The following is a 144179-nucleotide window of genomic DNA, read 5'->3' as shown; positions in this document are numbered from 1 at the left end:
AGCTAAAGAAGTCACCATGCACGTTGTTCACAATTCCCCAGAAGCTCGAGGACTTCGTTTGTGTATCTCAGAAGCCACTGAGGAACAATTACTCATTCACTGATTCATCCATTCAGAAGACGTATTTGCTATCTAGGCACAGTGCTTACGGTAAAGTTCTAAAATGACCCAAATGTTCCTGAATTATTTGTCTTTTCTTGCCTATCACGAGCACAATTTTTGAGGAATAATCAAAAAATAAAAAGGCAAAGAAAGAAGAAAAAAGAAAGGGGGAGAAATAAAGAAAGTTAAATAAAGAAAGAAAGAATGGAAGGGAGGGGAGGGCTGGAGATGAGGGAAGTGGGCAGTATTCAAGTCTGTCTGTAAATGTGAGGATCTGAAGGTTACTGGTTCTCTTCATGAAAGAAGGATATGCTGGAAGTGGTTTCCTGAACTAGTCTGACCCATGATTCTCTATCAAACTGCCACATTACTCCATCAGATACATCTAATTGTTAATTATGTAGATTGATTATGGAACCCAGCCACAGTAAACCAATTAGACCATATTTAACTGTCTCCTCATTAAAAATTGCCCTCCAGAATGTGTGGTGGCGTTGATATGAAAAATCAATTGTTATGAAAAGCTTAGTACCTGGAGCGGGAATAATGAATGGTTGAAAGGTGACTATAGGTAAACTATAAACAGTGATACTTCACAAATCAGATCAATGGTGGGTAAAACTGATTTATTAATAATAGACACACTTATTGTCATCTTAAGTCTTTAATCATTAACCATAAATAAAGATGATATTACACATTTGCTTTGGAATTAGATGTTGATCTCAAACATGGCATGATTTTGTTGTCATGAGTCAGGGACTTACTACCCTGAGTCTCAGTTTCTGTAAAACAGAGATTATAACATTTATTGTGAAATGTTTAATAAGAAATAAAAGAGTAAATATACCAAGCTGGGTGGATGTGAAAGGACACACCCTATAACTGCTTCTTCCTCCTGCCTCAACACACATACCATCCTCCTCAACTCACAGAAATACAGAAATTCTAAAGACCAACTGTATAGCATAGTATTTAATAATAATCTATAAGAAAAAAGAATCTGAAAAGAATATATAGATAGAAACATGTATAACTAAATCACTGTTCTACAGACTTGAAACTAACACACCATTGTAAATCCACTATACTCCAATTTTTTAAAAAAGTAATACAGAAATTCTGGCTAAGACCTTAGCAACAATAAAACATTGTTAGCATCATGAACACGTGTATTTAGTCTCATTCCTTCCAAAAATTCCATCAAAATAAAGGAATAAAATGCTATAAATCTTTAAAGACCTATTGAACAGAAGAGTCAACAGAGAACAAAGTGTGTCAACTAATGTTAGAAAAGAGGAAGAAGGAGGCGGTCCTAAGATGGCAGAGGAATAGGACAGGAACACCACTTTCTCCCCTACAAATTCATCAAAAGAACATTTGAGCGCCAAGCAAATTGCACAGAACAACTTCTGAATGCTGGCAGAGGACATCAGGCACCCAGAAAGGCAACCCATTGTCTTCAAAAGGAGGTAGGACAAAGTATAAAAGATAAGAAGAGAGACAAAAGAGGTAGGGATGGAGATCCATCCTGGGAAGGGAGTCTTAAAAAAGAGAGAAGTTTCCAAACACCAGGAAACACTCTCTCTGGCAGGTCTGCGGCAAGCCTTGGAATCTCAGAGGGCAAAATAACCAGGAGGAAAAATAAATAAACAATTAAAACCCACAGATTCGGTACCTAACAGCAATTTCCAGCGGAGCAGCAGCCCAGACGCTCGCATCCCCCACTAGGAAGCTGGGGTGGGACAGGGAGGAGTGGGCTGCATTGCTTAGGGTAAGGACTGGGCCTGAGTGCCCTGAGGGCAATCTGAGGGAACTAGCTTGAGATAGTAACCCAGACTGTGGGATAGCTATCCCAGGATCCCGTGAAAAGCCCTAACCACCACCAGGCATGCTCACAGAACAAAGGACTGAGCAGAGTTAGCCAGCTGCGGACTGGCCCATCCCCCACTGGAGACAGTCAGGCAAGGGCAGCCAGAGCCGGAAGGGGGCAATCATGGCCCCAGAGAGGTATCATATACCAAACTGCAAGCAGACTTCTTTGCTAACCAAGACTTCTTTGCTAACCAAGACTTCTTGGGATTCTGGACAGTCGACATCTGCCGGGAGGGTCTAAGCCAGAGATCAGCTTCTCAGAAGAGACACACGGCACACCTGAGAAGATGCGCCTGTTGTACAACCAGAAAACCAAGCGGCTGGGATGGGGAAGGGGATAAGTTGCAGCCGCCAACTGGGGGCAACTATACCAGATCACCTGACCTGCCTCTTGAGAAATCTGTATGCAGGTCAGGAAGAAACAGTTAGAACTGGACATGGAACAACAGACTGGTTCTAAATAGGAAAAGGAGTACGTCAAGGCTGTATATTGTCAGCCTGATTATTTAACTTATATGCAGAGCACATCATGAGAAACGCTGGGCTGGAAGAAACACAAGCCAGAATCAGGATTGCCAAGAGAAATATCAATCACCTCAGATATGCAGATGATACCACCATTATGGCAGAAAGTGAAGAGGAACTAAAAAGCCTCTTGATGAAAGTGAAAGAAAAGAGTAAAAATGTTGGCTTAAAGCTCAACATTCAGAAAATGAAGATCATGGCATCCGGTCCCATCACTTCATGGGAAATAAATGGGGAAACAGTGGAAACAGTGTCAGACTTTATTTTGGGGGCTCCAAAATCACTGCAGATGGTGACTGCAGCCATGAAATTAAAATACACTTACTCCTTGGAAGAAAAGTTATGACCAACCTAGATAGCATATTCAAAAGCAGAGACACTACTTTGCCAACTAAGGACCATCTAGTCAAGGCTATGGTTTTTCCAGTAGTCATGTATGGATGTGATAGTTGGACTGTGAAGAAGGCTGAGCGCTGAAGAATTGATGCTTTTGAACTGTGGTGTTAGAGAAGACTCTTGAGAGTCCCTTGGACTGCAAGGAGATCCGATCAGTCCATTCTGAAGGAGATCAACCCTGGGTGTTCTTTGGAAGGAATGACACTAAAGCTGAAACTCCAGTACTTTGGCCACCTCATGCGAAGAGTTGACTCATTGGAAAAGACGTTGACGCTGGGAAGGATTGGGGGCAGGAGAAGAAGGGGACGACAGAGGATGAGATGGCTGGATGGCATCATGACTCGACGGACGTGAGTCTGAGTGAACTCCGGGAGATGGTGATGGACAGGGAGGCCTGGCGTGCTGCGATTCATGGGATCGCAAAGAGTTGGACATGACTGAAACGACTGAACTGAACTGATGCGCGCCAAGGACCTGGTCACCTGAGCTGCTTGGACCTGGGATGGGTGCAAAACGCAGGCCCAACCAAATCTGTGCCTTTGTGGAGTACCTGAGAACCTGAACCTGAGAGGCTTAGACCTGGGAAGTGCATGCAAACCAGTGCCCGCCTCAGACAGTTCCCGGCAGAGCAACCTAGAGTCTGAGCATTGTAGACTGGGAAAACACACATGCCGTGAGTGGGGGCAAATCCAGTGTGGCTGAATCACTGTGAATACACACCAGTGATATTTGTTTGCAGTGTTCCTCCCTCCCAAAGCACGACTGAACAAGCGAGCCTAAAAAAAAAGTGACCACCACCGCACACCTTGTGTCAGGGTGGAAATTAGACACTGACGAGACCAGCAAATAGAAGAAGCTAAAATAAACAGAGGGAACCACTTTAGAAGTGATAGGTGCAATAGATTAAAACCCTGTAGTTAGCACTGACTACATAGGAAGAGCCTATAGACCAGGAGAAGTACAAGCCGGACCAAGGAACTATCTGAAAATGAACTGACCCCACACTGTCCACAATAGCTCCAGAGAAAGTCTTAGATATGTTTTTACTATTATCATTTTTTAAATTAAGAAAAAATTTTTGCTGTTAAATTCCCCATTACTCCTTTAATTTTCATTTTTATAACCTACTATTACCTTGCAAAAAAAAAAAAGAAGAAAGAAAGACCTATTTTTAAAGCAAACTTCGTATATATATATTTTATAATTTCTGTGACTTTGTGTTTTGTTTTGTTTTTTGCTTTTGGGGGTTTTTTATCTTTGTTTTAATATTGCATTTTTGAGAATCTAACCTCTACTCAAGATTTTTAATCTTTGCTTTTTGGTATTTGTTATCAACTTTGTACCTTTAAGAACCCAGTCTTCAGTACCCATTTTTACTTGGGAGTGAGATCACTGGCCTGATTGCTCTCTCCCCCTTTTGACTGTCTTTTTTCTCTACCAGGTCGCCTCTATCTCCCCACTCCCCTTTTTCTTCTCTACCCAACTCTGTGACTCTCTTTGTGTGTTCCGGGCTGTGGAGAACACTTAGGGAACTGATTACAGGCTGGATCTGTCTCTCTCCTTCTGATTTCCCCCTTTATCTACTGGCCACCTCTGTCTCCTTCCTCCCTCTTCTCTTCTCTGTGTAACTCCGTGAACATCTCTGAGGGATCCCGACTGTGGAGAGCACATAGGGAAGTGATTACTGGCTAGACTGCTCTCTCCTCTTATGATTCCCCTTCTTCTCCTCCTGCTCACCTCTATCTCCCTCCTCCCTGTTCTCTTCTCCATATAACTCCTTGAACCTCTCTGGGTGTCCCTCACTGTGGAGAAACTTTTCATCATTAACCTAGATGTTTTATCATAGGTGCTTTATAGATGGAGAAGTCTCGAGGCTACTGTAAGAATAAAACTGAAAACCAGAGGCAGGAGGCTTAAGTCCAAATCCTGAGAACACTAGAGAACTCCTGAATCCAAGGAATATTAATCGATAGGAGCTCATCAAAGGCCTCCATACCTACACTGAAACCAAGCACCACCCAAGGGCCAACAAACTCCAGAGCAGGACATATCACGCAAATTCTCCAGCAACACAGGAACATAACCCTGAGCCTCAATATACAGGCTGACCAAAGTCACACCAAACCCACTGACATCTCAAAACATTACTGGACACTTCACTGCAATCCAGAAAGAAGAAATCTAGCTCCACCCACCAGAACACTGACATAAGCTTCCCTAACCAGGAAACCTTGACAAGCCACCCGTCCAACCCCACCCACAGTGAGGAACCTCCACAATAAAGAGGAACCACAAACTGCCAGAATACAGAAAGGCCACACACAGCAATATAAACAAGATGAAAAGGCAGAGAAATACCCAGCAGGTAAAGCAACACGATAAATGCCCACCAAACCAAAACAAAGAGGAAGAGATAGGGATCTACCTGATAAAGAATTCCGAATGATGATAATGAAAATGATCCAAAAATCTTGAAAAAAAGTTGGAGTTACAGATAAATAGCCTGGAGACAAGGATAGAGAAGATGCAAGAAAGGTTTAACAAGGACCTAGCAGAAATAAAAAAGAGTCAATATATAATGAATAATGCAATAAATGAGATCAAAAACACTCTGGAGGGAACCAACAGTAGAATAACAGAGGCAGAAGATAGGATAAGTGAGGTAGAAGATAGAATGGTAGAAATAAATGAAACAGAAAGGAAAAAGGAAAAAAGAATTAAAAGAAATGAGGACAACCTCAGAGACCTCTGGGACAATGTTAAATGCCCTAACATTCGGATCATAAGAGTCTCAGAAGAAGACAAAAAGAAAGACCATGAGAAAATACTTGAGGAGATAATAGTTGTAAACTTCCCTAAAATGGGAAAGGAAATAATCACTCAAGTCCAAGAAACCCAGAGAGTCCCAAACAGGATAAACCCAAGGCAAAACACCCCAAGATACATATTAATCAAATTAACAGAGATCAAACACAAAGAACAAATATTAAAAGCAGCAAGGGAAAAACAACAAATAACACACAAGGGGATTCCCTTAAGGATAACAGCTGACCTTTCAATAGAAACTCTTCAGGCCAGAAGGGAATAGCAGGACATACTTAAAGTGATGAAAGAAAATAACCTACAGCCCAGATTACTGTACCCAGCAAGGATCTCATTCAAATATGAAGGAGAAATCAAAAGCTTTACAGACAAGCAAAAGCTGAGAGAATTCAGCACCACCAAACCAGCTCTCCAACAAATGCTAAAGGATCTTCTCTAGACAGGAAACATAGAAAGGGTGTATAAACTCGAACACAAAACAATAAAGTAAATGGCAACAGGATCATACTTATCAATTATTACCTTAAATGTAAATGGGTTGAATGCCCCAACCAAAAGACAAAGACTGGCTGAATGAATACAAAACAAGACCCCTATATATGTTGCCTACAAGAGACCCACCTTGAAACAAGGGACACATACAGACTGAAAGTGAAAGGCTGGAAAAAGATATTCCATGCAAATAGAGACCAAAAGAAAGCAGGAGTAGCAATACTCATATCAGATAAAATAGATTTTAAAACGAAGGCTGTGAAAAGAGACAAAGATGGACACTACATAATGATCAAAGGATCAATCCAAGAAGAAGATATCACAATCATAAATATATATGCACCCAATGTAGGAGCACCACAATATGTAAGACAAATGCTAACAAGTATGAAAGGGGAAATTAACAATAACACAATAATAGTGGAAGACTTTAATACCCCACTCACACCTATGGATAGATCAACTAAACAGAAAATTAACAAGGAAACACAAACTTTAAATGATACACTAGACCAGTTAGTCCTAATTGATATCTATAGGACATTTCACCCCAAAACAATGAATTTCACCTTTTTCTCAAGTGCACATGGAACCTTCTCCAGGATAGATCACATCCTGGGCCATAAATCTAGCCTTAGTAAATTCAAAAATATTGAAATCATTCCAAGTATCTTTTCTGACCACAATTCAGCAAGATTAGATCTCAATTACAGGAGAAAAACTATTAAAAATTCCAACATATGGAGGCTGAACAACATGCTGCTGAATAACCAACAAATCACAGAAGAAATCAAAAAAGAAATAAAAGTATGCATAGAAATGAATGAAAATGAAAACGCAACAACCCGAAATCTATGGGACACTGTAAAAGCAGTACTAAGGGGAAGGTTCATAGCAATACAGGCATACCTCAAGAAACAAGAAAAAAGTCAAATAAATAACCTAACTCTACACCTAAAGCAACTTGAAAAGGAAGAAATTATGAACCCCAGGGTTAGTAGAAGAAAAGAAATCTTAAAAATTAGGGCAGAAATAAATGCAAAAGAAACCAAAGAGACCATAGCAAAAATCAACAAAACCAAAAGCTGGTTCTTTGAGAAGATAAATAAAATTGACAAACCATTAGCCAGACTCAACAAGAAACAAAGGGAGAAAAATCAAATCAACAAAATTAGTAATGAAAATAGAGAGATCACAACAGACAACACAGAAATACAAAGGATCATAAGAGACTATTATCAGCAACTATATGCAAATAAAATGGACAACTTGGAAGAAATGGACAAATTCTTAGAAAAGTACAACTTTCCAAAATTGAACCAGGAAGAAATAGAAAATCTTAACAGACCCATCACAAGCACGGAAATTGAAACTGTAATCAGAAATCTTCCAGCAAACAAAAGCCCAGGTCCAGACGGATTCACAGCTGAATTCTACCAAAAATTTAGAGAAGAACTAATACCTATCCTACTCAAACTCTTCCAAAAAATTGCAGAGGAAGGTAAACTTCCAAACTCATTCTATGAGGCCACCATCACCCTAATACCAAACCTGACAAAGATGCCACAAAAAAAGAGAACTACAGGCCAATATCACTGATGAACATAGATGCAAAAATCCTTAACAAAATTCTAGCAAACAGAATCCAACAACATATTAAAAAGATCATACATCATGACCAAGCGGGCTTTATCCCAGGGATGCAAGGATTCTTCAATATCCACAAATCAATCAATGTAATCCACCACATTAACAAATTGAAAAATAAAAGCCATATGATTATCTCAATAGACACAGAGAAAGCCTTTGACAAAATTCAACATTCATTTATAGTAAAAACCCTCCAGAAAGCAGTAATAGAAGAAACATACCTCAACATAATAAAAACTATATATGACAAACCTTCAGCAAACATTATCCTCAATGGTGAAAAATTGAAAGCATTTCCTCTAAAGTCAGAAATAAGACAAGGGTGCCCACTCTCACCACTACTATTCAACATAGTTTTCGAAGTTTTGGTCACAGCAATCAGAGCAGAAAAAGAAATAAAAGGAATCCAGATTGGAAAAGAAGTAAAACTCTCATTGTTTGCAGATGACATGATCCTCTACATAGAAAACCCTAAAGACTCCACCAGAAAATTACTAGAGCTAATCAGCGAATATAGTAAAGTTGCAGAATATAAAATTAACACAGAGAAATCCCTTGCATTCCTATACACTAACAATGAGAAAACAGAAAGAGAAATTAAGGAAACAATTCCATTCACCATTGCAATGAAAAGAATAAAATACTTAGGAATATATCTACCTAAAGAAACAAAGACCTATGTATAGAAAACTATAAAACACTGATGAAAGAAATCAAAGAGGACACAAATGGAGAAATAGACCATGTTCATGGATTGGAAGAATCAATATAGTGAAAATGAGTATACTACCCAAAGCAATCTATAGATTCAATGCAATCCGTATCAAGCTACCAACTGTATTTTTCAGAGAACTAGAACAAATAATTTCACAATTTGTATGGAAATACAAAAAACCTCGAATAGCCAAAGCAATCTTGAGAAAGAAGAATGGAACTGGAGGAATCAACCTGCCTGACTTCCGTCTCTACTACAAAGCCACAGTCATTAAGACAGTATGGTAATGGCACAAAGACAGAAATATAGATCAATGGAACAAAATAGAAAGCCCAGAGATAAATCCACGCACCTATGGACACCTTATCTTTGACAAAGGAGGCAAGAATGTACGATGGAGAAAAGACAATCTCTTTAACAAGTGGTGCTGGGAAAACTGGTCAACCACCTGTAAAAAAATGAAACTAGAACACTTTCTAACACCATACACAAAAATAAACTAAAAATGGATTAAAGATCTAAATGTAAGACCAGAAACTATAAAACTCCTAGAGGAAAACATAGGCAAAACAGTCTCTAACATAAACCACAGCAGGATCCTCTATGACCCACCTTCCAGAATATTGGAAATAAAAGCAAAAATAAACAAATGGGACCTAATTAAAATTAAAAGCTTCTGCACAACAAAGGAAACTATAAGCAAGGTGAAAAGACAGCCTTCAGAATGGGAGAAAATTATAGCAAATGAAGCAATGGACAAAGAATTAATCTCGAAAATATACAAGCAACTCCTACAGCTCAATTCCAGAAAAATAAAAGACCCAATCAAAAAGTGGGCCAAAGAACTGAACAGACATTTCTCCAAAGAAGACATACAGATGGCTAACAAACACATGAAAAGATGCTCAACATCATTCATTATCAGAGAAATGCAAATCAAAACCACAATGAGGTGCCATTTCACGCCAGTCAGAATGGCTGCTGTCCAAAAGTCAACAAGCAATAAATGCTGGAGAGAGTGTGGAGAAAAAGGAACCCTCTTACACTGTTGGTTGGAATGCTAACTAGTATAGCCACTATAGAGAACAGTGTGGCGATTCCTTAAAAAACTAGAAATAGAACTGCCATATGACCCAGCAATTCCACTGCTGGGCATACACACTGAGGAAACCAGAATCGAAAGAGACACAAATGTTCTCTTTTTAAAAGTGTACCCCAATGTTCATCGCAACACTGTTTATAATAACCAGGACATGGAAGCAACCTAGATGTCCATCAGCAGACGAACGGATAAGAAAGCTGTGGTACATATACACAATAGAATATTACTCAGCCATTAAAAAGAATACATTTGAATCAGTTCTAATGAGGTGGATGAAACTGGAGCCTAATATACAGAGTGAAGTAAGCCAGAAAGAAAAATACCAATACAGTATATTAACACATATATATATGAAATTTAGAAAGAAGGTAATGATAATACTGTATGTGAGACAGCAAAAGAGACACAGATGTATTGAACAGTCTTTTGGACTCTGTGGGAGAGGGTGAGGGTGGGATGATATGGGAGAATGGCATTGAAACATGTAAAATATCATATGTGAAACGAATCGCCAGTCCAGGTTTGATGCGTGATACAGGGTGCTCAGGGCTGGTGCACTGGGATGACCCAAAGGGATGGGATGGGGAGGGAGGTGGGAGGTGGGGTTCAGGATGGGTAACACATGTACACTCGTGGCAAATTCAAGTCAATGTATGGCAAAACCAATACTTTACAATATTGTAAAGTAAAATTAATTAATTAATTATTTAAAAAATAATTAGGTAGAGACAAGAAAAAAAAGAAAAGAAAAGAGGAAGCAGATAGGATAGTGATAATTGTCTAAGCACAGAGAAGAAAATTATAGCATAAATGCAGGAGTGTGGTATCATGCAAAGCCAGCTCCTTTGTCAGGTAGAAATCTAGAAGGCATCAAGAAATAGAATCACCTGATTTGGTGAAATGTGGTAAAAGGAGAAAGAGGTAAAGGCTAAAAATAGGGGAACTGGTTGAAAACTTGCAAATCCAACAACCCTCCCCACCTTCACCCCCAGCTGGACAAGGACCCCATTGTCACATTAGAGGTGTATTCATTTCTCTGGGGATGATAACAAATAACTAAACTGGAAGGCTTCAGACTTGGAATCCCAGGCCCAGTAGAGGCAAGTGAGTCGCTGACTGAGCTGATAGTTAGACGTCTACCCCATACCTCCTTCACTTCTCCCAGAGCACTTCTGGGAGAGAGAGGCTATCATTTCTCTTTCTAGAGAAGGAAAATCGGCATGGAAAGTAGGGGAGCTGTCCGGGGAAAAAATGAGGTCAACAAATTGCTGTGTTTACAAGTTTGAACTTAAATACAAAAACATGACCACCTTGATTACTGTAGCTGTGATTGCTGTAGCATGGAGGCAATCTAAATGTCCATCGACAGACGAGTTAACAAAGAAGATGTGGTAGGGATATACAATGGAATGTTACTCAGCCACAAAAAAGAACAAAACAATGCCATTTGCAGCAACATGGATGAACCTTAAGATTGCCATACTATAATAAGTGAAGTAAGTCAAACACAGAAAGACAAATATCGCTTATCAGTGGAATCTTTAAAAAAAAGGGGGGATACAAATGAACTTATTTACAAAACAGAAATAGAATCACAATTGTAGAAAACAAACATGGTAACCAGGGGGCAAGTGGGGGGAGGAATTAATTGGGAGATATGGACAGACATATACACACTACTATATATAAAAATACATAACCAATAAGGATCTACTGTATAGCACAGGGAACTCTACACGATACTCTGTAATGGCCTAAATGGGAAAAGAAATTTTAAAAAAAAGAGTGGGTACATGTCTGTGTATAACTGATTCACTTTTGCTGTACAGCAGAAACTAACACAACATTGTGAATCAACTATACTCCAATAAAAATTTTAAAAAGTACAAAAACAATCATCACGTTGTTTAAAAGACATATTTCTGCAATAAACAACACAAAAAGATATTTTATACAGGATATTTTACAAAAGTCAAAAGGAAGCTGCTCTAAAAATATTGATATTAGATAAAACACATGTGGAAAAAAGCACCAAGAGAGGGGCACTATTAAAAATAAAAATGACAGTTAGCCAATGAGTTGATGATCACATTTCTCTTCATTTCAAATGTTAGCCTAAAGAATTAGAGCAAAAACTGATAGAATTCTAAGCAGACCATGATATAGCCACAATTATAGTAGATATTTCAACACTAGTCTCAGAAACTGAGTTCTCAACCAGACAAAAAATTAGTAAGACTATAAGAATTTTGATAAGAATTAACAAGCTAGTAGATGTCATAGATGTTTTATTTTCTTGCAGACTGTTATGTGCCCATTGTCTAGAAGACTGCTTGGCCCATAACAGATACTAAGTCTTCCCTGAATGAATTATTGGATGAATATAGAGAAAACTTTACCCAACAAATAGAAAATACACATTTGTAAGTACTTGCATGCATGCCTGCTAAGTCACTTCAGTCATGTCTGACTCTTTGCGACCGTATGGACCATAGCCTGCCCAGCTCCTCTATCCATGGAATTCTCCAGGCAAGAATACTGGGTTGGGTTGCTACGCCCTCCTCCACGGAATCTGCCCAACCCAGGGATCAAACCCACGTATCTTATTTCTCCTGCATTGACAGGCAGGTTCTTTACCACACTTGTATAAAACCTGACCAGATACTAGGCTATACAGAAAACCAAAAAAAATTACAAACGATGGAGTTTGCATCCTATGACAAGCTGGTGTTCATAATGACTTTTTAGAATGTAAATCACTCCTTTCTGAACATTTAAAAGAAATTTGTATTTCCAGAGAGTAAAATATCAACATTATAGAAAGGAAATGTGTGAACATCTTAGTAGTCTCTGCTCTGCCAGAGTAGCTAGATTTGTAACTGGGCCAAAAGGAAGCACGTCACTTAACTCTAAGGCAGCCTCAGTGCTCTGTTTGATAATCTTTCTGAGTTGGCCAATTTGTATCTTCAGCCCCTTCTAAGACTTATCTGGTGTTGTTTAGTCGCTCAGTCGGGTCTGACTCTTTGCAACCCCATGGACTGTAGCCCACCAGGCTCCTCTGTCCGTGGAATTTTCCAGGCATGAATACTGGAGTGGGTTGCCATTTCCTTCTCCAAGGGATCTTTCAACCCAGAGATCAAGTCTATATCTACCTGCAACAGCAGGTGGATTCTTTACCACAGAGCCACCAAGGAAGCCACAAGATTTATCTGCTTATCAATATAAAAGTCCTGTCCATCTTTCCTTTTTACCTTTCCCAAATTTGTCAACCAAAGAACGCAATGTGGCTTATTTTTAATAATAAAAATCATCTCAGTTCACCCCATAGTAGGTTAAAAAGACATCTCCAGTAAAGAAGATATGGTACATATATACCACGGAATATTACTCAGTCATAAAAAAGAACAAAACTGGGTCATTTGTAGTGATGTGGATGAACCCAGAGTCTGTTACTTAGAGTGAAGTAAGTCAGAAAGAGGAAAACAAATATCGTATACTAATGCACGTATATGGAGTCTAGAAAAATGGTCCTGATGAACAGATTTGTAAGAATACAGACAAGACAAAGAGAATGGTCTTGCAGACACAGTGGGGAAGCAGAGGTTGGGATAAATCGAGAGATCAGAGCTGACATGTGGACCCATTCGTGTGTGAAATGGACAACCAGTGGGAACCTGCAGTATAGCACACAGTTCAGCTTGGAAAGGAGGATCGAGAGGGGGCTGTATGTACACACAGAGCTGACTCACCCTGCTGATCAGCAGAAACTAACAGAAACTAACTAAAGCACTTCTACTCCAATTTAAAAAGTAAATTTAATACTAGAAAAAAAAAAGACATCCTCAGAAAGTTTTCACCTTGAGCATATGGCAACATGACCAGGTATAGCGTGAAGCTCAAATAAAATACACCACAGGGTAGGAACTGTCAACTGAAGGAGAGCTGACAAAGACACACATGTATAAATGGTATCCAAATTTAAAGAAGAAATGCCACTCAGTGTTTAAAGTTGGCCTCTCGGGGTTCACAATTTCTTCAGAAGGTAAAGAAACATCCTACCTTGACCTGGAATGGTCTTGGCATCCTCCCCTTGCTTCCCAAGTTTAAAGCCTCAGTTCAGTTCAGTTCAGTTCAGTTGCTCAGTTATGTCCAACTCTTTGCTACCCCATGAATCGCAGCACGCCAGGCCTCCCTGTCCATCACCAACTCCTGGAGTTCACTCAAACTCATGTGCTTCGAGTCAGTGATGCCATCCAACCATCTCATTCTCTGTCGTCCCCTTCTCCTCCTGCCCACAATCCCTCCCAGCATCAGGGTCTTTTCCAATGAGTCAACTCTTCACATAAGGTGACCAAAGTATTGGAGTTTCAGCTTCAGCATCATTCCTTCCAATGAACACCCAGGACTGATCTCCTTTAGGATGGCCTGGTTGGATCTCCTTGCAGTCCAAGGGACTCTCAAGAGTCTTCTCCAACACCACAGTTCAAAAGCATCAATTCTTTGGTGCTCAGCTTTCTTCACAGTCCAACTCTCACATCCATACATGACCACTGGAAAAACCATAGCCTTGACTAGACGGACCTTTGTTGGCGAAGTAATATCTCTGCTTTTCAATATGCTATCTAGGTTGGTCATAACTTTCCTTCCAAGGAGTAAGCGTCTTTAAAGCCTCAATATCCATTCAAACTGTCACAGTCCTTCAATTAACTCTGCTTCAAAATATACTACTGTAAGACATTGTGTGGCTTATAAATGACTTAAGTTTTGCCCTCACTGATAACATTTTCCCAAAGTCAAACAGACTCTGCTTTTGTCTCTCTCCTTTTCTTGGTATAGCTGCACTTTATTTCAATACTTCTCTTGTAATTGAGCAATTCCATAAAATCAAATAAAATGATTTATAATGGAATGATTACTCCAGGGTAACATTTCAAGTGAAATTAAGATTGAAATCTAATTTAAAAGCTTTAATGTAAATGGGTCATTAGAGGAGGCTCTTCGGGGAATTTGCAATTAAACTAAAGTGACAAGGGTTTTGTAGGGGTGATAGACCTAAAGGTGTTAGAATACTGATACATGCTCATTTCGGATGCAGCTGGCCTTATCACGACGGCTCAACAAGATCAGAGTTGCCGAGTGAAGGCTGCAATCAGAGTCGAACAAAAACACTCCAACCCATTACAAGAATTTCTCATGAAAAGAAAAGTTTCAATTTATGGAAGGGATTTAATGAATTCATTATGTTTAATTGACATTAATTAATTGAATTAACTGTTGTTAACCATCACTATATTATTTTCATTTCAGTATCTTCCTTTTGCTAACTATAGAACTATTCATTTCACAATAACTAAGTTTTCTATTGATGCAATCTTTGATGTATGATTTGTTACTATATTAATACAATCTCTACACACAATAATTACTGGGAAAGATTGAGGGCAGGAGGAGAAGGGGACAAAAGAGGATGAGGTGGTTGGATGGCATCACTGACTCAATGGACATGAGTTTGGGTAAACTCTGGGAGTTGATGGACAGGGAAGCCTGGCGTGTTGCAGTTCATGGGGTCGCAAAGAGTCAGACTGAGCAACTGAACTGAACTGAGCTGACACACAATAATAGAATACTCTGCCTAGCCTCTTTGAATCCTACCCATCTTCACTTTCAGAGGTTTCCTTTCTGCCTGTGTGGGTCTTTGACAATTAGTCATTTACTTTATTTTCTAAATTCCTTCTATTTTTGTTCTTAGATCGTCTATTTAATAAGGAAGCTTCCATGTGAATAGGTCCTAGTTCTCCAAAAAGAAACCATGCTGAATTATTTTTTCTACAGTTGGAATGCTGCCATGCTCATCAGAAGGGTAATAAATGTTTGATCTTATTAAGAATGTGCTGTGTGCTCAGTCGCTCAGTCGTGTCCGACTCTTTGTGACCCCTTGGACTTAGCTCACCAGGCTCCTCTGTCCCTGAGGATTCTCCAGGCAAGAACACTGAAGTGGATTGCCATGCCCTCGTCCAGGGGATCTTCCCAATCCAGGGATCAAACCCAGGTCTCCTGCATTGCAGGCAGATTCTTTACCATCTGAACCACAAGGGAAGCCCAATTATATAAGGAGTTAACTTTTATTGATCATTTTAAATCAACAAAGTGATACAGAAGGCCACACTGTATACATTCATCTGGTCTTCTAGTCTTTTCTAATCTGTGACAGTTTCTCCATCTTTCCTTGTTTTTTCACTAGTGGTTGACTTTTAAAAGGAAAGAGAGTTCTCTGTAAGTATCAAACCTGGTGAGCGAAGTCCAACGGGTCACAAAGAGTCGGACACAACTGAGCGACTGAGCACACGGCACATTCTTACGTTAAGCCCTGAATGTAAATGATCTCATTTAATCTTTGTAATCATTCTAAATAGCAGAAATAATAATATTATTATTATTATTATCTCCATTTTTAAAATCTATATACCAAAGTTTAGAAATGTTTCAGTAACTTGTTCAAGGTCACAGAGTTACTGAGTTACTGTGTCAGAGTTACTGACACAGAATTTAAAACCACAATTACATGTAACCAAAGCCCATGATTGTATCTATCATGCTCGACAGTTGAAGTTTGAGGTGAAACATGATCAACAGGAAAACCAAGGTTATGATGGTTTCTTCCTACAGTGTATATCCATACATCTGATTGATTTTGTACATTACCAGATATAATTGGCCCCAGTTTTTCAAAAGCTGGACTCATTCAGAAAGAATAAAAATAAAATTCCTGAGCCATCCAACAGATGTTTCCAAATGTTTAGATTTATTTTTATGAAGGTTTTCTAAAAATCAATTTCAATTTATACACTTTATTTTTGTGGATGACAGAGATTTGAAAAGCTCTATTGAGAGCGGTGGCTGAAGTTTTAGTTATTGCTTTTGAAACTCTCCAATTTTATATATTGATATATGACAGCTTTTGCAGAAGCAGCAAGAGAAATGGTTCATAAACCACTCTTTTTTCTTGGTTAGCACCTAGAAGGCAAGGGTCCGGTGACTGGAGAGGTGTTCAGATCATGAACCATATAGCTCAATAACAGAAAATCAAGAGATTGCAAAAACCTCTTTAAGGAAAGGCATTTGGAGAGAAAATGAACAGTCTGAGATGTATACTTTTTTGCCATCCTCTCATAAGATACACAATCTTTCCTTCAGATCATTAAAATAATTATATCATTCATTTCAACGTTGTCATATTTGGCAACTTGCATAGATCTGACTGAATGAGCAGTGGGGGTGAGGGTAGATTAAGCTAGGTAATAGTTTCCAGAGAGAAGGAGAGAGCCAACAGCTAATAGATCATTAAGCACCTAGGTAGCTAGAAATATTGGCAACTCCTTTCAGCTTGTTCTGCCAGAACTTCACATGAAAAAGCAGATATTGTTGAACTATCTCCAATAATAGTCAGGTATCTGCCTGCCCTCTCAAGAATGAGCCTGGGTTGGCTTTTACGGTCAGAGAAATGCTGTCTGGTTATGAGGAGTCATAGTTTAATTCCATCTAGATCTGTTTTTCGGAGAATCATGTTTTATGTTGTGCAAGACACAGAGGAAATCTTTCGGGAAAGATGTCACATTTACAACCACAGCCTTCAAGTCACGAATACCCTGGCCCTCCACTCCAACCATCCCAGTCTTCCAATGCTCCTTGCACACGTCCAGTCTTCTTGCCTTGCCTGCCCCAGGGCCTTTGTGCGTACTGCCTCTTCTACCCAGACTCCTCTTTTCTAAGCGCTTTTCACCCCTTGTAATTTCTCATCTTTTAAATTTAAGTTTCTATTCAAGTGTTACCTCCAGAGAAACTTCCCTGACCATTTTGTATACACACAAACACAAAATGGTTTGATACTCATAAAGAACTCTCTTTCCTTTTAAAAGTCAACCACTAATGAAAAAACAAGGAAAGATGGAGAAACTGTCACGTATTAAAAAAGACTAGAAGACCAGATGAATGTATACAGTGTGGCCTTCTGTTTCAGATCAGGGGGGCAAAAAATAATATTCGTGAAAAGCCTAATGAAATCCAAATAAAGTCTCTAGTTTAGTTCACAGAATTGTATTGGGTTGGCCAAAAAGTTCCAGAAGTTCCAAAAAGTCCCAAAACAGCACATGGAAACACTTGAGTGAACTTTTTGGCCAAGCCAATACCAATGTTCATACCTTATTTTTGTCAAAGGTACCACAGTTAAGATTTCAGCACTAAGAAAGGGCTGGGTAGAAAATATATAGGAATTCTCTATACTATCTTGGCAAGTTCCCTGTCAATCTAAAATCATTCCAAAATAAATAGTATAGTGAAAAAAAAGTTAACTTCTGTATCACGTCCATGCGTCCCAATAACTTTCCGTGTTGTGAAGCATGACAATCAGCTAGTCTTTGTGTTGCCTTGGTTTCCTTTCCCTTTCGTTGCTCCTAGCATGTTCAAAGCTCAGGTTTCCAGAGACTTCTGAAAGAGGGCTTGCGTCCCTGGTTCGTTCAGCTGGGGGCATGATGGATGGGAAGTGTCATGAGAAGGTGCAACTCCTGATTATCCTGGGTACTGGGCTTTGTCCCTTTCTTTATTTCTGGGGTGCACTCCCCAGGACTCACTGGGCACAGACATCAGAAGGTTTCCCCTCTCCTTCCCTCAGATGTCCTATATTAGCCAGGTGTTTTGACACACTCGGAGATTTATTAAAACTGAGGGCGTCACATTCCTGGTGGTGAGTTACAAAACATTCTGTACTGCCAGATGTTCTAAACGTAGAGACACATTTTCATTTGATATAAAAGAAAGTAAGGTTTGGTTACAACAGGTAACAGCAGTGAGCAAGGTGTTTTCTTAACCCTTTGGGGACACAAAGTTGAATCAGACACTGCCCCCAGAGAATCCATTAGAGAACAAAATATGTCTTCAGAGGGCCAGCTTTTTCATAAGAGAAAGCTATGTTTATGACACAAAAATCACAGAATGAGTGGCCCCTTCCGATAATCTATATTTTAAGTAACTCTGCAACCCAGACTCTGCCAATTACTAGCTGAATAACATTGGGCCGTTTCCTTAACCTGCATACTCTAGTTTGTTCATCTGTAAAATGGGAACAATAATGATATTTTCACACGTGGATTCAATGAGTTAATTTCTATAAAATCCTGAGAATAGTGTCTGGTACACAGAAAGGTGTGTGCTCTGGTGGCTCAGACAGTAAAGAATCTGCTTGTAATGCAGGAGATCTGGGTTCAATCCCTGGGTCGGGAAAATCTCCTGGAGAAGGGAATGGCTACCCAACCCCATATTCTTGCCTGGAGAATTCCATGGGCAGAGGAGTCTGGCAGGTACAGTCCATGGGGTCGCAAAGAGCTGGACACCATTGAGCTACTAACACTCACTTTCACTATTGCCCGAGAATAGTGTCTGATACACAGAAAAGATTCAATAAATGCTAGTTGCTACCATTGTTATTAAAATAAATATGTAAATAGAAAATAATGCTAACAGGATTAGAATTAGGTTGAAAAACTACCATCTATTACTGCTTTTCAATAACTTATTGTAAGCCATTCTTCTACATTATAGTTCATGGAACCTACCATTAAAGTAAGAGTATCATTTTATTTGCTGATTTGTGCAAAGCATAAACAAAAGAGTAATGTACACATCTATTCTTTTCCAATAGAATACAATACCTTTCCCCTCGCTTTACCCAAAAGATGTTTCTCAAAGTAGAGTGCAAAATAATAATTCTGTCGTTTGAGAAAAACTCTCATTAACTTACATTATTAGTTTCATATGTGATTGATCATCCTTCTTGAGATACAAAATTCTGGTACTTCCTGTTTATTTAGTGTTCCTATCAGGTAGCTAATGACATATGTGATTTTATCAGGCATTTTTCCACTACCACTATCATTTCACTCTCCTAGATCAATGAAATGGCTCTGATGATTTGTAACAATCTTTAGGTATTGCAAGATAAAGCTTTGGCCATTTTAACTCGTAGGTTAATTCTGATAATGTTGATGACCGGCTGGAATGAGACAGAATCCCTCAAAATCCCCATCTTACTAAACAGAGAATGAAACCACCCCAGAAGTAAGGCCTGTCTGTCCTGCCCCTGCCTTACTTTCTGCCATCTTACCTCCAAGGTGGGTTTTAAGGAAAAAACAAAGAAGCGAAGAGAGAAAATTTGTGTTTTATTTAAAAATATGTATTTACTTCTTTAGCTGCATCAGGCCTTAGTTGTGGGCACACAGGTTCCAGGGCACACAGCCCCAGTAGTTGCATATGCAAGCTTAGTTGCCCCGTGGCATGCGTGATCTTAGTTCCCTGACCAGGAATGGAACCCACATCCCCTGCATTAGAAGGCAGATTCTTACCCAGTAGACCACCAGAGAAGTCCCCGGGGAGGAAAGCTCAGTGGGCTTTCTATATGGGTTTGTCAAACCTCAGAACTAGGAAAGCAGAGATTATGTCCCCAGAACAGTCTTGTAAACATAACCTTCTACTTCGCTTAATATGATTAGCTTGATGGAAAGACTTCCACATTATAGAAAAAACATTCTCAAAGAAACAACTGAAGTTGACCCTTGAACAATCCAGGTTTGACCTGCATGGGTCCACTTCCACGTGTGTGAAGTTGCTTCAGTCGTGTCCGACCCTTTGTGATCCCATGGACTGTAGCCCGCCAGGCTCCTTTGTCCGTGGGGACTCTCCAGGCAAGAGTACTGGAGTGGGTGGCCATGCCCTCTTCCAGGGGAATCTTCCCGACCCACAGTTGAACCTGTATCTTTTGCCTCTCCTGCACTGGCAGGTGGGTTCTGTACCACTAGAGCCACCTGGGTAGCTTTGGCCAAGGTCACTCAAATTTCATCTGTCAAACAGGCAACATTTCATGTATCAATGCATAGAAGACCCCTAGGTTCTATGATGACCTGATGTACCTAACTCATTCCAGCAATTCTGAGAGGCCTCATGAGAGATGAGGACACCGAAGCTGAAGAGAGAGGGCCTTACTCAAGTTCACAGTAATTGCTAGAGTGGGAGATCAAACTGATATCTCGTCTGACGCTAAATAATAAAATTAGCTACCCTGCTGAGCTCCTGCAAGAAGCCAGTAAGCACCCTCTATGCCTTAACTGATGTAAAATTTGCAGTAATTGTTGGAGGCAGTACTATCTTCAGGGCTTCCCAGGGGGCTCTAGTGGTAAAGAACCTGCCTGCCAATGCAGGAGGTGCAGTTCAATCCCTGGGTCGGGAAGAAGTGCAGGGCAACCCACTTCAGTACTGTTGCCTGGAGAATCCCATGGACAGAGGAACCTGATGACTACAGCCCATGGGGTCCCAAAGAGTCAGACACAACTGAAGTGACTTAGCACGCATGGATGCAAGTACTATCATTATCCTTACTTCCCAGACTACAAAATCCATTCTGTTGATACATTTCTCATCGTGTAGCCCCCTCATTTCTATGTGCATATATGACATTTTCCTAACGTCTTTGTGACACATTTAAACACAAATGCTAATATAAGCCATGCACATGTTTCCCAAAATGTTTTGAGTGGGTTTTCCCTTTCTCTCTAGCTTCCTATCAAACACCCTTTCTCCAGGCTCCTTTGTGGCGTATGGAGAAGGACAGAATTTGTCCTCAACTGACAGAGCTCCTTTAGGCCTATATGCGTATGTGCTAAAATGCCGATCTCATTTACAAGACATCACCATCAGTGTAAAAGCTGTTTGTGGAGTGGCCTCCCCAGTGGTCCACTGGGGAGGAATCGGCCTGTCAATGGAGAGGATATGAGTTTGAGCCCTGGCCCAGGAAGACCACACATGCCATGGGGCAACTATGCCTCATCAGCCATAAAGACAGAGGCTGGAGTGTCTCAGAGCCTGTGCACCGCAACAGCAGAGCAGTCTCTGCTCACCGCAAATAGAGAAAGCCGGAGAGCAGCAGCAAAGACCCAGCGCAGCCAAAAATAAATGAATGCAAATTTACAGATAAAAATAAACACTGATTGTGATTTCCTACCACCTCTACATTTTCCTCCTGAAGAACAAGATAACATTTTATTGTTTCAAAACCACTAAGAAGCCACAAATTTAATGAGAAATTAATGACCAGGAGAATGATTTCAGTCAAATTCTGAACCAAGTTGAACCTTCGGGTTTTTTCAATGCTCAATCAAATATCACCATCCTGGTGTGTGAGTTTATTTTTTCTTGGCATCATGTAACTTCCTGTTTCTAAGAAAAAAGGATTAAAGTGTCCCATTAAAAAAAAAAAAAAAAGCTCCAAAAGCTTCTTGGACATCAAAGGGACCTTACACAACAACATTTTGATGAGTTAAGTGTAAAGGAATCAAAAACACATGGATTAAATTTCCCATAAAACCCACATGTGTTTAAAAATCAAGGGAAAACGTGCTTGGCCAAATGCGTTTGGGGTTTTGTCAAACCCCAAACATTTGAGGAATAGTGTGAGATGTTTAAGGAACACAAAACGCAGCTGGATCAGCCTATATCATTCCAACAGCATATGCCAGTGGGAGATGATAAGGAAGATAAACCCACAAAACTGTATCTTGGGCCTAAAAACCACATCCCTGATGATTGATAAGTAAGTTGTGGCTTTCAAATATCTATTTTTTCACTGCCTCTAAACTTGGAAAATTACAATTTATATAACCTGTTAGAAGTCACTTAGTAAAGAACTCTCCACTTCAAAAAAAAGAGGAAAAAAGAATCACCATTTTCAACCTTCTGATTTTCCAGCCTAACCAGATGGAATCTTTTCCACCCCTCTCAAACTTTAATCAAGTGGTCCCATGCTTTGTATTATCTTTGATTTAGCTTTGCTAGACTAAGCACATTATTAATTGATTCTCCTTTTATTTACAATACTATTGCTTGAAATATATACTAGGGTGTATAATTGAGTTTGGGGTTTACTGTAATTAAAAAAGTCAAAAGAGCAATAAACATAAATGTTGGTAAATAATTGCCTCTGAGAACCAGTGTAAATCATCAAGATTAAATGATTTTATATCACATTTCAACCCCTTAATTTTAATTTATGATTGCCAACCTGCTTCAGTCATTGCTGCCTAGAATTTCTTGTCAGTGCTTTCCATCTTTGGAGGTGATGGCAAGGAACTCCTAAAGATTCTCTTTTTCTGGGGGCTGAAATAATGGACCCATGTCTTTTCCTTCCTATCATTTTCCTGGAGCATTCTACTTATTTTAAAAACTAGCCCAAGTAATGGGGAGCACAATTTGATTGTGAATTTAAGTACTTTTTCAAATCTACTTTCCAATTTAATAGATAAGCTTTTTCATTTGGGGGAAGATCTAGTTTATAGATGTATAAATAAATAGAAACAGTGACAGATTTTATTTTCTTGGGCTCCAAAATCACTGTGGATGGTGACTGCAGCCGTGGAATTAAAAGACACTTGCTCCTTGGAAGAAAAGCTATGACCAACCTCGGCAGCATATTTAAAAGCAGAGACATCACTGCCAACAAATGTCCATATAGTTAAAGTGATGGTTTTTCCAGTATTCATGTACAGATGAGAGAGTTGGACCACAAAGAAGGCTGAGCGCCAAAGAATTGATGCTTTTGAACTGTGGTGTTGGAGAAGACTCTTAAGAGTCCCTTGGACTGCAAGGAGATCCAACCAGTCAATCCTGAAGGAAATCAGTCCTGAATGTTCATTGGAAGGACTGATGCTGAAGCTGAAGCTCCAATACTTTGGCTACCTTATGCAAAGAACTGACTCATTGGAAAAGACCCTGATGCTGGGAAAGACTGAGGGCAGGAAAAGAAGGGGCCGACAGAGGATGAGGTAGTAGGATGGCATCACCAACTCGATGGACTTGAGTTTGAAGCCAGCGCCGGAAGCTGGTGATGGACAGGGAGGCCTGGTGTGCTGCAGTCCATCAGGTCGCAAAGAGGTGGACACGACTCCGTGATGGAACAACAACAATAAATAAACAGATGTTCCTTTGGCTAAGCAATACTGAATATAACGTTTTGAGTGAAAAAAATAATTATTGAGAGCACTGACATGATTTCCAAGAGGGTACAAAAGTTCATGATCCCATGGTTTGTGCTTCCTTGACCTCCCCCACAAGTAGTTAACCAGCAATATTGCAAATTCCTCATTCTTCTTTTCAATACAGACAACACAGAGTACTCAGCAAGAATATAATGCAATGAAAATATAAATAAGCACAAAGTATTTTTCCCAAATGAAAGCACACAGTTACGGGAACGGAGTGCATGTTTTTCTACTCTCAGTCTCAGTCACTGCAACTGAATCAACAGTTTCTACACACTTGAGTCCAAGTTCTGTTCTCCGTGTGATAATGTATTAGCAAGGTCACATCTCAAGAGCTAACCCTGTACTTGAATAAAAACAGCAAAAGCAACCAGGAGAGAATGTATTGCTAATCATTCGCTTAGCCCATCATTTGCTAAGATCAGAGTCAGACATTTTAAGACATTAGCTTTAAAGCTCACAATAACAACCTGGACAGGGAGATTTCCATTGCTTCTGTTTTACCACTGAGGATGTTGAATCTCAAAAAGATTAAGTTGCTTGCCCATGAATAAGCAGACAGACGTGTGTGGTCACAAAGCCCATACCCTCTCCTCAACTCTGTTGCCTCTTATATATTTAAGGCAAATAAAAGAAAACAGTGACTGTGTCTTAGGGGACTGAAGAGAGGGACCACAGGAGAGACCAGAGGAATAGAATCCTGTCTTAAGAGGCTGGCAGCCTCTCACATCGATACGGTTTGTAGTTTCTGAAATCACAGATCCTGCTCTGCTGCCCACCCTAACGGCTATTCTATGTCCCAGCATGATACATCTTTCTCTCCAGACATGACTTGGATCAGTTTGCTGCATTTATACTCTTAAATTTCTTTTGCACATGCTCAGGGCATCATTTTGGAGAGCAGTCAATTGCTCAGGGAACTGATTCCATGATGCTTTCAAGGCTGTCACCTGTTTCTCATTATTTCTTTCCTGAGCTTAGCGAACGGACATGAGTGTTCTCTACGGTGGGAATGAAAAGTCTGTGGCCAGAAAAACAAAATCACACTCACCATCATCGTGCTCTTCCTATTATAGTCTCGCCTCCCTGGTCAGCGTGATGCGTCCTGGAATGAAGAGAAAACCTGCTCAACAGCAAGGACTTTTATTCTTTGCAGCCTTAGAGGCCTTTCCGTTAATGTCCAGGGTCAGGAACTAGGCTGATGGGTCACATGAGATTGGGAGCACTGGTAAAATAATTAGCAGATCATCCTAGACTCGAGCAGGTGCTGTCCTGTGAAGGGGAACCACAGAGAGTTTGCAGCAGGCCAACATCCTACAGAATGGTGCCAAAACCCAAAATCACTACATGAGACCAAATCAACAAAGTGAAATCACGAAAGAGGAACAGCTCCTCCAAAAAGAGATGAGAAAAATGTGCTGTCTTGACAATCAGAGTAATTTAAATTAAGTTAAACTACGATTGGAGGAAATGAGAAGAGATAGAAAAAACAGATACATTCAGCTATAAAACACCAAACACATGCATTTCAGGCCGTTTAAGAAAACTGGAAGCAAATATCTTTAAAAGCCTAACATGAGTAGTCAATAGATAAATGGACAAATAAAGAGAATAGACAGCTTACAAAGAGAAGAAATATAAAGGAAAATATCCCTTTTCACTGGAAATAAATCTATTTTTTCAAATGGTGTATTCTTCTGGTCAGTTAAATTCATACTTTTTAAAGTGTATCATTTCCACTGAAGATGAGAATCAAAGGAAATAAACACTTTCAAACATTGCTGATGGTACTCTGAATTAGCATAAATCTTTTACAAAGAAATATGGCAATGCATATCAAAGTCCCCCAATATATATATATATATATTTTGGCTGCTGTAGGAACTGACTCTAAGGAAAAAAATCTTTAGTATACATTCAAAGATATTCATTACAGCATTATTTACGGTCAACATACAGAAATAAACCCCAAACTATCCTGAAAAGGGAAAATGACAGATCCAGTCAATGAAATATGACAGCAAAAGTGATTTTGTGTATGTGTTTGTTACATTTATTTTGGGTTTTTTAGCTTTCTATTTTATATTGGAGTATAACTGATTATCAGTGTTGCGGTGGTTTCTGGGACAGAGCAGAGCGACTCAGCCGTACACACACCTCTATCCATTCTGCAAAAGTGATTATTATGAAGACTAAACACTTTGGAAATGCTTTGCGAACATGTTGATTGAGAAAGAGCAAGCAAAAAATTCTATGATAATAAATACAAACAAACAAATTTTGTATCAGAAAAAGGAGACTGGAAAGAAATATGCTAAAATAACAGCAAGGTTTGTACAAGCATGGTGGGACTCTCGCTATTCTATATTTTTTCCTCACTTGCCACGCCTTCCTCAATGGGGTTGCATCTCTTTTATTAATGTGATGTTTAAGGAGTCGAGCTCATATTTTAAAATCACTCTCTTTTAAATAACTCATTGAAGGATCATAGAAAAAAAACCCAAACACTGAGAAGACATACACAGCATTTATATTTAAGGGAAAGACAACAGGAAGGCATCTAAATAGGTCCTATAATTTATAAAGAGATACACCTCTTTTATCTGGAAGACAGTGTATTGAATGCATTGAAACATCCAGAAAAGCCTGGTAAAGAGGAATACATGCCCAAAGAAATGAATTTCCTTCTAAGATATGTTGAAATGTACATAGATAGGGAAGTGAAGAACAGATTTCCATGAGGTAGCCTGGGCTATAGTCTTTTCTTGCCATTTTAGGCCATATGGACTCAGTGAACAAGTCTGTTTGACATTGTCTCAGAGTATCTTCCCTGAGGCCAGAAGGCTCTATTAGACTTCTATTCTATTAGACAGAATCCTATTCTGACTCTGTAATTCTACAGACTGTATTAAATAATAAACAACTAAGTACTAAATAATGAAGAGGCTTCCCTGGTGGCTCAGTGGTAAAGAACCGCCTGCCAGGGCAGGAGATGCGGGTTCGATCCTTGGGTCAGGAAGATCCCCTGGAGAAGGAAATGGCAACTTACTACAGCATTCTTGCCTGGGATGTCCCATTCACAGAGAAGCCTGACAGGCTACAGTCCACGGGGTCACTAAAGAGTCGGACAAGACTTAGTGACTAAAACAACAACAAATTGGGATGTCTCATGGTATCATATTGGGTAGGTGGTACTGGAGACCAGGTGGGGATCGGAGGGGACAGAAAAGGACAAGTTCTTCCACCATCCTCAGAAATACCTTCATCCCACACTTGTAGAGACCACATCGAGACAAGATTCCATCTGGCTCCAGAAATGAGAAGTTAAAACATAGGTGTTTCCAATGTAGGTGGAGCACACAGAAAGCAAAATCAATTGTATAAAGAGCTTGCTTTTTGCAGAGTGTGCCACAGATAAGGGCATCCCTGATGGCACTAGTGGTGAAAGAAACTGCCTGCCAAGGCAGGAGACCTAAGAGTTGTCGGTTTGCTCCCTGGGCTAGGACGATCTCCTGGAGAAGGGCATGGCAACCCACTCCAGAATTTTTGCCTGGAGAATCCCATGGACAGAGGAGTCTGGTGGGCTACAGTCCATGGGATCGAACAGAGTCAGACATGACTGAAGTGACTTAGCATGCCTAGCACACCCATAGATGAAGATCATTAAGGATTTAGATATTGTCTGTGATATTCTGAAGAGTTAATAATCTAGTTTGGAAGATAAACATAACTGCATAAAGGAAGAGATAGTTAATTTCTAAATGAAAAATAAAAAAGAACAAAGGAGGCAAGAACTATTATAGAATAAAGCCCTTGGTTGGTGTAACATTTGCTCCTGAAGTATACAGTCTAACATCTTTGCCCAAGGAACATGTCACAGAAACTTACTGGGAACAGCAAGACATCAGAGTGGAGATGTTATTTGTCTCTCTGGTTGTAGGCATTTGTTTGTGAAATATACACCAAACGATAAGACACTCTTCATGTTTTAAAGCACATTCTTATAAGCCTCATGGCTCATCAGTTTTACATTCTTAGTGGTATTTTGTTAATTATATTGTTAGGATTCAACACGTTTTTAAGAAGTTGTACTTTATAGGAACTACCCCTGTGCTAGAGTCAATAATTTTTCTCTGGCTGATTATGGACCAAATCAAGGGACAAGAGAAGCCCTGAGATTCGATACAGTAAAGTGCTCTGCAGTCCTCAAATTCACAAGAGGACTCATTAAACTCAGTTGTCCATCCTTGACTGAATTCCAAACAGTTTCAATGTTTGGGTGAGAGAGAGGCTGTGTAAAGAAAGCAGAAGAAAGATGGGCTTACACACTGTTCCTCTATACCCTTGGCTACTTGTTTGCTTTCTTGCTCTTAGATTTCAAAATCCTACAGTAACTGAAAAGGGCTTATCTGTGTTCTGCTGAGAGGAGATTTAGGCAATAATGAAAGGAAATCGAGGTTCAGCTTGAAGAATGCCTGCCTGTGCTGGCATGGCAAGGATGTTGTTTTCTGGAAAATATACGCAACTCCCCTTCCCTAAAAAACCCTGCGTTTTGTTATGATGGTAAATATGCCACCTTTTCCTGTGGGCCTGCTGTTACTCTGCTTGGTATTTAGCAGAGAGGACAAAAGCTTACTTTCGTGCCAAGGATAAAGTCTCAAATTGATGAGACTTTGCAAATGAGAGCTCATGGCAGTCTTTTGGAAATATTGTTATTGTCCCTGGAAATAGAAGTAGACGACTCCTCTTCATCCAGACTTTCAGAGCATCTATTGTCCCCAAATGACTCCACCAGCCTGGAATTTACCGAGTTTGAAGCCATTGATTTAAGGTGCTATAGGTAGCTCATACCTGCAGTTTTGGGTAAGGTGAAAGCAATATTTTCAACCAACAGTAATGTGCTCGGATTATTCCTTCTGTCTTCTTTAAAATACAAAAGATTGCTCCTCAGACAAGAAAAATTACTATAAAATACACTAATTAATTAAATATCTACTAGAATAATACATCTACTTGTAAAGCTGTGCACTACTTTTCTAGCAATCCAGTCTTAATTCAGAAAATATCATAAACAAATATGACACTTTGGCCAGAAGAGGACCTTAATTTCAACGATATCAACCATTATTTCCTGAAATCTAAGTGGCAGGAACTAACATTTACTGGGAACTCACCCTGGAAAAGAGATGATATCAAATCATTTGGGGACAGAAGATGAGATGGTTGGATGGCATCACTGACTCAATGGACGTGAGTTTGAGCAAACTCTGGGAGATGGTGAAGGACAGGGAAGCCTGGCCTGCTACAGTTCATGCAGTTACAAGGAGTTGGACACAACTTAGCGAATGAACAACAAATGTCTATTATCTCCGTTGATTACCAAGACCTACTTTTGAAATAAATGTCATTATCCCTATTGCACAGATAAGGAAACCGAGGCAGAGAAAAATTAAGTAATCTTCCTAAGGTAATTCAGCTGATAAGTGCAAAATCCAGTAATGAATCTCAAATTTTACACTATTTACTACATCATTGCTAGATAACTATGATGGAAGTGCTAGTGGCTTATAGAATTCATTAATTCACCTCTCCTTTTAAAAAATTATGCATCTATGAGCACAAAACTGAGAGTATTCAAGAGATTAAAGAACAAAGAAAATAAAGACAGAAGGAGCCTATAAAGGTTCCTAAAAAGTCAAAGGGCAGGATTATCAGGTGTTACAATAGGATGTAATTAAGACATACCATGGAGAAGGCACTGGCGACCCACTCCAGGACTCTTGCCTGGAAAATCCCAGGGATGGAGGAGCCTGGTGGGCTGCCGTCTATGGGGTCGCGAAGAGTCAGACACGACTGAGCGACTTCACTTTCACTTTTCACTTTCATGCATTGGAGAAGGAAATGGCAATTCACTCCAGTGTTCTTGCCTGGAGAATCCCAGGGACGGTGGAGCCTGGTGGGCTGCCGTCTATGGGGTCGCACAGAGTCGGACAGGACTGAAGCGACTCAGTAGTAGTAGTAGAAAGACATACCATGATAAGCACCAAATATTTCATCCTGAAACATTTAAGAGAATGATGTATCTAGATTAAGATCTTGATAAGAAAATTATTCATATGAGACAAGTTGTACTGGAATTTCATTTTGAGGTCTTTTTTAAAAAATATAATTGTGTAAAAGTTCTGGTGTAATGGGTTTCATTGGGACGGAATTTTTCTGCCAATGAGTGAGTGTCTGATGTGAACATCCTGCTGTCTTAGGATAGTCACCACTGGAGGGCAGAGGGCACACTTGATTGATTTTTGATGGAGAAATTGATACATTGATAAAGCAGTCTAGTTGATTTTGCAAAGCCCCTGATGAGATCTACCACACTTGGAGAGAAATGGCTTTGACTTTGGGATTTGGTGACAAAAAAGTAAGAACCTGCCGCACCTGAGGCTGAGCTCATTCTGGTTCCTGGTCAAAAAGGCATCTTTGGCCTGATGGCATGCTGCAATGCCAACGTCAGCTTCTCTTGGTTGTATTCTGTTGGCTTCCGCTGGCCCCCAGTCCATGCCTAGCTACTGGCACGGCTCCTCCTCTTTGGTTAAGTAGGGGACTCTAACACTTGCAGATTACTCCTATCCCCGAGCCCCACACCTTTCCCAGAATCTTCCTGTTTAAACTATTATCTGGCCATAACAAGCTGGGCAAGATCCATGAAATCCCCACACACAATCCAAAAGCATTTTGTCATATTTCTCTGCCTAGATGGTGCAATTCACAGCAAGGTGGGTTTGAGGGGATGAGCAGAAGTGGGGGAGCATTCTTTACATTCTTTTTCTCAAGCACCTTCTGGAGTTTTTTGCTTTTCTGTTTTGCTTTTCCATTGTCACGACTGCTCAGAAATAAGAAAGCATCCCAAATATTTCGACTTACATTTTCTTACATGGAGACATGTCAACCATGCGTTCAATGACAGACGGTTGTGTGTGTGTGTTTAAATAACTTTGCCCCGTTCTCTAAATCACAGATAATCACGAGCAGAGTTGGTGGTTGCTTTATTTTTTTTTCAAATGGTTGCAAATCCCCAGCCCATGTGATAAAAGATGCTGACATTAATATTCTGGTGTGCAAGCTAATTCCTTCAGCCCAGCTGTGAGGCAGAGGCTCTGTGACCGAGGTGAGACTGCGGCAAAGTGCAGTGTGTGCAGGGTCCCCTGAAAGGCTGATCTGTTACTGCACCTTGTGCAAATTATGGCAGCTCGACTGTCTCCATGGATGAGCAGAAGTGGCTGTTTTCTTGCTGCTGCATTCAATTTACTGGCTGCCTCGCAAGGTTCAGAGCGGGCCCTGGGTTTGACTATTAACTGTTTACATCCTGTCACTTTCTAGACTTCAATCATCCTTGACCCCTCTAGCTTATAGAGGAGAGATCAGTAAACATAATAGCGTGAAGTCCTTCCCTGGTAGCTCAGCTGCTAAAGCATCCACCTGCAATGCAGGAGACCCCAATTCACTTCCTGGGTCGGGAAGATCCCCTGGAAAAGAGATAGGCTACCCACTCCAGTATTCTTGGGCTTCTCTGGTGGCTCAGTGGTAAAGAATCAACCTGAAACTCGGAGACCTGGGTTCGATCCCTGGGTTGGGAAGATCCCCTGGAGAAGGGAACAGCTACCCACTCCAGTATTCTGACCTGGAGAATTCCACAGGCTGTATAGCCCATGGGTCATAAAGAGTCAGACACAACTGAGCAACTTTCATTTTCAGTTTTTCAAAGAGCATTTAGCTCCTGTCTCTGCAATGTGTTCATTAAGCAAATCTCTATGTCGCTGGAGGCCCCATAGATCAAGCCACCCGGTGTTCTAAAAAGTAACAGGATGCTAAGTTGCAAAGACTACTTGCAAAGGAAAAGGACCCCCACGTTCCTTATCACTCTTGGGATATATACCAGCAATTAACCCTGTACCTTCTTATATTATCATGTAGTTATTATTTCTTACGCATTTTCCTATCTTCCCATATAGATTTTCAGGTCCTTTTGTGTATGTGTGAGAGTATGTGTGTGTGTGTTTCCTTCTCCAGAGGACAGGAAGCCATTTAAGATTTTTAAGGAAGAAAGATCTTTTATTTATTTACTTGTATTATTTTTGGCCACACTGCAGGGCATATGGGATCTTAGTTCCCAGTAAGGGACTGAATCCATGCCCCCTGCATTGGAAGCTTGGAGTCTTCACTAGAGAAGTCCCAAGGTCTTTTTCCAAAAATTCATTTTTTTTATACAATCTTAAAAGGTCACACTCCATTTATAGTTATTACAAAATAATGGCTATATTCCATGTATTGCACTTTAGCCTTTAACCTATCTTACACCCAATAGTTGGTAAGTCCCACTCCCCCGTCCTTATGTTTGCTCCCCACCACTGCTAGCCACTAGTCTGTTCTCTGTTTATCTGTGGGTCTGCTTCTTCCTTGTATGTGGTGTGTGTGTATGTGTGTATGTGAATAAATATATTTATTTATTTACTCCGCCATGAAAAAGAACGAAATGTTGTTATTTGCAGCAATATGGATGGACTTGGAAGGCGTTATGCTCAGTGAAAAAAGTCAGATAGATTTCAGGTACTCGATTTGAAAAAGTAGTATCTCCTTCAAATCCTCTTCAGCTTCTAACCATACACCTCGTTTAAACACAACCCTTACTGCATGAAACATAGTGTGAGGCACACAGTAAACGTTCCAGATATGCTTTTTGCTACTGAAATTAGAAATTGAAGTGATTGGGGGGAAAGCAAGACGCTTTGACATGATTAGAGAGCATCTGGGTCACCAGGGCAGAGTCCTCTTTTTCTTCCCACCGCTCCTAGCCTCTGGATTGCCGTGTGGAACTCTAGGGCTCTGCCCTGGCTCTGGGTACAGATTAACAAGGCCCTCTGCAAACAGCTCTGCCCATCAAGGCCTCCAGCCCAATCTCTGTGACTCGCACCCTCTGGCACCCCATTCTCCCGCTGCAGCCGGCTCTGCGTCCTGCCTGTGCCTTTCTTGCTTCCTGTTCTCGTGTCCTCCTGAACATCCTCCTCCCCCTGACCCATAGCCAGGTGACTCCTCCTCGCGGAAGGCTTTCGTGACCTACTCCATCAAACTGATCGCTCTTTTTGTACCCTCAGGTTATCTGTGCATTCTTCAGCATTATCGAACTCATGTGTAAGATCACTCTCTCACCTATGAGATATACATCCTCAGCAAAGAGAGCTGTGTCTTGTTTATCCTTGAGTGCTTGTGTGCTAAGTTTCTTCAGTCGTGCCTGACTCTTCTGTGACCCCATGGACCGTAGCCCACCAAGCCCCTCTGTCCATGGAATTTCCCAGGGAAGAATGCTGGAGAGGGTTGGCGTTTTCTACTCCAGGGGTTCTTCCCAAGCCAGGGATCAGACCTGCCTCTCTTGCATCTTCTGCACTGGCCAGCGGGTTCTTTAGCACTGCGCCACACGGGAAGCCCCAGTTTAAATGTAAGCAAGCACCTAACTGGAGACTGTTATAACGGCTCATCCTACTAGATGAATCAAACCAGATTTGCTCAGACCAGAATCCCTCCACCCTCCCAAATCTGTAGCAATGGCATAGCACCACACATGAAAAAAAGTGCTAGCTCTGTTCTGATTGGAAGTAAATCAGAAGTTTTAATAAGATGTTGACCCATTATTAGACGAGCTGATGCCTTCTTTAAAAATCAAAACAGTGGTGGAATAGATCAAGAGACATAAAACAGAGAGGCTTGCATTGTCTCTGTTTGATCTTGGACAATTAATTTAACATCCCTCAATTTCTGGTTTCTCAGGCAATCAATGAAGATATAATTCCATCCACCTTGTAAGGTTATCATGGAGAATTAAATGCCAAAAAGTATGAATTCGTTGAATGCTAAGTCCCTTCCCTATCTTCATCCTGAGTTTCCTTGCTATAGGTTTTGGGATACTGAGTGGAGATAATCCAACTGTTAAAGGGATGGTTAAAAGAATGACCCGAGAAGCATACACTGTGATCACACTCTAATATCCCCTGTGAAAAAGAAGACTTGAGGAATTTAATGCCGTGTCTGTAATAAACAACCTTTATCAAAATTTAATGCTTTCTATGCATTCCACACTAGAGAGAGGTTTAGCTTTAGTTGCCTTTTCATCTGCAAAAGCAATGTTGCATCAGTCAATCAGTTGCTGAAATGGTCTTATCTAAGCCTGATGATTCTGATCCAACACAAGTCTGCAGAGATTAACTACCACGGGAGTACATCATGTCAACTCATTCTACTTCCACAGACTTCCCCACAATGCTTCATCCCTCTATCAGCCAGCTGTCATTGAAAGCCTACCAGGTACTGAGGCCAGAGGGTACGAAGTGGCATCATCATTTCTCAGAGATGCATGATCTCGTTGGAGAGAAAAACACAGCAATTACAAGATAGCTCACAATGCCCAGCTATACATGAGGCACTCCAAATGAATGATAAAGACCACGTGTGCTCTGGGAGGTCAGAGAGGAGCACAGCCCCGCTGGGCAGCGCTGCAAGCCCAGGCTGCACCGAGAATGGGAGGTTTACATGAGGCCAAATACGAGAGACCGCATGGAAAGAATAGCAGGGAGAGAGAGTAGGTTACTGAAAAGGCAGGCAGCAGGCAAGCAGGCTCGCACGGGGCGGCGCACAATCTCACGCAGACACGGTGAGAATGCAGGGCTCCTTGGGGCATGCATGACCCTCAGGCACAGTGAGAGACCCAGCGGCCAAGCTGGGAATCCCTAAACCCTTGAGCAACAGATCTTGGAGAGCAAGTGCTGGGGGAAATGGAATTTGTGATCCCGAGAACGACATGTACCAACTGTTCTGGGTGAAGCTGTATGTATCGCCCTTCGCACCCTGATTTCCACATACCTTAAATTTTGCTTTCCAAATGACAGCTCCTGCTATGAGCAGATCACAGCACTTATAGACAAAACCTGTGTATTGGTGATCTGTAATTTCCTGTCGAGTTGAACTGGGAAGTAAGATAACCAAAACAGCCTTCTAGAACTTGTCTTACTGAGCCCTATCAAAGACGTTTCCATCAGCCATTATCATCTTACTCCATTTCCTAGAATTGCAGTTTCCTAGAAATGCCAAATATGGAGACTAAACAGTGGTCGAGATATCAGCGGGAAGACCAGAAAAGAAAAAAAAAAATGAAGGGAATAAATGAAATTTTAATATAAATTTTTTTCTCATTCACAAACGTAGCATGATGTGAACACGATACCCAGAAATAGTGAGGACGCTATGAGTAGACTCATTCTGCATGTGACCTGAAGCTGGGAAAAGAGTACAGAGAATCTTCTCCACTAATCTAGAACCTACCTTCAGAATCCTGGGCACGGAGGCTTTCTCAGTCTAAGCAGACGAATTGACTAAATGTTTACTCTTGAACTTCTTTGAACACTAACTTCTGCTTTTCAGTTTGTCGTGTCAATTTGTCTGAAATGGAAAACTGAATAGTTATTTCAAAAGTACAGATGGAGCCCCTTGTTTATAGTATAATTCTTTACACCAAATGGAACTGCAGGAGGTTCAAAATTTGTAAAGGTCTTCCAAAAATCCAAACACATTATTCATTTCAACAAATCTGACAATTTTTGAACTACAGAAATTTTTGAACAATTTTTTTAGTCCATTCGTGTTAACTGAGGTTAATTTGAAGATACTGCTACTTTCCAAAAAGAAGTAGTTGAATTCCAGAAGGCAATTTAAGCCAGAACATAATTCAGTCAGACTCTTCTATCTTGGGTGAACAAAGAAAATACCTGTACTAAGGACATTAAAATTAAAAAAAAAAAAAATCTAGTTGAACTCATTTTATAGTTAGCAGATAAATGCTTCTAACAAGGTGGTAATGGGTTTTAATCCACTTGCATGAAAGATATAATACAGACATTAGCTTTTCCCATCTCGTTAATTCTTACACTATTGTAATTACATTTGTTATAAGCCTTTAGTTTTTTGCTTTAAAAAAAATGATTTTTTTTTTTTTGGTGAGGTGAGAAGAGTGAAATTTCATGGAAAAATAAAATGATTTTAATTTATTTCGGTAAATCACGTTGACTAGAGAGATTACGGCCTAAACTAGCTGTTGACAATCCACCATGGACAAGGTGTTCTAATTAGAGGGAATTTTCAAAGCATGTTTTTGGAGAAAGTGCTGGAAATGTACTTTTTTTTTTTTTTTGGTTCTGGGGATTTGGGGCATATTTTTAAATTTTAATGCTAAAGTTGCTACCTATAAAGAAAGATGAACATAGAACAGGGAAAGCAAGAAGTCCTGCCAACTGTGGGACTTTTAGACTTTTTTTCCCCCCCAATAGAGAAATACAAATTGCTGCTTGAAATAAAATTAGTATCTATCTTTGGATGCCCTCGATGAGACAGTGTTCAGTCTCTTTTAGAGGGGAGAGAAATCCAAACCTGAGTTTTCCCAATCACCTCTGCATTTTACTCCTGACGGACACAATAAAAATAAGAGCACTAAGCCCAGGAAAGCAGGTTCCCAAGGGAAAAATAGATGATTTGCAAAGAGACTTCAATAATAAGGTGAACCTGCCGCTTCAGTGCACCTTTCAGATACCATCAAAGATCTCGTAGAGAGAAGAAAATCTAACCCTCTTTCTTCTCAAAAATAAATCTCCTTCAAAACAACAAAAGAGAAATTTGGAATTTCATGAGGATTACATAGAATCCTCCAAAATAGTCTTAGCTTTGTCAAATCTGGATTTCAATGTCAGTAATTTAGGGCTAGCTTTATGACTACAATGTCTATCTCCAGCAGCTGGGCCATATTATTTCAGGACTTTTTTTTGTGTTGAAGCTGCCTATAAGTTCTATGCTTGATTTATGAAGCAAAACACTCTATTTACTGTACAATGCTGTAGTGCTGACATGCGGGGTCAGTCCGTAATGCATTTGGAGTGGAGCACGGGAACAGGGTTAAATGAGCAACATGCAATGGTTTATGAATGCAAAATGTGGCTTTTACAAAAAGAAAGCAAGATTCGAAGGGCCCACATGAAAATTGGGACAAACAGTAGCAAGCTGTTTGAATGTATTTGTAAGCACAAAGATTATATTTGACTAGGCAACTTTGGACAGAAGAGCAGAAAAATGTAAAAAATAAATAAAAATGAACATACAGATTTCCCAACAACCCTCAGGGTAGTAGGAAGACTTCTGCTCATCCATCTCTTCCACTGTAATAATTCCTATTTTAGGAAGTCAGAAATATGGGAAATAGAAAGGGTCAATATGAATATTTTTTAAATTGATCAGAATTGTCAAATATGGGTCATCCGTAACCTGAAAAGCCTTAGACTTCTGCACTAATATAATACAGAGATAATTTCATCATATTCTGGATTTTAATTCTAAAATAAAAATGAGGCACTCATGTAGCTTTCTTACAGAATCAACAAAAGAGATAAAGGGATGAAAGGAAGAGAGGGCCACTGATTTTCTCTCCTGTGAAGATTTCTTCTTTTTTCCTGAGAGGAGGGGAGCAATTTTCAACTGTTACCAAATGGCCATGAAAACCATGTGAAGCCCAGGCATGAAATTGTTGTTGTTCAGTCACTCAGTCATGTTCGACTCTTTGCGACCCTGTGGACTGCTGCGCGCCAGGCTTCCCTATCCCTCACTATCTCCCAGAGTTTGCTCAAACTCATGTCCACCGAGTTGATGGTGCCATTCAACCAGCTCATCCTCTGTCGTCCCCTTCTCTGCCTGCCTTCAGTGTTTCCCAGCCTCAGGGTCTTTTCCAATGAGTTGATTCGTCACATCAGGTGGCCAAAGTATTAGAGCTTCAGCTTCAGCATCTGTCCTTCCAATGAATATTCAGGTGTGAGATGGGAGAATATCAAATGGGAAAGAGCTCGTCATATGATCTGCTGGTTCATGGATCTGTGAATTTCAACCCCGCCCCCCCACTCCCCAGCCATTCAAATCTTTCCAAAATCCTGTATTTAAGTAGAGAGAGCAGAACTTGGGAATGAAACCCTCCAAGTCTGTATCACATGGAAACTGAAGGATGCTTTCTTCACATGATGAATGTCAGAGAGTGTACCAACAGGGTCAAACTTGTTTTAGGACTATAATACTGGAAGATGCGAGTCCCAGATATTCAACAGCATGAACAGAAAAACAGGCAAGAACTTTGCCAGACCTGAGAAACAGCTGCAAAGTCATTGGGAAAAAGGACAGAAAATGTGAATGAGAAAAGCACCTTTTTAGAAACCAATCATTTTGGAGGCCAATTAATCTTGTTTTCATTCCAGATTAGCCTGAAACTACTGCTTAATGTCTATCAGAACTGGCCACTATTTTACAGTGAAAACAAAACATACTCGAAAAAAAATCCAACTGATAGCTTTTCAGAAAACATTCACACAATTTTTCCCAGATTCTCCTCTGACATGAGTGGCAACTATGCCAGGGTTACCACGTGACTACACGGATGCTGTGCCTGAAAGTGGAATGGCCATTTGCAAAACATGAACGCTGCCTTCAACAGTTCGCTCTATGAAGAAAGTAATCAAAAAGGATAATGCCCCAATGCAACTGAACACTGTAAATACATCTTGCAGGGAGATTATTCCTAGATATGAAGGGTGTGACCCAAATGCTTCAGTGAAACTTAATTTCTTGCTAGCTAGGGAAAGAATGACAAACACCTTCTAATTTGATTAACTCAGGATGAGAGCTGGTGGATCTCCTGCCATCGTTGTGACTGATAAGATTCCAGCTTAACAGCTGCAGTCAGGGAATAGCGCTGCCTTTATTTGGGACAACACTTTCACTATCAAAGTGAAAATGGTATCCAAGGCAAGAAGAAAAGTGCAGGGGTCCATGCCCCCAAGAGTCTTGGAAAGCCTCCACATCTTGACTTGAATTAAAGGGTCTGATTTGGTAGGGTCTGCAGCACCAGTAGAAGAATTGTGGTTGTTTAGTTGCTGAGTCATGTCTAACTCTTTGCGATCCCATGGACTGTAGCCCTCCAGGCTCCTCCATCCATGAGATTTCCCAGGCAAGATTACGGGAGGGGGCTACCATTTCCTTCTCCAGGGGATCTTCCCGATCTGGAATGAAACCTGAGTCTCCTGCATTGACCAGCGGATTCTTTACTGCTGAACCCTCAGGGAAGCCCCAAGAGATCAGTAGATAACCCAACATCAGTGAGGCTGATGCCAACCCAGCCTACAGCACCATTAGATAACTGTTCTTTCTGTTGAAATAAAGGTGGGAGCACAATGAGACTTCTGTAATATTAAAATGTGTGATTGCTGTTCCTCCCCCTGCTCCCCCACTGACATTCTGGGAAGCCATTTGATATTTTGCATCAAGTGAAACAGACTGAAGGAGCGCAAGCCCACAGACGGGTACTGCCTGAAAGTGAAAGTCTCTCAGTCGTGTCCGATTCTTTGCAACCTCATGGACTGAACAGCCCATGGAATTCTCCAGGCCAGAATACTGGAGTGGGTAGCCTTTCCCTTCTCCAGTACAGCCTGCTACAGTGCAAGTGCTGACTCTGCTCAGCTTCCTGCGAGCGTGTGTCAGCACAGTAAAGGACTAAGACAAGGAGCTACAATAAAGTCCTAACTTTTTTGAAAGAAAACTTGTAAAAATCTTAGAGACAAAATAATATTGAATAGAAAAGATGTGAAGCAAAATACGATATCAAGCAATAAAGATGGAAAGAGTTTTCCAGAGGATTCAGCTCTTCACCCCTTTTCCCCTCTCACCTCTGCATGCTGACACCAACTGACTCTTCCTGATTAACACTCAACCTTCCAGTCACCTTTGACTTCCTGTATGCATCTCCTCCAAGTCGTGAAAATTCTCAACCACGATCCTCTTTTGTTTCCTCCGTTTTCAGTCTGATCCCCTTTGTTGAGGCTCTTGTCACATCCTATAGCATCTCTTTGTCCCCTCTCTTCTCTTTTCACTTCAACGCATGCCATAAGCCAGCGCCAAAGTAATCATCTTAGGAAGGATGTTGGGTGCATCACACCCCTGCCCTGAAATCTCCAGGTACTCCCAAGCTCCCTAAGGACTTGAACTGCTGACCCCTCGTCATTGCTTTCATGGGTCTGTATGCTGCAGCTCCAACTTATTTTGGAGTCTGCCTGTACCCTAGGCCCTCCAGCCCAACGCTAATCACCAGACTTGCCTACACCTAACGTTTAATGCCTACAATTGTTTTTTGTTTGGTTCTACTGAAGTATAGATGGTTTACAAGGTTGTGTTTGTTTCAGGTGTACAGCAAAGTGATTCAGTTATATATATACATATATTCTTTTTCAGATTCTCTTCCCTTATAGATTATTACAAAATATTGAGTGTAGTTCCTTGTCCTACATAGTAGTCCTTGTTGGTTATAAATAAATAATAATAGTGTGTGTATGTTGAGCTTCCCAGGTGGCTCAGTAGTAAAGAACACATCTGCCAATGCAGGAGTCATGGGAGACGCAGGTTCGATCCCTGGGCGGGGAGGATCTGCTGGAGAAAGAAATGGCAACCAGCTCCAGTGTTCTTGCCTGGAAAACTCCATGGACAGAGGAGCCTGGCGGGCTGCAATCCATGGAGTTTCAAAGAATCAGACACGATTGAGTGACACCCGTGCACACATGCAGTGTGTATATGTTAATCCTAAACTCCTAAATATTTTTTTGGGGGGCCAGCAGAAATATCAATAACCTCCGATATGCAGATGACACCACCCTTATGGCAGAAAGTGAAGAAGAACTAAAGAGCTTCTTCATGAAAGTGAAAGAGGAGAGTGAAAAAGTTGGCTGAAAGCTCAACATTCAGAAAACTAAGATCATGGCATTCGGTCCCATCACTTCATGGGAAATAGATGGGGAAACAGTGGAAACAGTGTCAAACTTTATTTTGGGGGGGCTCCAAAATCACTGCAGATGGTGATTGCAGCCATGAAATTGAAAGATACTTACTCTTTGGAAGGCAAGTTATGACCAACCTAGATAGCATATTCAAAAGCAGAGACATTACTTTGTCAACAAATGTCCATCTAGTCAAGGCTACGGTTTTTCCAGTAGTCATGTATGGATATGAGAATTGGACTATAAAGAAAGCTAAGCGCCGAAGAATTGATGCTTTTGAACTGTGGTGTTGGAGAAGACTCTTGAGAGTCCCTTGGACTGCAAGGAGATCCAACCAGTCCATCCTAAAGGAGATCAGTCCTGGGTATTCATTGGAAGGACTGATGTTGAAGCTGAAACTCCAATACTTTGGGCATCTGATGCGAAGAGCTGACTCATTGGAAAAGACCCTGATGCTGGGAAAGATTGAGGGCAGGAGGAGAAGGGGAAGACAGAGGATGAGATGGTTGGATGCCATCACCAACTCAATGGACATGGGTTTGGGTGGACTCCAGGAGTTGGTGATGGACAGGGAGGCCTGGTGTGCTGCAGTTCATGGGGTTGCAAAGACTCGGACATGACTGAGCAGCTGAACTGAACTGAACTGAAACTCCTAATTTATCCTTCCCCACTAATGCTTACAACTGTTAAATTTTACTCATCTTTAAGACGCATTTCACACATCATTTCCATCTGATAAAATTGCTCCTATTTATTAGGTAGATGTAATATCCCTTCTCTATTAAATCTTCTTTTTGGCAATTATTTTATGTTGTCCACTTCAATAGCTACCTGGTTCCTTATCTCATTGCACCAGGTTTAAACCCCTTGAGGGTAAGAATCTCTTACAGATTTCTGGTATTCCCTGTAGCACTCTGAATAGTGCCTTAGATGTAATAACATACTCCAACTACTTGTTCCTTGGAAGAAAAGCCATGACCAACCTAGAGAGCATATTAAAAAGCAGAGACATTACTTTGCCAACAAAGGTCCATCTAGTCAAAGCTCTGGATTTTCCAGTAGTCATGGATAGATGTGAGAGTTGGACTAAAAAGAAAGCTCAGTGCCAAAGAATTGATGCTTTAGAACTGTGGTGTTGGAGAAGACTCCTGAGAGTCCCTTGGACTGAAAGAAGATCCAACCAGTCAATCCTAAAGGAAATCAGATCTGAATATTTATTGGAAGGACTGATGCTGAAGCTGAAGCTCCAATATTTTGGCCCCCTAATGCGAAGAACTGATTCATTAGAAAAGACCCTGATGCTGAAAGGCTGCAGGCAGGAGGAGAGGAGAGGACAGAAGATGAGATGGTTGTATGGCATCACCAACTCCATGAACATGAATTTGAGCAAGCTCCAAGAGTTGGTGATGAACAGGGAAGCCTGGCATGCTGCAGTCCATGGGGTGACAAAGAGTCAGACACGACTGAGTGACTGAACTGAACTGAACTTCATAAAATGTACTCTGTCTTGAACAAGATGGAAATATAAAATTCAATAAGAAGGAAAAATAAAATTTTATGGATTTTCCATAAAAAAGAGGTAGATTTTGAAAGGCATTATGTTTCACAACAGCTGAGACATTCATAAAATATTCATTCAAAAAAAAGAAAGTAGAAAAACTCACTTTAGGGGAAAGTCTTAATGAATATATATCAGTCACCCTTCAGAAGTAGAAAATGTTACCATTGTTCCCAAATAAAAAACCATAAAAATGAAAATGGCAAGAACTATCAGGTCATTTTGGTTTTTCACCCTGTCAATTCAAGATCTTGACTTTATTCCATTCCTCACCATGACTGGAAGCAGAGGTCAGTTTTGTTCTATTCTCAAGGATGACAGAGGATGAGATGGTTGGATGGCATCACTGACTCAATGGACACGAGTTTGAGTGAACTCTGGGAGTTGGTGATGGACAGGGAGGCCTGGCGTGCTGCAGTCCAAGGGGTCGCAAAGAATCAGACACAACCGAACAACTGAACTGAACTGAACTGAACTGAACAAGTCTTTTCACAAATGAATACGAAAATGAACCAAATTACTTTAAAAGACTGGGGTCCTCAACAAGTAATAATTTATTCTGCTTATCAACCAAAGCATCTCAACATGTTCAAGGTCACTGGTTGCAAGTGGAGGCTGCCACTCTCATTCTGTTTCCCTTGAATAAGTTGATCGGCTCTTCCTTCACTTCTTTTATCCTCTAGAACGTACAGAATAAGAAACAGTCAAAGGGGCGTCCCTGGTGGCTCAGTGGTAAAGAACCTGCTTGCCAATGCAGGAGATGCAAGAGACAAGAGTTTGATCCCTGGATCAGGAAGATCCCCTGGAGTAGGAAGTGGCAACCACTCCAGCATTCTTGCCTGGACAATTCTAGGAATAGAGAAACCTGGCAGTCCATAGGGTCACAAAGAGTTAGACACAACTGAAGCTACTTAGCATGCATGCACACAGACAGAATAATATGACTCGCAAATAAATATCTCACAGCACTTCAAATATTTGTAGGAACCACTGTCATAAGTAAAATAAGAATTTATTTATAATTTTTTTAAATGTATGAATGCATGAGTTTTAGAATTGTAGACTTGGAGAGCGGGATGGGACCTTGGAAATCCACTCATCCAACTCCATCCTTTTATAAACATGGAAGCTGAGTTGCATAGCTACTTAATGGAATGTGTTCTCTGGGAATGAATCTACTGCATGGTGCTAATTACAGTAGGGTTTATGTAGCTCTCATAGAACTGTGATGAAGTCCTGTGGAGATATGTGATCACCAAGTTGCTGTCTGTCTTCAATGGTATTAACTCCTCCATCCTGGAGTCCAGCGAGTGGAATCCAGCAAGAAGGGCCAAAGACCTCTGCCCTAGACCCGTTCTGCCCACCAACTAGATGAGTGAGCTTGCCAACTCTAGGCTTCAGTATGCTTACCAAGAAGAAGTAAGGGACTGGTCAAGATGATATCTGAGTTCCCTTTTCTCACTAACATTCTATGTGCCTGTAAACTATTACAAGAACTTTCTTAATCAAAGCTTACAGAAAATTGGCCCCTGGGGTTTAGCAGAAGCCAGGATTACACAGTCAGCCAATGGCAGTCTTACAGTTAGAACCTAACTCTCCAGACTTCTTGCCTGTCTATCTACTTTGGTCCCCTATAGTATACATAATTAAGTTTGCAGTGATTGCCATCTGTCCCTAGGAAGTGTGGAATCACAGATCAACACCACTATGGAAAAAAAGTAGGAGACATTGATGAAGTCCACACTTGGTAACTTGAGGTGTTCTAGTTTGAGAGATATGTCCAAGTAGTGGTCATCATTGGTATTATTGTTGCTGTTCTTGTTGTTCTGGTCATTACTAATGACTTATATTTGAAGGATGCCTCAGAGTTTACGAATCACATTGCACGTATGATCTCAAGTCCATAGCTATACTCTAAAATATTTAGAGAGGTTGCTTTTATCATTATTTTATAAGCATGATGATTGATGCTCTAAGACTGCACTCTCCAAAAAATTAGCCCTTAGCTATACGTGGTTCAGTTCAGTTCAGTTCAGTTCAGTTCAGTTCAGTCGCTCAGTCGTGTCCGACTCTTTGTGACCCCATGAATCGCACCACACCAGGCCTCCCTGTTCATCACCATCTCCCGGAGTTCACTCAGACTCACATCCATCGAGTCCATGAAGCCATCCAGCCATCTCATCCTCAGTCGCCCCCTTCTCCTCCTGCCCCCAATCCCTCCCAGCATCAGAGGCTTTTCCAATGAGTCAACTCTTCGCGTGAGGTGGCCAAAGTACTGGAGCTTCAGCTTTAGCATCATTCCTTCCAAAGAAATCCCAGGGCTGATCTCCTTCAGAATGCACTGGTTGGATCTCCTTGCAGTCCAAGGGACTCTCAAGAGTCTTCTCCAACCACAGTTCAAAAGCATCAATTCTTCAGCGCTCAGCCTTCTTCACAGTCCAACTCTCACATCCATACATGACCACAGGAAAAACCATAGCCTTGACTAGACGGACCTTAGTCGGCAAAGTAATGTCTCTGCTTTTGAATATCCTATCTAGGTTGGTCATAACTTTCCTTCCAAGGAGTAAGTGTCTTTTAATTTCATGGCTGCAATCACCATCTGCAGTGATTTTGGAGCCCCCAAAAAATAAAGTCTGACCATGTTTCCACTGTTTCCCTATCTGTTTTCCATGAAGTGATGGGACCAGATGCTATGATCTTTGTTTTCTGAATGTTGAGCTTTAAGCCAACTTTTTCGCTCTCCTCTTTCACTTTCATCAAGAGGCTTTTGAGTTCCTGTTCACTTTCTGCCATAAGGGTGGTGTCATCTGCATATCTGAGCTTATTGATATTTCTCCCAGCAATCTTGATTTCAGCTTGTGTTTCTTCCAGTCCAGTGTTTCTCATGATGTACTCTGCATAGAAGTTAAATAAGCAGGGTGACAATATACAGCCTTGACGTACTGCTTTTCCTATTTGGAACCAGTCTGTTGTTCCATGTCCAGTTCTAATTGTTGCTTCCTGACCTGCATACAGATTTCTCAAGAGGCAGGTCAGGTGGTCTGGTATTCCCATCTCTTTCAGAGTTTTCCACAGTTGATTGTGATCCACACAGTCAAAGGTTTTGGCATAGTCAATAAAACAGAAATAGATGTTTTTCTGGAACTCTCTTGCTTTTTCCATGATCCAGCGGATGTTGGCAATTTGATCTCTGGTTCCTCTGCCTTTTCTAAAACCAGCTTGAACATCAGGGAGTTCATGGTTCACGTATTGCTGAAGCCTGCCTTGGAGAATTTTGAGCATTACTTTACTAGCGTGTGAGATGAGTGCAATTGTGCAGTAGTTTGAGCATCCTTTGGCATTGCCTTTCTTTGGGATTGGAATGAAAACTGACCTTTTCCAGTTCTGTGGCCACTGCTGAGTTTTCCAAATTTGCTGGCATATTGAGTGCAGACTTTCACAGCATCATCTTTCAGGATTTGAAACAGCTCAACTGGAATGCCATCACCTCCACTAGCTTTGTTCGTAGTGATGCTTTCTAAGGCCCACTTGACTTCACTTTCCAAGATGTCTGGCTCTAGATTAGTGATCACATCATCATGATTATCTGGGTCGTGAAGATCTTTTTTGTACATGTGGTTATTTAGATTTAAACAAATTAAAATAAAAATATAATTCTGTTTCTTGGTCTGATAGTCCCATTTCAAGTGCTTAACAGTCGTGTGTGGGTAGCGGCTACCACACTGTATATAACCTATCTGGAGCGTCTCCATCACTGCAGAATGTTCTATTGGAGAGTACAGCCCAAAGAGATTGCAACTCATCCATTCCACCTAGCTGGTACTTGGCAGAGCCTGAGCTTGGTCTTCTGAGCTCAGGTCACAGGGCCTCATCCCAGGGTTGCTTCTTCTCACCCCCTAGCCTACAGATAGTTCCTTTGCCCTTTAATTAGCTGTGCTCACTAAAGAAATGCAAGCCAGCTTTCAAAATCTCTTTAAGGGATTCACAGTGAGGGAGCACCATTCTCATTTACAGAATGTACTGGGAACTCTGACTCAAGAGTTGAATCAAGCACACCCACTAGCAATCTAAAAATTAAGTGTTTATTGCTCTGTGCCTTCTAAACACTGAGGAATTTTTAACTTGTCTCTGTGTCAGGGCCTCTACATTTCAAACACCAATTCTGAATCTCGAGTCCATCAAAAAGAGGCAAAAGCAAAACTGGAATTCCACCACTTGGAAACGATAGCCAGAGTGATTTTACTCACATTTATCATCCATGTTTTCTTTAAAAAAGAAACAAATACCAATAAATAGATGTATTAAAGGAGAAAGCTGAACATGATCATACTTTTACCCGTACTGAATTTTACACAGTTATTAGACCTGCTATTATCCACTTGGGCATCTGTACACAAACAGTTCAAAACTGGGAGCATATATTAAAGCACTACCAAAAGGGCAACAAAGCTTAGGGAATTTTTTTGCAACCCATTTTGGAAAACCAAAGGTATATCCTAACATGGAAACAGCATGACATCTGGAAAATGTGAGTTCTGAGGCTCTATGAGGTCTTGAGCAGACTCTTCTTTGACTGTCTCCTAATTGTGCGGCCTCTAGTGAATCCCTTAGACCCTGTGGGGCTCAGTTTTCTCAACTGGAAAATGGAATCAATATTAGCAACCTTACAGGGTTCCCTTGAGGACCGAAGATGATGCACACGTGTAGTACTGAGCACGGTGACTGGTGACAGGCAGGAGGCATTGTTATTACTATTAGGACTTTCAAGGGGAAAAGACTCACACACCACATGGTACAGTCACTCCCATTATTGCTTTAGTTGAAAAAACTCAAGCCATTAGTAAGTGAAATTTGTTCACCTAAAAAAATTACCAATCTAAATTGTTACCTAATTGCTAATCTCCATCCCATCTCACCTGAACTATATTTATTAATAAACCTCTCACTGAGTAGTTAACAAAACATTGGATCCAGAAAAGCTTGTTTTTAGATATCAATTACATACATGTATGTTTATATATTTTACCTTGGGGAGAAAATACAAATGCTCATCTTGTACCTATGTTTTAGAAGAACAAGTTCTATAGTAACTTCTAAATTCATTATTAGCAAAGGTTGTATTTAAGATTCCTGTGTCTACTGCTTAATAACCCCCAAATTAGTCTCGATGGAATTAGCTGTAATTAAGGACATTGTGAAATATGGTGGGGCAAACAGAATTACACTGTATTACTTTATTAATAATATTCTTTAACTACACTGTAAATTGCTATTAGGCCTACATATTACTGCCTGGATATGGAAATAGTCTTTTGCTATGCTAATCTAACACAATTTTCTTTTAAATGTAAACAAATTATACTCTATTAATATGCTGTTCTACTTGCATAGTTAATTATTGTAACAGTAAGGAATAAAATTGTTCTGCTTTCTCTGTTTCTGATGGAAAAAGGGCTACATAAATAGTTTAATAGGGAACTAATTATGCAAAAAATTTAGATGCCTAAAATGTGTTTGTAATTACATTAAAATGGTCTTCTGTTCAAATATTGGAAAGCCTGCTAATTGGAGGCTAGCTGAAAATTTAAATATTGTGAATCAATGATTTTAATACAGTACATGTTTGGTTGTGTTTCTGTTCATATTTGTCTTGAAAATGAAGTGAATATTTAACAGTGTTTAATAAGAGGGGGGTCCAAGTTTCATACCAATGAAATTAGTCTTCTGAAGACTGGAATTTTAAACGTGCATTTTACAGAATTCTTTTTAAGGGGTATGGGCAACTTTTGGCTCAATAACAACAAAAGTATCCTCCAATACTGCTTGGAGGATAAGTTGATATGAAAAGAAAATGTGACGTATACCAACCAAATCAAAGAGTTCAAGAAAATGCCCCACGACAGGCAAACCCGAGTCGATACCGTTGTAAATTACTAAATTGTTTTAGATAAATAAACACATGTAGCACATCACCTGCCTACTCTCCAAGGATTCCCAAGTGCATCACCTTATCCAGCTGTAATTAAGGAGCATTAAAGACACAGAGCCTTGTTCTAAATGATTTTTTTGTGGCAGCCGAGCTTTTATTTTGATGCGAGATGGAGGATCTAAATCTGAGAAAAATGCAATGCTAAAATAAGCCCACTCTTTTGGAGAGAATTTCAACAACCTGTCCTGAATTTTAAACTATTTTGGAAAAAAAAAGAAGGGCAAACTGTTCATTATAATTTTTACGACAATACAAATGAGAGTACTGCATATGCAACCAGGATTAATTGCACAGATAATTGGGAGCCCAGAAATAACTTTATAATTTAAAATTCTTGCTTACTTAACAGAGCTGTTGTGGGGATCAAGAGATAGAACATACTTGAAAGCATGTTGAAGACTATAAAACCCACAAGGAAGGTAGCAAGACAGTCACCATGGTTATTAGTAATAATGAAGATGAAATGCAATTTGTCCCATAATGTAATCCCCTCTGGATAGCTCCTTCCATACAAAGTTCTCTAGTTAGCAAATTTCTCTAGCTGCCTTGTGGTACAAGGCAATGGGTAAGCTTGAGCTCTGGAAGTAACAGACCAAAGCTGTGACCTCTGGATCTATCTTTTAGGGCCCAAAGGACTGATAGATTGCAGGATGATCTGTTTTCATCTCTAGTACCAGGAACAGTCACAAACTGTCAATTGACTCATTTCTCATAACACTGCCACATTCTTTGACCAAAAGGAATTTTTTTGCTGATTTTGAAAAAGAAAGAAAAAAGTCTCCAATATTAGATTCAAATGTGAACCCTCTCAAGGACACTCACCAATCATTGGGCAAAGCCAACACTGTACATGGTCAAGACTTTCTGCCCTCTTAGCCGTCCAGGCCTACTACCTCTGTATGCTCTCTGCTTTACTCAGCCTAGGGGATCCCTTGTTGTTAAGTCATGTCTGATTCTTTGTGACCCTATCAACTGCAGCACGCCAGGCTTCCCTGTCCTTCACTATCTCCCTAAGTTTGCTCAAACTCATGTACATTGCCATCCAACCATCTCATCCTCTGTCATCCCCTTCTACCCTTGCACCCAATCTTTCCCAGCATCAAGGTCTTTTCCAATGAGTTGACTCTTCGTGTCATTTGGTCAAGGGATTGGAGCTTCAGCTTCAGCAGCAGTCCTTCCAAAGAATATTCAGGGTTCTTCCTGTAGAATTGACTGGTTTGATCTCCTTGGGATCTCCAAGGGACTCTCAAGAGTCTTCTCCAGCACTACAGCTTCTGAAAGCATCAGTTCTTTGGTGCTTCGCCTTCTTTATGGTCCAGCTCTCATATCCATACGTGACTCCTGGAAAAAACAAAGCTTTGGGGGACCTTTGTTGGCAAAGTGATGTCTCTGCTTTTTAATACGATGTCTAGGTTTGGCATGACTTTTCTTCCAGGGAGCAAGCGTCTTTTAATTTCATGGCTGCAGTCACCACCCACAGTGATTTTGGAGCCCAAGAATATGAAATCTAGCAGTTTCTTTTTCCCCATCTATTTGCCATGAAGTAATAGGGCTGGATGCCATGATTGTACTTTTTTGAATGTTGGGTTTTAAGCCTGTTTTTTCACTCTCCTCTTTCACCTTCATCAAGAGGCTCTTCATTCAGCGCCTCTTCACTTTCTGCCATAAGTGTGGTGTCATCTGCATATCTGAGGTAACTGATGTTTCTCCTGGCAATCTTGATTCCAGCTTGTGATTCATCCAGCTCAACATTTCATATGATGTACTCTGTATATACGTTAAATAAGCAAGGTGACAATATACAGCCTTGACATACTCCTTTCCCAGTTTTGAACCAGTCCATTGCTCCATGTCCAGTTCTAACTGTTGCTTCCTGTCCTGCATACAGATTTCTTAGGAGGCAGGTAAGGTGATCTGGTATTCCCATCTCTGTAAGAATATGCCACAGTTTGTTGTGATCCACACAGTGAAAGGTTTTAGCATAGCCAATAAAGCAGAAGTAGTACTCTTGCCTGGAAAGTCCAATGGATGGAGGAGCCTGGTGGGCTGCAGTCCATGGGGTCGCTGAGTCGGACACGACTGAGTGACTTCACTTTCGCTTGTCACTTTCATGCATTGGAGAAGGAAATGGCAACCCACTCGAGTGTTCTTGCCTGGAGAATCCCAGGGACGGGGGAGCCTGGTGGGCTGCAGTCTATGGAGTCACACAGAGTCAGACATGACTGCACTGACTTAGCAGCAGCAGCAGCAGCAGCAGACTTCTTTTTGGAATTCCCTTGCTTTTCCTATGATCCAGCGTATGTTGGCAATTTGATATCTGGTTCTTCTGCCTTTTCTAAGTCCAGCTTGTACATCTGGATTTTTTGGTTCACATACTGTTGAAGTCTAGTTTGAAGGATTTTGAGCATAATCATGCTAGCATGTAAAATGAGTGCAACTGTACAATAATTTGACCATTCTTTGGCATTGCCTTTCTTTGGATTGGAATGAAAACTGATCTTTTCCAGTCCTGTGGCCACTGCTGAGTTTCCAAATTTGCTGGCATATGGAATGCAGCACTTTAACAGCATCGTTTTTTTAGGATTTGAAATAGCTTAACTAGAATTCCATCACCTCCACTAGTTTTGTTCGTAGTGATGCTTTCCTTAAATCCACTTGACTTCGCATTCTAGGATATCTGGCTCTAGGTGAGTGACCACATCATTGTGGTTAACTGGGTCATTAAGAGACTCTTTGTACAGTTCTTCTGTGTACTCTTACCATCTGTTCATAATCTCTTCTGCTTCTGTTAGATCCTTGCTGCTTTTGTCCTTTATTGCGCCCATCTTTTCATGAATGTTCCCTTCATATCTCCATTTTCTTAAAGAGATCTCTAGTCTTTCCTATTCTATCATTTCCCTCTATTTCTTTCCATTGTTCACTTAGGCTTTCTTAGCTCTCCTTGCTGTTCTCTGGAACTCTGCATTCAGTTTGGTGTATCTCTCCCTTTCTCTCATTCCCCAAAATGCCACACCCCTGCCCACATCTGGGCTGCTGTGCCTGCCAGTCTCCACGCCCAGGATGCTCCCTCCTTCTCCCATTAGTCTTCCTTTCAGGCTGAGCTCAAGGTCTCCCTCTGCCTCTCCAAGCCTGTGTTGGGCACTCCATGCTGAGGGACTGCTCCCTCCCGCCAGTGTATGATGTCTGTGCCATCCTTTCGGCATTTGGTTTGTTATTTCACTTTCTTAGTCTTATGTGTTTTACTCTAAATGATAATCTGTCCTTCGAGTATTTTATCTATCTTTATGTTTCTAGTACAAAATTCAACCCACATCGTAAAAGGGTCTGTAGAGATCCTTGATCCCACGTGAAGTTAGAAGCACATGGCACTCAAGAAAGTTGTGGAAATGTTCTTAAGTTAGGCTAGCGAGTTCACCTGATGCCATCCATTTAAATGGACAAGGCGAGCTGGAGGGTCCGAGCCTACTGACCATTCTATTAGTCCACAGGCTAGACCGCTGTAGGTGTCCAAGAAGGCTTCTTGGGTTATGACAGAGCAGGATAGTTCATAGCAAATTTTTTGGCGAGGTGGTGCCTTGCCTAATTCTATTCTGCCATTGTCCACTTCTGTGTATACACAGTACTAATACCGGAGCTAGGCATGAAACACATTTCTGAAAATTCTCAAATCTATCTCTTCTTCTTCTTTTTTTTTTTTTTTTTTTTTTTTTTTGCCACACTGGGCATGCAGGATATTAGTTCCCCAATCAAGGGTCAAGCCCATGCCCCCTGCAATGGAAATTCAGAATCCTAACCACTAGGGAATTCCCTCTCCTGTCTCTTTTCAAAATAGAAACTTTAAAGATGTATGTTCTCTATTTCCTATTCTTTTAGAGCATTTCTTCTGCCTCATGAAAGCCAGAGGACAATCACATGCTCTTCTGGTAAGGAAGAGTAATCATAAATCCATTCCACCTCCCACGGGTAGTTTAGCCATCAGTATCTACCCTTTTAAAAATGCCACCAGGACTTTTATACCAGTGGAAAGTTAGGCAGTGGTTGATGCAATCATCAATTAATGTATTCTCTTTTTTCCTTCCCACAATTATTAATGAGCAGTGAAATGCCAACATGGTGGAAACAGAAGGGAAAAGAAAGAACAGCAAATACACTGATCATTTAAAACTAAAGGAGCAGCTCATGAATAATGGAGAGCTACGTGCATACAAAGTGCCAGAAGAAATCACTTCTACTTTTCCATGATATTGTTCTTAGTCCTCTTTACTTTATTCAGAAAGGTTCTATTCCCCAGGCCAAGAGGGTATGTTTATTCCATACAAATACTCATGAGAATTTTTTTTAATGGCTAAATTCTGGTAAGTGGAACAGTCAACCTAAATAGAATGCTTTTTCTAAGTTAAAATTCTTATTACAGAGAGAAGACCACTGTCCACCCATAGTCTTTAATTACCATCTGCCATGTTCCTGACCGCAGAATCCTGGAAGAACCTTGTCCAGTGTGCTGTCACAGAGAGAACCCAAAGACACAGCCAATGGAAAGTAGGCCACATGGAGATGCTGAGCCTGTTAATCTAAGTTTTTGCAGTTGAAATATGTGGTGCTTTCTTGACCTTTGGCTGTTTTTGCCATTGGTTGTACTATTGTTGCTGTTGTTCAGTCACTCAGTCATGTCTGACTCTTTGTGATGCCATGACCTGCAGCACGCCAGGGTTCCCTGTCCTTCACTATCTCCCAGAGTTTGCTCAAACTCACATCCAATGAGTCGATGATGCCATCCAATCATCTCATCCTCTCCTCCTGCCCTCAATCTTTTCCAGCATTAGGGACTTTTCCATCAAGTGGCCAAAGTATTGGAGCTTCAGCTTCAGTATCAGCCTTTCCAGTGAGTATTCAGGGTTCATTTCATTTAGGATTGACTGGTTTGCTCTCCCTGCAGTCCAAGGGACTCTCAAGAGTCTTCTCCAGCACCACAATTCAAAAGCATCAATTCTTTGGTGCTCAGCCTTCTTTGTGGTCCAACAGTCTCATTTGTACATAACTACTGGAAACCATTGCTTTGACTATATGGACCCTGGTTGGCAAAGTAATATCTCTGCTTTTTAATATGCTATCTTCATATTTGCTCTTAGCAAATTTACCACTTTGTGTTTTCTATGACAGCCTGTATTATCTTGATCAGGAGAATAAAAAATTATTTTAAGGACAACACTGGCTTCTTATATCAAACCTCTTTTTTAACATGTGTCTTATGGCTTGGGTAGGTGTTTGAAGGAAAAACTGACTGACTCGCTTTGAGCATCCAAAGCCTGTGAAATGTAAACCAGTACAACCATTATAGAGAACAGTATGGATGCTCCTTAGAAAACTAAATATAGGGGTACTATATGATTCAGCAATCACATTCCTGGGCATATATCTGGAGGAAACCATAATTCAAAAAGATACACGCACCCCAATGTTCATTACAGAACTATCTACAATAGCCAAGATACACATGTGTGTATTTGTGCATGCTAAGTTGCTTCAGTCATGTCCAACTCTTTGCGACCCTGTGGACTGTGGCCCGCCAGGCTCCTCTGTCCATGGAATTCTTCAGGCAAGAATACTGGAATAGGTTATTATGCCCTCCTCCAGGGGATCTTCTTGACCCAGGGATTAAACTCCAATCTTCTGCATTTGCAGGCAGGCTCTTTACCACTAGCACCACCTGGGAAGCCCACAGCCAAAATATGCAAGCAATGTCCATTGACAGAGGAATGGATAAAGAAGATGTATACATATATACAGTGGACTATCACTCAGCCATAAAAAGAATGAAATAATGTCATTTGCCTCAACATGGATGGACTTAAAGCTTATCATACTAAGTCAGTCAGACAAAGACAAATATCATATGATAACTCTTACATGTGGAATCTAATAAAAATAATACAAATGAATTTCTTTATAAAACAGAAACAGAATCACAGATCTCTAAATCAAACTTATGGATACTAAAGGGGAAACATTGAGGGGAGTGATATATTAGCAGATTGGGATTAACATATACACACTACTATACATATTAGGTTAGTGCAAAAGTAATTGCAGTTTTGCATTGTTGAACTTTGCTATTTGATACTGGAATATATTCTTAAATAAATGTGGCTATGTTATACACCATGTTAATGCCAGAGGATATTTGCTCTATGACTCGGGGAATCAAGTTGGTGTTCTATCCAGGCACACGGAGAGACCCATTTGTTGCCTATTGCAAGGACTTGCTGTAGATACAGAAAGAGATGGAGAGATGCAACTCAAAAACAAATTCTGTACAAAGGCTTAAAGTAAAGTTGGTAGTATTTACTAGAAAAGTATAAAGAAATTAATAATTACATGCTATTTAAAATACAATGTATGTTGCTGCTGCTAAGTCGCTTCAGTCGTGTCTGACTCTGTGCGACCCCATAGACAGCACCCTGCCAGGCTCCTCCATCCCTGGGATTCTCCAGGCAAGAACACTGGAGTGGGTTGCCATGTCCTTCTCCAATGCATGAAAGTGAAAAGTGAAAGTGAAGTCGCTCAGTCATGTCCGACTCTTAGCAACCCCATGGACTGCAGCCCACCAGGTTCCTCCGTCCATGGGATTTTCCAGGCAAGAGTACTGGAGTGGGGTGCCACTGCCTTCTCCAGACATATTAAAGGGGCAAAAAAACCCCAAATCATCTGTCAGTTATCACCTTATATGCTTTCTATAACATTATATTTCTCTTAATTATAAAGTAGAGACATTGAAAAAACCAGAATTTAATGCAAACATCTTTTTCAACTCTTCATTTTCACAAACCTGAAGGTAATCTAAAGGACTTGTCTGTGGTTTTTTAATTCTAGAAAATCTAATAGGTTCTTAATAATTAGGGCCAAAAACACCACAGTATGAGAAAGCAACAGCACCTATATGAGAGGTCAGATGAAAGCTATGCTGAGTGAGGTCTAACTGTGGCTGATATTCAGCAAAACAAGGCAGACACAAAAGAGTATCTATTGTACAATTTCATTTTCATAATATTTAAGAACAGACTGATTACATGGCATAGAAATCAAAATAATGGTTTTGTATGAATCCACAGGGCTCCCTAGTGGCTCAGCAGTAAATAAACCACCTGCAATGCAGAAGACATGGGTTCAGTCCTTGGGTCAGGAAGATTCCCTGGAGAAGGGAATGGCCACCCAATCCAGTATACTTGCCTGGGAAATCCCATGGACAGAGGAGCCTGGCAGGGCTACGGCCCGTGGGGTCAAAAAAGAGCTGCACGCAGCTAACTAAATAACAACAACCACAACAAATCCACAAGGAAACTTTGGCGCTAACAGAAATGTTCTTTATCTTGATTTAGGAGATGATTATATAAAAACTTACTGAGGTGCATTTAACATTTCACTATATGTAAATTATACCTCAATTAAGTACTGTGAAAAACTACGTAAGGTATTATTCCTGGCCTCAGGGTATATATTCCTTAGAGTGACAAGAATATTAAAATTTTAAAGAACTCTACACAAAAAAGATCTTCACGACCAAGATAATCACGATGGTGTGATCACTCACCAAGAGCCAGACATCCTGGAATGTGACATCAGTGGGCCTTAGAAAGCATCACTACAAACAAAGCTAGTAGAGGTGATGGAATTCCAGTTGAGCTATTTCAAATCCTGAAAGATGATGCTATGAAAGTGCTGAACTCAATATGCCAGCAAATTTGGAAAACTCAGCAGTGGCCACTAGACTGGAAAAGGTCAGTTTTCATTCCAATCCCAAAGAAAGGCAATGCCAAAGAATGCTCAAACTACTGCACAATTGCACTCATCTCACACGCTAGTAAAGTAATGCTCAAAATTCTCCAAGGCAGGCTTCAGCAATACATGAACCATGAACTCCCTGATGTCCAAGCTGGTTTTAGAAAAGGCAGAGGAACCAGAGATCAAATTGCCAACATCCGCTGGATCATGGAAAAAGCAAGAGAGTTCCAGAAAAACATCTATTTCTGTTTTATTGACTATGCCAAAGCCTTTGACTGTGTGGATCACAATCAACTGTGGAAAATTCTGAAAGAGATGGGAATACCAGACCACCTGACTTGCCTCTTGAGAAACCTATATGCAGGTCAGGAAGCAACAATTAGAACTGGACATGGAACAACAGACTGGTTCCAAATAGGAGAAGGAGTACGTCAAGGCTGTATATTGTCACCCTGCTTATTTAACTTATATGCAGAGTACATCATGAGAAACGCTGGACTGGAAGAAACACAAGCTGGAATCAAGATTGCCAGGAGAAATATCAATCACCTCAGATATGCAGATGACACCACCCTTATGGCAGAAAGTGAAGAGGAACTAAAAAGCCTCTTGATGAAAGTGAAAGTGGAGAGTGAAAAAGTTGACTTAAAGCTCAGCATTCAGAAAACTAAGATCATGGCATCTGGTCCCATCACTTGATGGGAAATAGATGGGGAAACAGTGGAAACAGTGTCAGACTTTATTTTGGGGGCTCCAAAATCACCGCAGATGGTGACTGCAGTCATGAAATTAAAAGGCGCTTACTCCTTGGAAGAAAAGTTATGACCACCCTGGATAGCATATTGAAAAGCAGAGACATTACTTTGCCGACTAAGGTCCGTCTAGTCAAGGCTATGGTATTTCCAGTGGTCATGTATGGATGTGAGAGTTGGACTGTGAAGAAAGCTGAGCATTGAAGAATTGATGCTTTTGAACTGTGGTTGGAGAAGACTCTTGAGAGTCCCTTGGACTGCAAGGAGATCCAACTAGTCCATTCTGAAGGAGATCGGTCCTGAGTGTTCTTTGGAAGGAATGATGCTAAAGCTGAAACTCCAGTACTTTGGCCACCTCATGCGAAGAGTTGACTCATTGGAAAAGACTCTGATGCTGGGAGGGGTTGGGGGCAGGAGGAGAAGGGGACGACCAAGGATGAGATGGCTGCATGGCATCACTGACTTGATGGACGTGAGTCTGAGTGAACTCTGGGAGTTGGTGATGGACAGGCCTGGCGTGCTGTGATTCATGGGGTCGCAAAGAGTCGGACACGACTGAGCGACTGAGCTGAACTGAACTGAACTGATACTATCTCAAGAAAGAATTTATTGAGTGAGACTTAAGAGATTGAGAGAGAGAGGAAAAGGAAGCTTATTTCTAGTGTGGTAAATGGCATGAGATGTGTTGGGAAGTTGTGATCAATTTTTCAGCTTAAAAGTAGCAGACCCCAGGTGATCAAAATAAGTCTGGCAGAGGTAGGAGAACCAGGTAAAAGCCTTGAGTTTTCACAAAAAGTAGCACATATTTTGTAGCTGAATATTTCTGTCAACTCACTTCCTGTCTATAGAATTTTGGAAATTCAATAGCCTTTTTTCATTTTGTATTTTATTTGTCCCTTTCAGTTCAAGCTGACATTATTTCTACTGGTATGAAATTATCAAGAACTTTGGGGGTCTCCTGTGTATGTCTTTCAATTAGACAAGAAGCTTTTCCATAGATCTATCCTAGATAATTTCATCTCTATTTTGGTTTTTACTGAACTGCCTGAGGGAATCTAAAAATCACATATTTAATCTTTTCAAAGAGCCTCTTGTGACTGAATACTCTGACCTTATGACCTCTCTGATTTCAGCAAAAGGCTTTCCAGGCACACTTCAGTTTCGTTGTTGTTGTTGTTGTTTTCCCTTAGCGCAGTTTCCTGACAGTGAATCTAATACTATCAGGGCTTTTGGCAATCTGGGTAGGCAGAACATTGCTCACATCATCAGGTCATGGTTGCTTTTAGTTGGTTTTCCCTCAATTTATCTCTTTCCTCTCACATTTTACTATCAGCAGCAAGAAGAAACCAGACTGAACCCTCAACACTTTGCTTGGAGATCTCAGCTAAATATCTCGGTTAATCATTTACAAGTTCTGCTTTCCACATAACTGCAGGACACCTTTCTCTTAAGCTTTCTGCCACTATTTAGCAAGAATTTCCTGCCTCCAGTTTTCAATAACATGCTCCTTATCTCCTACCGCGCCCTCACCAACAGTGTCTTTAAAGTCCATAATTCTACCAACAGTCTGTTCATGACAATTTACATATTCTTACTTCTTGGAAGAAAAGTTATGACCAACCTAGATAGCATATTCAAAAGGAGAGATATTGCTTTGCTGACTAAGGTCCGTCTAGTCAAGGCTGTGGTTTTTCCAGTGGTCATGTATGAATGTGAGAGTTGGACTGTGAAGAAAGATGAGTGCCAAGGAATTGGTGCTTTTGAACTGTGGTGTTGGAGAAGACTCTTGAGTGTCCCTTGGACTGCAAGGAGATCCAACCAGTCCATTCTGAAGATCAGCCCTGGGATTTCTTTGGAGGGAATGATGCTGAAGCTGAAACTCCAGTACTTTGGCCACCTCATGAGCAGAGTTGACTCATTGGAAAAGACTGATGCTGGGAGGGATTGAGGGCAGGAGGAGAAGGGGACGACAGAGGATGAGATGGCTGGATGGCATCACCGACTCGATGGACGTGAGCCTGAGTGAACTCCGGGAGTTGGTGATGGACAGGGAGGCCTGGCATGCTGCCATTCATGGGATTGCAAAGAGTCGGACATGACTGAGGGACTGAAATGAACTGAACTGAAGGTGATATATGCTTTCTCTACTATACTTCTCACTTTTTTTTCTTTTGAGCCCTCAATAGCAGCGTCATTAACATCCATATTTCTACTAATGGTCTGTTCAAAGCAATTTAGACTTTTTTATCATGCTTCTCAAAATTCATTCAACCTCTGCCCATTGCCCGTTTCCAAAGCCACTTCCATATTTAAGTATTTGATATGTCAGCATGTCACTTTCAGGTAGGTACTACAATCTATATTAGTACTCTGAGAATGCTACCACAATATCTAACTTGGTTTTTCAAAAAACTATGGTATTAATAATAACACTAATATCCTACATGGTATAAAATCTCTTATGATATACTTGAGAGCCATATGCGCCTGTCTTTCATTATTATTATGTCAATAGAATTATTTTATATTTCAATATCCAAATTTCCAATTATCTTTCACTCAGGTTAGACACAGCAGAGCTTCACAAAGCTAAAAACTATGATTTAGGTTGATCTCTTGGTAATAATTTTTAGTATTAAATAGTTTGTAAAATAATATACACATATTGAAAACAGGTTAAGCATCCTAAGGGATTCCAGGACAATTAAGAATAGGATTGTTTAAGACACTGATTTTTAAAAATTGAGGAAGACACAAATAAATGGAAAGATATCCTGTGTTGTAGATCGGAAGAATTAATATTTTTCAAATGTCCATATTACTCAAAGCCATGCACAGATTCAATGTAAACCCTGTCAAAATGCCAATGGCATACTTTACAGAAATATAAAACATAATGCTGATATTCATATGGAACAAAGGACCCCAAACAGGAAAAGCAATCTGGAGAAAAAAGAACAAAACTGGAGGAATCACACTTCCTAACTTCACACTGTGGTTACCAAGCTATAATAATCAAAATGGTATGGTACTGGCATAAAAACAGACACATAGACCAGTGAAACATTATCAAAAGCCCAGAAATAAACTCATGCATATACCATCAGCTAATTGACATGTGAACCAAGGACACTTAATGGGAGAAGCGTAATCTATTCAATTAACAGTCTGAGGAAAGCTGATATTCACATGTAAAAGAATGGAATTGGATCCATGGATCCCTGTCTTACACTACTCATTAAAAAATTAATTCAAAGTGAATTAAAGATGTAAATTTAAGACTGAAACCATAAAACTTCTAAAAGAAAACATACGGAAAAACTTCTTAAATGGCCCTTGGCAATTATTAAATTATACCAAAATCACAAACAACAAAAGAAAAAAATCAGTAAGTGGGACTACATCAAACTAAAAAGCTTCTGTACAGCAAAGAAACCATCAGCGAAATGAAAAGGCAAGCTGTGGAATGGAAGAAAATATCTGCATACCATACTTTTGATAGTGTGTTAATATTCAAACAATGTAAGGAATACATGCAACTCAATAGCAAAAAGAGCAAATAATCAAGAAAATGGGCAGAGAGCCCGAATGGACATTTAAAAAAAAAAAAAAACACAGTAAACAGGTACAGAAAAAAAGTGTTCAAACCACTAATCCTCAGTTCAGTTCAGTTCAGTCACTCTTTGCGACCCCATGAATCACAGCATGCCAGGCCTCCCTGTCCATCACCAGCTCCCGGAGTTCACTCAGACTCACATCCATCAAGTCGGTGATGTCATCCAGCCATCTCATCCTCTGTCATCCCCCTTCTCCTCCTGCCCCCAATCCCTCCCAGCATCAGAGGCTTTTCCAATGAGTCAACTCTTCGCATGAGGTGGCCAAAGTACTGGAGTTTCAGCTTTAGCACCATTCCTTCCAAAGAACACCCAGGACCGATCTCCTTTAGAATGGACTGGTTGGATCTCCTTGCAGTCCAAGGGACTCTGAAGAGTCTTCTCCAACACCACAGTTCAAAAGCATCAGTTCTTCAACGCTCAGCTTTCTTCACAGTCCAACTCTCACATCCATACATGACCACTGGAAAAACCATAGCCTTGACTAGATGGACCTTTGTTGGCAAAGTAATGTCTCTGCTTTTGGATATGTTATCTAGGTTGGTCATAACTTTTCTTCCAAGGAGTAAGCGCCTTTTAATTTCATGGCTGCAGTCACCATCTGTAGTGATTTTGGAGCCCAAAAAAATATTAAGTGACCTAAACGTTTGTAGACAGAGAATTAACTGAATAAATAAACACTAAACAATGAAATCCTCATAACTGCTAAACACGATTATAAAGTTCTTTATTTGTTGACCTGGAAAATATTTTCCATGATAATTTGAGTCAAAAAAATTACATACAGCATATTTGCAATGCTGTATATAAACTATGGTTCCCTTTTTTGTTGTTGTTAAAAATTTACATATGTATAGAAAACAAAATTCTCACCTGTGTGTGATTATCACTAAAGTGGGATTATGGCTAATTTTTATTTTGTTTTTTGTATGCCTTTTCTCCATAAACAGGAAAATAAGCAATAAGGTCAATATCAATCATTGGAATTAAATACATAAAACTTAGGAGTGGCTTAACTGCATGCCCTGAGCATGGCAGTTCTCAACTAATTTTGAATTATTTGTTTGCCTGACTGATTGACTGACTGACTGATTGATTCAAGAGGTGTCAGTAGTGGGAAGCAGGCCAAAAGCTTAAGGAATTACAGAGGGAGACTGATGTGGTTAAATGCTAAAGTTGATTCGATTCTGGTGACAGGTGCAGAATGATTCCTATTTGCTTCCTTTAATTGCTAGGAGGGTATTTAAGTTGTCAAGCTCTAAGTAGCTGCCCTCAGCATGCCTCAATTTATCTAGCACTTTCTTCTGACATCTCATTGGAGACCTGTGATAATCCTATGACTCTAGGGCCTCTCATTCCCTTTTTAGATAAGGAAACTGAAGCACAGAAGAGTTGAATGATCCAAAAAGAGGCCTGCATACTACTTAGAGAAATGCTAACAGCTGTAACAAACAAAGACCAAAGTTTCAGCAACTTAATACAATAAATCTTACTTTTTCATTATCTTGAGGCCCTGAAAAGGTGTTCTGGCAGATGGGGAGTCCCTCATGAGGTGACTCAGAAATCCAGCCTCCTTGCACCTGCCTCCGTTAGTCTTCAAAGCTTCTGCAGCCTGTAAGTGGAAGGGGAAAGAGGAAGGAAAATAAGTATTCATGCTTATTTTACTTATTTAAAGGTATTGAGCTCTTAGGTTCCAAAATGATACACATAACTTGCACTGATATCGTCTGGGTTGAACAAGTGACATGAATCCCACCAGGACAAAAGACGATGGTGCTGAGAAATAATCCTTGCCTGGGCTGACGCTTTTTAGTGCAATTCTATGCTACCTTGAAAGAAAAGCTACAACAAACCTAGACAGCGTATTAAAAAGCAAAGACATCGCTTTGTTGGCGAATAAAGGTCCGTATAGTCATATCTATAGTTTTTCTACTGGTCATGTACAGATGTGAGAGTTGGACCATAAAGAAGGCTGAGTGCCAAAGAATTGATGCTTTCAAACTGTGGTGCTGGAGAAGACTCTTGAGAGTTCCTTGGAGAACAACGAGATCAAACCAGTCCATCCTAAAGGAAATCAACCCTGAATATTCATTGGAAGGACTGATGCTGAAGCTGAAGCTCCAATATTTTGGCCACCTGATGCAAAGAGCCGACTTATTGGAAAAGACCCTGATGCTGGGAAAGATTGAGGGCAGGAGGAGAAGGGGGCGACAGAGGATGAGATGATTGGATGACATCATCGATTCAATGGACATGAGTTTGAGCAAACTCTGGGAGATAGTGAAGGACAGGGAAGCTTGGCGGGCTGCAGTCCAATGGGGCACAAAGAGTTAGACAGACTGAACAACAACAAAATGCTACTAAAGACAAAGACAATGCTACAAAGCAATTATTAGAATCTCCGGCACTCAAAATAGATACATGACTAAATCCAGTGTTTTTGCTACCACAACACATTAACCCTGCTTCTGGAATTAGTTCAACCTGCCTCATGGATTGCGAGTGAGTTAGAGCCTGAACCTAACACAGGACATACTGGAGAGAGAGGACCGCCATCCGTGGGAAGAATGCTTGAACAGACCATGAGAAGGTCCAGGCTTAAGCCCTGCCTCTGCTGTATCTGACTGAATTGGCCTGAATACATCTTGAAATTTCTATCTCTTTTTTTCAAATCTTAGAGACACTGATGCAAACCTGTATTTCTAGATCTTTCCTACTTAAGCTTCTGGATTCTTCCATCAATTTTCCCTAAGCTGCTCAAACATTCTGATAATGTTATTAGACTCTATGAGAGGACTTTAACAGCAAGGAGTAGCTAACAAAACCATACACCATTGACATATTTCATGCAACAGTTTTAAAAAAGAAGAGAAACATTAGTAGCCTTGGGAGTCCTGGCTTGGGTAACTGCTCAATTTCTGTTACGCTATTGAAAATATTGGGGTAAATTTGTCTATGCCTATTAACTACCTCTCTGGACCAGCTGGGAGCCACAGATCTCCATGGCTTCCCAAAGCCACAGATCATCCGACAAAAAATCTTTTGTTTCTATAATCTTGACAAGAGAATTCCAGTCACACACACCCCTCCCCATAAACAGTGTATGCCTGAGATACTGCTGTTCTTCTCCACTTGTCGGAATCCAGAAGTGTATATTGAGCTGAAAGTGGTTGGAGGTGATGGACAGGGAGAGGATATTGAAAAGCTCACTCAGGAAGGGAAACAACAACTCTATCAGAAACCTTGTTGTCTGTCACAGTGTTTCAACTAGTTAACTAGTGAAAAGAAAATGTTTTCTTGATCTGTCATAAATCCATAATCGTTACTTCATCTTCAAAATCTCACACTCATCCCCTCTTCATTTTCTCCATGCAATATATCAGAGAGAAAAACAGGATCATTAACTGATGGACTCCATGTATCCCTTCCCTCTGCTAGCTCTGTCAAATCTTGACATTTTTGCAACATGTACTTCAGATTTTTAAGAGATAATGTATTATAATAAATAATCTTTAATGCGTAGATAATGTGTCTCTATTCCACTTTCCTATTTCCTTCCCCTGAGAGACTACTAAAATGAATCGCCATAACCCCTAATCTAGTGTTTACCATTTTCAGGCATAAATGTTCATAATAAAGAGTTTTTCTGTGCATGATGTCAAACTTCACACAAATGCTATCACATTGTACATATTATCCTATATTTATTTCATTTGCTGTTTAAAATACTTTTGAAATTTAATTATTAAATATACATTCATGGTAACAGCTACAAAGCCTTCTTTTGCATAAATACACCAAATGTTAAAACCCAGTTTCCCTGTGGCAGATTGTGACATACCACATTAACATCCTGATACACGTTTCCTTGTGCACAAGTATGAGAGTTCCTGTGACGCACAAATGCTGAAACGGGTCAGATTCAGCCATCTCTTCAACTTTGCTGTGCTGTGCTGTATTGCACTTAGTTGCTCAGTCATGTCTGATTCTTTGCAACCCCATGGACTGTAGCCCACCAGACTCCCCTGTCCATGGGATTCTCCAGGCAAGAATACTGGAGTGGGTTGCCATGCTCTCCTCCAGGGGATCTTCCCAATCCAGGGATCGAACCCAGGTCTCCCTCATTGTAGGCATATTCTTTATCACTGAGCCAAAAGGGAAGCCCAAGAATACTGGAGTGGGTAGCCTATCCCTTCTCCAGGGGCAGATTCTTTACCAGCTGAGCTAGCGACATATTTCTTTCAAAGGTGGCTTTGATACATTCTGAAAATTCTTGTTACTTCACTTACTTGCTAAAATCATTTTTAATGATCCAACTGGTTTAAATTTTGATATCAACAGTCCCTGTGATCATGTAAACATGAATATATTGGCCATTTGGATACTTATTTTTGAATTGATTGTTCACTTCTTTTGCCTGTTTTTATATTAGATTTTCTCTCAATGATTTGTAAGAACTTGTACTTCCTGTCTAGTAGTCTCCTATTAGTTGTTGACTGTAAATATATTCTTCCAGTGTTTGGTTGTTTGGTTGTTGTTGTTGTTGTTTAACATTCCTTTATTTTTTTTGTTTATAATAATCTGAAATTTTAGTGCAGTGATAGTCATAAATCTTTTCCTTTATGATTGCTACTTTTTGCATCTTATTTAAAGAAGATAGCTTCATCAATCAAGATATTTTAAATTTTTTCTGAAAGTATTGTTTTTGCAGTAACATTTAGATGCCTAATATCCCTGGAATTTGGGAAACCAACTCTTCCAGCTTCATTTGTTGAGCTAAAACAGCGTATTCACTACTTTATTATTTTTAAGAATTACACTAATTTTTCTTGACTTTATGTTTTAGCGATAGTTTTCAAATTATATGATAACTGTTTTTATTGAAATAGCATTAATTTCACAGTTTAGCCATGGAAATAATTAATATCTTTACAATTTTAAAGTTTTTCATCCAAAATATCGGCTTACCTCTTTATTCTGACATTCATCCTTTTTTACTTTAATAAGGCACTCCACAAAAAATCTTACTCATTTTTTATTAAATTAACTTCCATCACCTTACTGTATCTTTTTACTACTTGAAACATCTTAATTATATTTTAACTGGTTATTTCATTGAAGAGAAACAGTATCCAGTCTTTGCATATGGATACCTCTGAATCAGCAGCCTTTCTATTAATTCTAATAACTGTTCTACAGAGATTCTCGATTTTTCCATATAGAACCATTTTGTCTCTTTCTGGGTGCTTTAGTCACTCAGTTGTGTTCCACTCTTTGCGAGCCTTTGAACGATAGCCCACCAGGCTCTTTTGTCCAGGGAATTTCTAGGGTAACAATACTGGAGTGAGTTGCTATTTTTCTCCTCCAGGGAATCTTCCCACCCCAGGAATCAAACCCAAGTCTTCCATGTCTCCCACACTGCAGGCAGAGTCTTTACCTGCTGAGGCATTGTATACGTTTGTTTTTGCTTTTCTTGTTGCACTGGTAAGGCTGCAGGTTAAATAGTGAAGAGTATTAATATTAGGAATCCATTCTTGTCTTTTTTCTGACCAAAATGGACTCTCATTAATGATTCACAGATACCTGATGTTTTTTCAAAGTTTCTCATATTTATTTTTGCAGGTTTGAAATTTTTACTTCTATTTCTAATTTACTGTGAGTTTTGTATTTTGTTCTTGTTTGTTAATTATAAATGAACATAGAGTTTCACCACTTTTATCTACCTCTATTAAGATAACTACACTCTTTTTTGAATTAAGATGTACAAGCTGGATTTCAAAGAGGCAGAGGAACCAGAGACCAAACTGCCAACATTAGCTGGATCATGGAGAAAGCAACAGAGTTCCAGAAAAACATCTACTTCTGCTTCATTGACTACAAGAAAGCCTTTGATTGTGTGGATCACAACAAACTGTGGAAAATTCTAAAAAAGACAAGAGTACCAGACCACCTGATTTGTCTCCTGAGAAACCTGTATGCAAGTTCAAGAAGCAACAGTTAGAACCAGACATGGAACAACTGACCAGTTCAAAACTGGGAAAGGAGTACAATAAGGCTGTATATTGTCACAATATTGTATATACAATATTGACAATATTGTATATTGTCTGCATAACTTATATGCAGAGTACACCATGTGAAATGCCAGGCTGGATGAGTTCCAAGCGGGAATCAAGATTGCTGGGAGAAATATCAACAACCTCAGATATGCAGACGATATCAATCTAATGGCAGAAAACGAAGAGAAACTAAAGAGCCTCTTGATGAAGGTGAAACAGGAAAATGGAAAAGCTGGCTAGAAACTCATCATTACAAAAGTAAGATTGGGGCCCCATCATTTCATGACCAACAGAAGCGGAAAAAGTAGAAACAATTATAGATTTATTTTCTTGGGCTCCAAAATCACTACAGATGGTGACTTTAGCCATGAAATTAAAAGATACTTGCTCCTTGGAAGGAAAGCTATGACAAACCTAGAAATCATATTAAAAAGCAGAGACATTACTTTGTCAACAAAGTCCATATAGTCAAAGCTGTGGTTTTCCCAGTCATGGAGAAGGGAATGGCAACCCACTCAAGTATTCTTGCCTGGAGAATCCCATAGATAGAGGAGCCTGGTGGGCTACAGTCCATGAGGTTGCAAAACATTGGACAGGACTGAGCAGCTAAGCAGCATGGTTTTTGCAGTAGTCAGGTATAGATGTGAGAGCTGGTCCATAAAGAAAGCTGAGCAGCAAAGAATTGACACTTTCAAACTGTAGTGCTAGAGAAAATTCTTGAGAGTTCCTTGGAATGTAAGGATATCAAACCAGTCAATCCTAAAGGAAATCAACTCTGAATATTAATTGGAAGGACTAATTCTGAAGCTGAAGCTCCTATACATTGGCCACATGATGCAAAGAGCTGACTTACTGGAAAAGACCCTGATGCTGGGAAAGACTGAAGAAGGCAAAAGGAGAAGGGAGCAACAGAGGATGAGATGATTAGATAGCATCAGAGTCAATGGACATGAATTTGAGCAAACTCTGGGAGATAGTGGAGGACAGAAAAGTCTGCTGTGCTACAGTCCATGGGGGTTGCAAAGAGTCAAACACGACTTAGTGACTCAACAACATCAAATTATTGACATAAAATATTGTATTGGAGTTAGGTTTACAACAAACTTTTTAATGTCAAAAATATGGAAACAACTCATACAACTCAGTAGAAAAAAAAGAATTTAATAAAAAAAAAAACAGGGCAGAGGACTTGGATAGACATTTTTCTCAAGAAGATACATACACAGATAATAGATACATGGAAAAGGTGCTCGGTATCACTAATCAGCAGGAAATGCAATTCACACCACAAGTGAAGTATCACTCCATGCCTGTTAGAACGGCTATCATCAAAAGTCAAGAAATAACAAGGCTTGGAGAGGCTATCGATAAATGCAAACTCTTATGTACTGTTAGTAGGAATGTAAATTGGGATAACCACAATGGAAAATAACATGGAGTTAAAAAAAGTTAAAAGTTGAACTGTCTTATGACCCAACAATTCCACTTCTGGAAATTTCTTCAAAGATAACAAAACCACCAGTTTGAAAAGATATCTACATCCCCATGTCCATTGCAGTCTTATTTATAATAGCCAAAACGTGGAAACAGCCTAAGTATCCATGGACAGATAAATGAATAACCATATTTTTTCTCTGTTCATCAGCTAATTTGAAATACATTAGTGCATTTTCTAAAGTTAAATTATTCTTACATGCTTGCAGCAAACTCTACTTGTTCATCTTTTCTCAAATATACTAGAGAGATAATTTATTGTCATTCTATTCAGATGCATGTGATTAGGTAAGTATTATTAATCTATGTTTCTTTCTTTAACTCTCCTTGTAAAGGTTTTACCAAAGTTATAGTAATTTTGTCCTTCTCTATGCTCTGAAATAAAGAAAGACATGATACATGAGTCTCTTAAAAACTTTGGTCCTGAGACATGGCTTATTGTTTAATAATATCATCTAAAGATACCAACCGTTCATTTCTAGATATTACCACATTTATTCTATTTTTATTTCAATAGCTCTACTTTTATTACTATGATCTCAGTTTTTTTCTTATCTTTCTGTCCCTGTTTTAACTCTGGCTGCCTTTGTTTCATAATCTTTTTCTTTTCAATGAGTAAAATGTTCTTATGTATCTCCTTAAGCATTCTAAACATTCTCATTTTGGTCTTTTTCTGACTATACCATTAAGTTCACTCCTATTCTGTTTCTCGATTTTATTCATTATTTTGTTTATCATCAGCCTTCTCTTGTTTGGGATATTTGTCTGTAGCATTTTTCTCTTCTCTCTCTGTTTTCATCTCTTTATCTCTCTTTTCCTGGGATCCCCCTTCCAGCCTGTACTTGTTAAGACGGACGCAGTCAACATCCAGTTTATGCAACAGTTTCTCTCCTGCTCTGTCTTGATTTGAGAGATACCACAAATCCAGTCATCAGATGGGTTGGCTCAATTCCTTGTTTTGAGACGGTGTTTTTGTCTGCTCGTCTGCCTGGGCCCACTGAGTCCTATAAAGCTACAACTTCAGACAGTGAGTCAGCAGTAACTCTTTTTCGGCCTCATGGAGGAGGTGGTTGGCCCACCTCAGTCCCTGGCTTCCAGCTGTGAATTTGGCCTGGCCTGTCGTCTGTCTTGGTGCAGACAGCACAGCAGCTCCAAACTGCCACTGTCTGCTGCCAGGGTTGGAGCCTGCCAGATCTGCACCTTCACCCCTGCTCGCATTTTGTGTCTCCGTTTATTTGTGATCCATAGAGATGTTTACTCATTTTTGTAGCTAGCTATGTCGTTTTGGTTATCCGTTTTTTTAATTCACCTGCAGCTGCCAAGTGTTTGAAATAAAGGATTTTCTTAAAGCATAATTTTACCCCCAAATGGCTGCCCTTTTGTTTCTTAAATTCCTCTTGCATCTTTCCTAAAGACGAGTGAGAGTTATGCACTTCAGTCACCTTCATGTGATCATATTAAATGAACAAATGAATGAGTGAATAAATGAATAAGAAAGAAGGAAGTTAAATAGCATGCATAATTAAATGAAAATGAAGACATACAAGCTAACTCACAGAGGCTTAAATGATTAGAACAATTAATAAATCCCATAATTGAAAGTTAATAGGTAGAGTAGGTTTGGGGAGAGCCCGGTCAGAACTGCAATTTTCTCCCTGTCGTTCTCATAGCTCAGCCTCTCTTTGACCCAGTTGCAGAATACCTCCTAGCAGCAACTAAGACAATTTGCTTCTTCATTCACAAAAGAGAAAGTGAATGATTTCCCAAACTCTCTCAATAGTAGAAATATAGATATACTGATAAATAAGTGTGTACATATTTATTGCAACAGGGACTAGGAATATGACAGAGACATGGAACAAAGCTGAACTAGCTTGCAGCTTGCTGCCAACACCAACTGAGGCTAGCCTAGTCTACTGACCGCCTCCAGAAGAAAGCTCATGCACACAGACAAGAACAATAATCATATTAAACCACTGACTTTCAGGTGTTTTTTTAATATAGCATTAATGAGGTAGTAGCTAATTGATACAGAGAGGAATGGAAAATGAAAGCCAGATGGTAGTATAAAAGGAAAAAAACAAATATTTTTTTGTTGTATAAAACTTTTTTTGTATAAAACTTTGTATAAAACTTCTGTATAAAAATTTTTTGTATAAAAAATTTTTTGTTGTATAAAACTTTTCTTCCTATATTTCAATGACATATTATTATGCAGCTGCTCTGTCAACTATGGCAGGGGCTAATCGCACGCAAATATTTAAATTAACTTAAAATTTAAAATTCAGTTCCTCAGTCACACAGGCCATATTTCAAGTGCTCAGTAGTCACATGTTGCTAATGGCTACCATACTGAACAGCCCCAATACAGGATGTTTCTATCATTACAGTACTGTTAATGGGAGTATACAAAGCAAGCAACATCTTCTTTTCAATTAAGTCTAGTTGACTCATTTATGGAGCTTCATGAACACTTTCAAAATGATGCACTTCACCAGGAATCCCTAGCTAAATAAGTCTCTCTTGAATTAAGACATGTGGAACCATACAATTCTGTCAGCAAAGCTGGCTGGATACGTTAAATAAAATGTGTACAGGTAGTCATGGCCTCTGGCCTCCTGATTCAGCTGGAGCTTGCAGGATAAAAGAGCTTCTGTCTCCATCTGAAAGCATCTGGACGCATGCTCAGCAGTCATGCAGCTGTGCTTACCTCCAACTTACTGCCAAGCTCAGAAGGGAACAAAATAAATTAAAGGGATGGATCACAATGTTTACCAAGGATGAAAACTCCAAATCTATAATGGTAAGAAGAATGAGCTGGTGATAAAAAAAACTGAGCATTGAGAAAAGTACAAGTCTTAGTCTAGACTGGCCCCTGTCTAGAGACGTTACTTTCATTCTCCGGATTTTGTATTCTTATCTGTAAGGTAAATTGAGCGTGATTTCATACTGCCAAATGCCATAATGCAGAATTTCCTGGATTATCAGGTTAAAATAATCTTCCACCCTCACCTCCAAGGTCATCAGAGAGCTTTGCTTATCTCCAGCCAGTGGACAATGTTCACTTGCCCTTTGTAGGAATCGGATAAGACATAAGCTAGAATATTTCCTTAAGGAATTATAAATGTCTACATATAGAGTAAGACCCTCTATGTGCTTGGGGGTCTTGCATCTTGAGAAGGAGCCACCCCATCCTACAATTTAGAATCTTAGCCTTAGTCACACACACACACACAGCCCGAAATCAAGTATTTAAAATATTATAGTTGCAATAACAACTCTTAAAATGCATGAGATATAAAAATGAATAAATGCCTGGTGTGAGCTGTTTTACAATTTCTTTTCCAAATGAAAGACACCCCCTGTTTCTTTTCATTTGGTGACTTGGCTTACACTTTCATTTTTATAGTCCAGACAACCAGTAAAGTTAAACTCAAGCCTATTTTTGTTCTGTACAAAAGGAGCTTGTTTCAAAATAAAAAGGTTAATAAAAAATAAATAAAGGCGTTTGTTTGACTTTTTCTGAAAGGCAGATTATTGCCACGGAGAATGAGGTCATCACTCACTCCATAGGTATTATTATATTCCACCTGACTTTCCAAACTTAAATAAAAGTACCAACAGTGAAGGCATTATTATTACACTTATCCATACAGAGATAATTCAACTGCAAACTGTCCTAGATTTCAAAAAAGGATTTAGAGGTTAAATATCAAGCTTTTTTCTTATTTATCAATATATTTGATGCAGGAAAACAATTGATGTAGAGACAATTCACTTAAAACCACCAACTATTCAATGCTTCAGCAATTAAATCCATTTTTAACTTATGACTGCTAGTCAGAATTTTCTAAATTTATTTATTTATTCTAAGAATATAATTCTCATTGAAATATATTATACATCCAAATATGCCTGCAATGCAGGAAACCTGAGTTCAATCCCTGGGTCAGGAAGATCCCCTGGAGAAGGAAATGGCAACCCACTCCAGTATTCTTGCCTGGAGAATCCCATTGACAGAGAAGCCTGGAGAGCTACAGTGCATGGGTTCGCAAAGAGTTGGACACGACTGAGCTACTAACACTTTCACTTTCACACATCCAAAAGACGTGATTGAATTGCTCACGAGACAGCCAAATACTGCCTGCAAAGCAAAGTGTGAAGACACTATTGATGGAAGAGGTACAGACATGATGGAGACATGGTTCTTGCTTTCGAGAAATATACATGTAATCCGGCAGGGCTGAAAATGCAAGCTACTCGTTGTAGGTTTAGGCACAGGGAAATAAAGGTGAACAACAAATGAAATGCAGCCCATTCTGACCAGAAGGATCGGAGAAGGCTTAGCAGACACTGGGGCACTGGAGTTGAGTCTAGAAGAGTAGGAAGCATTTGACAGGCAAAACGGGAGAAAGGGTGCTCCAGTCCATAGGCGGGATGTATACTGGCATTTTCAAGGTGAGGTGAAGGTTACCATGAGACTGAGCACAGGGCATGGCGGGGGGGAGGTGAGAGGAAATGGGTCAGGGGGGGCACCCTGAAAACAGATGACTGAGAGCAGCAAATGGCAGCTTAAGGAATCTGAACTGCATGGGTAGGCCATCAGAAGTTTTTCTGTGAGTCATCAAAAAGTTCTAAGCAGGGAACTGACATCCTCTTGTCTTTTGTATCAGAAGTTCAGTCTGACAGCTGTGACGTCCATGAAGGACGGATAAATTTGGAATCAAAGAAGCCTGTTGGAAATGTTTCGCTGTCATGGCGTGGTGCAGGCTTCACATGGGGCAGGAAGGGCAGGAGGTGGACAAATAACGACATTTCAGATCCATCGCATTGGAAAGCACAAGCTTAGTATTTTTAGGTTTGATGAATAAAGGCCTGACCTAGGGCAAATCACATTTGTTTCCATTTTACTTTTTTTGAAAATGTTATTTACTTTTGGATGGGCTAAGATTTCCTATAAATATAGTATGAACATAAATATTATATATTTATATTAACATATTTCTATGCATACCCTTATCTATTGCATGACTCTAATAGAAAGCATAAGGACAAACATAGTAGGTATTTATTCATTCATCTGTTTATGTGATCAAACCTTGACTAAACTCCTCTTTAGTATATAGGACATGGATAATGTATACATACATAATGATTGTAAAAACCAAATACTTTTAATTGAAGTATACTTGACTTGCAATATCATATTAGCTTCAGTTGTACAACATAGTGGTTCAATATTTTATAACTTATATTCCACTTAAATTATTATAAAATATGGGTTATATTCCCTGTGCTGTACTTTATATCCTTGAATCTTGTTTATTTTATAACTAGTGGTTTGTACCTCTTAAACCCCTTTCTCCATGTTGCCCTTACCCTTACCTTCTCCCCACTCATAACCATAAGCTTGTTCTCTGTATCTATGAGTCTATTTCCATTACGTTATACTCATTTGTTTTATTGATTAGTTTCTACATATAAGTGAAAATATACAACATTTGTCTTTCTCTGTCTGACTTAGTTCACTAAGCATAATATCCTCCAGGTCCACCTACGTTGTTGCAAATGGAAAAATTTTTTTCTTTTTATGGCTGAGTAATATTCCATTGTGTTTATGTATATACATATATATGAAAAAAGTGAAAGTATTACTCGATCTGTAGTGTCCAACTCTTTGCAACGCATGGACTGTAGCCTGCCAGGCTCCTCTGTCCATGGAACTCTCCAGGCAAGAATACTGGAATGGGTAGCCATTCCCTTCTCCAAGAGATCTTCCCGACCCAGGGATCAAACCCTGGTCTCCTGCATTACAGGTGAATTCTTCACCATCTGAGCCACCAGAGAAGCCCCACACATGTATATACCTGTGTGTTTATCACATCTTTTCATCTTCTTTATCTAGTCCTCTGTTGATGGACAAACCAAATATGTTCAGTGTTCGTGGAGAAGAAGTTACTTCAGAAAACATTTTTGGAGTTGGTGATATTTGAACTGGGCCTGAGAGAATGAAAAAGGCTTGAATAAAGATGAAAGTGAAGTCGCTCAGTCGTGTCTGACTCTTTGCAACCCCATGGACTGTAGCCTATCAGGCTCCTCCATCCATGGGATTTTCCATTTCTTTCTCCAGGGGATCTTCCCAACCCAGGAATTGAACCCGGGTCTCCCGCATTGCAGGCAGACACTTTACTGTCTGAGCCACCAGGAAAGCCCTTGAATAAAGGTGGGTTATGATGGGTTATGACAAAAGGCAAAAGTTCAAGTAGGTCCGATGTGTCTGGGAACTGGCTGGGAGTCGAGGTCAGCTGCAGAGTAGGGTTCATAAACAGAAGCAGTGAAAGCTGATATGGAAAAGGTAAGCTGGGAACAGATTTTGGGAGCACCTTAAAAATGACGACTTTCTCTAGAATACAACCCTCACTACTGAGGATTTTAATCAAGGATTTTGATTTTTAAAATACTTAAATATGTTAAGGTATCTTGACATATTTAAAATATTATTCAAACTAATCCCAGAGTCAAATTCTCACATATTCTAGAATATTTGTCTTTATTTTGTGTTTTAAAGCTATCATAAAATAGAAAGAAATTTTTCTCTCTCTAATTTGAGTAACTAATTAGCATACAGAGGATTAAAATGTTTGGGGTGCCATTAATCCTCGGTTCCATCTCTGCCATAGAAGCTTCATCATGCCGTTATGGTTAAAGGGCAAATGAAAATATATTACCGAGAAATTAGCATTAGTCTCTAATGCTTCTGTGAAGTGGCCGAACTTTATTTAACAAAGCAAACTTTCCCAATTATCACTATTAATTTGTTTTCATTCATCCAGAACTTTTAAAATCTGTTTATTATTTTAAACGAAGTAAATAAAAATATCTGGTTTGGGAGCCAACCGCTAGACTTCCATAAATGATCCTGTTTAAAAATGGTTATGCCTGAGCAATAAATCCCGGGAAAATGATGCTTATATTTGTAATAGAAATGTCACTCGCGCCTTAAATAAGCAGTGTGACCTGTCTCTATCACTGTGCAGCAAAGCCATATTTGTAATTGATTTTGACTTGCCCCTCCTTCCATGTGTGCTGAGTTTTGTGAAACTAGACAGGATCCTTAAAAATTTTAAATCTCAGTTTTAGTCTAATTAGATTAATCTGCAAGTAAGTTTTCTCCATTTACAATTTTTCCACATCCATCTTTTCCTTCAAAGAGATGAATTCGTTCTTAGAGTATTTTAGTAGAAATGATGAACTTCAGTAGTTGTTAGAATAGTTCTCGGAACTCTTAGATCTTCCAGTTACACTCAGATGATGAAAGGTAAAACTGAAGAATCTGTAAGTCAAATTTTTCATTTATAAGGAACCAAACTGATGGCTTCCCTGGTGGCTTAAACTGTAAAGAGTCTGCCTGCAATGTGGGAGACCCAGTTTCAATCCCCAGGTAGGGAAGATCCCCTGGAGAAGGAAATGGCAACCCACTCCAGTATTTTTGCCTGGATAAGTAAGTCAGAGGAGCCTGGCGGGCTACAGCCTATGGGTCACAAAGAGTCGGACACAAGACAGTGACTGACACACACTCACACACCAACTTACGGTAAGGGCACAACAATGGACACTCTAAAACTGTCACAAGAGCATATGTCCACATAATTTCTCAAAGTGATATGATGGTAATTGTGATCTTATGATATAGTAAGCAAGTAAGCAAGCCAAATAGATACATATACTTAATGATGTTAGCCTCCAGCATTCAAAATCCAGTTAATTATTTTGTCGCTGGAGACATATAGACACAGAATTACAGGCTGTCTGTGCAGAATACAAAAGCTGTATTTGGCCGTTTGGATTCCAAGTTAAAGAAATTAACTTATGAATGATTTCAGAGATTATACCAGAATGAGAAAACAATAGACTTACATTTAACCCTTGAGCTGGCAGTCTATATGGTAGGAACACAGCCAGCCATAAAAAATAATCAGAGGCCCATGAACTGCTCTTTTAAAATGGTTACATTAAAACCCAGACACCTGTAGTTTTACTAGTTGCTAAAACGGCTTGTAGTCGCACATGCATGAAACAGATGTGTAACCAGAGCTGCACTAACTGGTTTCCATTAGACAAACACAGGTGAATGGTAGGCAGAAAGTGGAGTGGAAAACTGAAATTTGTATATGTTAAAACTGAACATTCAAGATGGCATGTAAACCTTCGAAAGCATTTTTTATTAAATATATATTGGCCTGTGGACATTTCCCAAAACGATCTGCTTCAATCTGGACAAGATAATAATGACAAATAAGATTCATCCCCTAAGACATGTTCTTCAAAATACTAGTCCTACTGAAATGATTGGCAACACTACAGAGGAAACTTTTCAACAAATGAATTTTTTATTCATTTGTTTTTTTTTAAAGATTGTTTAGAGGCCTTATAAAAATCAACATTATAGATGTTTCCAGAAATTTAATCTCTCAAAAAAAAAAACCAAACCAGGGCCTCGATTCGAGCATCCTGTAGCCTGATGGCTCTAAAGTTCACAGTGCGGTGTGTCAGTTCAACTGGGGCTGAGTCAGGCAGCCAAGGATGCGGTGTGCTGAGGAAGCCATGTGAACCGTTGCACAAATACATTTTTGTCCATGTTTGGTTGGAGAAGCTGGGACTCAGCTGAACTTTAGGGGATTGCATTTTCGTTCGAATGTTCCAAAATTCTGGTTTACAACAACATCTGGGATGTGGGGAGTGGCTCACTCACTTTGGAATTCCTTAGAAAGGAAAATTGAAAAGCGGACAGTAATAACACTCAACAAGAGCTGTCTTTCCAGAGATCCTCATCACACCTGGGATGGAACCTCTGAGGCAACGTTTCCTTTCAGATGTCTTCGATAAAGAAGTGCAAACAGAATGAATGAGCTGGAGCAAACAAGCATCTCTGTGAAAACCTCTCTGAATTGAGAAGGAAAACAGGATATGTGTTCATGCTCCCATAACTCATCAGGAAAACGCATTCCAAGTCATTCTCAGGGGTGATCTACTCCCCCCAGAAGACCTTATCTTTCCACATATTTTTCTACTCTGTAAACATATTTTTTTTAAAAAATCAGAAGTCTTTCTTGGAAGGGAAATGCAGCCTCTTGCAGAATATGAATGAAAGACATTTGGACCCAGAGGTGCATATAGTATTTTTAAAGGGCTAAATGGCTGTTCGTTCTGCAGCCTGGCAGTTCTCTGGATGCAAATGGAGACAAAAGCACCACTGATGATGAGGAAGCTGAGGTGTAGAAACCACCTGCTAAGTCTTCAGAATGAGATAAAGCCAGCAAACAGATGCAACAGGGCAACGCTGTTTGGGCATTACAAAGCCCATTTGGGATATTCCCATTATATCTGCTAAATATTCATCTACACCCTGATGACAACCATGCCCTCGTTCCAGGAGCCTGAAATGACTAAGTCTTTAAATTATTCTCAGAGCATAAACTGAGCGCTCCCTGAAGTATATGCATTCTTTCAGATTCATGGTGTATCATTTACTGTGTGAGTGTTTCACAGTCAACTGGTGATTCACAGAACCAAAACCATTTCACCTTCCAGTGTTTTAAGGTCGCATATATGATCTGCTTCAGGAGCCCATAGAGGGTAGAGTTCTCAAATCTGGCCATGCCTTGGAATGACCATTAAAGCTTTATTAAAATGCAGAAGCATGGGCTTCAACTCCAGATTTTCATTCAGTTGGTTGGAGGTTCCAGCATCTGATGTGTGTGTGTGTGCTCGGTTGTGTCAGACTCTTCACAGCCCCATGGAGTGTAGCCCTCCAGGCTCCTCTGTCCATGGAATTTTCTAGGCAAGAATAGCTGGAGTGAGTTGCCATCTCCTACTCCAGGGGAATCTTCCCGACCCAGGGATTGAACTTGCATCTCTTGTGTCTCCTGCATTGGCAGACAGATTCTTTACCCCTGTGCCACCTGGAAGTCCTGATACATTTTCTAAAATGTAAATCTGCAGATAATTTTCAATACGTGACCAGGACTGAAAAATACTGATCAGGAGGTAAGTGTTTATCAAAACTCTGCTCATACACACTTGCAAAATAAAACTTAGAGATCCATGAAAATACAGAATTCTTGAGCTCATTGCGGCTATGGAGGTCCTTACTGGCTTGTAAGTTACAAACACTCAGGAATCAGAGAACAACCAAGAGGCAACACATTAGGCAGTTTAGGGTGGCTCTCTTCCTGTCCAGAGATAACACTGTGATAGCCAGAATTCCCAAATACCATGATGGCAGCTGGCTCCTGGGAATGTTCCTGGGAAGGCTTTCCATTGAATAGTCCAGAAGGTGTATTTTGAATACCTTCAGCAGTGATTGAGAGATCGCACTCAACAGAGTCAATGAACATGGGTGCATCCAAAATGGATACAACTATTGCCAAAAATAGAACTGGATGGAGCTTCTTCTTCCCAAATAATCACAAAGTCCAAGGCCACCCAAATTAAAAATATTCCTTACCTTCTGTCAACTGATCTTCCTTTGAAGTCTGTAGCAAGGTATAAAAGAAACCCCAAGTATCCTACTGACCTCAAGAGCAAAAGTTTAACTGATCTTCAGTGTTCTTCTTGGTTGAGGTGTAAGTTTCAAGTTTCATGGAGGATTTTGTTTTGCTGGTGGTACTAGTAACCATTTACCAAGCATTTGTCCCTCATTGTAAAGTTTTGAGAAAGAGACCTTTCATAGTTCCTCTGTTGTAATGAAAGATGTTCAGGTTAGACCTACACCAGGGACCAAAACTTCCATCCAGGAAGGAAAACATACAGCCAGCCTTTGGTTCTCAGGTCTGCAGAGGAAAACATCCACCTCATTGCCTGACTGTTTTTCACCTTTTCATCAGATTCTCTGAGAATTGTATAGCTTCAGTAAAATCATTAAACCATGACTTTTTATATCTACATTAAAAAAAGGATTAATGGATTAATAATTCTTGAGAGAAAAAGTACAGGACTTAGAAAACACCTTGAAAATCAAAGATTCCAATGTTCTGCAACTCCAAATTACTTTTTATCTTTTCCTTTTTTGGGGATAGGACAGAGCAGCTCCTCGCGTGTACTTCATTTTTTTGTATTAATACAGAATATTTACATCAAAGTCAGATTGTGTCAAAATCTTTTGCTTCCCTGAAAAAATTCTTAATTTCAAAACTAGAGTTAGCAGTATTTAGTTATTGCTAAATTAAAGTTATAGATTACTGCAGTCTCTCATCCAGTTCTTCTAATAATGATATTTAACATAGCTTTATGGGCTTCCCTGGTGGCTCAGAGGTTAAAGCGTCTGCCTGCAATGCCGGAGACCCGGGTTCGATCCCTGGGTCAGGAAGATCCCTGGAGAAGGAAATGGCAACCCACTCCAGTACTCTTGCCTGGAGAATCCCATGGAGGGAGGAGCCTGGTAGGCTACAGTCCATGGGGTCGCAAAGAGTCGGATAGTATTGACTATCTCCTATGCCTTCCAGAGAACACAGTCTTGTTGAAGCAGCTTTCTTCATTCAGTTGCTGTGGGGAAGACCATCTTTCCTGTAAATTCTATCAATGTAAGGAAAAGCAAAAGAAGAGAAGAATCTGCTCAATCACAGTTCCTCCACCTCTGTGAATTATTCTGTGGCCTCCCAACATAACCCATCCCATCCATAGCTGCTTTTTTGTTTTTGTTTCACCCTGAATCCATTTGAAAATGCCAATTTCCATAATAATTTAATGCAGCTGTTAAGATCTCCTCTTTCTTTTGATCATTGTTATTAATGACGTGCTACAGCAAAAGCATAGCGATCCTAGCTACTCTTCCTCCAACAATCATGGTGCATTCTTTTTCCAGACCCTAGCCCTCTCCCTCCTTCTGGCAGCCACAGCCGCCTTCAGCCCCTCACAACTTCGAGGGGGCTCATCTCCTGCAAGCTATTAGTCCAGGACTTGGGAACTCTGTGGGCAGTTCTTCTGTCCTATCCACAGTCGGAAAAGAAATTGTTCTTCAGCATTCCCTGGAGAAGCAGCTTGGCCTTAATTGTAGTCTTCCGTTTGCTGTTGAATGGTTTATAGCAGAATCTTAATGCCTTTTTTTTTTTCTGTCTTTTTGCAACTGTTATTCTCCTCGATGTTTTGAAATAGCTGCTCTATAAATGTGTTTTCCTTCCCCAAATCTAAATGTGTCAAAATCAATTGGTAAAACCCTTAAGGTTTTAGAAGGAAAAAAATTTTCATTAACCATAGATAAAATATGATAAAGAGTCAGAGATAAAAATGCTTGTTTTTAGCAATTCATAAGAAAAAATCAACAGTGTTTGTGTATAATATCAGAAAATCATATTTTTACCCTGTGGCACAGCCTCCAATACCTCAGTCGTCCTTACATTTTTCAAACAGGTTGAAAAGCTTTGAAATTCATGATCACTTGTGTGATTTTAGTATTTCCACCAGCAGATAGATGTTCATTTGAGAGGGCTTTATTATCTATAAAGGTTTTCTTTTTTCACTTCTTTAGACGAAATATCTATTCTTTAAATATATCAGTTCTTTAATAAGTCAATACAGAAAATATTTTATCCCTGGTAACAGGGATAAAACTCAAAAGTTAACAAACATGTTTACACAGTTTTCATTTGAAAGTCTCATCTTGACTTTAGTAAATTATTTGATTTAGTGTGTACAAATGATCGTGGGGAAAGATTTATTATTTGGGAAGTCTTTTTCAATGAGCTGAAAGGCTGTATCCTCCACAGTGAATTCTGGTGAGGAATATACTAAAGAATTTCAGGCTCTGAAATAAGAAAGTTCTTGGAATTGTTTTTTCCGGTTACAGCCAGTCCAAAAATTGTGTCATGTTTGAATCGAAAAGCATTTAGATAAACGACATAAGGTAAACGTCTCTGCAGCAGCCAAAACATTATCTTCATTCTTGATTTACGAAATATTAATGTCATTTTCATGGCAGGAAACCTTTTTCGATTTAAGCATCTCTTTTAAAAAAGAATGTCAGAAAACAGAAATCACTGACTGCATGGTAGAAGTGTTTTTAAAGGAAGATATCAGCCATGTCTTTGAACTTCTGTTTCTGTAATGTCAGCCCGGGACGCGGAGGCAGTAGGTTGGTGATGACTGAAAATCTGTGCAGAAGGGCACTGCTGGTCTCACTTCTCTTTGGCATTCTTTATTGACGATGACACTAGCACCAAACTGCACGAAGATAAACAGGTCCATGAAGGAAACTGGTGGCAAAGGAAAGGGAATAAACGCAGCTCAGATGGTCAAGCGGACGATCACCGCAGGCAGACAGCAATGACGTGTGCATGGAGACCCGCAGTCTGAGAATCTCGTTCTTCTTGTTTCCATGTGACCGTTTCACCGGGTCTCCTTTCCTTAATACTGAAGATAGGTGAGGGTCACAGGACAGTTTAGATGATGTAGCAGCTGCTTTCTGGCTTTAACTTCCAAAACCCGTCTCATGGGAAATAAGGAAAGGAAACCAGCGGCTTATCTATGAGCAGGCTTTGCCAAAGAATGACTTGCCCTATGAGTTGCTGATATTTACTAGTGAATAAGGTGTTGAAAACTGCTTTCCACTAGGAGAGTGAAACCATGAATGAGATACTTTTTAAGCACCTTCTCGTTCCTTAAAAAGAAATTGTCCCACTACGCATTCATGGACTCCTGCATCAAGGATACTTAGCTCTAAGAATAACAATCCAGATGCATCCAAGCCCCCACTCAGTAGGAAACACACAGCGCAGGAAGAAGCACATTTCATAATTAAGCTTAAGAGGAGCTTTCCAGTGACTCCGCTGGAGGTGCAGTGGCTAAGACTATGCTACCAACGCAGAGGGCCTAGGTTCCATCCCTACTCAGGGAAACTTGATTTCACATGCCACAGCTAAGACCCAGCGCAGCTAATCGAGTAAAGATTCTGCGGGGGGAAGAGTAGCTTCCCAAAGTAGGATTGGCCAGAAAGTTTGTTTGGGTTTTACCATAAAATGGCACAGAAAAATCTGAATGAGTTTTTTGGCCAACCGAATAGAAATGCACTACTAGCTCCAAGTACAGGATAGACCGTGGCAAAACTCCAGGACTGTGATATGAAGATTTATTCTGGGTCTGGCTATAGGCACCTTTATTCTGATACTGCCCTACCCTGCCATCCCACTCCGGAAGTTGATACAGCAATCATATTCCAAGCCTTGAACACATAATACACACCCAAGTGTCTGTCTGTGTACATAGGTGTATATATAAATACACACAGTGTATGTTAATGAGAGTGTTTGAATGCTATATGTTGTATTTCATTTAAACAATAATTCTCCAGCATAGGGTACTTCTTAGAGTTTGATGACTGTCTAGAAACAGATAATGGACTCTGTACTATTAATTCCAGGATTTTGTTAATCTCAACGACATGTTCTTCCCTGAGATTTTCACTACTATTATTTTTAAAAAAAGTAAAATGCAACCTCTTCCAACCCAAAGGGCACAGATTAATTTTATGGTGAGTATAGTTTCAAAGGGGACCCTTCCACTCTCTTGATGATTTTTTTCCAATGAAATGGAGTGAACTCCCTCTCAGGAGATGAGTCAAATTGTAATTATTGTTATTATGTACTTTGCATAAACTGCTATAAATCAACCTAGTCAGCAAGGCCTTACATGCAAAAGTTTCCCCTTCTCTATTTTCTTCCCAAGTTTCAAAAACCAAAGGAATGGAACATGAATGAAAAAAAAATTTCTTGCTGTAATTTTTTTTTTAATTGCTATACAGGCAAAACAGGTGCTGAAATGTGAAACCCTTTGGAGGAATTTTCTCCATATAACAAATCAGGGCTCACACTAACCTAACGTGAAGTTGGCTTTAATGTGGAATGTTGTACAAAAGCAGTGCCTATTGACATAAGATCCATAGATGGCTGTCCCAAAAAGACAAAAAAAAAAAAAAAGTATACTGTCACTTTAAGAAAAAATAAACTAAAATATGAACTACCAAAAACCCTGCCATTTCCAGCCTGGGCTTGATTAATGATTTTTCTATCTAATAAAAGGTTCACAAACCATCTGTTTTTCTCCCTAATGCCTTGCCCAAAGGTTTTTCGTTCCTATTTCAGGCTCGGGGCCAAATGACATTCCACTCTCTTTTTTTTTCCCAGCCTTGTAAACAAACCCTTCTCTCTTTTTAATCTTCCAGTGCTGTTTCCTACCCATCGTTATGCATATTCATTGCGAGTAAACATTTTTAGTGTCTACACTTAATCTCTTCCACTGGCAATTACTGTTCTATGCTGTTTTGTAATGCAGAAGGGCCAACGCTTTCCGTTCTAATAACAGCTGGGCCGCAGATGGGGCCTGCAGTCATTCTAGAAAATAAAAATTTACAAGATGCCAGTGGAATTTATTTCAGTTTTATGGAGTCACAGGAGGAACCTTTCTGTTATCCGCCTTCAGTGAAATCTGTAGGCACAAGGCAAGCTTTTGACATTTAATCAAAGGGGGGTTCAGGTAGGGTCTGGAACAACGGAGGGAAGAAAGCAGGTGGATCGTATTAGGCAGTGCCATGGTTAATTTATTTAGAAGTGATTGGCTTAGATGTGTGCAGCCAATATTTGACATCATGTATATATCTTGTTTAGCATCATGCCTCTAAATTGTTACCACCGGAGAGACAGTGAACTGTCACTGTGGACCAAACCAGGTGCTTGGTCGGGTTGCTACTTAAGAGGTGCTGATGGAGACAGAGCTGTACCTACCAAAGATGGAGCATTCTGTGTGGTTTCTAAAAGTTGATTCATTTTTACTTCATAGCACCAGTCTCTGAACTCCTGTAAGTGCTTCTTCGGCAGAATCCCAGGGTGTACAAATGGGCTTTTGAATACGGGTGGCAACTTTTAATGGAACTCTGTGGTTTAACTGGGAGTTTTCTGCTCTGTGACTTGAGGATGTGAAAGTGGCTTTATCTGAAAGACATAAAGGTCCGATGTACAGGATTAGGCTGATGAGAGGCAGGATTTGAATTGTGCCTGGGATGTACCAACCAGGCAGCCCAAGTGGTTTAGAGCTAACTGTGACCCTCGAGATGGAAAATAAATTGTCACACACACACACACACACACACACACACACACTCCAAACCTGCAACCCAAGTCAAGCACAGGGCTTCTTCAGGAAATATTCATTAGGGTTCTTGAGCCCATTCTGCTGGATCCTCCACTCTGTATCCCTTCCTGACCCTCAATCCCGTCCCCAAAAATGCAAAAAGGGAAGCCATCAAAGTGACCCAAGGATATCCCATCATTAATTAAACAAATGAGCTTGGGCTTCCAGACTAGGTGAAACCTATGCCAAAGGTGCTTATGCTTTTACATTTGGGGTCCTCTCTTGCCACACACCTTCCGCTGGTTGCCTAGCAACCAGGAAAGCCCCACTGAGCATGCTCACTGAAAAACCTAATTGCTATCACAATTTACTTTTGTTTTTTTGTTTTTTTTTAAGCCCATTAACCAAAACAGGATGTTTTCCTTTTTGAAGGACAAGTAGAGTCTGCATGAATTTGAATGGCAAGAGAGTATATTTCGATACCAAAACAATTCATTAAATGCCGATGCCAGACATGTATGCGAGTACACATAACAAACATAAAATTTGGAGCAGATTGGCATTAAATAAAGTATAAATTCCTATTTATTCAGATTTTTATAGACTCATTTTTTAAATTCTCTTTATCTTTTTTGGTTGTGGCTTTTTTTTCCTCTAAGAAACTCCTTGAGTAAGGAGGTGTATATTTAAATTGTATGCCATATGATCAAGTATATTAGGAAACTTCATTAAAAATTTAGACTGATTTATACATTAGACAGGATGCTTCTATTCCATGCTTTTCTTTCCTTCCTTCCTTCCTTTTCTTCTGTTTTTTTAATCTCCTAATGGTTCCAAGTCTGAAGCTAAGATTTAACTCTGTTAATCTTTCACAAAGGGCAAAAACTCATTTTGTGTACCTCAGAGAAAAAGGCAGTTTTTCCTAACTTCAAGACAAAAACACACTTTATGTTAGGTTAATGTAATCCATCCATTTATGGAAACCTTCCATAGTTGCCTGGTTTTTCCTAATGTCTACATTTGTAGATAAAATATACTTAGAAGTTTAAGTAGCTGTTGAACCAGTTTTATTACTAAATGGAATATCTTTTAAAATAAAAATTTATATATTATACATTTTCAAAATTCTCCCTAAATTTTTTCTATTAAATTTTCTAACTCAGTTTGAAAAATCAACTCAGTGGTTTTCACTTGACACCTTTGGTATAAATGACCATATAGTCCCGTGAATCCAGTGATTCTAACAAGGGGAGGTATCTTTTAACTAATTCCATGACCCAGTCTCAGGCTCAGTTCCACATGTGGAAAGAAATGTGACCAATCTATTTGTACCAAATTGCTTTCATGCTGGGGGACACTCACAGGATAAAGCACCCTGTCCCCTGCCTCCCCTTTAGGAACTAACAGATAGCAGCAAGCAAAGGAGATGAAATAAACTCATGAGATGGGACCTGTATGCTTCTAACTAAGCCTTGGCTCTAACACAGCTGGCATCTCTTCCGCCAGCCCCCCTGGTCCCCACCCCTACCCCAGGCTTTACCCCAGGGACCATGGCATTCTGGGTAGAAAATGTTATGTGGATGGCGCTTCTGTGGTCAACGTCAAAAGAGTACAGAACTCTCATTTCACTGGTACTGTTTGTCTAGGGGTGTGTGTGGCGGAGGTGGGGTGGGGGGCAGTGTGTGTGTGTGTGTGCATCTTCCCAAACAGTAGTCCTTGGTTCTGTGTGAGCCAGTGGTCTTACCATCCCCTCAGAGACAGCCAGCAGAGGGAGCACAGTGGAGCAGATGAGCAGTTATTCCCTGGCGCCCTCACGTCAGAAGGGAGTCTGGAGGACATACTATATAAGCAATGAATAGAACCAAAAGATTTCATCTCATTACGATTAACCCTATTATGCATGGAAGCAGGTCAAGCAGTGGGGGTAATGAAAAGCTAAACAAGGCTAATTGGTGGAGTCAGGAGGCTTGGGGCCAGGGGCTGCACATACGATGATATCACTGGTGAAACAGCACTTGTTTCCTTTTTCTTACCAAGAAACAATAACACAAAGAATAAAATGCACTCGCAAGCATACGTACACATGTATACACAGTGTGTGTGTGTGTTTAATTACACGGCTGGAAATACTTAGGTTCCATTTATATAGTTTTACGTATGTTCCTTAATATGTGAATATATAGATGCTCCTAAGGGAACTCTTTCTTCAATTTCATTCATAACAACTTTCTTCACTCTCTTCTCTCTCCTAGTCATCCGTTTCATGGTCTCCCTCTCTTTTTCTCCCTCTCTCTCTCTTTCTCTCTCTCTCTCTCTCTCTCTCTCTCTCTCTCTCTCTCTCTCTCACACACACACACACACACACACACACACACACACACACACACACACACACACACACACACACGGACTCTGCAACACTTTTAGTCCTTGATGCTTTGAAGTTACTAGCATGTTCTGAAAGGAAAGTAATTTTTTTTTGTTTTACCACCCAGCCTCACAGGTGACTGGCCTAAAGGGAGTTTGTTCTCTGTCCCCTGCTTAATGTGGCTGGCTTACCACAGCCCGAGCTTCTCAGAATTGAAATCACATATGGACATTTGGGAGGGATGAGAGCTTTTATGAACAGAAAGAATTGAAGCCATTGTTTCGTCTTCCTCCTCTCTCTCTCAAAGTGGGGTCAGAATTGATTGTTTCCCCTCACCTGGAGTCATTTTCTTATTTTAGTGCATTGATAATACCTAGACCCATGTTGTGTTCAAGTTTTCTCAACCTTAATCCCTAGAAATCCCGTAGAGTGTGTCAAATTAGAGCTCCATTCCCGCAAATACTTCTTCACGTTGCTGTGCAGTGAATTCGATACATTCCTTGGAATTTAAGGCTCTTAAACATTTTTGCTGAAGTGGATCGATTTTCTCCTTGCCCCCTGCTTTTGGCTTTCCTCTGCTTCTTCCTTCCCACCCTACTCTCCTGATATATTTCAAATCGTTATACTCTACATCCCCCCAAATTCTATTGGTTTCAATTTATGAACGATCTCTATAACATGACCCCCCTGGAGAAGGAAATGGCAACCCACTCCAGTATTCTTGCCTGGGAAATCCCATGAACAGAGGAGCCTGGCGGGCTATAGTCCATGGAGTCTCAAAGAGTTGGATACGACTCAGCGACTAAAACAACGACAACAATAACACGGCCATCCCCTCTTTTATACAAAACCTGATGTTTTGGCTTTGGATGCTGTAAAACTTGGACACCAAGAAGTATGCAGAAATCCAAAGTCTAACAAAAAAAAGTTACTAGATGCTGATATATAGTATGCTCTTCTGTTGGTTATGAAAGGAAATTATTTCCTTTTCTTTGCAGATTCTACCCAAAATAGCACAGACAGCATGCAATGTGAAATGATCATATTTCCACATACATAGGTATGTTTCTGACGGCATGCAGGCAAATTAAGTCCGAATTTCTTAATGCTTTGTTTCTGAAATCTCCAGAAACAGCAAGCAGCTTTTCTTACCAAAGTGCATTTGAGTCAGTCCTGAGACTGTCTAGAACCCTTATTCATAGAAACCCAAAAATCTCTAAATAATTGGCAAACATTTCCTTTTACTAAAAAGGGAAATACGTATGCATGCCTACTGGTTTATGACAACTGACATTCCTTGAGGATATGGAAGGCATGTAATAAATATGGTTGTATAATCATCAAAGCCACAGTTCTAAGAATCTCCTACCGACATGATGGATAACATGGATTTTCAAAGATGTGGTTAAAAAACTGCATGTATTTTCTTCCTGTAGGAACAAACATCTACATGCAAATTTCACTAAAATAGAAAGAAGAGAGCTTAAACTCAGAGAGATGGAGTCGAATGGCTTCTTTTTTTATTATTATTATGGTTTTGAACGCTATAGAATTGTTTACCGGATCAATTTGGGGGTTTTGTTTAGTAGGAAAAAACCCACAAAATATTTTAAATAATGCATACCTAACGTTTATTTTCTTATTAGTAATTGTTATGAAACCAGAATGCTTTGCCAGCCTATCTGACTGCACCTGTTACTAGACATTTCCAAGAGACTTACACACCAATTTTGCCTGAGTGCACTGGGTATATTTCCCGTTTTTTTATTTTTTTATTTTTTTGATGTTCCAGTCAGGGCACAGGCAGTTTGCATTCAAACAAGAGGGCACATTTTATTCAAAGAGGGAAAGTGTCCTTGGAACTTCAACCTCCACAAAACATTTTTTCAAAAGGACATGCTGATTGGAATGGGAAAAGAGCCAAAGAGAGGCGGCCAGAGAGAGAAGGGGGGGGTGGGAGAGAGAAGAAAGGAAAATGGATTAGATCAGCAAACCAAAACGATAGGCTCCCAAGAGACTTCTAAAAAATCTGTATGAAGTCATTACAGGCACACAACATAATCTTGCGGAATAGATGCACGCTCCGGAGTGCAAAAGAAAGTTTGCCCTCCAAGCTGAGTTTCTGCAGAATGAATTCTAAATATTCCCTGCAGTCTTCAGAGTTGCTCGGTCCCAAATTGCTCAAATGATGATGAGTTGAAGTTCCTCTGACTAATTTTGGCAGAAGTAACATTTCTAGCGGGTTGATTTGGGCAACAAAACGCACCAGTGTCTTCGGACATCTGTACTATAGAGACACCCTTCTGCTACAAACCCGACTCCCAGCACTCCCCTTGCAAAAATAGCACATTTCCGTTCATGCAGAACGGTGATTAGACTTTCCCAACACAACTCATACTTTTTAAAAGGCGCGTCAGAATTTTAAAGTGCATTAAAGAAAGGGCATTGGCACATTAATGCAGCTCTGTTTGAAGAAAAGATGCTGTATAATTTCCGCTGAACCGGCACACAAACCTTCCATAAAGAAAAGTTCTCCGAGAAAGAAAAAAAAAACACACAGGCACACATTCTCGATGTGGAGAAGAGTGTCCTTGGGAATTAAATAACTTACATGTATATAGAACTCAGCCCTTTTAAGGTGCTTTGTTTAACATACTTAAGGCGGAGCCAGGGTCCCCAGGGGGCTGCTGTTTTGCTAACTTATTTAAAATATTCTATTTTCTCCGCAGCTGTTGCCTGCATGGTAGGACAACAGGGAATATGCTACTCCTCGATTTTTTTTTTTTTGAAAATAGATGTTACTTTCCCCTACATCTAAATATGCATTTATAAGAAACAAATGGTTTTCTGTACGAAGGGCTTTCGAAATGACCGAGATGCTGTCGACATGCGGGAGAGTGGCAGGAGCAGTGTGACAGGTGGATTTGTTCCCTCTTTGCTTTGGCTCCTGCCCGCTCATCTCTGGCAGAGGCACTGGTGGAGTTTATGCCACAGAAGATAAGGGGTTTGTGCATACAGAGTACCGGCGTGATGTGGGAGGCACGGTATACAGCTCTATGCCATGAGCCACATGTCTGCTAAAAGTGACACAGAAAATACAAAACGGGGTGGCATGCAAACCCAGCCCCAAATCAGGCAGCTTTTCAAGGCTGGAAGAGACTTAATTGAATGGCTGCAAAACCATCCTGAGCAGCTGGAGAGACTTCGGTGGTTTTCACTCCATGGTGGAGCGTATTTCCAAGTTTAAACTCGTCAGAAAAAAAGAAAAAAGAAACTTCGAAGATAAAAAAAAATTCCTTTGGAAGTGGGGGGAGAATTGTGACAATTAAACACCTTCAGAGATTTTAGAGCCCGTTTGGATTGGAAAGAAGTATCTGCTTTGGTTCTACATCTTTTTCCTATTTCCTAAGCTGATGTCAGTTACACTTACTGTCAGTTTGGAACACGGAGAAGACAAAACAAAAGAACTTCACTGTGAGCAGTGTTAATAACGACACTGGCCTTCTGGATGGTGGATCTGCTCCCAGCAGAAAGATCTGGTAGCTAAGCCTGCCCAGATGATTAAGCTGGAAGAGTTACTGAAGTTCATAGTTTAAGTAATGGCTTTCACCTGTAGGCTTTGAGCCGCAATCAATAATTTTGCCAAGAGAAACTCACAAAGTGCTCAACAGGACAGAAGTAAGCCTCCTTTCTAAATCACAGGTGGTACCATCATGCCAGGCCATTTATGCCAAATTATTTCACTGGCTTCTGCTCTTGAGAGCTGCCACCTCTTCACTCTTCTCTTGTTTATCCCATTTCACTCGTCCACTATAACTGATCCAGGTTTTTCCACTAAACTCGCAAACTGCACCAAACTAGACCAACCAAGGTAGGGTGAGAGCAGATGAGGTCACTAGAAATATTTACCGGGCCACTAATAGTTTCCAGTCCCAGTTTGTTGTTGTTTTTTTTAAATTTAAGTCAAAATTTTTTTTCTAGTCAAAATTCAAGCATCAAAGACCAAAACTATTTAACCTCTCAGAGAACAGGTATCTCCCCTCACCACTGAGGCATCGAACAAAAGCAACATGGAAGAGCTTTTCTTGTCACAAAACATGGCAATTTATAAATAAACAGAGGCTATGTAGTCCTCATGTGCTGAGGTGATGTGCAGAATTTGGTACTGAATTCACAACATCACAAAAGAAAGGACCGTATCTATTTTTCAGCATGTTCCAATGAAAAGGAGATGTATTTTAAAAATAAAATAAAATAAAACACTACTCAAATACCACCAGAAAGAGATTCTTGGGAGCAAGTACTTAGAGAGGTCAGAGACCAAGGCTCAGTTTTCCTTCCATGAGAAAATGAACTGCATTTATCTCAAGGGACAGATAACAGATTATAAAATCCTGGTAGAACAACTATAGCACAGCCTCAGCCTCCCACGTATGTATATGTTACTGTGTAGGGGGGAAATGAGATGTATAAGTCCCATTAATAATAGCAGTTGCATGCTTAATTTCACGTGCACTGCACTGAAAAATTGCTTCTTACTATCTAAAATAAGATTCAGGAAGAGCCTGGGAAATCCGGAGCTCTTCCAACATACCTTTGAGGTCCCCATGTGAAACGGGAGCTGATGACTCAAGTCATTTAGCAGGCAAATACTGAGAGCACCATTAATGATACCCTCAGGGTGGAATTGATGGGAACAACCCAGAGATCAAGACCCTTCCCCAAACAAAGGGAGAAAAGTGTTATCCAAAAAGGATACAAATGAACTTATTTGCCAAACATAAATAGACTCACAGAAACAAATTTACTGCTACCAAAGGAGAAAGGAGGGGGTTAAATTTAGGAGTTTGGGATTAAGAGATACACATTATTATATATAAAATAAACAAGGAACTACTGTATAGCACCATATACTATATTCAGTATCTTGTGATCACCTATAATAGAAAAGATTCTGAAAAAGAATAAATGCATATATATTCTGAATCCCTTTTCGCATCTGAAACTATCACAACATTGAAAATCAACTATACTTCAAGCAAAAAAAAAAAAAAAATCCTTGCATTTTTTTATACCCAAGCAAAGGGAACCCTGTGGTTTTACAGAACTTTCTGATTGTGAAATACACAAGGCAGGAGGCTATCAATATATTGGTTTCCAAAATGAACACTTTCCTTGTGGCTTTCACAAGTACATATGATTTCCACATGGAACATATGATTAATTAGTTAAGGACTGGTTAAGGTGATCTTGGCTGGATTCTTCAGTTCAGTTCAGTCGCTCAGTTGTGTCCGACTATTTGTGACCCCATCAATTGCAGCACGCCAGGCCTTCCTGTCCATCACCAACTCCCAGAGTTCACTCAGACTCATGTCCATCGAGTCCGTGATACCATCCAGCCATCTCATGCTCTGTCGTCCCCTTCTCCTCCTGCCCCCAATCCCTCCCAGCATCAGAGTCTTTAGATTCATAGAATTTTAGATCTAAAAGGTATTGTTGAGATAATTGTCCTACTTTTAGACTTTCTAAATCTAAATCTTGTGTTAACTAGCCCTAATACAACTTTTAGTAGTCATTTAAATTTAATAATTAATTTACTGGTATATTTAGAGAGAATGGCAACCCACTCCAGTATTCTTGCCTGGAGAATTCCATGGACAGAGGAGCCTGGTGAGCTACAATCCATGGGGGTAGCAGAGTCAGACATGACTGAAAGTCTAATACATTTAGATAAAATATGAACTGTTTTAATTTTACAAAAGCAAAACCTGTTTCTCCTTTAGAGTGACCAACTCATCTAGGAACTTTTGACTGGCAATGTCTTGGTCTTGAGATTCCCAAGTGGCTCAGTGGTAAAGAATCTGCCTACAACGCAGGAGACACAAGAAACACGGGTTCGAACCCTGGGTCGGGAAGATCCCCTTGAGTAGGAAATGACAACGCACTCCAGTATTCTTGTCTGGAAAATGTCATGGACAGAGAGGCCTGGCAGGCTACAGTCCACGGAGTCACAAAGAGTTGGACACAACGGAGCACAGCAGAGCAGCAGCAGCAGTCTTGGTCTCAGAAATGAAATCCTGGCTTCCAGGAAACCCCTCCATTCCAGGCAAACGGGGATGGTTGATCATCCTCTGTCGCCCCCCAAACCTTCCATTTCTATTAGTGGCACTCAGTTATCTCAGGACTCCAAATCTGAAAATTGGCCTTCTGTCCAAACTCATCCAAACACTCAGGAGTTTCTGTCTCATGTCTGAAGGTGCTCTTTCCTCTACCTGCTTCCTCTCACTGCCCAGGGACAGCTCAAGTCCCCTTGATCTCACCATCCTGAACCGCCAGGAGCCCCTCCCTTTTCCCGTCGGTCCCATTTCTCATTCGCCCCTGGTCCACCGGCAAACCTCTGGAAATGAAGTCACTGCATGGAAAGTCTGTCACTTGTGACTCAATTTGGTGACTCAGCCTGGCATTCAGCACCTCACCATACCTCTCTATTTTTCTAGCTTTTTGTAATATAGAAAAAAATAGAAAGCTGCAAGGAGAAGATAGAAAAACTGGGTCCCAGTTCACCGCTCTCCATCACCGGCCAATAAAAGCAAGCCACTTAAGCCCTCTTGGCTTCAGTCAGCCCAGCTGTGCAATACTGTCATCTTCTTAAAGGAGAAAGCTGGGCTGGGTGATCTGCTCAAGTTCTGATTTGAAAAGCTGTGATTCTATGGCCCACTGTATCCTGCTTTGTAGACTTGGTGGATAGTTCGGTAGCATCTCATTCTAGGAAGAAGCCCTGAGTTTGCTCAGCATTTTTTGTATGCAGTACCGTCTGTCCTTAGACCTCCCCTCATCTGTCCAGGGACCCCTCCTGGCGATGGCCTATCCATTGCACCCCCTTCCCCAGCCTCAGTTAAATCTGTTCACCTTCTCAGAATTTCCATGGCTCAGTGTTGTTTTATTATCTTTTGTGACACTGATTGGATGACTCTAGCCTGTATGGTTGCTGTTGCTTTTACACACCTTATTTTCTATGTTCCTATAAGCTTCCAGAGACAAAGGTTGCATCTCTCTTACAAGAAGTCACCATGATGGGACTTTCCCAGTGGTCCAGTGGCGAAGGTTCCATGCTCCCAATGCAGGGGGCCTGGGTTCAATTCCTGATCAGGGAACTAGATCCCACATGCCACAACTAAGAGTTCACATGGTGCAACTAAAGATTCCGCATGCCACAGCTAAGACCCAGAACAGCTACATAAACAAACAAATAAGATTTTAAAAAGAAAAGACACTATGGCTTGGTGGTTAAGAGTCGTTATGGGTTGAATTGTGTCTCCCGAAAGAGACTGTATTGAAGTCCTAACCCCCGACACCTGCAATATGACCTTATTTGTCCATGGGGTCACTGCAGATATAATCAGTTACAATAAGGAATAGGGTGGTGCTATGTGTTGGGTTCAGTTGATCAGTCGTGTCTGACTCTTTGCAACCCTGCGGACTGTAGCCCACCAGGCTCATCTGTCCATGGGACTCTCCAGGCAAGAACACTGGAGTGGGTAGCCATGCCCTGCTCCAGGCGATCGTCCTGACCCGGGGACTGAACCCACATCTCTCGTGTCTCCTGCACTGGCAGGGGGGTTCTTTACCCACGGAGCCACCTGGGAAGCGCAAGGAATAGGGTGGTGCCATAATCCAATATGGGCTTCCCAGGTGGTGCCAATGGTAAAGAACTCAGCTGCCAATGTGGGGGAGGCAAGAGATGCAAGTTCCATTCCTGGGTTAGGAAAATCCCCTCGAGTAGGAAATGGCATCCCACTCTAATATTTTTGCCAGGAAAATCCCAAGGACAGAGGAACCTGGTGGGCTACAGTCCATGGGTTCACAAAGAGACACAACTGAGGAACTCCGCACACATGCACGCGCGATCCAGTATAGCCAGTCTTCCTACAAGAAGATAGCCTGGTAAGACAGAAACACACAGGGAGGAGAAGTGTGACGAAGAAGGCAGAGACTGGAGTGTGAAGCAGCTGGGAGTAAAGAACGCCAAGGATTGCCAGAATTCACCAGGAGCTGGAGGGAGGTAAGGAGGGACCCTGCTGTCGGCTTCAGAGGGAACACGTCTCTGCTGACACCTGACTTCTGGCCTCCAGAGCAGGGAGACAATCAACTTCATTTTGTTTTAAGCCACGCTATTTGCGGTTCTTGGTCCTGGCAGCCTTGGAAACAAGTAGAGAGTCAAAATGCCTGGATTTAACACATTGTTCTGCTACTTACTGGTTTCTGTGAGCTCCAGCAATTTACTTAAACCTCTGATGCCTCCACTTCCATCTATGAGATGATCATAACCATAAAACCAATACCCTAGCATTATTGCAAGGAATCGAGGAATTCATTCAAGGAATTAATACATGCAAAATTTCACCAGAATCTGACAATGCTGCTGCTGCTGCTGCTAAGTCACTTCAGCATAGACGGCAGCCCACCAGGGTCCTCTGTCCATGGGATTCTCTACGCAAGAATACTGAAGTGGGTTGCCATTTCCTTCTCTGGATCTGACAATAAATGTAGACTATTTTTTCACCTTTTCATCTTTTAATCCTTCAATGTTATGCATATAGTTGGTGTTCAATTGAATATAACTGGTTTTATTGAATGAAAGAAATATGTAAGTTTATTAAGGAAAATGTGAATCTATCCAGACATAGATATTTACGTTACTCTTGATAACTTGAAAAAATGATTCAACATGACAAAATGCTTTGCTCATCATTCCCTTTATGTGCAAGTATTAAGAGTATGGGCTTGAAGCCAGGTCCAAACACGAGATCTTCAGCTTCTCAGATGGTCACTTCATGTAAGTTTACTTGGAATCTATGATGTTCGGTTTTCTCAACTTTGAAATAGGGGAATCCTAGAGTTTTCATGAAGTTTAAGAGGATGCCTAAGAAGCTTGGCTTTCATAAAAATCAGCTACTGCTATTATTCCTTTTTTTTTTTAATTTTGCAGTACCTTTCTTTTTGTGTTTTTCTGAAGTTTTAAATCAGTATTATAAGTAACTTGCACATTTCAAAGGTGCTAGTAGAGCAGCATATAGAAGGAATCTAACTCTAGTTGGCTGGGTCACAACTTTTTGATCTCTGCAACAGCGCTTTCATTTAGGGGCAAATTTGGCAACCCCTTGCCCAAGGGGCCTTTTGGCTTTTAATAGTCATGATGGCATGGGGTGGGGTGGAGATGGACATTTACTACTGGTATCCAGTGGATAAGGCTGGTAGATTGCTGCCAGTCAACTGTAATACACAGAACAGGCCCCAGCAACAACAAATTATCTAGCCCAAAATATCAATATAGTGCTAAAATTGAGAAACCCAGCTCTAAAACGAAGTGATTGGGCCAAGCGATGAGACCAAGTGAACTTTCCCACTCCTTCTAGTCCAAAAATTTCCCAAGTCTCTTATTTCCATAATGCATGATAAGTGCCATGCTCTTGGGTTGTTCAATTATTTTTTATCACTTTCTATTTTTTTAAGCTACATTCCCACCCCACCCCACCCCTGAACATCAAGAAAGTAATTATTTAAGATAATCTAAGCTCTCTTAGACTTTAACCCAATTCTCACTGCTGCTCTTTCTGGATTGCTTGATCCAAATGTTTCTATAAAAGCTCTTGGTTCACTTTTAGTTAGGATACAGGCTTAGCACATGTGACAGGAATCCAAAATAACAGCGGCTTGAGCAAGATAAAAGATGATCTTTCTTTCACATTTCTTTCTTTCTCCCATCCTTGTGATGAGGTGGTTCTGCTCTGGAAGGTTGCCAGGACCAACAGCTGTCATAGGGCTACACAGAGTTGGCCCCCCAGGTTCCTTTTTTCCTGCTGTGTGGTCATCATTAAGACTTTGCCCTCATCTGAGTCACTCAAAATGAAGCTTCACAGTGTCTACATTCCAGCCTACAGAATAAGAGAAGGGGAGAATATGACTCAGAAGGTGTCCACCCAAGTTCCATTCGAACCCCAGAGACCAAAACCTACATGGTCACACCTAGCTGTCAAGAAGATTTGAAAATATAGTCTTTATTTTCTTTGTCTGGGCATTCAGCAAAACAACGAAAACAAAAGCAAACTCTTACTAGATAATGGAGGTAGTACCTTCTGTTGCTATCTCCAAGGTTAAAACATCAAAATACTGAGATCATGATCAAAGACAGCCATCTACTATCGTATTCCCAGTTCATATCAAAAAGTGGATAGGGGCCTCCCTGGGTGGTCCAGGGGTTAAGAATCTGCCTCGCAATCCAGGGGACATCAGCTTGATCCGTGGTCTGGAAAGATGCCACATGCCGCAGGGCAAGGAAATCCGAGTGCCAAAACGCCTGAGTTCTTGCGCGCAACTACGGAAGCGCCTGCGCCATGGAGGCCGAGCTCTGCAGCAAGCCACTGCAAAGAGAACCACCCCCCGCCCCACCACACACACACACACCGCCAGCAGAGGAGGCCCGCGTGCAGCACTGAAGACCGAGCGCAGCCAAAAATAAAATAAATAACTAAACACATTCTCAAAGTGGATAGGAATGAGACAAGGTATCGGGATGATGACTCTAGACAAAACCGTCTGATTTGCCCACTTCACAGGGGTTGAACCGGAGCTTTGCTAGAGAATCAGGGCATGTGAAGAAGATAGTTATCCAAGACTCACATTCACTACGCGAAGATCAGATTGCGCCCTCGTGGGCAGGTGCTGGGGAGAATCCGTTAATGCACTGGCCAGCTTCTACCCTTGCACGGATGTCTGTCGTTCTGGGATCCCAGCAGCGGACGCCTCTTATGGAAACAGAACCCTCGCCTCCTCCTGGGCGGCCACTTTCTTGCACCGCATGGTTTCTTCTGCCTTAAGCACAGGTCTGCTCCCCTCACAGCGCGGGTATAGACGAGGCCGCAGGAGCGGGAGGGTGTCCGTGTCTGATAGCCACATGGGAGACAGGGGGAGGAGCAGAGGGTTAAGAATGTTGATAACGGAATGGTGCTTTTTAATTGAAGTGTAGTTGATTTGCGATATTGTGCTGTTTCAGGTGTACAACAAAATGATTCAGTTACAAATTTTTTTTCAGATTATTTTCCATTATAGATTATTACAAGGCATTGAATATAAGTCCCTGCGCTATCCAGTAAAGCCATGTCACTCACCCGTTTTATTACAGTAGTGTGCACCTATTAATTCTATACTATTTTATCCCCTCCCCTCTCTTTACCCTTTGCTAACCATGAGTTTCCTTTCTATGTCTGTAAGTCAGCTACTGTTTTGTATATAAATTTATTTTTATTATTTTTTAGATTCCACATATAAGTGATATTAAATAATATTTATCTTTTTCTGCCTCACTTCACCTAGTATGGTATTCTCTAGGTCCATTGATGTAGTTTAATTCTTTTTTAGGCTGAGTAATGTTCCATTGTCTGTGTGTTTGTGTGTGTGTATGTGTATATATGTATATATATATACACACACATATATATATTTATATGTATACACACATCTTCTTAAACCAGTTGTCTGCTGATGGGCAATTGGTTGCTTCCAGGTCTTGGCTATTGTAAACAGTGCTGCTGCGAACACTGGGGTGCATATATCTTTTTGAATTAGAATTTTCTTCAGATATATGCCCAAGAGTGGGATTGCTGGATCATATACCACTTTATTTTTCATTTTTAAAAGGAACATCCATACTGTTTTCCAGAGCGGCCACATCAATTTACATTCCCTCCAACAGTACGGGAGCATTCTGATAAGGTAATGTGTTAATGACGGATCAGGGAATCAAAGTTTGGTATCAGTCACTGGAAAGGGCTCTGACTGGCCTTCCTGAGTCAAACCTCCTCCTCCGCTCACCTCCCCCTGCCCTTAGACATCCAAACTGCATCCCCATCTGATCATTCCTCCCCATCTCTCAGCTACTAAACCAGCCTGAGCCTAATAACTAAGCATTAAGAGTGATGGAGGCCTGAAGTAGCCGGAAGCTGTCCTTGTCCAAATGTGGAGCAATACTACCCAAGAAAAATCCAACACAGAAGAAATCAGGTTTCAGGAAGGGAAAGAGAGAGCCTGAGCCTTCAAAGGCATTGTTGGCACCCCAAACCCAGAAAAGCTCAGGGATACCCAGTCCTCAAACTTCCCAGTAGAGCCAATAAATTCCCTTTTTGTCTCAAGATGGTTTAAATCTTATCTCTGTCACTTGCACCCAGAGCTTTCAGGTAATTCTCATCCTAATGGTGGCATCCAAATGGTGGAACCAACTGGTTCAAAGCTGGGCAAGAAGTATGTCAAGGCTGTATATTATCACCTTGCTTTTTTAACTTTTATGTAGAATCCATGATAATAAATGCCATCACAAGCTGGAATCAAGATTGCTGGGAGAAATATCAACAACCTCAGATAGGAAGATGATACCACCCTTATGGCAGAAAGCAAAGAGGAACTAAGGAACCTCTTGATGAGGGTGAAAGAGGAGAGTGAAAAAGCTGGCTTAAAGCTCAACATTCAAAACACTAAGATCATGGTAGACAACCCCACCACTTCATGGCCAATAGATGGAGAAAAAGTGGAAACAGTGGCAGATTTAATTTTCTTAGGATCCAAAATCACTGCAGATGGTAACTGCAGCCACAAAATTAAAAGACGCTCCAAGGAAAAAAAGCTATGACAAACCTAGGTAGCATATTAAAAAGCAGACATTACACTTTGCTGGCAAAGGTCCGTATAATCAAAGTTATGGGTTTTTCCAGTAGTCATGTACGGATGTGCGAGTTGGACCATAAAGAAGGCTTAGCCTCAAAGAACTGATGCAGAACCGATGGAGAATTATTAAATGTCAACCAATTCTGCTTAAGGCCAGTCCTCTCTTTTCCATTACTGAGCTAGAAAACAAACATTTCCAGGAAAAAATGATAGACTTTCTGTCCTTTTAGGAAGACTAAACATTCAACTTTGCTTCATACATTGATAATAGATACTAAAGCAAGCATCAGTTCAGTTCAGTCGCTCAGTCGTGTCTGACTCTTTGCAACCCTATGAATTGCAGCACGCCAGGCCTCCCTGTCCATCACCAACAATAGTGGTATCCATCACATCATGGGCTAATCTATTTTCAAATTCTTTGAAATTTCCATTTTTAAATGAATTGGGTTGAGATGGCTTTCCTTTTGTTTAAGAAAACTGATTAAATTTCAGAAAGAAAATATCTTTCTTGCAGCTAAGATGCATGAAAGGACCGTGTCCGTTGTATTTCTTGATGGCCTTGAATCAAAGGTGACTCCATCAAGGCAGAATTAATGCAGCTAAGGTTGTTCTGAATACCTCAATGAAGGCTTCTGCTTGAGTGCCAAGGGCAGAATTCCACAGCCTTACGCCTTGGCTCAAGAATGTCTTCTCTTCCGTATGAGCCAAGACCAGCTTAGGTGCTTGAAGAAGAACCTACTGAAAACAGACAGTTAAGTTTCAGGTTTAGGGGCTGGACAACTCAAGGCCTTGTTCACACTTGAAAGTGGATACAGTGCTAAGTCTTCAGCTGGTTTGAAAGGGCTTATCAGAGTCCCTAAGAGGAATTTTGGACTCAGTACAGATGCTAAATTTTGGGTCCATGAGCATGGAAGATTGAGCTGGCCTGTGGAAAATCATCAGACCACTCTTGCCAATTTGAAATCACTCAAGGGCGGCGCCAGAACCTCTGGGCTAGCGGAAACATCCCTGGCCGTTCCCTCCTGTTGGCTCCTCCAGAGTGGAGAGTGCCACGACAGTAATGTTCAGCTGTAAACCTGCAGGCAGCCTGCTGGGCCGGCCACAAGCTGGAGCCTACGTAAACAGTTTCCCTTTCCAAACCCACACGCCATGCTCCACAGCAGTTGATGGCCCACCCCTCCAAGCTGGGACCTGGGGGTCTTCCGCAGAGTCACCCTCCCCTTTTTCCTCTCTGTCCAATTCATCATCATACACGGCACCCCCTCCCCCGACCCAGTAACACTCCTCGCATCTGACTTCCCTCCCTCTCTCCTCTGTCCAGTCCCCAGCCATCTGCTGGGGCCGGGGAGAGTTTCTTTGCTGTTTTGGCTGCCAGGGCGGGTTTGATGCATTGAGGGAATCAAAGGCTACCCCTTTGCAGTCTGATTTGAAGGATGCACCAACGTTTGCAGGACGCCAGTCTACTCTCATTGCTGCTCAGCCAGGTCTGACATTTTTGCAAACACTACTAATAACGACTTGCATAAACATTTACTGCAAGTCTGGTGTTATTCTAAGAGGTGGGATGCAAATTCACTCACTTAATCCTTGCATGGCAAAATTAAAGGTGAGGTGTAAAGGGTCAAAATGATTGGGAGAGGTTCTCCTGGCTTAAGTTCATACTAAAGTGTCTATGGCTAATGGCAAATGGGTTCTCAGGTGACGCACACAGTAAAGAACCCACCCGCCAATGCAAGAGACATAAGAGATGAGGGTACAACCCTTGGCCAGGAAGATCCCCAGCGGGAGGCAACCCACTCCAGTACTCTTGCCTGGAGAATCCCATGGACAGAAGGAGCCTGGCAGGTGACAGTCCATGGGGTCACAAAGATAGATGTGACTTAGCACTCAATCACACGTAAAGGGTCTAAATGATTGACAGAGGTTGCCCTGGCCGAACTTCACACTGAATGTTTTATGACTGATGGCAAGTGGGTTCCTGTTAGAACCTTTTCTGAAAGTGCAGAAAAGATGAACTGAGAAAGATGACGATAAAGGTGTGTCAAAGGGAAGCTGTGTGGCCCCGTTGGGAGAAGAGAGCTGAGGAAGGGGAGACTTGGCACAGAAACAGTAGTCAACAGACAGCGTCACCTACCACGTTCCAGGCCTGCCCTCTCTCACTTACTGGTTTGAGTAAGTTAAAAAGACTGTTTTTTTTGGAGGGAGGGTGTTAGAATCCCCTTTCCATTCTCTCTTCTCATATTCCTGCAATGGCTTCCCACAAATCCTAGAAATAATTGACACTTTCACCAACTTCCGGCAGCCTGGTGTGAATTTCTCTTTTCTCAAGTGCTTTTACCTTCCTGAACTTATTTTATTCATCTGCACTTATTTTCTTCATCCTTCCCTCTTGTCAACCTGTGAAACCCAGGAACCAGAGAGTGGTTTCAGGCAGCAAACCCTATGTCTGACATAGAGTTCACCGAATGCAATATAAATATAATGTGTAAGGATAAAATGCATTACCTCTACATATAAGACAAATATGAACTTGATATTACACCACTGTCTTCAGGATGCTTTATAGGAATTAATTACATGATGTCTGCAAAGCAGTTTGAGAACCTCCGGGAAAGGTGCTATATAAATACAAGGTATGATTATTTTTAGGAGCTTCCACTGCTGACATTCAGCACAGCATGAAAGAATGAAAAATTATCTCCATGTTCCCCGTCGTGGTAACAACTTCAGCTTGAGGTTTAGAAAACCCATTTATAGAAACTGCTAAAATTAAAAAAAAACTCATTCCTTACATGAGCTCAACCATGGAGCTTCATCTCTGAGAGAAGAGATCTTTCTAGGCACAAACTGTTTTTAACTTTAAAGACGATGACTCTGTAGACCTAAGTCAGAAATTTAGAAAATTTAAAATCTTTCACTGAGGTTCTCAGCCTTCCTGGCTCCAGTCCAATTCCTGGCTTCCATGAAGAGACTCTATGTTTGGATAAATGTCGACTTCACCATTCCTAAAGCTCTCCAGGGAAGAGAGTTCTCAATCAACTTTAGCCACCTGCTCCTCTTTGACAACCATGCTCTTGGGAAGTTCTTCCTGGTATCTTACTTAAATCCCTGCCCTGGAAATGGATCAGGTTTCCTCCTACTTACCCTCAGGGAACCCAGAGCACAGCCAGTCAGTGACGTCTCTATGTCATTAATTTGGAGTCTTCCTATTCTAATCCTTCATGTTTGCTGATAATTCTGTTGCCCTTTGCAGCTCCAGGAAGAAATGATTCGGCTCTCGGCATCATTTCCTCTAAAGGTCACTCTTCATTGCTAGTTCCTCCACATATATTCTTTTTTTATTTTTTAAGATTCTTTGATGCAGGCAATTTTTAAAGTCTTTATTGACTTTGTTGCAATACTGCTTCTGGTTTATGGTTTGGAGTTTTGGCCCTGAGGCATGTGGGGTCTTAGCTGCCCAACCAGGGACTGAGCTCGAACCTCTGCACAGGAAGGTGACATTGTAACCACTGGACCACCCGGGGAGGCTCATCCTCTGCCTGTGTTTTTATGAACCTTACTGAGCTCATGGAATAAAAGCTCCATGAAGGCAGGGACTTTTTCTTCCGCCCCATTTCCTGTTAGAGGCCCTTTGTGCAGATCAGTGCCTGGAACAGAGGACACTCTCCGTATCTACTGAGTAAATGAATCCAGTTGTTATGATGGTTAATTGAAATACTGAGAGCTTAGCACTTAAGCATGGGATATGTGAGGCCTGGCTGGATATTGACATCCCCTTGTTTCCAAGTCCCTGACCTATACCATTTACTTAGTACCCTGACCCTGGGAATTGTGCACCAAAGGTCATATAGTGGCATCTCTTGACCCTTATACTTGGATCATTTTCAAGCTCCTACCGTGTTTTAAAATTTTAAATAGTTTGCAAAAGTTTTGAAAGTGGAATCTTTGACTTAAAATACAGATCTCTGTCCTCTCCTGAAAGCTCAGAAGACCTGGCAATAAGAAGAGCCCTGCCTCACACGAGAAGAGTGGCCTGGGGCTCAGCATCAGCGTGCTCCTTAAGCGGGACATTGCTCGCCCATCTCCACCAGCTCTGCTGCCTCACACGTTCCACTCACCTGAGCCTGCAGGTGGGTGAGGCGAGAGCGCGCGTGAGGATAAGACATCCAGATGATCGCCTGAGAGGTCCATTTCTTGGCCAGATATGGTACCATTTAGGTGCTCCTATTATCAGCTCATCTAATCCTCCCAGCATCTCTAGAAGATAAGCACCAGCATCATCACCATCACGTCACAGATAATTAAAGGATGTACAGACATAAACTGAAGTTCACGCAAGTGCCCTGTAGGGAACCTTCCCAGTCTTCGAATTCCCTCTGCAGAGGTCAGCAAATTAGACTTCGGGGGTCAAACCTTCTTCCCGCCCTCCGCATTGGCATTGAACATGGCCATGCTCACTCATTTCCAGCTTGTCTACTGCTGCTCCTGCTGCTTTGGAGCTACAGTTGTAGAGCTGCACAGCCGTGGGACTGTCTATGTAGCCTGTGAAGACTGAAATATTTATTAGCTGGCTCTTTACGGGAAAAATTTGCCAACCCCTGGCCTGAGCCTTTGTACACTTGAATATTTGAAAGGGGCTTTAAGATGCCATCCACCATCTCCTCCTCCTAGACAGGATGAAATATAAACAATACCACCCTGATCTTTATCCAGCGAATTCAGAAGCACGCTGTCATCAGAAAACTTTACCCTAGCATACAGTGTGACCATGTTGTGATTCTAGTAATTCTATAAAAGACAAACTCAGAATAGATGCATGATTTAGCCTAAGGAATCTGATCTAAATTGGGACACAGAAAAAAAAGTATGTATATATACATGTGTCACACACACACTCGCACAAACACATACGGTGTGTGTGTATACAGTACATGAATACAAAAAGTAGACTGAATAAATCTGAAAGGGCGGGAAAAGACTGGCAGAGAAAGGCTGGGATTAGGGAACTCCTTCTAAAGAACGTGATGCCTTTCAGCTCTGTGCGTGTGTGTGTGCGCACGCACGTGTGCATGCACACAAGCATGTGTGTATAAGTAAATCTATCTTGGTATGTGGGATGATCTCCCAGGTGGCACTAGTGTTAAAGAACCTGCCTGCCATTGCAGGGGACTTAACAGATGCAGGTTCAATCCCTGGCTCAGGAAGGAGGAGGGCATGGCAACCCACTCCAGTAGTCTTTCCTGGAGAATCCCACGGACAGAGGAGCCTGGCAGGCTACTGCCTATGGGGTCTCAAAAGAGTCAGACATGACTGAAGCGACTCAGCACACATACACGCACATATGGGATGGCACATACCAGGTACACAGACAACTCTATTTATCCTTGTCTACAACAGGATAGCTAATCCAATTACTGCCCTTTTGACAGCTGAGCCTTAATGTGGCTGCAGAATCCTACTTAACACAGTTCTCCAGACAGTCAGCCGTGTTCCACCCACTGAGCAGAGCTGGCACACTAAACAAAACCTTCAATATATCTTGAGGATAGAGACTAGCTAGCAATGGGAAGCAAGACATCTCTTTCTCATCTCAATATTATTTTTAGAACCTAAGTCATTTAGACTATTTTTATCCCATGCTAGAGTGTGGGTAAAATGAGCATAAAATAGTTACTGAGTTCCTGATATGTTAAACATATTGAAAATTGTACAGTATTATTTTTATGGTGTAGTACTTAATGATCATCAAATTGAGAGAAATAAAACATCAGATGCTACAGAAGAAAGGCTATCCCCAAATAAATAAAAACTTAGGTGGACATTTCCCAGAATGAATACCTGTTATAGATTTGAACCATTATATTTTTCTGATTCAAAAAAAAAGTAACTGCTTAGGTTCAAGAAAATGGTAAAGTCAGGCACTGGAGGAAGATGAGGTTATTGGTGAGGCTGAATTTAAACTCTCTAGAGTTCATTCAAGACACATTCATGGAACACTTACCACTGGGAAGATACACAATGTCTGTTGCTTTTGAAAATACAATGATGTATAAAGAGGCATGGTGGTCAAATCCTTTTTTGTAATAAAGTGGTATGATGGTGTGAGTTTGGAATTGAGTTCAGCTGCTGGCTAGACTGCAATACAGTGGATTAAACACACAAGAGTGTATTTTTGTTCTGTAACTAAAAGTCTGTGTCAACAATTTTAATGTTGGTTCAGCTAATGGTTCAAAGTGTCAGGGTCAAAGGCCCTCTGATTTTCTTGACCTTTCTCTCATGATCCCAAAACAGCTGCTATAGCTCCAGCCAATACATTCAAATTCAGGCAAGATGAGACAGAACGAGGAAATGAAAAATACATGCCTGCCACCTGAGTTAAGGAACTTTCTCAGAAGTTGTACCCAATAACTCCAACTTTTTTAATGGCTTCATCGTCTACAAGGATGTCTGGGAAATAGAGTGTCTTTGGCTTTTAGAAACTTTTTTAAACTGGGATTACTGCTGTCTAATAGCATTCTTTATTGAGAAGGAAGGGGAGAATGGATACTCAATAGTAATTAGCAATCGCAACCACTCGTGTAAATTAACTTAAAATACAATGCTAGTTGTTGCAGGAAATTGATCTTTCTTTCAAAGAACTCCACTCTAATAGGGGAAATAAGATATACACAACTTAGAACAATAGAAACCAATGTATCATCTAGATAAACTGCAATCTATCCAAAGGATACAAAACTGTATTGCACACACATCAAACTGTCACCAGTGCTTTTTACTAGGTAAAGGGACAGCAGTTAACTTTTATTTCCTTCCATATAATTTTTGAGGGGTTTCCAAATGTCCCACAATGAATATTTGCTGAGGTAGTGAGAGGAGGCACTCTAAAGGAGGGATGGCATGAATCTGTTTCACATCTATTATTTCATTTTATCATTTTAACTGTGGTGTTTAGAAAAATGGGGGGTATAATTAGACATAATGAACATTTTGATAATGAACCCATATGAACTCAGGGTTTTGGAAAAGAGGTTAAAGAGCTGAATGCCTAAACTGGGTGCTAGGCTCAACTGTGATGATAAATCTCTGCACCCCAAACGTATAGAATCGTAGACTGTCCTGTGGGCTCTGAAAAGCAATGACAGTCTGGGCTGTCATTTATGCTTCTGAGTCCAGTTCATTTCACATTTTCTAAAGAAAGTCATTAGTGGAAGAATGCCAGAAATGGATTAACAGCAAGATAAGGTGAGGATCCGGCACAAGGTACCACCTGAGCTTTGTCATTCCAAGACCCTGGGTGCCAGGTCCTACCCAGCGCCCCCTGATATCTGCCCTAAACAGTCCTCTTTATGGAACAGCTTCAAATACCACAATCTGACCTGTCCAAATGGCTCATCTGTGCGCACTCACACAACTCTTAAGTTACGGTGCTCTTGGGTTTACTGGAACTTTAAAAAATACATGGGGAGTAGCAAGAAGAGCGTTGGAGACAAAGGTCCCTGGGAATCCTGTTCTCAAGTGCCTTAGCTTCTTCGGAGCAGTGGGGGCTTGCACAAGCAGTCAGGGAGAGCTACTTTTCTTAATTTTTTGGATATGAACCATTTTTAAAGTTTTTATTGAATATATTACAGTATCGTTTCTGTTTTGGTTTGGGGGGTGCAAAGCCTGTGGGATCTTCGCTCCCTGACCGGGGATCAAACCCACACTTCCTGCACTGGGAGGCAGAGCCTTAACCCCGGGATGGCCACGGAGGTCCTGAGAACTCCCTCTGGGTGGAGACAAAATGTCCCAAGAGATGAGCCGTTTCCGTTTCTCTTTCTGATGACGTTACCTTTGGTTTTCTGGTCCTCTTTTGGCAAGACAGTGTTCTTGCCCCACCCAGCTAGAGCTTCATCCTCTTGATTATTAAACAACAGAGCATCTAACGTGGGCTGCCCTCCTCCTCCTTTTCCTACGAGCTCTGTCCTGCAGGTCATCACTGTGGCTACTCACTGGGGGATCTGATACCTGAAGACCCTGATGCCCATTTCTGTCGGAAGTAGCCTCCCTATTTCAGCATCCGTCCTCATTTGACCTACCTGCACTGGTGCTATGCGGCTGAAAAATAACAAAAATAAATAAAGGGCCAGCAATCTATATTATTAGTGAAAAAAGAGGGAAAAGTTTAGAAGTCATCATGAAATGCCCTCAACGTAAGCACAGAATTTTAAAAGTGAATTTATATAGCAAAAGAACTAAAGTATCCCGAAAACCAGAGCCTAATTATCCTTCATTCGCACAACGACAAGCCACTCAGACAAAACGTGGAAGGCTCAGTAAGCGGCTATCCATACACATGACATGGAATATCCAGTGTTTTCCCAAGATTCAGTCCATAAGAATACTCACCATCTCCCAACTTCATTCTCTTAATTTCTTGCTCCAATGTTTGACCTCTCCTCTCCTGAATTCCCAATGCATGTTACATCTGAAGAAATATGTTAATAATACCGATACACTGTCTCAAACACTTTTGTTTTCTTCGTTAGCCTCACCTCCTCATAAATACGGCAAGCTCATGAAAACAGGATCTGCCTCTGATCCCCTCACTATGAAAACTGTATTTTCATGTAACATGCCAAGAAAACAAAATCATAATTGCTTCCACTTAGCAAAAGAATGAAGCAAGGACTGAAATAATAATGTTACAGAAATTGAACCCTTCTCCATAAATCCATAGATGTGCTTAAATCCATCAGCTTTCAGAGGCATTTCAGGACTAAGAATCATCAGTAGTATCAAACAATGGCAGTAACCGAGGATGCATGCATCCATGTTAAGTCATTTCAGTTGTGTCCGACTCTTTGAGACCCCACAGACTGTAGCCCACCAGGCTCTTCCATTCAGTGGATTCTCCAGGCAAGAATACTGGACTGGGTTGCCATGCCCTCCTCCAAGGGATTTCCCCAACCTGGGGATTTAATCCAGGTCTTTTGTATTGCAGGCAGATTCTTTACCATCTGAGCCACCAGGGAAGTTCCATTACTATTGGGATGATACTTACTAGACACCCAAGTGGGGCATCCACTGTCGAGTGGGTACATGAGCTTAGGAAAGAGTCTGCACTGGGGCTATAAGAGCCTAGCTCATTGTTGAGTTCAGTTCAGATGCTCAGTCATGTCCGACTTCTTGCAACCCCATGGATTCATGGACTGCAGCACACCAGGCTTCCCTGTCCATCACCAACTCCTGGAGCTTACTCAAACTCATGTCCATTGAGTCGATTAGCCATCCAACCATCTCATCCTCTGTTGTCCCCTTCTCCTCCCACCTTCAATCTTTCCCAGCATCAGGTTCTTTTCCAATGAGTCAGTTCTTTGTATCAGGTGGCCAAAGTATTGGAGTTTCAGCTTCAACATCAGTCCTTCCAATGAATATTCAGGACCGATTTCCTTTCAGATTGACTGATTGGATCTCCTTGCAGTCCAAGGGACTCTCAAGAGTCTTCTCCAACACCACAGTTCAAAAGCATTAATTCTTCAGTGCTCAGCTTTCTTTATAGTCCAACTCTCACATCCATACATGACTCCTGGAAAAACCATAGCTTTGACTAAGACTGCTGTCTAGGTTGGTCATAATTTTTCTTCCAGGGAACAAGTGTCTTTTCATTTCATGGCTGCAGTCACCATCTACAGTGATTTTGGAGCCCAAAAATATAAAGTCCGTCACTGTTTCCCCATCTATTTGCCATGAAGTGATGGGACCGGACACCATGATCTTAGTTTTCTAACGTTAAGTTTCAAGCCAACTTTTTCACTCTCATCTTTCACTTTCATCAAGAGGCTCTTTAGTTCTTCACTTTCTGCCATAAGGGTGGTGTCATCTGCATATCTGAGGTGATTGATATTTCTCCCAGCAATCTTGATTCCAGCTGTGCTTCATCCAGTCCAGCATGTCTCAAGATGTACTCTGCATAGAAGTTAAATAAGCAGGGTGACAATATATAGCTTTAACATACTCCTTGCCCAATTTGGAAACAGTCTGTTGTTCTATGTCCAGTTCTAATTGTTGCTTCCTGACCTGCACACAGATTTCTCAAGAGGCAGGTCAGGTGCTCTGGTATTCCCATCTCTTGAAGAGTTTTCACAGTTTGTTGTGATCCACACAGTCAGAGGCTTTGGCTCGTTTTAGAGTTGCCAAATGGAGACCACCCTGTGCTTAGTCACTCAGGCGTGTCCAACTGTTTGCGACCCCATGGACTAGCCCACCACGTGCCTCTGTCCATGGGGATACTCCAGGCAAGAGCAGTGGAGTGGGTTGCCATGCCCTCCTCCAGGGAATCTTCCCAACCCAGGGATCGAAACCAGGTCTCCCTCATTGTAGGTGGATTCTTCACTGTCTGAGCCACCAGGGAAACCCTTACCTTAGGAGTGTTTTACAAAGGATGTTTCTTTTCTTTCTTTGGTTCCCATTAATCTATGTTATCAGATAGACCGTGTCATTTAGATTTTTATAAACCTTCATTTGAATTTTCCGGAAAAGATTGGGGTCACACCTGATGATCCTGAAGAAATGGTTTTAAAGATTATTCCTGAGACATAACCAGGAATAAGGAAGTGAGAGTATTACCGTTAGCTACTATTATGATTGTCATCATCTGTGTAAAAAAAGGGGGGGAAATATTATCATTAGTTGGCTGAGCATTGGTAAAACTGACAAAGTAAAATATGACACATGTGAAAAATCCTAAATAATTACATTTAAAATTATCCAAGGAGGAAATTTTGCATTAACTTTCCCTGGGCTTTTTCACATAAGCATCAAATAAGGTTAAGCTCTGATGGAACTGCGTTTTATTTTGTAGAAATAACATCCTACCCAAATGCAGCGTCCTTTCCAAGTTTTAATTATTACACTAATATGATGTGTCCCACAATACACTTCATCAAGAACTAACTCTAAAAACATCAATGGCAAAGAAGAGGACAATGCTACAAAGAGAAGAAAGCCATGAATCTTATTTACTATCGTTTACTAAAGGCTGGTACCTGCAAACTATGAGCTGTGAGTTGAATCCAGCCACCCTGTTTTTGGAAATAAAGTTTTACTGGAAAACAACCATGTTCACTCACTTAGGTATTGTCTGTGGCTGTTTTCATGGTTTTACTGTCATTTCAGTGAAAACCCAACAGTGGAAATAAGTCCTTTTGAGAGAGACCAGTTGGCCTGCAAAAGTATAAACTATTTACTCCTTGATCCTTTAAAGAAAAGGTTTGCCAACCCGTGATCTAATGTAAAGAGCTCAGAGGATGCAATGAATCTTAACTGTTTCCGCAAAGTAGATCAAAGTGGGGAAAACTTCATATGGGACTCGCTGTACTTCATGTGCAGTAGATTGCTATGTGACTTTCTAAGGACAGGAAAAAGAGACGTTTATATGCTCCTTCCTTGTCCTTCTGCCCCAGGCAGCTACTCTCCTATTGAGCAACAGTCAGGAAGGGACTGTAATAATATTTCCATATCCTCCAGAGACTGAAATTGGCAGTGGAAGGAGAAGAGAGGTAATTGCCCTGCTTTCAATGGCTGGGTGTCTTGGGAGACCCACAGCTGTCACATGGAGCATGCACCCTCATCACTGAAGGGGGCAAGGAAAGAGAAGTCTTAGCAGAGAACCTCAAAGCTGCTCTGTACCATCGCTCCCATGGTATATCCACAGGGCTTTAGCCTGAAAGCCAAGGGAAAGCATAACTGCTCAAACACTCTGGTTAAACTATGTTCCGGGCTTATAAAATTCTATACAGGTTTTGAATGTTACTGTAGTGAAATGGTAATTAGAGGTAATGAGAAGCCTCCTGGGGAAACAGTAAAAACGACATTTTGTGAACCATCAGGTATTTCTACAACCCCAAATCCCTGCATTTATTAAAACAAAGGCAGTTAAGTCTAAACTCCACTTCCCAGCATGTCTCATCCCCAGTCCCAGGAAGAGGAGGACCAGGGTGATGGATGACCCAATGTGCCCTGGATGATGGACAGCAAACTGATTTGATTCACCACCCACCCAATTTGAGGAGATTTTCCCAAAGATCTCCCAGCTTTGCCGATCCACTGAAATGTCCTGTAGGGGAAAATAATAGTACATCCCATTTTAAGGAATCCCCAAAGGTGTCCAGAGAGAGATCAGTGAGCCTGCCTTGCTAATTTCATTCTTCAAAGCACACCTTAAACTCTACTGGGCACACACTGAGCTTGCTTTCAGCTTTTCAGTAGCACTTCAGCTGATTTCCAGTCGTTACAGACCTAGGAGTGTTTTGTGATCCCCATAAAAATAGTCCATCATTGCCAATCATTTCCTTGTCATAAATATATCTTGCCGATAGGTTTAAAATGTAATATAGGGCTTCCCTGGTGGCTCAGTAGTAAAAAAAAAAAAAAAAAAAATCCACTTGCCAATGCAGCGAGCGCACTGGCCCCTGATCGATACCTGATCGATCTCTGATCTGGGACGATCCCACACACCGCAGAGCAACTAAGCCGCTGTGCCACAGATATTGAGCCTGTGCTCTGGAGCCCAGGAGCCACAACTACTGAGCCCACAAGTTGAAACCACTGAAGTCCACGCATCCTACAGGCCATGCTACGCAACAGGAGAAGCCTCCGCAATGAGAAGTCCCTGCACCGCAGCTAGAGAGTACCCCCCTCAGCCGCACCTAGAGCAAAGCCCGTATAGCAATGAAGACCCAGCACAGCCAAAAACAAATAGATTATCTTTTTAATCTGATGTATATATGTATATATGTATATATATATATAGGAATATTACTCAACCAGTCGCAGGAAAATGGATGGACCCAGAGAATATTATACTTATCAAAGTAAGACAAAGACAAATACTATAACACTCATACATGGAATCAAAAATATAATATGAACAAATCTATCTTCAAAACAGAATTACAGCCATAAAAAACAAACTTATGGTTACCAGAGAAGAGAGGGATGGGGAGAGGGACAAATTACAATGGGATTAACAGATACAAACTAGTATACACAAGATAGACAAGCAACAAGGATTCAGTGTGGAACAGAGGGATTAGTCTCGCTATCTTCTAAGAACCTAAGGTGGAATACAGTCAGGAAAATATAATCAGAATATAATTAGAATTCCCTGATGGTCCAGTGGGTAGGACTTCCTTTCACTGCCGGGGCCCAGGTTCACTCCCTGGTTGGGAAACTAAAATCCTGCAAGCCGCACAGCACAAAAAGTGTTTAAAAGAAATCAAGTGTACAACGTTTTGACCTAAGGATACACCCATGACATCACCTCTAATACCAGATAATGAAAACACCTATCACCTCCCCGAAATTTTTTTGGACTTTCTAAGAATCCATCCCTCCACCTGTTACTATAGATTGGCTCGAATTTTGTAGAATTTTACATAAACTGATTCTTGTAGGGTTATGGGATGAATCTTGTTTCTCCAAGTGTTCTCACCCCTAGTACCTCAGAATGAGACCATATTCAAAAATCAAGTCCTTAAAGAGATCATTAAATTAAAACGAGGTCATGAGGGTGGGCCCCAAACCTACATGATTGGTGTCTTTCTGAAAAGAGGGGATTTGGACACAGCTACAGAAAGAGGACACAGGGAGGAGAAGACGGCCATCTGCAAGCCGAGGAGAGGGGCTCAGAAGGAAACAACCCTGCCAACGCCTAGAGATCAGCTTTCTAAACTCCACATCGGCGGGAAAACAAATGTCTATCGTTTAAGTAACGCAGCCTGTGGTACCCACACTAGCAAACCAATATATACAGTATGTACTCTTGTCCTTGTTTTTTGGCTTCTTTCATTTAGTATAACTATGGCATGGTAAACATCCATCTTCTTTTTCATTGCTGTATTTCATCAGATGGACTTCCCTGGTGGCTCAGTGGTAAAGAATCCATCTGTCAAGGCAGGAGACTTGGGTTCAATCCCTGGGTCAGGAAGATCCCGTGGAGAAGGACATGGCAACTCACTCCAGTATTCTTGCCTGGAAAATCCCATGGACAGAGGAGCCTGGTGGGCTATGGTCATGGGGTTGCAAAGAGTCTGAGCACACATGTTCAACTATTTTAAATGGACTTTTTAGATCATGAGAAAGAGTTGGATTTTTATACTATTTGCAGAAGGAAACCATTGATAGATTTTGAGCAGTAGAGTAACATGGTAAGATTTCATGGTAAAGTTTCTTTCTAGGTCACCTTCATAGCAGCGGTTCACAGAAGTGAGAGTGGGACGAGGGGTCAGTTAAGGGGGCTGGCACAATAGTGTAAATGAGGGCAGGTGAGTACTAGGGAAAAGGTGGAGATGGCAGAAACAGGGCCGACTGAGGGTCCAATTCCAAAGGAGTCAGGACTTGGGGACTAACAGACTTACCAGTTGTTGTGGGGTGAGAGATAAAGAGGGGTTCGGATGGCCCTGTGCGTTTCTGGTTTGGGTAGTAATAGGCAGTCTGATGGGAGTGGGTCATTCCCAGTGAATTTAGGACAGGGATGAATCACACTGGTGGTGCCAAATCCAAGATTTTGATTGAGTCAAAGCAGGGGCATGTGCAGAAGGAGGCTAAAACATTGGTGAAATGAAGAGTTAAGTAACCTCATTTTTTTTTTTTTTTTTAGGCCTACCACTCTCTTCTCATCGCTTGCCAATTTCATGAGTCACTGTCTTCCCACCAGCCTGGCTGAGTTAAAGGCCCCTCCTTGGAGTCAAGGTCTTCTCAGGCAAGGCTCTATCCCTCTGGTTAATACTTTATATCAAATTTTTTTGTTTCCCACACTAAGCAGTGAGCATCTCAAGGTCAAGAACCCAGTGTTTTTTGTCTCCTCTCAATGTGCGTCAACGTCCCTGGCAATGGGCAGACACTCAGCTGACTATGTTGATGTAAATTAAAGAAGGACTTCCCTGGTGGTGCAGGGGTTAAAAAATTGCCTGCCACTGCAGGGACAAGGGTTCAATCCCTGGTCCGGGAAGACCCCACATGCTGTGGGGCAGCTACAACCAGTGAGCCCGCACACCACAACTAGAGAATCCTTACACCACAGTGAAAGGTCCCGTGTGATGCCCCGAAGACACCATGCGCCACAACTAAGGCCTGATGCAGTCAAGTAAATAAATATTTTAAAAATCAATTCATTAATTAATGGACGGGCAGTAAGGGAACCACGCAGTGAACAGTGACTAACCTTTAAAGACCCTGATGCTGGGAAAGATTGAGGGCAGGAGGAGAAGGGGATGACAGAGGATGAGATGGTTGGATGGCATCACTGACTCAGTGGACATGGGTTTGGGTGGACTCCGGGAGTTGGTGATGGACAGTGAGGCCTGGCGTGCTGCGGTTCATGGGGTCACAAAGAGTCAGACACAACTGAGCGACTGAACTGAACTGAACCTTTTATAACTCATATTGTGTAGTTAGCGGAGACCCAGCCACCATCCCAGCTGTCCGTGATTGGGGGCAGTTTTGAGGAAACAGTGCAAAGTTGAACAGTTGACAGACTGCTTCAGCCTTCCTCAACCCCCAGGAGGAAATCAGAGGCCCACCATGCACCAGCCGCCTGTGGGTCTGAGTCACGGTCCTGTTCTCTCCAGGATGGCACCGAGGGTGGACTGCACCCCCCTGCCAGGAAGCCACCCCGGGTGGCCAGAGACGTGTCTGGGGCTTCCCAACCCCTGCAGCCAAGTCCTCCGGCCTTCTCGTCTCTCAGCTCATCCTTGGTCTTTTCTCAGTTCATTCAGAGGCAGCGAGGAGCCACCATGGGCCCTGGCAGGCCCCGCAGCGTTTCTGACTCCTGGGGCCAGCATTCAGGCCTAGCGCCCTGCTGTTCTCAGGGAGGTGACCTGCTGGGGCGCTCACCAGTGTCTGCTGTTATGCTGGAGGCTGGCTTTTGTTCCAGACTGGTGGGCTGGGGAGACTAGACGCCACTAAATGACACAACACCAACGATCACTGGTAACATTTTCCGGTCCCCTTTCCCTCCCCCTTCTTTGCAGAGCTTCCAGAAAACTCCTTCCTCTTGCGTCCTCTTCCCCTCCATGAGATCTCAGGAGTTGTGCCTTACTTTTGGAGAGCGTGGAGAGGTGTCTGCAAATTGGCCATGACCTCCCAAGTTCTCACTTCTCTTCACGATCTCTCCTAATCTTCCAAAGACGCTCCGCTTCCTTCCAACCTTTCTGTCTGGATTTCCATCTCATGATTTAAAACATAAATTCTGCCTCACTCATCCATGTCCCTTTCCTCCCCATAGACAAAGAGTAGATGGATGGTAGGCTTAATGACATCAAAAGGGATTTTTCATTTCAGAAAATACATTTTTCCTTGGAAGAGAAAGTCAAAATTTTACTGGCAAAATAACATGAATGATATGGATGCCTCATTTCCAGTAATTATGGTGCCACTATCCCTGTCCCCTAATTAAGGCAAAAACTAGTACTCTTTCGGGGGCCCTAATTTCTTTCCTTTCTCATGTTGTCAAAAAGAAGTCCAGCAACAGCTCCTTTTGAACCGAAAATTATTAAGCTTTAGTCTCAAGCCAAAAAAACATTTATTTTGGAAAGTTTGAATCAAATTTTCTGAGTTACTCATGAAAGAAAAGGTCATGAAAATGCAATATTTCTGACTTTTTTTTTTTAAACTTCCTCAGCTTTTGGAATTCCCTCCATTCAAAACTCATTTTTTTCAAATAAACCTGAACTTTCTATGCCCTCAGATTTTTATAACAAACTAGTCATAAGCTGTACTTGAAAGAATGACATTTAAAATGTTAAAGTACATGAATAAACTCTCCGGTTAAGCACCAATGAATTCCTAATACTAATTGGCCATCTCTTAGTTACGCATACGATTGTCTGGGGATGCAGATAATATAGAGTGGGCGATTTCACAGTCATGTTTATTTTTGGAGTATCTTAACTTCTAGAAATTTCTAATTCTTCAAAGAAATGACGGAGCCACATTACAAAAAGGAGCTCCATAATGCATTTCATCATTTTCTAAATATTCTATGGACCTTATTTAAAAGCTGACTCAGGGAATACTGTAAAATCACCCCCTTGCTGTCTGTATTTCTGTCCCCTACACTATCGCACTGACTGCATGATGGAAATGAGCAGAAGAGACAAATCATGAACCAGACATGTGCTCCAGTAATCCAGCAGTGTTTGTAATTCCACATTCCCTAAGGTTGCAGGAACTAATTAAGTGCTTTCGCTTAAAAGGCCACCTGGGGGCTGCATGGGGTCCAGGAGTAAATTGTGAATAGAGCCATCAAATGACAGGATTGGATTGTTTAATTCTATCAAAAAAGAATTTAAAATATGCATCACTGAAAGTAATTCACCATGAGAAAAATCTACTTGGAGAAAATCAAAAATAGGTTTGCCCAGCTCTGTCTCTATATAAATCTTGATGTCTGAGTCACTCAGTTTGACTTTAAGCGCTATCCCAGGCACTCAGGGGAGACAGACGTGGCCCAGGTGAGAGCCTCCAAATCAGGATGGCTCGCTCCTAGTTCCAAAGCTGCATGAGGACAGCTGGGAGGCTGTGTGGGAGGCGGAAGCTCCACTGGGGAGAGGTACCTCCCACCCGGAGCACTTCCTCCCAGACATCCCAGCTCTGTGACCTCCAGCAGCACACCAGTTTCCTCCTTCTAAAACGAGGCGGTTGAAAGATGACTGAAGTAGAAACACAGTCTCTAGTTTAAAACCTCCGATTCTCCAAGCAGAGAATTAGGCTGAAAGACTAGCTGATGATGGACTGGCTTGGTTCTTCTTTTCTTTTTAAACAAGTATTTCATTTGATTGAGGAGCCAGCGAGTTTAAAGAGTTTTGACTTTTATTGAAAAAATTTGATGGTTTCTACACTCCAAGAGAGTCTTTTTGCTTCAGAACCACCCCCTTGAATGATTATTCTAAATGATTATTCTGATACAACCTGAAATCAGAACTGCTCTTGAAAACATGTTAGGCCAAGCTACTTCTTTAATAAGTTCTCCCTGGGACTCCCCTGCAATCCAATGGTTAAGACTATACTTCCAATGCAAGGGGCCTGGGTTGGATCCCTGGTTGGGGAACTAAGTTCCTGCACATCACACAGTGCAGCAAAAAATTTAAAAACAAAACAAAACCAGTAAGTTCTTCCCAAATGATGTAGCCCACAACACACACCACTTATCGTCTATAACACTTGTTTGGCACATACATGCTGCCATATATTATCACTGCTCATTAACACATGTGTCCCAGCTCCTCAGCTAAATCATAATTACCCAGAAGGCCAGAACCATTATGAAATAGATTCTTATTTGGAAGACACTTTAAAAGTATGATGGGGAAATTAAACTTTATATCACACAACATCTTCACTGATGTTTCTAACCTATGCGCCAGTTTACTAATCCATTCTGGCATTGTTTATATGGACTGTGGCATTCTATATTTAACACCCTGCTATACCGCCACCTATAACAAGGGATATTTGAATACAGAGCACTGACTGATTCTATCCTTCACTGAGTCCTCATTTTCAACAAGGAGTAAGCTAAAGTCCTCACCTTCTCCAAGAAAGCTGAGGGCCAAAGAATTGATGCTTTTGAACTGTGGTGTTGGAGAAGACTCTGGAGAGTCCCTTGGATTGCAAGGAGATCCAACCAGTCCATCCCAAAGGAAATCAGTCCTGAATATTCATTGGAAGGGCTGATGCTGAAGCCGAAACTCCCATACTTTGGCCACCTGATGTGAAGAACTGACTCATTGGAAAAGACTCTGATGCTGGGAAAGGTTGAAGGCAGGAGGAGAAGGGGATGACAGAGGATGAGATGGTTGGATGGCATCACTGACTCGATGGACATGAGTTTGGCTAGACTGTGGGAGTTGGTGATGGACAGGGAGGCCTGGCGTGCTGCAGTCCATGGGGTTGCAAAGAGTTGGACACGACTGAGCAACTGAACTGAACTCTCCGAGGGAAACAGTGAGTGGACGAGTATTTTCCAGACCCAATCCCACAGGTCAAGCCAACCGAGAACCAGAATATTTCTGGAATCACCAGCTCCGTTTTGAATGGACTGACCAGTCACAGAAAGCCAAAGTCAATCCCACCGATGTTTAAGTCAGAGCAGACTAGAGCCCTGACGTGCAGCAAAGCATAGCAGGGCAGAGAGGACCATGCCCAGAGCCACCCCAAACGCCCTGCATCTGCCTGCACACCAGTCCTGGAACTCGTATAAATCTCACAGTCACAGCCTGACATTTCATAGGAATGCATAATTCCATCATGACAAGACGAATAAACGACCTAGAAGAATGGTAAGCTCAGAAGACCAATGAGACTGGCCAGGTAACAAAAAACAAGAGAAACAGGCCCATCATAAGACAGGCAAGAGGGGGTGGTGGGGACTAGATCAGCCGGAAGACCCGCGCCCCACCTAAAGGAAGCATTTGGTTTTTGTTCCTGCCAGCTGACACCTTGCAGAAACTCAGGCCCAATGCTGCCAGAGTCTTCTTTTTCCAAAGAACTCAAAAAAAAGATCTTAATTTTAATGTGAATGCTCCAAGTTTTACATGTTGGTAGCCAATAGGAATTTTTTTGGAAGACTGGGTAAATCAAATAAAACACAACTGGATACCAGATGTGGCTCAAGGGCCAACAGTCTGCAATGTCCAATTTATATAATTCGTCGTAACTAAAAATAGCCTATGTTCCCCAATACATCAAATATTATTTTAAATCTGTTTTTACAAAAGAGCTCAATTTTTTTTCTGCCTCAACTAAACATTATTTCTGTTTTTCTTCATGTTCCCCTCCCAAGTCTAGTTCCAACTTTTTAATTTGTGGGTTTTGATCCTCCGTTCTTGATTACATCCTCTTAGCAGTTGGAAGAGTGCTTCTTACTGTTTTACAACATAGTCTTCCACTTTTGACAATAACAAAAATATTTTTTACTCCTTGTTTTCCTGGGTTTAAGGTAAAAAAAAAAAATCCCTCTTCATTTCTTTTCCTGACAATGACCAGCAACATGATTGATGTCAAAAGAACCAAGGGGGGCGGGGAAAGGGATTAAATTAAGTTTGTTTATTTTGATGCTTAGTCTTTTTACAGAGAGAATATTCTGAAAAATGTAAACTCGTTCAAAAAAATACAGAAAGAATGTTGTTGTTGGTTCAACACCAGGCACTTTGGTGAAGCGATAAGATTTTTAAAAAGCAAAGCTTTTCACCAGGTGTATGACACCATTTCACATAGCCATTTGGGTTTAAATGGAATGAAACTGGGAAAAGAATGCATTTTGCATTTGTAATTCAGTTAAATAGCTGCAACACATGAATTGGTCTGCTGGTAGTTCCCCGTATGTTCTTTTAGTCATTTCAACATTTTTTCCACAACCACTAAAAATGATCACTTTTCTAGGAGGCATAACTTCTTATTCTTATATCTAATAGTTAGGCTTTTTTTTTTCTTTTTTTGGCCTTTGGGTCAATAATTACTATTACCAAGGTAGTTATAAACACCATTCTGAAAATCAATGATCAAGTACTCATCATCATCAAATAATACTCATATGCACCTGGGGGTATATTACTCTCCCATGACAGTACCCAAAATCTCACATACCATGCAAATTTTCATTTAAGAAAGAGAAAGGCAACTTCTTCTTTCTGAGATACACAGTAAACTCTAGTAATGATGTTGTGTCTTACTCAGATCACCAAGTCATGAAGGAAAAATGACTATTCCTGGGGAGAATCTTTTATCTTTTATTTCAATCACTTATGGCTTTATATGAAAAGCTCAATTATTGATATTATGATAAGATGTCCAGCTTATAATCTCATAAATGTCAACATTACTTCTGGCCCTTGGACTTACCTTCTCAGAACCTAAAAACAAACAAAACAAAAATAAGTAACTCCAATGAAACAGTCAGCAAAGATTCATTATATAACTAATATTTGAGTTCCATGTTTTTGGAACTCACATGAGTTCCAATCAATTCCACATGATTGGTCTTCCCAATCACAAAGTTGAACACCTTGAAGTTAAAGATTCGAACCTTCTCTTCCTTACTTCCCACATCCAACCAGTGGCCAAAAGTACCAACTCTACTTTCACAGTATTTGATGCATGTATATCTCCTGCCCTCCTTCATTAACTTTTCACCCCACGAATCCAGAATTCCAGTTACCAGTTAAGAATGGAATCCATGAGTATAAGGTCACTGGTTATGTCTGGATACAAATAGGAGCCCGAAGCCTGGTTCCAACCTCAGGTCATGACTAAGTGATGGGGAGTGGAGTCATTATCAGGGCATCTCCAGGCTGAGAGTCAGATAATGATCCGAAAACTCCTCAAGGCACTCTGGAGTGGCTGTCAGTCTTAAGGAATGTCTGAATGAGAAATTTCATTTTCACCGAGACCTGCCCTGGATGACCTCATCCTCTAAGAAAATCTAAACAGGCTGAGAACAACTTCTAGGGTATGATAGGGATAATTTTCATCTGAATTCACTGGGGGAAGGTTCTGGTAAATTGAAGAAAGTACCAAGGGCAGGGGATTTTGCCCTGAACCCTATTTCAGACTACCTGTAGTGAAATCAACCTGTGGGTCCAATATGTATGAGGCCCAGAAGTTTCTGAAGCTCTTCCAAAGGGGGTTGAAAGCTTGGTGTGGAAGAGTGGAATGCCCAGGGACCAGCCATGATGAGATAGCGACAGTGGAGGCTAGGAGTGACTACCAATCAGAAACCAAAACCAAGATATGGCAGAGACACAGTGGGTCTTGGTATCACTGAGACTCAAAAGATGACCAGCAAGCTTGGATTGTAGATGCCTAGCTAGGCTGAGGCACACAGAATCATGGATTAAGTCAACCACCAATTACATTCCTGGGGCTTCCCTGATAGCTCAGTTGGTAAAGAATCCTCCTGCAGTGCAGTAGACCCCAGTTTGATTCCTGGCTTGAGAAGATCTGCTGGAGAAAAGGTAGGCTACCCACTCCAGCATTCTTGGGGTTCCCTTGTGGCTCAGCTGGTAAAGAATCTGCCTGCAATGTGGGAGACCTGGGTTCAATCCCTGGGTGGGAAGATTCCCTGGAGAAGGGAAAGGCTACTCACACAACAGAGCGACTTTCACTTTCAATTCCATTCCCAGCAGAGGGACAAACAAGACATCATCCCAAAGACCAAGAAGAGCTGTAAGACTCCCACACCTCCCCCCACCAGTAAAGAGTGAACCAAACACTTTCTCCACTAGTATCCAATGCCATTTTGAAAAAGAGTCAAGGATAGAGCAGAAATAATAATATGAATGTGAGGTAATACTTTCTGAGAACTTAACAAAGCCAGGTCTCACTCTAAGTACTTACATTAATTCACTGAATTCTCCCAACAACCTCTGAAGATTTTATTATATTGTATATTATTATCTCACATTAGTAGAAATTGAGAAAGAGTAAATAATTTGCCTATGGACACAGTTACTAAATGGCGGAAAAAAGCCAGCTTGGCTCTACAGCCCTCACACAGAGCCCGCACATCACCTCTATGACAATGTTTCTCTTTAAGAAAGAAGAAATCTCTGCTCCGTGGAAACTTACAAGATGGTACAGGAAATAAAACATTCAAAAAACTAATAACCAGGAAGTGGAGTGAACCTACTCTTCCACAGTAGACCCAGGTGCCATTTTGAAGGAGAGAAGCATAGAAATAATGGTGCTGATAGATATACTGACCCTTATCTACAGGCTGGGCATTGTTTTAAGCACTTTAGATGTATTAACTCATTTACTCCTCATTATAACCCTTCGATATGGCTTCCCTGGTGGCACTGTCGTAAAGAATCTGTCTGTCAACACAGGAGACACGGGTTCCATCCCTGAGTAGGGAAGATCCCCTGGAGAAGGAAATGGCAACCCACTCCAGTATTTTTGCCTGGGAAATCCCATGGACAGAGGAGCTTGGCAGGCTACAGTCCATGGGGTTGCAAAAGAGTCAGGCACAACTTAATGACTCAACAACACAATAAGCCTTTGATATAGACCAGTCCAGAATGGAACTTTATGCTAGAAACATTCTATTTTCTCTTCTCCAATACAGTAACCACTAACTATATGTTGTCCATTGAGCCTTTGAAATGTGGCTGGTACAACTGAAGATATAAATTATTACCCTCATTAAATTTTAATTAAACTTAAATAATCATACAGGGCTAGTGTACACTGAACTGGATGGCACAGAAGCAGATATTTTTCCTAGTTTACACATGAGGACACTGAGGCAGAATAGCTATGTAATTTGTCCAAAGTCACTGAGCTACTCAGTGGCAAGGTCATTGTTTGAACCCAGGCAGTCTAACTCTGGAGCACCGGCTTTTAACTCTTAACATTTCCATGACAAATTCTGAACAATTATCTCAGAACACTGAGCACTGGATGAAACATTATATTCTTTTCTCCTTCTAAACAGTTGGGGCTGGATCTATAACTTGACAAAATAAAGACATTAATTTTCTCTTTAGAGTTTCTCAAGTATGCCGTCTGTTTTCCAATAAATATAGTATGTTGCAAACAGTATGGCTGAGGCTGTCCCATTTGGCTTGGTTGCACCTGAACCCTTTGCATTCAGACAACTGCCCAATTATTGTTACCAGAAAGGGTCTAAACCAAGAAGGGCATGGCAAGCATGGGAGAGAGCCAAGGCCATTGCATCAAGGCTGCCAGGATGGCAGCTCACAGGCGCAAGGACCCTGGGGTCAAGAGGAACGGATGAGGGTGAGAGGTCATTGTCAGTAATAACAGTAAGAGTGCTAGGAAATTGTAAATCAGAGCCGTAAGTCCAGGGAGAAACACTAATTTAGACGGTTGAATTGGAAAAATTTTCTGAAACCAGAGGCATATCCTAAAATCGGCAAATGCTCAGAACAGATACACCAAAACCATAAACTTAAGAGTCTGCTCAGCCCCCAGTGACATCTTGAGTGAGTTCAAGAGAAGCTGAGGACTTCCACGGTGGTCGAATGGTTAGGACTACACTTCCAGGGCAGGGTGCGTGAGTCTGATCCCTGGTCAGGCAACTAGGATCCCGCATGCTAGGCAGCATGGCCAATATAGGAATAACATTTAATCAAAAAAGAAAAGTTTACCTCTCCCGGGTTTAACATCATCTGTCCACTGGCAATAATATCCCTCCCCTCATTCTAAAGTTTCTAAAGACCCCATTTTTGTTTTTAAAGAGCTCTTAGCTACCCGTGAAGGAAGCACTGAAAAATATACCAAGAAGCACTTTCATTGGAATTAAGCACTCTTATACTTTTTTAGATGCTATAATTCATGCACAAAAAGAATGAAATGTGCCCAGTTTTTCTCTGAATTCAACTCCCTATGTATCACTCTGATTTCAGACTGAATCTGAGAGATCGGTTTCTATGGGTTCCATCTTGAAAAATGGTTTTTGCTGGAAATTAAATCAGGGAATCTTTGAGGGAACAGTTGGGCTTGAAATAAAGCTGCTTTCTCTTTGGAATAAAAGATCACATTAAATTTTTGAGAAAGGGAAAATCATCAGAATACCCTAGAAACCAAGGACTTTTAAGTGCAAGTTTTATCAAAGCAAAAGCAAGTCTACCCACTAAAATGCCCCCATAGGAAGAAAAGATGGTTAAAGATTTATTATGAAGAACAAAAACCTGGGGGAAATTGTGTGCCAAGGGGGAGAATTTTGCAATTGAAAATGTGTGTGTGTGTGTGCGGGTGTGTGTGACATTTGTGAAATTTCACAAAATGTTTCCGCTTTGCCAGGCAATGTTCACAAAGCCAAACCTTGGAGCTCTGCACAGCACCTAGGCCAAAAGCAATCAGCAGCCCGAGCCCACACAACAGCACATTAGCAAATATGCCAGCTTCCCTCACATCATGCAGTCAAAGAAATGAAAATCGCAATGCTGAATTGCACAACTCCCAGAACATGAGAAAAACACAAGACTGAAAAAAACGAAATACTTTAAAGGGCAAGTGATTATTAACCGTAGTACAAGACGGAGAGGTAAGCTTCCACTCCTGTATAACACACAGGCCAACTGAGTTTCCAAACTTGTTATTAATCTCATCAACCACCCCAAGGAAGTCAGGATTTGGTGTTTTCGCCCTCCTTGGTGGTCTTGGAGACGCACTAACAGAAGCGCTGATTCGTGCTGATGCGTGTTCTAGACCAGAGTCAGCAAATGTTCTCCATAAAGAGCCAGAGAGTAAGTACTTTAGACTTCGGGAGCCATGCAATCTTTGTTGCAAAGACTCAACTCTGCCACCATATTATGAAAACAGCCACAGACAACACAGAAATCAATGACCATAGCTGTTGCAGTGAATCTTTACAGAAACAGATGGCCAACCTTAGTTTACCAACCTCTGTCCTAGGAAATCTGATAAGGGGAAGGGTAATTATTTAGACACCAGAACAAATAAAAGGTATTGGTAATTGGGAGAACATATATTTATTTCTTCGAATTCTATGCAGTTCTAATCTAGTCCAGATTTATTTCATCAAATTCCAGCTAACATTTTTATATAAGAACCAGAATATGGACTAGATAAGATTATAAATTTTCTAATAAATCTCTGCTTCCATATCACTATCCAGTTTAAATGTGTCCCCTGCAAAGGAAGTTATTTTAAGCGAATTCAGTTACTTGATTCCTCTTCTTTCCACAGGCAATCATTTATAGATCAGTATTGCCTTCTCTAAATTTCTGCAGCCTAATATTTTGCTTAAAACATAAGAGTAGATGGATGGCTAAACAACTAACTGGACTGCTTTTCATTCTTTCACTCGAAAAATAATCAAAATTGGAATCCTAAAATATAGCAGAAAAGTATCTTCAAAGTTAGAAGGAAAAAAATTGGGGGTATTGATTCTTAAGCCCAATAACTCAATAAAGCCATTTATAGATATTCCAGAAATCAGTACCACCCACAAAGCCTTTTTTAAAAAGTTACTCAAGAGTTTTGTGTCAGAAAAATTAAAAACAAACCCAAGGAGGAGAAAGACATTAGCTTCAAGAAGTGATGATTAAGTTAAGGACCACACAAAAATTTCCAACTAAAGCAAAATAATTTTTCATAATGGTGTTTTGAAGCTTAATTCAATTATTAAGAGATAATCCTTACAAAATAAAGGCAAGATTTAAAGACAAACATGAAAATGAAATGGTATTTTTATCAAATCAGAGGAGGAACTAAAGTAGAAAAGAGGTAAGAGGTCAAGCTTCACAGTTTTATCTTGTTTAAGGAGGAGGTGAGAGACGCTAACTCATGTTAGAAATTGACAAAAGGGAATACGTTCAAACTTGTTCTTAAGAAATAAGCATAAGCCCTAGATAACAGTGGTAGTATGTATAACTTTCAAACCAGTAAACAAAAAAATAACAGTAAAGAAAATGAAATCACTCCAGGAAAAGGTAAAAAAAACTAATTTACATAAAAATAGGAAACCAACCAGGGATTAAGAGTGAGACCAAATGTTTCCATTTTCCTGGTAAATGACAACAGATAAATTTCCCAATTCAAAGACAGAATTTCAGATTAGGTTTTTAAGCAAAATCCAGGTATATCTGTTTCCAAGAGATATGCCTAGAACAAAACGATTCAGAAAGATCAAATATAAAGTGATCGACAAAGATATAGTAGGCAAATACTAACAATATAAAGCAGAAGTAACAATTTCGTTAGTCAAGGCAAGAAGCAGTAAGGAAGACAAATGCAGTCCACTCCACAAGGGAAAGTCAGTACATCTAACAGTCAGCTATCAAACTACATTAAAAAAAAAATCTGTCTGAATACAAAAAGCAATTGACAAATGTAATATCATAATGGAAAATTTAATACTTCTCAGAAATTGGCAGGAAAAAACACACCAAAAAAGAGAGAGAATTTGAATAGTACAATTAACATGACTGATTTAGTAAATATATGGAAAATTTTGTAATAAAGGAAGCAGAATAAACATCCTTTTCAAACACCATTTATAACACTGATGATATATTTGACCACAAAAGTATTCTCAGAAGAGTTTTTAATAGTAGAAATCACGCAAACCATATCCCACAGCTATGATGCAACTAAGCTAAACATTAAAAACAAAAGAATGGTCAAATTAAAGTCTATCCACTAGAAATTTTTTAATGTTTTCTAATTAGTCTTGGGTTAAAAAGAAATTCATGATCTCTATTGCAGACAATTTATAAAGTAGTAATACTGAGAGCACCACACGTCAAAATGTAGGGATCCATAGAATCTTATGGAAAACAAGAAAGGACGGAAAATAAGTGAACCAAAGCACTCATACTAAAAGCTAAATAAAGAACAAATGAGCCTCCCCACATGCACAAAAAAGGATAAAAACCAGATGTGAGTATATAAATAGACATAGAGATATAAAATAGAAAAGAAAATAATTAGTTTACTTGGTCAATAAAAGCAAAGAAGTGTTACTTGAAGAGTAAGCAGGGCAAATATAATCAGGAAAAAGTGAAAATACAGATAGAAGTAGAAATAAGAGGTACTTAGCTATAGATATAGTAAATGTTAAAACCTTAGAAAAACACTTTATAAAATTTATGCACATATACTTGAAAATATAGGTGAAATGGATAATTTTCTAAGACAGCGTGAATGCTCAAAATTGAGTCAAGAAAAAAAAAAAACTTGACTAAATCAATAACCATAAAATAAATTGAAAATTTAGTCAAAGATTAATCCTCTTCCAGTTTTGTTATTGAAACTTTAAAAACTAGATAATTTTTATTATTTAATACTCACATGTGCTAAGTCACTTTAGTTGTGTTCAACTCTTTGTGACCCTATCGACTATAGCCCACCAGGTTCCTATGTCCAGCAGATTCTCCAGGCAAGAATACTAGAGAGGATTGCCATGCCCGTCTCTAGGGGATGTTCCTGACCTGGGGGAAAGATCCACACCTTTTGTCTCCTGCATTGGCAGGTGAGTTCTTTAACACTAGCACCACCTGGGAAGCTAAAAATGAAAGTATTAAAACATATCACAAGGTAAGAAACGCCCAATATCAAAATTAAGAAAGAAAACTAGGCATCAGTTAACTCATAAATATAAATGAAAAGTTCTATATAGCACATTGCTAAATTGAACCTAGCAAAGTATTAAAATAGAAAACAAAGTATGCCTAGAAACATTTATCCCAGGAGCATGAGGATAATTCAAAATTAAGAAAATAAGAACATAATTAAGCATCTTAATAAATGAAAGATAAATACTGATTATTATCTATGCTAATACATTATATACTAAAGTTCAATATCTTTTTCCAAATGTAGAAAAACGCTTCCTTAACTTATGAAGGTGATCAATCAGAAACCTATAGCTATTATTATTCTTGATAATAGATATTAGACACACTGGCATTTAAAAATGAAACAGAAATGTTTGCCATGACTACTATCACAGAATGCAATGCACTGGGCACCAGAGGACAATAAGATATGAGCAACAAATGATACAAATAATGGAACTGAAAAGGTAAAATTTCATTACTGGTGGACAATATGATTATCTAACATACCAAAAAAACAGAGAAAAGCCATGGAATAATATTCAAACAAGTAAGAGAGTTCAATTAGCAGATAAAACAACAAAATTCAAAAATAATCTGTTCTCAACACTAACAATAATCAATTTTAAAAAAATGTAATGGAAAAAATTCCATTAAAAACCAACAGAACTAAGAAAGATAAAATTAAGAACTCATACATGAAATAAAACTAATATGAAATATGCAAGACATGGATGCAAATTAAAAATTTTCCTCAGAGCCACAAAATAATCTCACTAAAAAGAGAAACTAGCATAATTGTGAATGGTAAAAACCAATATTGCAAAACTAAAAGTCAGTTATTTTCAAATTAGTCTACACATTAATGCTCAAAATATCAATTGAGACAGGACTCCGAACTTCAATCTGAAGGGAAAGTGAGCAAGAAAAGGCATGATACTTTTGGAAAATAAATACATTTTAATAACAAGATAAAAACTTACTTTAAAGCTATGGTAATCAAAATTGAGTGGCACTGGCATAAAGATAGACATGCAGACCGATGGAATGGAATACAGAGCCCAGAAATAAACACTCACAGATGCGGTCAAATGATTTTTTATAAGGTGCCAAGACTGAAGCCAGGTATCTCTCCTTGCAGGCAGATTCCTTATTATCTGAAGCACCACAGAAGCTCATGGGCATCATGCTAAGTGAATAAGCCAGTCACTAAAGGACAAATATTATATGATTTCATTTATATTAGTTCCTTAGAATAGTAAGGTTTCCCTGGTGGCTCAGTGGCAGAGAATCCACTTGCAGTGCAGGAGACCCGGGTTCAATCCCTGAGTTGGGAAGACCCCCTGGAGAAGGAAATGGCAACCCACTCCAGTATTCTTCCCTGGAGAATCCCATGGAAGGAGGACTTTGGAGGGCTGCAGCCCATGGGGTCGCAGAGAGCCAGAGACCGAGTGACTAAACAACGGCAGCAAGAGTGGTCCATTGTTTTATAGAGACAGAAAGCAGAGTGGCAGCTGCCAGTGGCTGGGGGATGGAGAAATCGGGGAGTTAGTGATGAATGAGGACAGAGTTCCAGTTGGGAAAGATGAGAAAGTTCTGGCAATGAACAGTGGTGATGGTTGCACAACAATGGGAATGTCTTAAGGCTACTGAACTTTACAATTAAACATGTAAAATGGGCAGTTTTGTGTTATGTGTATTTTGAAACAATAGAATAAAAAAGCAACTTGTTTTACTAGATATCAAAATTTATTATAAAGCTATAAGAGTTGGACAGTGTGGTAAGACTCTGTGTGCTAACGGCAGAGGTGAAAATAACCAGTGTAATATAATTAAATGATCAGAAACAAACACTGGTATTATGGAAACAATGTATGTGATAAAGATCATATTTAAATCTATGGGAACATGATAGGTTATACAATAGTTTGTGCCAACTGGTTTTCTATTTGAAGAAAATAGAATTAGGCCTTTATTTCACATCATACATAAAGTCTAGACTAAAAAAAAAATATGTATATATGTGAGTGTATATATATATATACACACAAATATAACACAAGAAACTATAGTGACTATTTTATGATATTAGGATATCTTTGCACATATATGATGGTAGCATACTAGATCCTATTAAATAATTAAGATGATTACTAACAACTTTTACTGGCAAAATTCTGGGGAAGTAAGCACTCATACCTCATTGATGTCACATTATTAAAACATCTGAAGAAATACAGCAATAATTTTTAGATTAAAAAATGTATTACCTTTCTCTTAGCCATCCCATTTTGAATCCAACAGAAATAAGAATACTATTTAGTAAATAAGAGTACATTTGGCTCTCTGTATCCCTGGATTTTACATTCAGGGATTCAACCAAACATGGATTGGAAATATGAAAAAAAAAAAAAATCAGAAAATTCCAAAATGCAGAACTTGAATTTGCCATTCGTGGCAAATATCTACACAGCATTTACATTGTATTAGATGTTATAAGTACTCTAGAGATGATTTAAAGGAGACAGGAGGATGTGAGGAGGTTACATGCAAATACTAGGTAACATTTTATATAAGGACTTCAACGTTCACAGGTTTGTCTGAGAAGATGGTGGATGCCAAGTGGTGAGTGTGCAAGTACTGAAGCTGTATGTACACAGGTGATCACTGTTTCACTGTTTGCCACGGCAAAAAGTTAGATACAATAGGAATGCTGATCAAAAGTGGGGAGGAAAGTTTGGGTGAATAAGGGTACAATGATTCTACAGGATATTATACAGCCAATTTTAAAACTTACAAGGTCAATTCAAATGAGTTAAGTTCCAAAAGCATCTACCCCATCTTTGTCAAAAGAAAAAGAAAAAAATTCAGAGTAATGCATTACTTGGGGGCAGAGTGTAAAGCAAAATTCCACTCACAAATCTACAGTTTCTACAGAATCTACAGCTGATGTAATGTGACATCAGCAAAGTGGGGGCTTGATTGAAGAGAGGGGAGAAGAAGGTGTTTTACCGTAGACACTTTCATATTATTAATATTTAAGTGGCTACCATTTAGTTTATATTTTATACATTAAACAAGTGTTATAACAAGTTAGAAAAAAACAAGGGAGTGGGCAATGGAGTTGCTCTGCAAATGATCCAAGTATCGTTCCTCGGTTCTGCCGCTTAGCAATTTCTGGAAGAAGGGGAAAAACAACACGGAGCTCTGGAGTCCTCTCTGGAGTACTCCCTGGAGACTGGAGTGCTCCCCGAGTCTCCCGTTGCATAAGCGTCTCCTCTGGTGCCTTGAAGAAGCGTTCTCTTTCTTGTGTGATGATGGACTAGGACCTGGCATGTGAAGATAGTAGTCTTCAAATTAATCTCTCATACCCTCTTTAACTCTCAGCCCTTAACCCTGTGTTTACCCCAGCGTCACTTTTCTCCCCCAGAACTTCTCAGCCTCAGCACTGCTGACATTTAATGAGCGAATTCTTCATTGTGAGAGCTATGCTGCGGGGCTCTGGGTGGTCTCCCTTGCCTCTTCCCACTAGAGGCAGGAGCATCCTCTCCCAATATTATCACAAGCGAACCACACTGCCAAGTGACCCCTGGAATCAGGGGAGCAAAACTACCCCAGTGGAGGCCACCCAGGCTCAGTCAGCAGGACCAGGGATCTCAACCAGGTCAACTAGTGATTCTAGTTAACAGGCTTCCATTCAACCACCTAATGTGTGTGCTGCACCAGTCACTCAGCCGTGTCTGGACTCTGGGTGACCCCACGGACTACAGCCCACCAGGCTTCTCTGTCCATGGGATTTCCCAGGCAAGAATATTGGAGTGCCATTTCCTCCTCCAGGGGATCTTCCCGACCCAGGGATAGAAACCCCATCTCCTGCATGGCAGGTCGATTCTTTACCACTGAGTCACCTGTGAAGTTCCAGCTATCTAATCTATTGAGTATTAAGCTATGAAAGAGTCCATGTACACATATCAAATTCCATAATGTGTAAAGCGGAGAAGGCAATGACAGCACAGTCCAGTACTCTTGCCTGGAAAATCCCATGGACAGAGGGGCCTGGTAGGCTGCAGTCCATGGGGTCACTAAGAGTCGGACACGACTGAGCGACTTCGCTTTCACTTTTCACTTTCATGCATTGGAGAAGGAAATGGCAACCCACTCCAGTGTTCTTGCCTGGAGAATCCCAGGGATGAGGGGAGCCTGGCGGGCTGCCGTCTATGGGGTTGCCCAGAGTAAGACACAACCGAAGCAACTTAGCAGCAGCAGCAGCAATGTGTAAAAATGTTCTGGATTCTCTTTTTCCATCATTTCACATATTTTTTTAAATTTTTATTGTTACAGATTTTTTTTGGCTGTGCCATGTGGCATGTAGGGTCTTCTCTCCCCAAATAGGGATCAAACACACGCCCCCTGCACCACAAGCATGGAGTCTTAACCACTGGACTTCCAGGGAAGTCCCTCCCATCTTATCTTCAGAAATAAAGTCTTAAAAGAGGTAAACCGCATTATTTGTGTTAAAAGTGAGAGGAGAAATCCATCATCCCTTTGGATGTACCCAACCTGCTCCCACGGCACAAGAAGAACTTGCTGAAGGGAAAACTTTTGAAGCTACTGCAGCTGAAAAAAGGAAATTTGCTGTGGCTAAGAAAGAAAACACATATAAAGGCCTGAAAACTCATAAGGTAATATCTATTACATGCATCGGCTTTGTAGATTGCTTCCTGTCCTGGGTCAGATCTTTAGGAAATCACAGAAGAATTTAGAAGATAAAGTCCAAGCTGTTGTGACTTATAACATATAACAAACAACACAGCAACAAAGAGTCACACACATTTTTTTAAAGCCCTTCTGAGTACTGGAGTTTTTTAAAGAGTTGGTTTTTTGTGTTTTTTTTTTTTTTTTAAATCACAAAGCAGAGTATGTCATCTTCCCCAGACAGCAGTACGTGCTCCAGCTTCAGAACCCCCTCTAAAGATCTAGGACAAGTAGTTTATTTATCTCTTAAAACCAATGCCATGAATTCTGAAAAACAGAGTCAAGGGCTATGAACTTTACAGGCTACAGACCAAAGGTAGGGTGGTGCGGAGGGGATGAGGGTAACATTTTTTAATGTTAGAGAATGGTGATAAGGTCACTCAGACTTACGGGAAGTCACAAGTTGTTTTTAAGCCCCAAATGGCAGCTGTTTTGGTTTTAAAGGTTTATTGAAAGTGGACATTATTTACACCACTTTCATACAAAAATACAAGCAGTGTTTCCCCAGCACCTGTGGCAGATGTTTAAGGGGAAAAATTGAGCTCACATAGCCTCAAGAATCATAAACATGCCAACCTTTCCCAAAATAATACCTCTCTTTATGGCAAGTCCAGCCTCCCATTTCATGCTAGGGCTCTTATCATGATTTGAACTTTGATGAACTGCCTTTTAACCCACCTTTTGGCTATGAAACTGTCAGGACTTATGAGCTAAATAGGTTCCATCCTGGTCAGCGCCCCAGTGGACATGCTCCAAAGAAAATCACAGTGTTGTCTTACAAAGCAGGGGCTCAGAAAGAGGCATGTGAGCCTCTGCCCTGGTTCAGAACCCAAGTTTCTGGCTTCTGGGAGAAAATGTTACAAAGCAGAGCTGCAGGTGGCCCTGTCTGGGCAAATACCTTGCTTTTAGCGGAGAGTTCTCCGAGCATTAATACATTCCTAAGGATTCTCAAGATAACATGCAGATTCTTGACATCTTGGGTTTTGGAATATGTCAGTGCCTCCATTTTGGTTCCTGGCCTGAAATGATGATTTACCTGCTGAATCCTTCTTTCCTCTCTCTCTTTTTAAACATCATTTTCTTTTCACTTACTTAAAGGAATTTGGTCTTGGTCTGACTGATTGTGTTAGATGATTGCACTCTGGTGATTAGGAGTCAAGACCGGGAGAGGGAGTTCTATGGGTCTTGAAGGAACAAGGGAGTGCTTTTGAAGGTGGCTTGGCCGAGCTGAGGTGGTCTGCAGGTCAACACATGTGAAGGTCATTTCTTAAAGGCAACAGAACAATGACATTCACAGTGTGAAAGCACCGAAGGGTCATCCTGTGGCCTATGGAACCCTTCTGGTACGATACCATGTAACGTGCCTTCCACGATGTAGGAGCACCAAGATAGTCTCATGGTACTGATACATTCCTCTTCTGGGCTCTATTCTTTTTTTAAAATTTTTTTTTAACATGAACCATTTTTTGAAGTCTTTACTGAATTTTTTACAACAGTGCCTCTTTGTATATTTTTTGGTTTTTTTTGGGGGGGTGGGGGTGGGCCACAAGGCACGTGGGTTCTTAGCTGCCCGACCACGGATTGTGCCCACACCCCCTGTGTTGGAAGGTGGGGGTTTTTTGTATGCAATTTTATTTATTTATTTGTTTGGCAGTGGTGGGTCTTCTCTAGTCATGGTGTGCGGGTCTCTCGCATGGTGGTGTCTCTTGTTGTGCAGCACGGCTCTAGGGTGCATAGGCTCAGTCGTTGTGGCACAAGAGCTTAGTTGCTCCACAGCACGTGGCCCTTCCGGGACCAGCGATCGAACCCACGTCTCCTGCAATGGCAGGGAGACTTTATAGCACTGAGCCACCAGGAAAGCCCCAGAAGGGAAGTCTTAACTCCTAGACTGCCAGGGAAGTCCCTTCTAGGCTCTCTACTTCAGTAAAATCCCGCTTTCTAGATTTCCCCCAACAGAATTCTTTGTTCTCTACAGGCCCACATCCAGGTACAGAAACCATTAAAAGGAACACATTTTCTTCCACTGAAGGCTGGGAGCTCCATGCTGGCCCTTTTGGGATACATCTGACTGCAATTCAGGAAACACTTGCCTCGAACAAGAGGAGACTTAAGTTGGAAAGGATTTTAGAATCAGCTGATGCCTCAGGAAGCTGGACGGGGGAAGGGCCAACTTCACAAGCTAATTGGTGTTGGAGCCAAGGCGAGAATTTCCCCTCACCTGGCTCCCAGAGCAGTTGTTAACTGCATCCTATCTGGAGGATGCTCACGGAGGAAACACACTTTTCAGTCCACCATTCCCCATCGCAGACACGTGAAGGCAGGTAAGGAAGGGTTTATGCACTATTCTTACTAAAGTTTTAGTGCCCTTGATATAAACATCTTCCTAAACGATTGTTTCTCCTCTGATTTATCCCTTAGTGGAAGTTATTCCCTTCCTGCAGGCCTTGGAGAGTAGTCTTCCCTCTGTGTGTTTGTGTTGGAGGGTGAAGTGGGGAGGAATGGCCTGGCAGTCACCCTCTCAGAAGCCTGCGTGCATGCTAAGTCACTTCAGTGGTGTCCCACTCTTGGCAGCCCTACAAACTGTACACTGCCAGGCTCCTCTGTCCACAGGATTCTCTAGGCAAGAATACTGGGAGTGGGTTGCCATGCCCCACTCCAGGGGATCTTCCCAACCCAGGGATCGAACCAGTGTCTCTTACATCTCCTGCATCGGCAGGCAGGTTTTTTATCACAGGCACCACCTGGGAAGCCCCTCTCAGAAGCCTACTTCAACACAACTCATATTGGAAAGGAAAAACATCTGTGGACTCACACTGCATGTAATGGATAGGTTCTCTCTAAACAATGTCCAAAGAAACATCAAAAACAAATCAAAGAAACAAAATAATCAAGCACCTCATTAGAGTTTGACAATCACTAACAGAAAGAAAGCTGAGCATGGAAGAACTGATGCTTTTGAACCGTGGTGTTGGAGAAGACTCTTGAGAATCCCTTGGACTGCAACGAGATCCAGCCAGTCCATCCTAAAGGAGATCAGTCCTGGGTGTTCATTGGAAGGACTGATGCTGAAGCTGAAACTCCAATACTTTGGCCACGCGATGCGAAGAACGGATTCATTGGGAAAGACCCTGATGCTGGGAAAGATGGAAGGCAGGAGGAGAAGGGGACGACAGAGGATGAGATGGTTGGATGGCATCACCGACTCAATGGACATGAGTTTGAGCAAGCACCAGGAGATGGTGAAGGACAGGGAAGCCTGGCGTGCTGCAGTCCATGGGGTCACAAAGAGATGGACACGACTGAGTGACTGAACTGACTAAATCACTACAATGGGAAAAAAAATTTAGATTCCTAATAACTTATGTGAAAGTAAGGAAAGTAGCCAAGAATTATTCTCAAAGGAAGCTGGTGGCTAAGAAGGTGGCCTTGGGAACACTAAAGCTCTGTGAAGCCCTCAGTCACACTCAGGAGAATGGTTGCACTCACCCTTCACATTTTCTCCATTTCCCCTTCAAGGCTGCCCCCAGTCTTCTCTGGGACCTGATTTTACCTTAATATTATTGCCAAGGGAAGAAGGGTAGAGCCCTTCACAGTCCCTAGAGATGGCCTTGGGCATCACAGTTGAAGTCAGTAATGAACAATGAATCCCGTGCCATGGCCTGCTCGCCAATGCAGGAGATGCAAGAGATGGGGGAGCTTCGATCCCTGGGTCGGGAAGATCCCCTGGAGCAGGCAACGGCAACCCACTCCAGGATTCTTGCCTGGGCAATACTATGGACAGAGGAGCCTGGCGGGCTACAGTGCATGGGGTCTCAACAAGTCAGACTTGACTGAGCAACTGAGCACATCAGTTGCAATGATGCTGGGCAATGGCCCTAAGTCACCAGATTTTTAACTTTTTTGGTCTCACTTTAAACTTCTCACCTAATTACGCCTGGTTTGCTGGAAAGGAAGTTGGAGACAGAGACCTCTGCCACTGAAAAACAAGAACCAACGGGCACCATCTGAGATCAGCCCTCCTCCTCTTCGTTTTCATCATCTTTCTCAAAGAAGGGAGTAAGGTGGTACCTCCGAAGGCCTCCGAGACTGTGTCCACAAGAAGACACAAGATTCCCTCTGATCTATCACACACATTCTCATCAGCTGATCTGAATTTACTTTCCAGTTGGCCCCAGAGCTGAACTGCAAACCATAAGGAACTCCTACCTGAAGGAGAAAATAGTTACATGGGGGAAAAAAGACAGATCCACAGACCTCAAAGGCCAGAGAAATATGGAGTCAAATTATACCCCATGAATTATTTACAGTATTCCTCGCTGCTAAATCTAAGCAAACATTCCACTTGCATCAAATCTACTCCAGGAGTTTTAACTGTTTATTGTAAAATCAAGTGCACAATAGTTCTTTCATAAAACATTTAGCTATATCTTTAGCGCTAACAAATATCACACACATATTATGAATGCTTCCTTATTATAAAGCTAAACATTCCGTGCATGAAACTTTAAGCTCTGTATTCCAAATCATTACGAACAAGATGTTTCCTCTTAGGCAATTTATTCTGGTGATGTGGAATCTTTGAATAAATAGTGACGCTAGTATTTTTAATAGCTGTTTCCCATCACATATTGCAAAGGAAACATTAACAAGGGCTGAATTCATAACTCAGCATTGTACATGTCCCAGATTTCACAACATTTATGGTGAACTATAAATTATTTTATATGCGAATGTTCTGCCACTTGGCTAATTTCACTTGGCTTCATGTTCTCCACCTTATCATTTTGAACAGAAATGATATCCTGTCTATGAAACATCCTCGAAAACTACAGGATATTCTAATAGAACCGCTTCAGAGGATGGGATGGCACATGTCTGTAATCATTTTACCAAGCTTTTTTTTTCCCTTTGATAAAACGTGTTTCTGAGATAACAGTGACAATGAGGCTCTAGTAAATATTCATTTTCCCCCTTCTTCCCTTTCTAGTCCCTTTGATCTGCTTGGCTTCCAGTCTAGCAAGAACTCATTCTTGTTTCATGCTTTTCTCCAAATATCTTTTAATACTCTGAAGGAGTATTTGTCCTTCTGATTATCTTTTGTTGATAGTCTGATCTCAACAAAGTCTTCCAACAAAGGAGATCATTAAATTTTACCATTTTTCTTTCAACTGTGGAAATAAATTATACTTTATACAATCTCTCTACGTTAGCTATGAAGTCCTGAACTGCAAATATAAATTTTCTTAAATTAATGCCTGTAGTGCACATTTGCCCTCATAAAATATTTGTTACTTTCCTATTTGAGGATATCAATACAGTAGAGACTATCAAGGCCCAGTGAGTCTCAGCCAGGGAAAGCTTTTTATTTATTTATTTATTTGTATTTTTTTAATTAAATAAATTTATTTATTTTAATTGGAGGTTAATCAGCCAGGGAAAGCTTTTTAAAATACATGTGCTAAGTTTCTTGCCCTTAGATTCAGGCTTAGCAGCGTGTGTGTGTGTCTGAGTGCCTGGCAAGTGGTAGGGGTGGGGGTGGGGTGAAGATCAGGAATCTATTTTTTCTGCTCAAGAAAATATTTTTAAAAATCTAGTCTTGGAACTTCCCTGGTGGTCCACTGGCTAAGGTGCCCATGCTTCCACTACAGGGACTCGGGTTCCATCCCTGATCCGTGAACCAAAATTCCACGTGGGGCATATTCCCCCCAGAAAAATCCAGTCTTGAGGAATGCCTTTCTCAGCAAGTCACAAAAGTCAGAAAATAAAAGAAATGTATCATTTGGTGCCATAGAAATTAACAATTAATATGAACAACGATATCAGCATCAAAGTCAAAACTAAAAATAATAATCTGGGGAGAATATCTGCAAAAGCCTTTGCACACAACAGATAAAGAGCTCTTACAAATCAAGAAGAAAGTGAATTTCCACCTGAACTTATTCACAAGAATTGTTCATGAAAACAGTAACATAATACATATCTCATTAGCAAAGACTGAGAAGCCTGGTAGCTCCCATTTGCACAGTCTCTTTCAATGTAATGCATGTTGGTGCTACTGTTTTGGAAGATAATTCCCAATATCTGCAATGGACAGCATTTTTTATATAAATGGCACTACCAGACTAAATGATCCCCATACACATATCTAACAAAATGAGCAATAAGAACTCTCAAAAAAAGGTTTTAAAAAAAATGTATCAGCAGCAAATAGCCAAGGAAAAGAAATAAGGACTTCATACCATAATCTTCAAAATGTTGTGGCCAACAAAGTAAGTAAAAGATGTTGACGCTGCCCTCATCTCTTATCACCATTCTTTCAAGGCCCAGAAGTGAAACAAGGGGAAAATGCTGCTGCTGCTGCTAAGTTGCTTCAGTCGTGTCCGACTCTGTGCGACCCCAGAGACGGCAGCCCACCAGGCTCCCCCGTCCCTGGGATTCTGCGGGCGTGAACACTGGAGTGGGTTGCCATTTCCTTCTCGAATGCATGAAAGTGAAAAGTAAAAGTGAAGTCACTCAGTCGTGTCTGACTCCTAGCGACCCCAAGGACTGCAGCCCACCAGGCTCCTCTGTCCATGGGGTTTGCCAGGCAAGAGTACTGGAGTGGGGTGCCATTGCCTTCTCCAGGGAAAATGCTAGAAGACAAAATTTTTTTTTAATCTCATAAATATTTCCTAGTTTAGAGAGAAACATATTGAGGAGGTGGGTAAGGAGACTGGGAAAATAGTGACAACAGAAACCCATGAACACAGAGGCTCCTCCGCTCCCTATGGAAGTTCAGTAATGGAAAGATGGGCACCATCTCTAGGAAGTAGAAAGAATTGAGGTATTTGAACTTAATAAAAGACATTTAAAACTCCTTGTGGGGAAAAAAAAACACACAATGAAAGGAAGAAGAAAACTTAATAATAATATGAATTAATTCCAATAAGAGTGAAAGGGAAAAATATAACAAAACATACAAAATGAGGAGTAAAGGGCATGTACATAGTTGGGGAAAAAACCTGAGAACCAAAAAGCAGCATTCCAGATTTAATAGAAATGTTAGAAGCAGCAAGAGAAAGTTCTACATGCCTGAAAATCAAATTGCTGGTGCTAACAGCTACAGACAAACTGCGCAAGAAACAAAGCTTAGAGAGAAGACAGTAGACACGGAGGACCGAAAAATGAGCCAACAGAAAACAATTATGTCAGATTAGAAAATGTGACCAATGAGAGAAAAGTATTGCAAAAGACAACGTAAGAAAAATTCCCCTGTAATGAAGGAAGAAGCAGATGTGCAGATCTTCCACGTACATCATATTCTAAGAAAATCTGACAGAAGAAAAATTACATCAAGACATGTCCAAAGTTTCAAATTATAGTGTGAAAAAAAAAAAAAGCTCAGGTATGTACACAGCAAAAGCAAGTCATTTCCATGGTAAAAAGGGGAAGTCAGACAATTTCCACTGCAACTCTCTAGTCTGTAAGACAGTAATGCCTAGAAAATTCTGAGGGCAAATGAAAAACATAAGCATAATACACTTGGCCAATTTGTCCTGTGTTTATAAAAACAACTCAGTCGTGTTCTCAAGCATTCAAACACCTAGAAAAATAGTAATTTGACTCCTTCTTCAAAAAGTAATAATGCCAATTAAATCCAGGTAATCAAGAAATAAATCAAAAAAGAAAACTCAAAAATAGAAAAGCCATGGTTTTTAAAAATATGAGTTCTGAACCCATTAAATATAAAAATATGACCAAAAGTGAGGTAATGATTATTATAGACTAGACTGTGAAGTTACAGAACTCAACAAAATTTTTCTAAACAACAAATTCTGGAGCCAGGTGCTGCTGAGGAAGCAAAGTGGAATACCGTATTCAGAGTAGATTCCATCCTCAGTGTTTTTGCAATCTTCCATTTTAACTTTAGGGAGGATTTTAAGAAACTAATATCTCTCGTGGTAATGAAACAATTATCTAATATTTAGAAATTCCTTCAGCTTTACCTCAGTTTTATTTTATTCTGTTAGATCCAAATAAAAACACAGGCAACACATTTTTAAAGTTTGCACATATATCACAGTCCTTTTGAATGAAATTTTATCTATCTAGCTTTCTACATAAACATTAATAAATATCTGTTATTCAACTAATATAAAAAACAGTAATTTCTAAATCATTGTGAATTAGAATAACTTGTTTTCTTATTTTATTCTTGTTTATTTGAATTTTTATAAATCTGTGAACTTTTTTCAAAGAGGTTATTATGTTTTTAAAAATCCGTTGTATAATATCCTAAAATCATTTTTTGAAAGAATTTGAACCAGTAATTTCATTTCTAGGAGTCCGTTTCATGTATCTTTTTGCCTTTGTAATCTTGCAGTATCATATATACAAGTACACCCACTGTGGCAAACGTAAATGTCCATCGTTAGAAAACTGATTAAATAAATCATGGCATATCCACAAAGACATAGTATGTAATCACTAAAAGTAACAGAATAGATCTGAATATGATGATATGGAAACATCTTCAAGATGTATGCCATTTTATAAAATTGGGGTGAACCGTGAGTACAGTATATTCCCATTTGAGATTAAAAAGAAAAAAAAATGGTGCATAGCATACACATACGACTATATGCCATATGTGTATCTATTTGTATAGGCATAGAAATATGCACCAAGACAGTCACAATCTGTTAATAGTGGTTGCATCAAAGAAAGGCCAGGAGGCCAGAATGGGAGAATTATTTTTTTATCGTGTTTCTTCTGTATAATTTAAATATTTTTTTCATTACATTATTACTTTTTCCCTTGGGAAAAAAAAATAATTTAAAAAAGGAAACTTCTTTTGGTGATGCTGTTGTTCAATTTCTTTATTTTGTGGAAGAAAAAGCCAAGATTAGGAATCAAGGGTTAAGTGACTTGACTGAGTTCACATAACTACTTTGAAATTATAACTTATATTTTCTAGAGCTGATTCCAGTAATTCCTAGGTAGTGCTTCACTCTTAAAGTTGTCACTAAGACAAGAGCAACCCTAAGTATCATCATAGCACATAGTATATAGCCTCTCAGTGGGATGCTTAGAGACTTAATTCCAAAAGGAGCAACTTACAACCCAGCTAAGCAAAATTCCTTGGGGAAACCTGTGGCTTGTTTGATGAAACTGAATTGCTGGGAGTGGAAATGAATGTGATCTCAGTCTCCACGACTGTCACCCAGAACCTAACATGCTTGTGGGTGATGGTAAGTGCACAGATGGCTTCTACCTACTTGAATTCTCAGTTGGCTTTTAAGATCAATTTGTCACTGCTTTTCCCAATTAAGAAATCAGGAAAGAAATATGTCAAGGCTGTATATTGTCACCCTACTTATTTAACTTTTATGCAGAGTACATCTTGAGAAATGCCAGGCTGGATGAAGCACAAGCTGGAATCAAGATTGCTGGGAGAAATAGCAATAACCTCAGATACACAGATGACACCACCCTTATCGCAGAAAGTGAAGAACTAAAGACTCTCTTGATGAAAGTGAAAGAGGAGAGTGGAAAAGTTGGCTTAAAGTTCAACATTCAAAAACTAAGATCATGGTATCTGGTCCCATCAGTTCAGTTTAGTTCAGTCGCTCAGTCGTGTCCAACTCTTTGCGACCCTATGAATTGCAGCACGCCAGGCCTCCCTGTCCATCACCAACTCCCGGAGTTCACTCAGATTCACGTCTGTCAAGTCAGTGATGCCATGCAGCCATCTCATCCTCTGTCGTCCCCTTCTCCTCCTGCCTCCAATCCCTCCCAGCCTCAAAGTCTTTTCCAATGAGTCAACTCTTCGCATGAGGTGGCCAAAGTACTGGAGTTTCAGCTTCAGCATCATTCCTTCTAAAGAAATCCCAGGGCTAGTCTCCCTCAGAATGGACTGGTTGGATCTCCTTGCAGTACAAGGGATTCCCAAGAGTCTTCTCCAACACTACAGTTCAAAAGCATTGTCCCATCACTCCATGGCAAACAGATGGGGAAACAATGGAAACAGTGACAGACTTTATTTTCTTGGGCTCCAAAATCATTGCAGATGGTGACTGCAGCCATGAAATTAAAAGACTCTTGCTCCTTCGAAGAAAAGTTTTGACCAATCTAGACAGCATATTAAAAAGCTGAGACATTACTTTGCCAACAAAGGTCTATCTAGTCAAAGCTATTTTTTTTCCAGTAGTCATGAATGGATGTGAGAGTCAGACTATAAAGGAAGCTGAGCACTGAAGAATTAATGCTTTTGAACTGTGGTGTTGAGAGTCTCTTGGATTGCAAGGAGATCAATCCAGTCCATCCTAAAGGAAACCAGTCCTGAATATTCACTGGAAGGACTGATGTTGAAGCTGAAACTCCAATACCCTGGCCACCTGATGTGAAGAGCTCCAATAACCTGGCCACCTGATGTGAAGAGCTCCAATACCCTGGCCACCTGATGTGAAGAGCTGGCTCACTGGAAAATCCCCCAATGCTGGGAAAGATTGAGGGTGGGAGGAGAGGGGATGACAGAGGATGAAATGGTTGGATAGCATCACTAACTCAATGGACAAGAGTTTGAGTAAACACCAGGAGTTGGTGATGGACAGGGAAGCCTGGCATGCTGCAGTCCATGGGGTCGCAAAGAGTAGGACACAATTGAGCAACTGAACTGACTGAACTGATCACTGTCTTTAAAAAAAAAAAATCAAGAGCCCACATAGAAATAATTTCACAATGAGATTTCAGAATGCTTCCCTTTGAAGTCTATCTTTACATGTCAGCAAATCTGGAGACATCACAAAACTCTAGCATGGAACGTGTTCAAGTGTCATGTTCTGAGAAACATTTTAACACATGGACTTCACCCGCACTACTAGATAAACCAATTTTTTTTAAGTTCATAACTTTCTAGATTCCTGTGAATTTCTTGCAAAATCTTTGCTTGAAAATAAACAACAGAGTATCATTAAAACCAATAACCAAAAGAGGAGGGTTTTATTGAATTCTGGCTCTGCCATTTCCTAATTAAACAATCTTGGGCATGTTGGTTTCTAGCCATCAGTTTTTCATCTTTAGAATAAGAATAATAATTCCAGCTTCCCAAGATTGTACACAGAATCAAATGAGGTAATATGTGTCAAGTGCCAAAAACAGGCTGTGTCAAAAGGAGATACAAAGTGAGTGTTAATTTCTTTCCTCCTTCCCCAGACAAAAACAAGTTTAAAGGAATGTGGACATGTATGCTTAAGGAAAAATTATGTATATTGAATCAAATTGGAAAGAAATCATCCTGGAATGGAAATGAACACGAATTATGAACGTGGTCATTCAGCAGATTGAAATTAAATGCACTTCATCAATGCTCTCAACAGAGAGAAGGAGAAAATGCATGGCTGCACTGCTCATGTACTTCTTGTTCTTATATTTGCTTCTGTGCTTATAATTATCAAATACTAATGAGGAAAAGTGATTTGGAGTTGTGTAATTAAAACGAAAAACAAGGTAATTTTAGGCAAAGTATGCAGAAAATGTTTTCCTAATGAGGTTGAGAGAAACAAGCATTTTCTAGAGAAAATTGAATCCTTTTAATTTGAGAAAAAAATTAAAGGATCTCTATCAGATGTAGGCTATACGTATTGGAACTAATATTCTGATATTATTTTCTGACATGAAGCAGGTAACAGTCAGTGAGACCTTAGCATTTTTATATTCAAATTTTGTATATAATTTCACACATATTGAGCACTAGCTAAAATCATATACACATCACATTGTTAATATGTGACGGTCCATGCTCACTCAGTAAACCAAAGTGTGAACGTCTGCATGTCTCAGAAAACAGAGTTCTTATAATTCTATTATAGTATTTCTAATTGTATATACAAAGCACTGTACTAAAGGGCTAATAAAAGCCTTATTTGTGTAGAGCTGACAATCTAGTGAGAAATACACACATCTCAAGGCATAAATACGGACATAAATAAAAGTAAGGAAGGCGCTTCCCTGGTGGCTCAGTTGGTAAAGAATCCACTTGCAATGAAGGAGATGCGAGTTCAATCCACAGGTCAGGAAGATCCCCTGGAGAAGGAAACGGCAACTCACTCCTATATTCTTGTCTGGGAAATCCCATGGACAGCAGAGCCTGACGGGCTACAGTCCATGGGGTCACAAAAGAGGTGGACACAACTTAGGATGCAAAAGGGGTGGAAACAACAACATATCAAATTATTGACACGTGATGCATGACACCCA

Source organism: Capra hircus, chromosome 24 (genome assembly GCF_001704415.2).
Source record: "Capra hircus breed San Clemente chromosome 24, ASM170441v1, whole genome shotgun sequence".
NCBI classification, from domain to species: Eukaryota; Metazoa; Chordata; class Mammalia; order Artiodactyla; family Bovidae; genus Capra; species Capra hircus.
This window is presented reverse-complemented; position numbering follows the sequence as displayed.